This window comes from Parus major, chromosome 4 (genome assembly GCF_001522545.3).
Source record: "Parus major isolate Abel chromosome 4, Parus_major1.1, whole genome shotgun sequence".
Classification (NCBI taxonomy): domain Eukaryota; kingdom Metazoa; phylum Chordata; class Aves; order Passeriformes; family Paridae; genus Parus; species Parus major.
The window spans coordinates 54,951,503-55,095,681 of NC_031771.1; the positions used below are offsets into that span (position 1 = coordinate 54,951,503).

The 144,179-nt window shown below is 39.3% G+C and overlaps 2 protein-coding genes across 10 annotated transcripts; both read left to right on the forward strand.

Annotated features, from left to right (window-relative positions):
- Nucleotides 1–3,818: 3,818 nt before the first annotated feature.
- Nucleotides 3,819–5,206, forward strand: NKX3-2 (NK3 homeobox 2). The gene is made up of 2 exons (XM_015623746.3): nucleotides 3,819–4,215; nucleotides 4,640–5,206. Exons 1-2 carry the CDS (start codon nucleotides 3,819–3,821, stop codon nucleotides 5,116–5,118), a joined length of 876 nt encoding a protein of 291 aa, XP_015479232.2. The 3' UTR covers nucleotides 5,119–5,206.
- A 22,352-nt stretch (nucleotides 5,207–27,558) lies between these two features.
- Nucleotides 27,559–90,710, forward strand: RAB28 (RAB28, member RAS oncogene family). Of its 9 annotated transcripts, none has more exons than XR_004496973.1 (8): nucleotides 27,559–27,711; nucleotides 27,793–28,066; nucleotides 40,269–40,357; nucleotides 47,756–47,885; nucleotides 79,624–79,727; nucleotides 82,505–82,582; nucleotides 85,416–85,710; nucleotides 88,716–88,803. XR_004496973.1 is itself a non-coding variant. In XM_033513678.1 (8 exons), exons 1-7 carry the CDS (start codon nucleotides 27,574–27,576, stop codon nucleotides 87,815–87,817), a joined length of 906 nt encoding a protein of 301 aa, XP_033369569.1. In that variant the 5' UTR covers nucleotides 27,559–27,573; the 3' UTR covers nucleotides 87,818–87,822; nucleotides 88,716–90,710. The 9 variants fall into 9 exon arrangements, 7 of the variants coding, with proteins under 7 accessions (XP_033369569.1, XP_033369568.1, XP_033369570.1 ...); XR_004496974.1 differs by lacking the exon at nucleotides 88,716–88,803 and adding an exon at nucleotides 87,725–87,811; XM_033513678.1 differs by lacking the exon at nucleotides 85,416–85,710 and adding an exon at nucleotides 87,725–87,822 and having other exon boundaries at nucleotides 88,716–90,710.
- Nucleotides 90,711–144,179: the final 53,469 nt, after the last annotated feature.

A 144,179-nucleotide genomic window follows, 5' to 3' on the forward strand; every position in this document is an offset into this window, starting at 1 on the left:
CCCCAGAACTGGCACATGGAGATTACACCACTAATTATTTTCCCATACTGGGCAAATCCTACCCTGAAGGAAAAGTTATAACGTTTCCTTTTCCCAGTGCAATGTACTCCCACACAGGGGATCATCTGGGTCTTTTTATACAACGTTACATATTATGTAGAAAGTCTGTGCTCTTTACAAAGGCTTTTTTAAGGTTTTGCAGCCACCTTCCCTTGTGCTTTCACATGTGATAAAAAGGCTTTCACAAGCTGCCCGTGTGCAGAGCATACCTTTCCCCATTTCATCGCCCCACATGTCAGACGCAGTGCTTCTGTGGAAGGGCTGCCTCTCTCTCACCTGGCAAACAGAACTGCTCAGGTGGCTGAGAGAAGCCAGCTCACGCTGCAGCCAGGCAGGCTCCCCTCCCGCCGTGCAGCTCACGCCGTGGTTTGTCCCTGGACTCCGGGCAGCGGGGCTGTGCGAGGCACCCTTGTCCCGGCACGTTCTTGCCCTGACCTCCCCAGCCCCGCTGCCACGGGCAGCCGGGCAGTGCGGGGCCGAGAGCAGCCCCGAGAGCAGCCCCGAGGGCCGGGCAGTGCGGGGCCGAGAGCAGCCCCGAGAGCAGCCCCGAGGGCCGGGCAGTGCGGGGCCGAGAGCAGCCCCGAGAGCAGCCCCGAGGGCCGGGCAGTGCGGGGCCGAGAGCAGCCCCGAGAGCAGCCCCGAGGGCCGGGCAGTGCGGGGCCGAGAGCAGCCCCGAGAGCAGCCCCGGGCCGGGCAGTGAGGCCAGGCCGCCTCTAGGTGGGGCAGCCCGGCCACCGGCAGCACCGGGACGGCTCCGCCGCTGAGAGCGGGAGAGCAGAGCGGCCAGACCCGGGACAGGGAGCCGGGGCGCTCCAGTGGGAGCGGGAAGAGGCAGATGTGGGGCACGGCGGGTTTGGGCTTTCCCCCGCTGAAATGTAATACACGTCTGTGAAACGGCGGATCCGTGTGTTATGGCACATCACGGTGTACTAGGGCTCGTGGCTGCGTCCAGACGGCGAGGAATGGGAGGTGCGGAGTCCTTGTCAAGGGTGGAGGCAAGGTGGGAATCGTGCCCCTTCAGACATCCCCGTTCCAGGCGCTGCCCTGTCTCCCAACCGCGCTCATCATGTCCACTCCGAGCCTTTTCAGCGAGGAGAGTTCGTACCCGGTTTCCCCCTGTGGCCCCCGCACGCCGTGGCCGAGCAGCCCGTGCCCTCCGCTTCAGCCCCGGGGGCGGCCCGGAGCGGCTGCCAGCCCTGCGCCAGGGCGGCCAGAGCCGTGCACTGCCGGGCCGCCGCTCTCCCCCATCCCTCCCTCCCTCCCGCTGCCCGTCTCCTCGGCGGGGATGGGGGCCGGGCGAGCCGGGACCACCCAGCTGGCCCCCGGCAGCCACAGCCTCGGCACGCCGGCCCTGCCCGGCCTCCCGCCGCCGCTCCTCTGTGCCTTACCCCCGCTGCCGCTCACTCTCCTCTCGGCCTCTTCCCCAGGCATTTCCTCCTCCAAACAGAGGTTTTCTGATCAAAAAGAGGGTGCAGAGATCGCCCGAGTGGCGGAGGAGAAAAAAAATAAGAAAGAAAAAGAGAAAATGAGGTGTATGTGTGGGGGTGCTGAGTAAATTAGCAAAGAATTACAATCACTATCAACCATGAGCAGGTATTTTCAACAGCTTGCGTACGAAATTCTGTAAATCGGGGTCTTCGTGTGCTGGAAGTCGCTGTGCCGGAGCACGGCGGGAGGCTGCACCAGGAGAGGCTCGTCCTCCTCGCCGCCGCTCGCCGGCCCCCGGCAGCCGCCCGCTTCCCTCGCTCTCGGCCGCACCTGAGCAGAGCCCGACAAAAGAGACTCCCTGTCCGGAGCTCCCCGTCTCCGCCGTGCTCCGAGCCCCCTTCCGGCCGTCAACCCAAACCACGACTCCCACAACCAGCACCTCCAGCCTTTCCCCTTGGAAAAGCGGAGCCCTTCCTCTGTCCCCACGTCTGAGGCCACTCATCTCTTCTGACATCCCAAATTTCATCTCTTGGCCGTTAAGCAGCCTTTAAAATACTCTTACAAAAAGTAAGAAGGGCACCCCTCCTTGCCCCCTATATATCTTCTCATAAGTGGATTTCTAGCAGCTTCCTAGATGCTACTTGTTTACCTCCAACTCTAAAAAATTCCCTTTTGGATATTTTCTTAGTGTATTGTGACACCGAAGTCTACGGTGGCAAAGTGATGGCTTTTCTAGGGAAAACTTAGATAAAAGATGAGTCCAAGGAAGCTTATTAAAATGATCTGGGTTTATTCATAAAGACAGTACCCGCTTAGTCATGCAGAGGTGTTCTCCAGCTTCGTGCTGTGTATGAAAGAGTGATTATTTATTTTATTGATTTATTTTAGAGGTAAAAAATATGATTGAAAACATTTAATTCGTGTCAGAGTCGTTGATAATCAATTATTGTCGCTTTGTAGTCTACTGCAAACAGACGTTCATCTCTGTGAGATCAAGTAGGGAGGTGTTGGCAGTGGCCGCACGCCCGTGGAGAAGCTCGGTGACACACAGGGAATTTAGTTCATGGAGAAAAGAGGGTTTGCGGTTATCTTTCATATATGCTTTATCTCCTTATGTTGCCACGTTCTCCAACACAAAACACCCATGTTTATGAAGCACAAGCGTTTCATTTCTCGCGTACCTGCTGGATAGCCTTGCCGGTATTTTTGTTAGCTCCCAGTAATACCAGTAATATTTGAAAAAGAGAGAAGTATGATGCTTGGGGGCATATTGTGGTTTTGACAACGAGTCGCATATATGCAACTCACGTGCGTGTAATAGTTTCCAAAGCCTTCCTGTGTAGGGCCGTTTACTTTTAGGGAAAGCGTGGTTTAGGGAAAAGAGTTTAATCTGCGAGAAATTGCTTTCCTAATACGGGCTTTATAAGCCCCATGGACAGAAGATCGTACTTAATATAAACCCGACCATGTTTTTGAGCAAACGCAATGGTGAAAATTGCGCATTTTTCAAACCGGTCGAGGCTGATTTGCGTTTACCCCGACAGCGCGGGCGGCCGGGGGCTTGGGCGCTCACCCCGCCGCACGTACAGCCCCGTACCGGCACGGCCCCCAATAGACTCAAAAAAGTCGAGTTCCGATGCTGTTCCCCAGCGGCACGCAGCAGTGCACGCCAGACCGTGGCGTTGGTCCCCGCCGGGACCGGACCTTTTCCCGGCTCCAGGCTGCAGCGCTCTGCTGAGGCGCGGCCAGGAGGAAACACCCGAAACACATCTGAACTACGAATCCCGCACTCTCCAGGTGGAAGCCGCCGCTTTCTGCCATGGAGAGGGACCGTCCCTTCGAGGGTCTCCTCGGCCGGGGCCGGCGCGGGCGCCCCGCGGGCCGCAAGGGGTTAAGAGGAGGCGCGCCCCGGCGCGCGCCCCGCGGAGCCGCTCCGTCCCGCGGCGGGAGCCAATGGGCGGGAGGGCCGCGCGGGGGCTGCCCAATGGGAAGGCGCGGGGCCGGCGCTGTCAGGCGGCCGTGAGGGATGGCAGCGCCGCCGGCAGAAAAAGCGGAGGGCGGGCGGGGGCGGGACAGAGCGGGGCGGAGGCAGCGCCCGTGCCGCCAGGGACCCGCGGCGGCGCCCGGTGCAGCGCGGTGGCCCCGGTGGCCCCGGCCCTATGGGCGGGCGGGCCGGCAGTGGCGCAGAGAGGCTGCTCCCGCTGGCGCCCGCCCTCCCGGCGGCAGAACAGGGCCCGGCACCGGCGCGGCGGCGGCCGGCGATGCGGTCGCCCAGCTGAAGGCGCGGCGCGGTCCGCTGCTCGTCCGCGGGGCTTGCCCGTCGCCGGGCCATGTCCGTCCGCGGCGGCAACGCCCTGACGCCTTTTTCCATCCAAGCCATCCTCAACAAGAAGGAGGAGCGCGCCCGCCACGCGGCGGGGCGGCCGCCGCCTCCGGGAGCGGCCGGCGGCTGGCGGCTGTGCGGCGCCGCCGAGGACCCGCCGCTCCCCGCGCCCGCCGCCCGCGCCCCGGCCCTGCGAACGCCGGCGGGCTGGGACTCGGACTCCGCGCTCAGCGAGGACCCCGAGGGCGAGAGGCGCTCCGAGGAGGAGGGTGCCGGTGGCAGCGCCCGCCCCGCAGAAGCCACGGGCGGGGGGCGGCCGGCGGAGGAGGAGGTGCAGCCCCCGGAGGCGGCGGAGCGGGACACCGCCGGCCTCAGCGACAGCGAGATGTCGGCCGCCGTCTCAGGTAGGGGCGGCCCCGATGGCGGCTCCTGCGCACCCGCGGGAGGAGGGCGGGAGGGCTCCGGAGGGCTGGGAACGGGAGATGATCGTAGCTTTCCGCCGGCTCCCCGCGGTTGTGCGACAGGCTCGGTAGTGCCGGGTGGGGGAAAAAGCCCGAAACGCGTCCCGCGGGGCGAGGGAGGGCGGATCGGGGAGGGCCTTTGGCCAGGCTGGTCCCGCAGCCCGCCAGGGCGCCCGACGCTTAAAGGCGAGCGAGAAGCCCCAGCTGCCGGCGGCGGCTGTCCCGGCGACGGGACGGGCAGCGGCTTTGCTGGCTCTCCGCTCGCCCCGTCGCTGCGGACTGGCTGCACGGAGCGCGCCTGGCCGCCCGTGCGCTGCTGTCCCGGTGCCTGCCTGCCCTGACCGCCATGCTCTCGCCCTGCCCGCAGATCGCAGCCCCCCGGAGGAAGAGGACGGAGCGGGCAAGTGCGGGAATCTGCTGCCGGGGGAGGAGGAGGCGGCGGCGGCTCCGAAACCGCGGAAGAAGCGCTCTCGCGCAGCCTTTTCCCACGCGCAGGTCTTCGAGCTGGAGCGGCGCTTCAACCACCAGCGCTACTTGTCGGGACCCGAGCGGGCCGACCTGGCCGCCTCGCTGAAGCTCACCGAGACGCAGGTGAAGATCTGGTTTCAGAACCGGCGCTACAAGACCAAGCGGCGGCAGATGGCCGCCGACCTCCTGGCAGCCGCCCCCGCCGCCAAGAAGGTGGCCGTCAAGGTGCTGGTGCGCGACGACCAGAGACAGTACCACCCTGGCGAGGTGCTGCGGCCGCCCTCGCTGCTCTCCCTCCAGCCATCCTACTACTACCCCTACTACTGCCTTCCCGGGTGGGCTCTGTCCACCTGCGCCGCAGCCGCCGGCACCCAGTGAGAGGCACACATACACACCCCCCTGGCCCCGACACCCCCACCGTACACACTGGCAGCCAGGAAACCTATCTTCCCTCTGCCACCCCCCCATCCATCAGTCCATCCGTTCAGCTTCTCAAGTCCAGAGCCTCAGCTGCAGATCTCAGTGCCTCGGACAGTATTTATTATTATTTTATTGTTATTTTTATTATTAATATTTTTGGACGGTTCCTCACCCTCTCCTCTTTCAACACAGGACTTCTCGGCCACCCCCACCCTGACCCTCACCCCGTCCCCATTCCACCAGCCGAGGACTCTCGTGATTCGGCACAACTTGTTCATGGTATCCATGTTGTCAGTGTATCTGGTGTAGACTTTTTGTTTGTTTGTTTTATTTTGCTTCGGATTGGTAGAGACTCGATCTTGTGTGGAGAAAATGAGAGAGAAAACAAAGGAGAGGAAAAAAAAGTACAACCCGCAAAACCAAATGCAGCTCAAAAGCAGAGATCAAGGACTCCCTCAGTGGATTGTAAGGAAGATTATTTTTGTCGTCTGAGTCCTTGGTCTTCCAACTTTTTGCAAACTTAGTGTGCCTTGTATGGTGCTGAATGTATGGAAGCCTTTTTCAGGTCCCCCTGCTCTTGTAGCCCATGTTATTCCTGTGCTCCATGATCCCTGGCAAAGGATAAATATGTCACAAAAGGGTGAGACTTATATTGAAACTTCTGACTTCTTGTTTTCTTTTTTTCCTGAGATCTTTCCGTGTTCGGGGAGGGAGGAGTTATGGATTTTTCGCACTTTCCAGATGTATTAAAGTTGTTGTTATTTTTATATTCAATGTGAATATTTCTAGTCAGGCTTTTTAAAAAATCGATGTAACAGGAAACTTTAATACCATCAGTGCCTTTTACAGTTCTTCTGCAGAGCTCTCCTCCAGGGGTGGGGATTTCTGATCTGCTCAGCAATGTAATTACGGTCTCTTTCTTCCAAGGTAGCTCATTGCTTTTTTTTTTCCCCTTCTTTTTTTTTCCCCCCCTCCATTTCTCTTTTAATGGCACTGTGCACTCAACTAGATTATTTACTTCAAATGAATTGTGAATGTTTGTAAGCTACCCGCTGTACTTGTTTTGTTGTTGTTTTTTTTTAATTTATAAACTTTAGTTTAACACTTACCTCTGCTGCTTGTGTCGTTCCTGAGAGCAGACATGGATTTCTCCAGTGATATTTTTTCCCCGCAGCAGACCTCACAGCTCAGACCACATCCCTCCGTTTCCCACTTGCACGGTGAGGATTGTGGGGCCTGGTGGAGATCTGGGCCGCCTTACCCGGCTGCGCCGGTCAGTGCTGATGTCCATTCCCTCTGTGGGAGGCGGAGGGGACCCAGGAGCTCTGGCCGAGCGCCTTAGTCCCTTCTTTGGTACCACTTTTCCCATATGGAGTGATCCCCGTGTGCCGGAGAGCCGGGATCACTGGCTGAATTTACGGGTGCTGGTAGCGGTGAGGACGCGGCGCAGTCGGAGGAGCCACTGGGACCTCGAACTGCTTTTCCCGGTCGGTGGCGGCCCCACCGTGCAGGCTGCACCCCCCTCTATCCGGGCCGTGCTTGTTTAAAACCTTGGCGGATCCTGGGGAAAGTGCGTGGGTCGGTGAATTGTTTTCTCTCTGCTGGAACGTGGCAGAGAGACCGGGGGCACGGGCTCAGGATTGGGTTGCAAGAGGGGGCCGGCGACCTCCGACGAAACTGCCCAGGCCATCTGTATCGCGACACAGCCGCGATAGCCACTTGGGGCGGCCTCCCTCCTTGCACTGAATCTTCTCCAAGCCTCTGCTGCGAGCCCGGGCCCTCGGCGCGATGCTGGCGGCTCTTCCCCGCCGTCAGCTGCGGTCCTCGGGCGTGTCGGCCGAAGGGGAGGGCAGGCTGCCGTGGGATGGGAGCTTCACCCGGGGGGCCGAGGCCGGGCAGTGGCTCTCGGAGGCTCCGGACCCGGTGATGGCTGCAGCTGTTTCTCTGCCCCGATGGAGCCCTGCCCGGACCACGCTCACAGGCGGCCGCGTTGCCTCGGCGCCGCTGATTCCTCATCACCGCCGGCTTCTTTCCTTTCCCGCTGGTTCGCACGGGCTTTCGCTGAGGCTCCCGGGCATGGAATGGTTTGCAGGAAGCCCCTGCTGCCCCATCGCTTCCCGGCCGCTATGCTTGCAAGCCGCCCCAAGGTGCAGCTGGGCTGTTTCCCTGTCAGCCCCTCGCTCCGGCCCTCCCTTGCTGTTATTTCGCTTTCCCCAGGCTCGGGCACCCCGCAGGTTAGATGTCTCCCGGCTGACACCTCCAGCAGCACTCGGCGGCAGTGGCTGCCCGTGGGCTGCCCCAGTCCCAGCACGGGCTGGGGACGAGCTCTCTGTTCCCAAAGCCGACAGCCGTCGTGACACCGGGGGAAATGCTTTGGGTTTGGTTTTGCTCTGCCGGGTGCGTCGGCAGTCCTGCAGCCGAAAAGCATGCTCCAGATGTAGCAGTCCCTTGGCAGATATGGGAAGACTGACATTTATTTGGCCCGATCCCGAAGCTCCTGTCCCTTTCTTATTTTTATTTTTTTATTTATTTTATTTATTTTTTTTCTTTTGGTAACTATTTTCTTCCGATATTCCCAACACTTTACTTTCTGGAAAACCGAAGCTTTTGGCCAGCAGAATCTGGACCCCCGTGCACTTAGGGAGGTAAAGAGATGCCAGTGCTGCCCTGCAGTTTGCCTTCTCCTGGCCCCTAGGGACGTTTCTCTGCCTGCAGCCCTGTACAAGACACCGAGCCGCTGACTATATCACGTTCGATGGTACCCCCACACCAGCGGAGGTTTTGTCCCCGGCGAGGGCGGCTTTTGGCAAAGCCAGCTGTGGTTCCTATCGAGCCCCCTGTCCGAGGGAGCAGACTATTGCTAATACTAATTTTCTTTCCCTTTAGGTCATCGTGTTGAATTATTTTGATTAGTGCTTGCTAACCGATGTAGTGCTCCAGGGAACCTCCTGATATAAAAGGGAAGTGATGGTTATTAGAGATTCCTTGGGTTGTAACACTGGGTAAAAGACAGAATAAAGTGTCAAACTATTTTCTTATGAGCAAGGTAAAACTAATGTGCATTTTACTCGAGATAGAAGTTGCTGGAAAAGATGATCCGAGTAAAGTCGTCCGCATTTTTAGTACTGGTGTTTAATATCGAACATTTATGCATTGATGTATTATATATCTTCTTTTGATGTTGACAAAATCTGGTATTTGAGAAACGTCAGTATTTGATATTGGGAAAATTTAATCGATAATTTAATGGATTTTTCTGGAATTTGAGGCGTTTCTATTCCTGTTTTTCCTTATAGTTTTGATTTTTGAAATATAAACTCTCTGCATCCTTTCTTTTCTTTATGGCAAAATCCCCAGTAACATGCGTGTAACTGTACCGAGGCCAAAGGAATTACTCTGTATTTTTGGCGTTTAAGTCACCAGCAAAACCTGGGCTTTAATATGCTCTCTTCACACATCCTCAAACACACATTCAGCTCATCAGCACATACACGGCTGCTACGCAAAAATAATCTCCCTAACGACGTGTCCCAATTTCGGCCTCTCTCACAAACCCCGAATTGCACAGGGGCCGTGGGAATCGTTTTCCATCTGACCATGGGCAAGCTGTAGTCTTAAAAGAAAATTTTTGCAAAGACAAGGGGGAGAGGGGGGAAATACCGCAGCTCCAAGAAATTCGATTGTTGAAATGTAATGTAAATTGTGTATATCTTTGCATATGTCTCCATTGGCGCTTGTGTTTGTGTATTAAACAATCGCACAGGCGCAGAGTCCAACTCTGCAGCCGGGAGGCTGCCTATATTTAGCTACCTCCCGCTCGCTCGCAGGGTAATAAAACAGGAAACCACGTTGATTTTCCCCCACTCCTCACATACACACTCACACAAACACACTCAGGTAGAAATCAGCGACACTTTCCCCGGAGGAGGAGCAGCAGCAGAAGGTACCGGGGCACAGACAGCCCCCGCGGCAGTGCAGCACCTGCCCAGCCTCCCAGGGGCTCCCGGGAGCAGAGGCCAAAGGTGGCCCGAGGTTAAGGGCCTCTCCCCGGCAGGCCTTGGCAGGCTTTTTTCCGCTCCGTTTCTCCTGTCAGTGGGACGGCGACGCGCCCCGAGAGCGGCCCCGGGCCGGGCCCGCGGGGGATCCCGGCCGCCTTTCCAGCGGCTCTCCCGGGTGTGCAGCACCAAACCAGCGGGGCAGCCGCTCCTCTGGGGCGGCTCCGAAGACAAAGATGGGGTCCTCCTCCGGGCGACCAGAAAGCCAGAGCCCGCGGCCCCTGGAGATCCAGGGCACTGCCAGTAGTGGCTCCATAGAGCAGCCTGGCTCTTCCCGAGGTGATGGGAAAAATAAAGGGCAGGTCTTTTTGTCCCGGACACATAATCGGGGATATTACCTCTCCAAACCTTTCCGAAAGCCGCAAGAAAGTGGACCGGTCCTTCGCGTTGTCCGCTGCTGCGGGGGAAAAACGTGATTAACTGGGAGCAAAATGAACCAGGGAGCAAATGACGCGTTTCCCAAGCTGGTGTCACGGCGGTCAGTGCCGGGACACCGCATGGCTCCGGGACAGACAGTGCTCCCTCCTCCGGCGGGCCAGCAGGCTCTGCCCGGGAGCCCCGCTGCCTCCTGCGGCACCCCGCACCGCTCTGTGCCCGGGCAGCCGCACTAACCCGCACCCCGGCTGGCCGGCTCTCTGCCGAGGGACCGCGGGAGAGGAGGGACTCTAACCCGCAGGTGGGGCTTGCCGTTTTCCTAGAACATGTTTAATATCCGTGGTGTTGGGTTTTTGTTTTTTGGGTTGTTTTTCTTTGCTTGTTTGTTTGTTTTTGTGTGATGGGTTTGTTTTTTAGAGTTTTCTTTGGTTTGGCTTCTGTGGGTTTTTGGGGGTTTTTCTTGGGTTTAGTTCTCTGGGGGTTTTTGGTTTTTTGTTGTTGGGTTTTTTTTGTTTGTTTGTTTGTTGTTTTTTTTTAAGGGAGGGATGGAGTGGAGAGAGAGGGCGAGCTCACGCCCGGGCCGGCTCGGGAGGAGGGTGTCGCGGTGACTGGGGCAGGCCAGGGACAAGGGCTGTCCTCCTCCACCCACAGCCGCAGACACCTCCCTGGATCCCTCCTAGACAGGTCCTACGGCCCACAGAGGAAAACCCTGGCAAAGGATGAGGGGTTTGGCTCCTCGGTCCGAGGCCCTTGGGGTGGCAGAAGAACCATCTCTGGCTCTTTCTCTGGTGTTCCACCAGGCCTGTTGACCCATTCCAGAGTCGCTAGACGTGTTTGGCATCCCAAGTGATGCTGGTGATAACTCAGGGTGATCCTTGAAAAAAATTAGAGTGGGGAGTGGTGGCTGCAGAGCTGCAGTTTAAGACGTTTTGTGGTTCTCAGGTGCGCCTGTGGGTTCTTATCTAAAATCTGACTCGGTAGTGAAGAGTCCACGGCTTGGGATCCCGAAGGACGCGGGTGGCAGCCAGCAGCACATCCCCTGCTGAAACAGAAACTAGCCAGAGAAGTCTCTCCCGCAGCAGTGGCTCGGCGCTGGGAGAGACAGAAAGGGGCACAGAAGGCGACCCGCGGGGACTACCTGACATCTACAGAGGGATGCAAGTAGCCAGCAGGACTGGTGAACCATGTCCTTCCCACCAGAGTAAGGACACAGCTAATAACAATAACAATAACAATAACAATAACAATAACAATAACAATATTAATAAAAAACAGGTTAAAATGCTTGTAGGTATTTAAAACATTTTTTTCTTTATAAAAAAAAGAAAAAAAAAAGAAAAAAAAAAGAAAAAAAAAGAAGGAAAAAAATAAAAGAAACATGAGAGCTAGGAAGGCCACACACAGCTTTTTCATGCACGGCCGATTGACAAGTAAAACAGTGCTTCCACACCGAACAAGAATGGTAGAAAACCATAAAACTGTTGGAAAGGAAAAGACGGGTCTGATGTTCAGCTTTCCGGGTCTGGAGGGTATCAGCGTGCGAGCAGGGGAGCCGGCGGGGGGCAGAGGGGCTGCGGGGGGGTGGCCGCCAGGCCGGGGCCGGCGCTGGGGCGATCACCCACGGGACAGGAGCCGCTGCTCGGGGCGGGGGCGCGGGTTACGGCGTTGCTTCCTAAATTGCTCCGTGGGGAAAGCAAATCTGCAGGCAGTGACGGCTCTGAAAAATCCTCTGTCCGCTGCTTCAGAGCCCGACTCTGCCTGTCGGCTCCGGCGGTCTGAGGACCCTGCTCGGCACCGGTGATCCCCTCTCCGTTAAAGTCGTCCGACGCGGAAGCCCCGCTGCTTTTCTCCCGGGTCGGGGTAAATCACTTTGCCCACGAATCTGCGCCGCGCTTAAACTGGCCAGAGAAACACTTTGTGTCGCAAAGGACTCGAGTGATAATTAGGGATGAAATGCGCGTGGAGAGGACTAATATTATTTTTGGCTTGTGCGGGAATAATACGGATTTGCAAACTGTACGAATAAAGCTGGGTAGGCTGGAAGGGGAGGGAAGGCTGTTCTGCCGGCTGTCGGCAGAACTAGGACTCGGTGGTGGGGTTTGTGCCCGGGTCTTCTGCTCAGGAGCGGAAAGAGAGGGACAGGTCGCGTTTGGGACTTGCCTTTAGGCGCTCGACTGCCATACCGGGGGGCGGCAGGGGAGTGGCGGGGTGCACAGCCCTCAAGGCACACCCGAGAAGCCACGGGGACATTTTCCTTCTTGTCGTGCGCGGATTTACCGAGGTGGAGGCATTGCCACTCTGCTCTGCACGGTAGCACAGTGCTTCCAAATGACCACATAAGACAGCTAGTCTTTACTTGGCTTATTAATAATAATAAAAATAACAATAAAAATAATATTAATACACGATTTGCGGTTCTCTTTATTCAGTTAAGAATGAAAAACGGTGGCAAAGGGGAAATTTCTATGGACATGCTACATTTTCCCAGCGACCAGAACAAGAAAAGAACACATGTGCTCATTCGCTGGTTATAAACCCCACTCTGCAGGAGTGCAGACTGTGATTTTGTCAAGCAACTGTGAAGGTTCCTTTAATTTGTCTGAAATTTTACCAACTTCCAGGATTAAAAAAAAACAATGTCTGGAAGAAGCAGACGGGTTTTCTCGGTCTTTGAGGAGAGCTTTTGCTTTATTGCTGCGCAGATTCACTGCCACTGCAAAGTTGTGTTTAGGTGTCCATGTCAGGTCATGGCTCGTGGGAACACAATAACATAGTTTTACCCAAAATACCTCCAAAAGATACTGAAAAAAAACACTTCGTTTTTGCGAACAAGCTATTTCACTAAAAAGGAACAGAAACGAAGGTGCAAGAAAAAAAAAATCTATCGCAAGTCCTCTCTACGGGGCGAACTTTAAAAGGAAAACCCCGACATTTTTCATATTGGAAAATAATATATGCAAGATTTGCAACATGGAAACTACTTGTAAACCGATCTCGCCTCGGGAAGAATGTTGTTTTCAGTGGGGTGGCAAAGCCCTCGGCCAGGCAGGCGCGGCGGAGGTGAGCGGGGTGCGCCGGCTGCTGAAGAGCAACGAGGGGCCGGGGCCGCTGCACCCGCTCGGCACCGGGGGAGCGGCTCCCAGGACATCCCCTCGTACCAAGGACAGGAGCAGCTACGGGGGATGCAGCTTGTGCCTGGCAGAAGACATATTCCAGAAGGTCTCCCCATCTTTTCTGTCCTGAACCTCCGGGAGGTGCCTGCTCTCTGCTCGGGACAACCTCCCATGGCTGCTGCATCCCTCCCGGCTCTCTGCTTCTTGCCTCCCACTCCCTGCAAAACCTTCTGTGACTGCTCCCTGTCCCCTCGCCATGAGCAGGGCCATGCAAGCTCTCGGCAGGGCTCTCGTCACTGGCCGTAGCGGACAGCGGGGCGGGAGCTCCCGGCGGCCCGGCCCCGGCAGCGCAGCAGCCCCAGCGCCTCTCCCGAGCCCTGCCGGTGCCCCGCGGGGCTGCTCCCGGCCTCCCGCGGCCCGGCAGGGAGGCTCTTCTCAATGCCAGGCCTGTGTATTTGTAGTCTGATTTCGCACGTCAAGGATAATTTCTTCATACAACTTAATGGACACGGCTTGACATCCATAATGATCGCTAATCATTCAAATTATTTTTGCTAGCGCCCAGACATGTTCCAGTTGTTGTGATAGATCGCGTTTCACCCATAATGACCGACAATTACCATTTCTAATTCGCCGGCTTTTGACACCTAAATCCACCCACCATATGTGGCTGAAACGCGCCGGGCTCGGCGGCGAGGCCCTGATGACATTTGCAGCGAGCCCCTCTCCTCTGAGCGGGGCACCTGGGATGCCACCCACCCCCCGGCACCCCGGCCCTTCCCCGGAGCCCGGCTGCTCGCCACCGCAAGCCCCCGGGCGGCAGCTCCGCGGCCGTGGGTGTGCATGAGGCGGGTCGGCGGGGACCGGAGCGAGTCCCACGCGGAGCAGCCAAGCCCTTCTCTCCCCGCTCCCCTTCGGGGCAGCCGGGCTGTGCTCGCCCCTGAGGCGCTTACACACCTCAGAGGAATCCCAGATGGAAAGCTGCTTAATCCAGGAGCCAGGGCCGTCCTTGCGGGCCGCTCCCTTCCCGCTGCTCTTATCACCATCGCGGCCAGGGAAACCCGAGTGTATTTGTGCTTCGATCTTCCACGACCCACGGCCTTGAACTGTCCTCTGTGGAAGAGACAGCACAGCGTGAGGGGGAGTTCAGCTGCCTTTCAGGGCGGGCAGTGCCTTTCCATTGCTTCTGCCACGTTTCCTGGGCTATTTACCTGCGCAGTTCCCCCAGAACCAGATGCACACTATGTAGGGTGTCTCTGTGGGACCCTGTGCAGCCAATGGGAGCAGAATCGGCAGCTCCGGGCCTCCGTCCCAGCCCCAGCGCCAGTCACCCGGCGCGGCCCGGCCGTGGGGCCCCCACACGCTCCGCGGACAGATGCACCCTGTACCGGGTGTCGTTTGGCGAAAATGAAGTGTGAGAATTCACCCTAGCTGATTTTTTTGGGGTTGTTGGGGTTTATTTGTTTTTTGTTTGTTTGTTTACTTGTGTTTGGTTTTTGTTTTGGTTTTTGTTATTGTGATTAAACGAAAAAAGCCGCTGATGTTTGACTTCAATTCCCGCACGAGAGAAGCGCCACCGCAATGTCGATGGCACAATATTTCTGCCCAAGTGGTGCAAGGCAGAAACTCCACGTTTCTACAGAGCAGCAGGCATCGTCTCCGTCTTAAACTCTAGGTATTTCTGCTGCACTAACATTTGACGAGTCACATGAAACATTTCCTTCTTCAGGAATATCTGCCTGTGGATATCCCAGTCACAGTTGCAAGAGGGGCAGAGAGGGAGCAAAGTCGGATCCTGAGGCTGTTCTACTCTGCCCCACATTGATTGCAGTGCTCCCTGACGCCCAATAAACAGAGTGACAGAGAAGCCCGGACACGGCCACGAGGCACGCGTGTTTCCAGCGGGACAGACAGGCGGCTGGTGATTACCGGGATGAACACCTCGGGGGGTTACCCGGGCCTTCTCAATACCCCTGGTGAGATGAGTTCCCAGGCTGTTCCCCGCGAGTGCTTCTACAAAATCCACTCCTGAACTCGTTCCTCCGCTGGGCACTGACACCGCGACTGCCGGCCCCGGCTGGCGAGACAGGGATGCGGACGCGGGCACCGCCGGGCCACAGCGGCCGGACTCCGGCTCGGTGTGGCGAGAGGGAACTGTCATCGTCGGGAAAGTGCTGAATCCGGCCTGGCAGCCTCCCGGCACCGCCCCGGCCCCGCTGCACCTTCCACGGCAGCAAAGCGGCCACGCAAAGGGCAAACACACCGACCCCGCTTCGGACACGGCAAACACACCGACCCCCGCTTCGGACACGGCAAACACACCGACCCCCGCTTCGGACACGGCAAACACACCGACNCCCGCTTCGGACACGGCAAACACACCGACCCCCGCTTCGGACACGGCAAACACACCGACACCCGCTTTGTACAGGTGGAGGAAATGGCTTCTCAAAGCCTTTTTAATTGAGCAAGTGCAAGGATTTAGCGTTCCATATACTTTAAAATAAAGACTAGAGGGCTTGCCTGTCTGAGGTTTCTCGGCTCCCGAGGAGGTATTTTGATGAGGAGGTTTATTTCTAGTTCAACTTCCGAGGCATGTCTGAGGTGTTATTGCACTTTCCCTAAGAATTAAACAAAATACTTTCTCAGCCCTCGAATTTGAGGTAAAGATGATGGAAAAAAAAAAAAAAAAATCACCGGCCCAGTACTTACTAAAAAACCAGAGCAACAGAGTGTCAGCAGGTACAGCCTGACTGCCGGGAGTGGGGCTGAAACAGCCCTCCTCAGGCGGGGCCAAGCACACCTCCGGGGGACCCCCTCGTTCCAAGACTGGGGGTCCGAACAGCATCATGCAGAGCAATAGACCCACGTCCCTCAATGGAAGCGGGACTGGGGCTCAGGTGCTAGGTAGTACTAAGGAAGTAATAAAGGACAGCCCAGTAAGAATCCCTCAAATTCAGAAAAACAGTAATTCCTAATGACCTTCCCTCGCTTTGGACATACAGGTTTGATTAAACGGTCTTTAAAATTATTTCCCCCCAAAGTTTCTGCCAGGCGTCTGGACTCAGCTCCATTTCGGACAGGTTCAATCTGAGGCTTTTGCCATGGTTTAGATCACACTCGCACCTTCTCCACTCTGACCTTCACATGCACGCTCTCATTGATTATGGTGAGTTTCCTAAAACCAGGAAAAACACCATGACATTCAAGAACTGGCAAATAAATTTTCCTATATGTTTTTTGACAAAGATTATCCTCTTACTATATGTATCGATCTAGAGACTCATATATAAATTTGGAGGGGAAAAGAGAAAAGAGAAAAAAAAGAACCTATATGTTAATTCTCTGCCAGGATAAGGAAAGAGATGCAGTGTTTCAGAGACAGAAGGTCCCTTTTCCTTGATATCTTTGTAAGATACAAAATTCTTAATACACCACTTTAGACCTGGAGATCCCAGTGCATTGTGTAGAGCAAAACCTACTCCGCAGAGTGTACTGTATCTTTATTCCTTCTGCAGAGTATTTTCTAGGTATTGTTGGAATAAAAAGGTCTGGTCGCTTCCTAGCAATTGTTCTACAGTGGTGTTAAAGGAGGAAGACCTCAGCGCTTCTTGCATGTCTCCCGTCTCAGGAGATCCCGCTGGACCGTCCCACAGTCCCCTGCTGGTACGTGGTGTCTGACACTGCCATCTTGTGTTCTACAGTTCCAGCTGTTATTTCCGAAACCAATTTCAATGAAAACGTGGAGCTGCGAACATAAAAGGTGTAGCTGAGACAGTTAAACACGTGCTCTCAAAGGCAGGTGCCAAAGTGCCCGTTATATTTTGCTCTTGTTAAAGAGCAAAGTTTAAACATATTTGAGCCTGTGAGATCTTCATGAAGATGAGCAGGTTTCTCTGTCATGGTACAGATCCCAGGTACTCTCAGGTCTCACCAGTGTCGCTTTTCTTCTAGTTATGTTTACCATTCTCTAGGAAGAAAGAAACAGAATTTATTTATCCTGTGCAGACACAAACATGAAGGTCATACCAATACTTTACTGCATATTTTCTGCCTTTGCTACCAATGTTGTAACCTACGACAAATCTCTGCAGACTCACCATGCTGTTTTTGCTTCAACAGCTAAAACTGCATGAAAGAGAAAACTAAGGAAAATCATTCAAATGAGGCAAGACAAAGACATTTTACCTTATCTTAATCACTTGAACTGATAGGCACAGACATCAGGCCACTGAGGACAGATGGAGGTGAAGTTGATATACAGGTTTTATACCCAGTAAGAAATGTCAAAAAATTTTGGGCAGCTGAAAAGAGAAGAGCAAAATGGCAACAAAATGGGCATCTCTGAAAATACAAAAGTGCTGTCAAATTGTACCTTTATTTTTTGCTTGTTTTTTCTTGCAGAGAAGTCCTTATGGCAAGCCAAAGTTTATTTAATGTTTCCAGACTTCTTTTTTTTTTTTTTTTTAATGTTATGACTTTGATTACTTAGCCATTGTTTTCTTTCTTCATTAAAATAAGTATAGATTGCAAATCACTGTAACCCTTCAGAAGTATTAAAATCACATAAGAATGGTGTTGTTAGAGTAAGTGAAGAAAACTTTCTGGTCAGGACTTCAAAACATGTCAAATTAATAATGAACAACTTGAGTAAGGTGTTGCAAATAATGTTAATTAAAAATGTCCATTGACAGTCCCTTTGAGGGCATGTGAATAAATATCTACCCCAGTTTCTACTGGGGTCTCAGTTCATACTGAAAATGAGGAAGCCTTTATAATTCATAACTATTACAGTCTTTATGAATGCTCTTTCTCATATTTCTCACTGGAAACCATTAGATAATCTGTTTTTATTATATAGAGCCAAACATTTGGCTTAATATTTTTGTTTTAGAACAGACCACAGAATCATGAGGATATTATCCATCCCATAATTTTTAGGGGTGCCTTAAAGTCATGTACATTTATTCCTGTCTGGAGAGTTTCTTTAAATTACAATCTTTGATCCCTGTTCTTCTAGAAATGTTACCCAAGATACATATAAAACAGAAGTTTCCTACTCTGTTTTTTCATTACCATCTACCTTCTCACCCACTAATGCTGTGAATTTAAGAGTCTACATAATTAAGTCTGTAAATTAATAAAAAAAATCCAGACAGTCAGAGCAACTAAGCTGTAGATGGTACATTTGCCTTAATGTTCTAATATTAGCACATAAAGCAAGAAGAAAGGGAGATTTTAATTATGCTTAGGTTTGTCGGTTGTTTTGTTTTGTTTTGTTTTCTTAATGGCAGGAAGATGTATTTCTTTTCCTGACCTTCCTTCAAAGCCAGGGTATTTTTGGGGCCAAAGATGAATTAAAAGAGAGAGGAAAAGTGGATGATGGATGGATTATTCTGGGTATCTGAGAAAGACTGTGAGTAGGAAGCAATGGACTGCAAGAGTTATTCAAACTGGTTTTCAGTATTCCAAACTATGAGTTATTCAGCATTTCAAACTGACAGCTTGTAAATGTAAATTTTATTAAATGCAGAGCAATAAAATTTTGTAAGTTTCTGTCATTTTGAATTTTAGTGGTTCAAATTAAAGCCTCCAGCCTTTTAAATCACAACTTGTAGGGGCACAGCTCTGAAGCATCCATTACTCTTAAATGTGTGCTTTTCAAAACCTCATTATTGCCTTTGCTCACAAGATATCCTTGTCAGGATCTAGGTCTGCATGTCTCGTGTCAATGATAAGCTGACAGGCTCATGCCCTCTGTTATGTTTACAGTGTATATTGTATAAAGTTTTCTGCTCTTCATTCTCACCAGGCAGAAAATAAAACAGGATTAGCAGTGATATCACCCTTCAGACCATCCAGATTTTCTCCTTTGATCTCAAAAAAATTTCTTTGCATGTGCAGTGCAAGAGTCTGGCTCAAGGATCATTGTTTTACTCTTGAGACAGACATTGCCTGATTCAGGAAAATGAAAACATACAAACGCCTACCAGTTGAAGCTGAAATCTAGCAGGCAATATCTTGGAAAAGTTCTTGCATGACAGAGTGAGATCAGTGGAGAACTTCTGTAATATTTTGCTGGATAACAAAGCTCGAGTAGAAGGCAGTTTTGTACAGGCAAAGGATTGCAGGAACTTGGCCAAACAGCTCAGAAATTTATGAGACCAATTTTTATTTGGAAGATTACAACTGCCATCGAAGAACCAAAGTGAAGTGACAGAATTGCACAGCATCCAACAGGTTTGTGTTTGCCAGCAGGGATCTAAACTCCAACCACTTCATTTGATGTGCTCCAGCAGTCACTGATACATACTGTCTGTGCCTGTGGATGTACATTTGTCCACTTAAAAGGAACACTAGCAACTCAAATATCATATTTCCTTTAAAGATAATTTATTCTAGTTACAAGTAAGACTGGAAAATCTCTCCAAATGTTTCAAATTGTATTGAATCATGAGAAGGATTAAAGAGACACCACACTTAATTATAAACCTGAATCTCAATTCTCATAGAAGTCTAGATTTTTTTATAGTATTTTATTAAGTCTATGCAATAAGCTGAGTAATCTCTCAATTTACTGAATATGTTGTCAAACTGAATATGAATTTCAGTGTGTTATTAACTGGAAAGAATTTTACCTAAGTAAAGCAAGGTAAAAACCACTGAAACGGATCCATTATAAGATGCTAGAAGTATATGTGGTAGAATTCTCAGGAAACAGAAAATAATACCTAATCTTTCACTAGTAATAATTACATGTTCTCAAAATCTTAATTGCAATGTTTCTTCTTGGTCTAATTGAGTACAGTATTAGATATGGAAATCCTGTCACAGTTTTCTTTCAGCTTTTTCTGGTGTGCTTCTCCTAATTCTCTCTTCCTTAGTATTTTCTATATTTATCATGTTGCTAATACATCTCTATGGTTTGGCCCAAAGTAGACCTGAGACAATCATGCTATAAAGCACTTCATCTCCATCAGAAACACCTACAGTTTTGGCAGTAGTAATAGAATTCCCCTCAAGATGTGAAGTTTCCTGGGAAGAAATTAGTTTGGAAGCACATAAGCTAGTGTTGAGGAAAAACACTCTGAGTGAGTCACAACTTTTGATACAGCATCAGGAGAAAATTGATACAAAGTAGGGGTTTGAAAACCAGTTATCCTGCAGATGTAATTCTTCTGGTCATAGTCCCTTGTGGAAAACTGGGAGACAGTTCTGATTTTAGTTTGTCATGTGCAATAAGAAAGACAAACAGAAAAACTATCAGAAATACTGTTTATTTGTCATTCCAGCTGAGACACATTGACACTGAGCTGTGAACTTTACTGTGCTAAATGACATAAATAATGTCTAAGAAAGCATGTTTATTAGAGCTATGACAGTCCAGCTAATGAATTGGTACCCAGCTCCCAGCCAGGATGTCAGCTCTCCGGTTTGCTGGATGTCACAGCAGCTGAAGCAGCTGGAGGGACCTGTGCCCAGCCTGGTTGCTCACTTCATGGTTTGGGTTGCTGAGGAAGATCACTCAGGTGAGGATGTGGTGTGGGTGAGGTGTGGGTGCACGTTCATTGCTGCCAATGGTGCTGGCAAACCACGGAGAGGGTGTGGATGGTGACACCCTGAACTGCTGCAGCTGTTGGATCTCGAACACAGTCAGAGCCTGCTGCCACAGTGGGTAGTGACACTCATGCCTTTTGGGCACAGAAGACATTTCAAAGCTGACTAAGATATTACATTAAGCTATTCAGATGGGGATAATTTTCTGGCAAAGCACACTGAGTTAGTTAGTGCTTTGACTTCATTTGCTGATGTGGCAATGAAATGGCACAGCTGATGGCTGGCTGGATGGTTTGTGGAGGAAACACTAGGCTTCATCTTCTGGAGTACTATATCTTATATAGACTCTAACAACAGGACACAGCTGAGTTGGAGTACACTAAATGCCACTTCACAGATATTTCAAATTAATTTTGGACTGGAATAATTGTCTGCTCAAGAAAATCAGTCTTGGATGTGTACAGTCAGTGCAAACCTACCTCTCACATGAAAGTTTCACAGGAAAGTGTGCATCCAATGACTCCAGACTGAGCTATACGAGTGCATTGCTTGAATGTTCACAGCAGCTAAAATCTGTAGTCAGACATGAGGATCTCAGTTCACCAGGTGATGTTTATAGGTATAGCCAGTAGATCATATCTACTCCTTAAAACTGCAGATTGCAATCAGGGAAAAAGAAAAAGAAATCTGCCACAGTCATGGGGGACAATCAATGAACAATGAGTCAATTTTATACAAAATGACAGACAGCTATACTGGATCATCAGTACCTTTCAGCTGCCAAGTACTTATAGATGAGGTTGCACAGTGAACGAGCAGAGGAGTAGAGGCTCTACAGCAACCAGTATAATTAAGACTGGAAGTCAGAGGAACTAAATAGCTTTGAGAACTCTGAAAGCATGGTTGGCATGTGCTGCAGCGAACACAGAGCTTACAAGAAGAGGAGTGAGGGTAAATGGCTTTCCTGCTTTTGTGATGGAACTCAATGGTTTCCTTCAGGAATTCAACAACAGGACATCAGTGATTCAGGTGGGTCCTTCCAAAGCTGCAGTACAGGTTAGAAAATAATTCTGGATTTTCCATGTTGTTATAAAAAGAAAAAAAAGGCTTTTTTTTTTTTTTTTTTTTTTTTTTTAACTGGTGACAGGTCAAAACTGCAAAAAACCCCAGCTTTCTCCATTATTCCAAAAAGCATTGTGGTTTGGGAATAAGAACCAGGAGTTTCCATTGGTCTTCTGTGGTCATGTGGGAAATTCCAAATTTGCATGACCATCTCAGTAGAAGTAAGATGTACTTCCTTTATAAATGAGTTCTTACTCTGTCGCTCTTTTTGACCCCTTCTCCTTCTGTAGCTGTTGTTGTTCCTGTAGCCTGGCTGTTGCTGGACTTTATGCTCTGAGTTACATAGTGTGCTTTAGTAAGAAAAAGTATGTACCACACTGAAAAAGTGGTGTGGCTTTATTAGTAAATTCAGCTAGTGGAAAGACAAGAGAACTTGTTTGTCCATTCACACAACTGGAGAACAGGTTTCTAGTGTGGGTTTTTCATGTTAGCTGTGGCTATAATTACTGCTCATGACCTAAATACTAGCCAGGTGTCAGTGAGCTATTTCCCTTTCCACAATACAGGGGAAAAAGGTAGCGCCTTACACAAATTAAAAAGTTACTGCTGACATTTCTCTCCCCTCCCCAGGAGGGGAGGGGAGAGAATGTGGGAGGAGATAGTTTCAGTGGGACCACATACCATGGTCACTTTTGCCAGAGGGAGGATGCGGTCAGCTTTCTCTTGAACATTTAGCTTGGCCTCCACAGTCTTGTGCTTGGTGAACCTCACTGGCCCTGTTTTACTGGGTAGTTTGTGAGGAACAGCTGGCTAGTGGTTCTTCCGTGTTTTACTGGGCAATGTAGTTCATAAAAGTTGCAGCCTTCAGCCTAACCACATTCCTGCGTGGAAAGTCTTGTTCACTGCAGTGTCTGGGCCAGAGACATTTACATCACTGTAATCAACAGCATTAAAAACAGTTACTCCTTAAGTGACCTTAGGTTAGCAGGAAGCAAGATGGAAGAATGCCCTTCCAAAAGCAAGGATTTCCAACCTGAGTAGGAACCGTTTCTTACGTGTATAAAAACAAATCATTATTTACCATTTCCACTCAGTTGTCTGTCTAGTCAGGCACATTAATCACGGAGTTTCACTCAGGGCACAGTCATCATGCAGTGCAGAAGAAAACACTGTCTGGTAAAGACATTAGAGATGATACTGATGATGTAGGAACAATTTGGGTTTTATTTGAAAATCTGTACTGCAATTAAAACCAACATCTGCTCTCTATTCTGCCCCAGAGATGAGTGGCAAACCCAACATTATAATGGAAGTAAATATATTTTCTTTTTGAATGTACACCACTTTTGTGGCAACAATTTTGCTTTTCTTTTCAAGGACACTTTCCTCATTCAAACAAATGTAATACCAATTTCCACCTTGAAGAAGAGAGGCATTTACAGATCCCAGCTACAGAGACTTGAAAGAGAAATATTGGTATGAATGAAACTCAAAAGAGCATGAATATTTTTGTGTAAGCATGGGCAGAAAAAGCAGAACAAAAGTTAAAAGAATGTCTTGTATTGGTAACAAAGGACACAGGTTGTGTCAGACACTGAGAAATGTGTTGTTTCCATCAAGCACTGTAAGGACAGCGCAGATGACTTGGTAGCTAATGACCCTGCATTCCTAGAGAGGATGGCAAAAAGGTTGAAGGCTCTCACACATGCTATTCCTTTTCTCTCAGTGCAGATTCCATCTCATTCAGCTTGATTCACACCTTTTCTCAGAGCTTGGGAGAAGCATATACCTCTTTCCTATGTAGGCTGTGATTTTTGGTGCTTTTGTAGATACTTGCATAAGGGAATGCAACCTTCTACTATATTCTAAAAAAAACCTCTCCCACATTCAGAGGTCTAGTTTGCATTTGTACTGTTTGCATTTGCAAACATGGTTGACTGTGTATGCCACAATTGCTTATTCAGGGTAACTTAAGAACAAGGGGGTAAAGAAACCAAAACTGGAACTGTGCTATTTCTTCTTCAAATTGAAACTGATTACCAAAAAACGGTTTTCTAATTAAACTGTAACAAAATGACAGGAGAAAAAAAAAAAGATAGTATTTCTGACTGCCAGCTCAAATCATGAAGAGAAATGAAAATCAATGGCTTGCACTAACAAATTTAACCAGGGTTTGTAGGGGAAAATATGAAGAAGGGAACAAATGGCATCCAAGAGCAGCACAAAAATTCACAGGGCCCAGGAAGGAAAGTTCCTTTAGACCCAGATGAGGTGAGCTGGGTGCCTGGCTCTGTATCTCGAGACAGACGAGGATGTTGCATGAAAGTTGTGGACTGTGAAGAGTGAATACTAAAAACTCCCACCCGTGTCTCTGGCCCTCAGAAATTCCCAGAGATTTCCCCTTCCAGTCCTCCTTCCTCACCTACATTGAAGCTCTGACTCCTCCACTGCTGCCTGTCTCCTCTCCTAAACATCTCTGGCACCTCCTGTCACACTTTATTACCTCTGTGTCTCAAAAACTCATTCAGCAGTTGCAGCGATTCTACTTGGGAGAGTTATCAAGCCTTTAAATAATCGAGCCTTTGCAACTCAAACTGAACTGACATAACTTCAGTGATATCCTGAAGAACCAAACCAAGTGAAAACATTTATTAAACTTACTGCCTGGCTGATAAAGGTGGAAGATCTAGTAATGGAAGTGAGCAGCAGCAACAATTGATCTTACATACTCTTCAAAGTCCTCAAGTGAAAGTGAATGTTTATGTGGGCTAAATCTAAGTCTTCTAGGTTTACTTTTCTCAGTAACCTTCCATGGACTCCTGAGTGGTGTTTTCAAACACTCACAGCTCCACTGATCAAGAACTATTGAAATGAAGGGAACTGAAATTAAATCATGTAGCTCTGCTCTTGCTATTTTTGAAGTACAGATATAGAAAACTATACCATTTGTTTCACATATAAAAAAATCGATTTAACTCAGTGGAAAATTGTCAGGTAAAGTAATAGGCCAAAACTTGTCAGAGAATGAGGATGCAATTATTTTCTTGTTTGTAGCCTTAATGAAATACAGGAATTTAAAAATTGTTGTCATCTCAGTTATTATCCACAATATGCTCAATTACCAGTGGATTAGCAGTGACTTTTTATCATAAAGAAATAACATAAAGTATATAGAAAGTATGATAAAAATCCAAAAGAGAAAATATCAAAATACAGACAGAATGTAAAAAAATATACATTTAATTAACAGTATATTTTTATTTGATGATATATATTTATTTTCTGTGTCTCTGGGTGACCCTGGCACTTTTCAGTGAAAACTCCATTCAAAGTAACTACTCAAGGATTTTTTCTTAGTATTTTAAAAATACATGAGAGTTTCAAATTATTTCTATGCTGCCATCAATGATTCTTTTTTATTGCAGTATTCTGTTTGTTAATTCCAGTGCTTTTCAACACAATTTATTTCCTTTAACTGTGAAGTATCAAACTAGCTTCCTTTAATCTATAAAATGCTGTCCATATTTAGTAAAGATGGCAAAGACAAAAATAGTTCCATTTGAAAGCCTCCCAGAGGGGACATGTTGGTAGCAAAAATTTGTACCACTCTGTGTAAAATTACCACACCACACTGTTAATGTGCTTGCTGAACACTGTGAGCAAGATGTGTAAAGATTTGCAGTAAGATTGTTTGCCCTGTTATGCTACTAAAGTTAAATAGTGGTAAACAACACTCTTCAGTACTATTATTGTTAAAGCATTAAACCCACCAGGCAGCTTTTTTCTTGTACACTTATCTTTTATACAGTAAAAAATTTTTTTAGTAGATCCCTGTCATTCATAGACTTAAGCAAGGAGGCTTTTGGGAGCTGAGTTGTCCAATTGCATTACTATGGCATCTCCTCGGGTAGTGTCCATTAGTTTTTCTTAGTCAACAGCAAGCATGCATGTTTATCCATGCCAAGTCTTCATTGTATTTCCAAAATTATGCTTTAATATATAACTGCTTACATTAACAGATCACATACACAGGCTCAAGACAAATTTAAGCTCATGAATACCACATTGAAGATGAAAAAGAAGAATTAAATTAAATTTTGGGATGTTTATTATAACACATGCATTTCTTTGTGGTATTGCAAATGAAAATACACACAGTATGGACACCTGGAGCACCTTGCTCTCATCATCCTGCTTTCACACATGTAGCTTCTCATCTTGTGGGTTAAATAGAACCTGCTTCTCCTCAAAAGCATCAGAAAGCTTTAAATTCAACTTCTATAGATCTTTTTCTTAATGTGACTGAGGCAGAATTTCAGATATATGAGCAATTCCAACAGTGGTTTATCAATCACATGTCTGCTCTGGAGCGAGATGTGGAGCTCTTAAATGTCTAATGACATTGTACAACTATTCAGTATGTCAGAAATCATAGAGAAAAATTCCATGTGTCCCTATTGCTCTTCCTTCCAAGAAAGGCTGTTCAGCTGAGCCCTGATGCTGATCTTGGCTGAAGTGACAAGTTAAGAGAACTTGTAGTACAATTAGGCTAAAAGATTATCTGAAGTGGAAAATAATGAACATATTTAATTTGATTCAAAGTATGGAGTGACAAAGGTGTGTGTCTTGTTTCCATTAGAATTTAATGTACTTTATGATGTACCTACCCTCAGAATGTTACTGGAAAAGCATTTAGCCTCAATTGTGCAAACACATGAATACATGATCAATAAGGAACCTTCTTGATCCTGCTGAGGATTCAGTAAAACAGTGTACTTGTAATACAGGAAATTTCAGACATACATTTCATAAAGAAAACCTGAAAGAGACTAAACCAGGTATGATTGCTATTCAGGCATTGTACAAAGTTGGTCTAAAAAATCTTAGCTTGTTATTGAATCCATTAAAATACATCTATACTTTAAAGAGTTATAGATGTCTTTGTTCAAATTGTCATATAAAAAATGCCTAAATAATTGTTGTCACTCATATTAGAAAAATAATAGAGGCTTGAAGAGATTTGGTACTATTGGATATCATTATTAATGACTTTTGAATAGAGAGTATGGTTCTTAGACTTCCAGATATAAGCAAGCTGGGGTTGTTGACATGCATTTTGGAGGGCAATGCAATAAATAAAATTATATTGACAAATGTTGCAAGTAGCCTGAAACATAGGATTAAATTCAATGGGGAAAAGCAGAAAGCACTATAGTTAAACAGAAATAAAGCTTCAACATGTATGAAATGCCAATAATAGGAGAGCATCCAGAGGCTTTTTTAGTAAATCAGGATTGGTATGAGTCAGCAGTGTCATACTGTCAAGAAAACAAACATCATACTGGGATATATAAACAGAAGTCTCATATACAAGACACATGAAGTAATACTTCCACTCTGCTCAGTATTCCCAGGGCCTCAACAGAAGTACTGTATCCAGTTTTTGGCACAGTACTGCAAGAAAGTGGAGAGGGGCCAAAGGAAAGCAACAAGAATAATCGTAACTCTAGAAAAGACAACTGAGGGAAAGACTGACTGAAAAGGAGTTGTTTAGTCTGTGGGAAAGATGACAGGCTGAAGGGACAATGGCAGTTTTCAAACTCAGAGAAAGCTGATGCAAAAAAAGGAGGTTATAGCCTGCTCTCCCTGGTCATGGTAGATGATAAAGTAGTGGTCTAAAATTCAGCTAGGGATACCTTGACAAGTTTTTCTAGTGACTGCCTATATGGATAGAAAAGTTCTGAGTCTGTGTAAGAAAGTGGTGGAGTCCCTAGAATTGGGATTGTTCAGGCTGCAGAAAAGAAGGCTCCTGAAAAGAGTGACGCTACTGTACAGGCCTTTAAGTTCCCTCTTAAAGAGGGTAGGAGAGCCAGAAAGGGACTTCATAGAAGTGTATGTAGGGACAGAACAAGGCAGGATGGCTTTAAACTGAAAGAATGCAGGGTTAGATTAGACATTCAGAAGAAATTCTTCACTGTGAGGGTGGTGAGACATGTGGCACAGGTTACCCCATCCCTGGCAGTATTCAAGGCCAGACTTGGGCTTTGAGCAACCTGGCATAGAAGGTGGCCCTTCCCATAGCAGGGGTGTTGGAACGAGATGTTTAAGGTTTTTTCCGACCCAAACCATTCAGTGACTTTATGATTTGGTTGCCGTAACTATTTATTTAGTTGCCATATGTAGTTGCCACAGCGAACCTCCGCCACCTCCCCGGTCAGCCCCACACGGGGCGGCCTCGTTCCTCAGCGGGGATGGCCGGGCCGCAGCCCCGCCCCCGCCCCGCCCCCCGTTGCTCGGTTACCTCGCGGGGCGTCACTGCGGGGCCCGAGCCACGGCGGCGCGCGGCCGACAGCCGGGCTGAACCATCTCCCCACCCTGTGGGGGCAGAGGTGGGTACATCCTGAAGCAGCAGCTGGCCTTGTTGCTGTAGCTCCCGCCCACAACTTAACGCTTCCACCCCCTTTCCTCAGCGCTGTCGTTGGTTTCGTCCCGTGCGGACCCTAGCGACGGAGGGCGCGCCGAAGGAAGATGGCGGTGCTGGCTGTCCCGTTGCTGCCGGTTTCGTGAGCGTGGCGATCGCTCATCCTCTTGTCCCGTCCTTGCTTCTGCACTCGGTTCCTCCCGGCTGCTCTCAGCCTCTTCTTTGTCGCCAGGGCCGTAGAGATCATGTCGGACTCAGAGGAGGAGGAGAGTCGGGACCGCCAGCTCAAGCTGGTGGTGCTGGGGGACGGCACCACTGGCAAGGTCAGTGCCGGCCCCGCCGGCAGCTCCTCTCCCTCGCCGCGGTGCCCCGAGCCCCTTCCCGGCCTTCCCCCTCAGCTGCCCCTGGCCCTGCTGCTGAGGAGGGAGCAGTCTGTCTCCGCTGTCGCGATACCTGGCTGGCTGCTCCCCCTCGGCTCCAGGCCCTTCACAGGACACTCGTCCCTCCGGTATCCGCGCAATGCCCGGCAGCCAGCCTCTCTGATGGGGCTTCCGCACCCGTGGGGGTACCGTCAACAAACAGACGTACACGACTGTAATCCAATTTTGTTGAGCCGTAAGAAAAGGAGCGGCGAATAACGCAATTCCAGTCGCGCTGACGGAGTTTCCCACTCCTGCTGATCGCGCGCTGGAGGCAGGATTTGCTCGGCTGGAGTCGTGGAAAAGCCCAAAGTCGTTCTCAGTGGCTGCAATGCCCCGGCCCTGGAGCGCTGGGGTCGGGGTCGAGCACTTGGGTTCGCGGCTCCCCTCGAAAGGGACGAGCAGGGAAGGTCTCTTAGCTGGGTCTAAGCCTTAGCAGGCACCCTGTGTTTCGGATACAGAGCTAGCAGCCTCCTGCGCTGGATAGAACAGTTTGCATCTAGTGGCGTTACTGTTCCAGAGATTGGAAAGGCACTACTGGGTCTATTTAGTTTTCGTTTATAGCTTGTATGTTTTTAGATTTTTTTTCCCCCCCATCTGTATAACTATAACGGAAATCCTGTTTATAAAGTTTATTTATCAACAATAATCAAAAAAATCAAACAATAATCCAACAAGTTTTTCTTTGTAAAAGAGAGACAAGGAGAAACCAAAGAATGTAAAAGAGAGGCTTCTTAACAGTTAAAAAATAGTCACTGATCTTACCTTTATACTTGAACATATCTATTGTCATATATAGCCTGAATAATTTTGTGAGATACACCTGAAAATAGTAACTTTATTGTATGCTTGAAGTATCAGGTTTTTTCCTCTGTTGTTAACTTTTGAAACTGTGGGGAAAAGAAATTCTGCTTGCTTCACAGTTCATATAAAAAGTGGAAATGTTCTTAAAGCTGGTTTAAATGAACTACCTTACATTAAGAGGAATATGCTCTTAGTGAAAGTACATGTGGTTTTACTCAATTACTTATTCAGAGCTCTATAAAGAAACAAAACATTTTTTTTGTCTCCAGTGATTCTAGATCTAGTCTGAAGTGGTATTGTGTTCATCTGAGTCAGTAGATGGGCAATTCCAACCAGCTGTGTGATGAGAGCGTAATAAATGCACAGCATTGACAGCTGAAGTGCTGCTTCACGGGTAGCATTTCCCAGGAGTTTTCCATTCAAACTGAAGAATCCTTTCTCTACTGCAGTTGAGCAGCTTGTGGCAAGACCTCTCACCAAACATAGGTTTTCAAGCATTCTTGAGTTTTGATGTGTACTCCTGTTGGTTCCTACCTCTCTCACAGGAGCTGCCACTCACTTCATCTCCTGCTGACTCTAGGAATCTCACGCTTCCACAGCAGGTTATTGGGCAGCAGCAATACTCTGGTGGGCTGCTTTTCCTTCTGTCCCCCCTAGATGATGCTGTAATAGAGGCTCCTTCCTGCCATCCCAATGGCCTTGGCAGCAAACACATGACACAACAGATTTATTGTAAGGTCTTGTAAAAATAAAGAAGCAATGGGTCATGGAATGGAAGGATAAAATGTACCTAGTGCTATTTCAAGCACCTCAGAAGACTAAATTGTTGATGTTCCTCTCTTTTGTTGACTACTCGTTACGCTTACATGTTGAAACCTGTGCATGTCTGTGTTCAGCTCTGACTTGCCTGGCTTACACATCTGGTTCACAGCTGGTCTTTACACACATGCACACTTAACTCTCTTTTACTGTGAAAGGTGTTGGTTTTTCTCTTCCTCTGTCACTCCGGGATCATGAAACAGGAGGCATGTAGAAAATGATGGGATGTATCTGAAATGCTCTATCTTGTGTTTAGTGTGAGGTGTTCACGTTTGTCTTCTTTTGCCCCCTCTTTAAAAAAAAAAATAAATTGTTGTGAGTTGGGTGGAAACTTGCTGTTTTCCTCACCCATTGTTTAGAAGCAATGTGACGGGTTCTGTGCAAGGATTGATAGCAGCTTAAAAACAAATCAGTGTTAGTTCAAGCTAAAGGTAATGCTTGTACTTAGACTAGCTAGGAATTGCTCTGTCCGTGAGGCAAGGGAGGGATGCTGTTCTTCTGTTAATTTGTTTTGAGGTGGTTGGATGGATAATTGGATACTTGAAATTTTAAGGGTAACAGTAAGCACTGCTGGAGCAAACTTGAGAAGAGTAAAAGTGGAAGAAGGCATAAGAGAGGTGAGAAAGAGTAGAATCTGTAAAACTCTTAGGATAAAATAGAGATGGTAAGGTAATGGTAAACTGAAAAGCAAAAGTGAGGGAAGCGAGACTGGTTAGTCAAAAGATAATAGAGAATGATTTTAATGAACTGGACAAGCTAGGAAAACAATCTAAAAAGCAATCAAAAGTGGGGACAATGTGAGATGGAAAAAACACAGCAAGTATTAATAGCAGTTGGCTCTTTGATTTTGTGTATAGGAAGAAGATAAATACACACACTAGCCTTATGTGTCTAGATTTTAAATCAACCCACCCTTCCTGAGCCAAAATGACTTTCCATTAAAATAAACCAGTAGTACTACTATGGACTGAAAAAAATGATGTTATGATCCAGATATTTCTACTCTTTTTGTGCATAGATTGGCTTAATACTGAAATACAGAAAGATGCTGACTTGAGATAGAATGTTGATTTGTTACAGTTGAATAAGGTTTTGGGTCTCTGGAAGCAAATCTCAGAACTGTTATTGGGAAGGGAGGTCCTGAAAAATAGGTGTGCCAAGGTTCTGTTTATTTGCTCTGTTGTAGCTGGGACTAAAGTACTGTAGCAGAAACATCCTACATTTTCCTTCTGTAACAAAGGATGATAAAAAGGAGAGAATAAATGCTCAAGCTGGTATGGAAGTTTGCAGGAGCGAAAACATAGGTTGGCATAAGAAACAGTCTCCTACTTACTTTAGCATTTTTTAGGATATCCGACTTTTAAGCATTGTTCCAATTCTGAATTGTCTTGTTATACTTGGGCTCAAAAACTTCATTGATGGTGACAAAAAATATTGTTGTCACTGTTGAGTCTTGCAAATGGAAAATTGAATGAAGTGTGTGGTGTAGATTATCCCAGCTGCATCAAATAGATCTATGTGAGATGTCAAGAAGTTACGATAAATTTTTCTTTTTCTGTGAGCAGAGTTGTAGTGTGGAGAGTTGCGTGTTTTTATGGTATAGAATTTAATTATTTAGCCTAGTGTTTGCTTTAATTTTGTTTCTCCTAAAATTCTTGCAATAGGATAGGATATGACTTAGGGATGAATCTAGCTGTGCTTGGATAATGGCATTGATATTCTAGAAGGGAGTGAGGGAAGAGATATATACATGTGGTTTTTGTAGTGGCTGAAGTTCGTGTGTGAATGGAAATTCATGGCTTCAGAACTGTGTGCTTGCATCGAATTGAATTTTGGGATTAGTTTTCTTTCTTACAACTATGATGTTACACTTTGGCACTGCTTTCTCTAAACTTAATTCTGTGGGATTTTACTCAAAGATTTGTCAGTGGTAGGGTTTCCCCTATGAGTTTCTGGTTGCCCTGGTAATTAGTTGCTGTCAGAGCTGGCTATCATTGCTTGTTCCATTTGACTTTCAATTTATTACCTTTTAGTTTATTTCATAGATATTTTTTGCTTTTTTTCCTCTTTACTCATTATGTAGATCTTTAGGAACAGCATGTCAGCAGTTTATACTGAATTGTTGACATTGAAAAATAGAAGCAAGAAACTGTCATGCCTTTCATGAAAGGTTAAATTCCATCTTCAAGAAAAAAAACTTCCCAAATATCCTATTGTATTTTGAACTTACAATACGTTACTTTTTTTTCCCTGCTATCTTCGTTGCAGTACATTAGAGCCCAAATGCATTTTTGTGTTTTTAATGGTGGGTTTTTAACGTCAATCTTCAATAGAGTATGATATTTAGAATAGGATGTCAACATTCACTTTGAAATATTTAAGACAAGTGTGTGAACCTTCCAAACTGATGGATTTTTTGCTGGAAATTCTGCCCTGCAAGCTGGTGGCTGGTTGTCTTAGTAGAGGGGCAAAGACACAAGGCCTTTGTGCTACTGTACTGTTCCCTGACCTCAACATTAAGGGGTAGAATTGTATGGAATGCAACCTTTCTAAAAAATGGTCACCGATTACTTACTTATTTTTAGAGCTACAATTCTACTGAACCATTATTTAACTTTCATTAATTCTTATATAGATTGTATTCAGCATATCCTCAGGTAAGACTCTTGAGCAAAATTTCTTCTGCCAACCATGGCAGTGAACACTTCTGGGATTTGAAGGGAGTATTTCCATTGTATAGGTACGTGAGTATGCATTGGCATAACTTTTTCTTTATTGTTGTAAAGGAGTTTGAACTGTTGCTCTTAGCATTTTGTAGATAAATGCTTGTTTTGTGAACAAGTAGAGGATCTTAGAATGGTAATCCAACACCTTCCTTGAGCTCTAACGTTTATTTGGAAAAAATTTAAGGAGTCAGTCAATGATTTTGTGCTGTAAATTCCTTTGCATTCAAGAGCACAGTGGAGAAAAACTGTTTAAGAGGACTTTGCCATGCTGTTGATTACTTGCTGCTCTTATAGGTTGGCTGTTAATTGAACGTGTGTCGTTTGTTTTTACAAACACCCCTAGGATTCCTCAGGGAATATTGAATGTCACAGAATGATAAACTAATATTTACTGAGCATTTAAAACAAGAAGGGAGTGATTACTTATTTAATGAGGATATAAATTAGTGTGTTGGAGAATATAGAATACTGTGATACAGTCAGGTGATACTTGAATTTGTACTCTAGGCACAATTACTCTCCCAAAAATTTCATGAAGACTGAATGGCGTATTCCTGCAGTTGTCTTATTGTCATCTGCATCTCTAAGGTCATGACAGATTAAAGATAATGTCATTGTAATCTTGACATGCTAACTATTGGGATTAAATGAATCAGTTCTACTGACTCTTTCAGTACTGTAGTCTGAATCTGTATTGAATTTTATTTTGTGTGTGTTGTTAGTATTATTGTCACATAGTTGTAGGCAGAAGAATCTTCTCATGATTCATCCTCTGTGGTCTTCCCCCTTTCTACAGGGATATGAATATATAAGCATACTCATGCTCTTTCTAGGTTACTTGCTTTCTTCCCCATGTGTTTCGTATTTTTAATCCTCTTGGGTCTTGAGTTCAGTGAAGTAAATGAAAATGTTGCCATAGGTTAACACTGACTTATTGGATTGTTTCCTAAACATGCCTTCTGATACCAGATATCATTCCTTATATGTATGGCAGTGATAGGAATATAAATATGATATAGAAACACAAAACCAGTAAATCTTGTTTTATTTACTTAATAGGAATCTAATAGTTGAATAAATGTTTGCCTATTCATACTAGAGCATTAATGCTAGAGCTCTGGTAATTGTGTTTCAATGAAAAAAAAAATTGTTTTTTTTTTTCTGTGTACATTTGACATTAGCCTAATTTAGATCTTTGTTATAACCTTCTATTCACGGACCTTGCTTATTCTCATATTTCAGAAATATTGGCAGTTTTTGCTACTGCATTTTTGACTAAATGTGCTCTTAAAGGCAATTTCTGATAACAATTGGTGTGACTCATATCTTCAGGTCTTGATGAACAGAAAACTGGCAAGAAAAAACCCTTTTGGCCTGTTTTGAGTTTTCTCAGACATTGTAAGGGTTTTGTGAGCCTCTTAGTTTTTTCCTTCTCCATATAGGTAAATAAATATTTGGATTATTTTTTTTCTGTAGTTAATTTGTATTTTTTTACAAATATCATGTCAACAAGAGATTTTTAAGTGTATTCTAATTTGATGTTGATTGTGTTTTAGTTTTGAGTATATAGTATCATTTTCTTTGCAATACCAACTTTTATATTATTTATGATTGTACCACTATTTTCTCCTTTACTTTTTTTGTGGGCCTTCTTTCTTTATTTCTTTCCCTTTCTATGCCCACCGTTTTTTTTTTTTTCTCTCAAAAGGAGACCTTAAATTGCTGCTAAATTTCTACTGACAGAATGTAAATGCCTTGCTTCAGTAGTTTGCCTAGGTTAGTTGTGTATTCTTTCAGCCATATATAGTAAAAGCTTAGTATTAGGTCAACGGTGTATTTGGTTTGCTTTCATAAATCCACAGAATACCAATTGAAGAAATAAATTTTCAAAGTTCTGCTGAAAGGAATGATTCTGTAAATGTGCATTCTTAGTATGAATTTAACTTTTTTTTCTGTATGCAAGAAAGTATTCTTCCCATATTAGAGTTCCTGTAATCCCTTATCCTGAAACTGATGTACAGTGGCAGAAATGTTGTCACACATGGGAGCCCCCTGTGGGATTCTGCACGGTACAGATATCTATTCCCTCCCAGAAAGTTGGTCTGGGATCACAATGTTCTTTATCTGGGGAAGACCCTTGTTTTGGAAATTAATGCTTTTTAAAGATACTAAGATATTCAGGTACAGATAGTGTCACCTAGATTTGTGTCAGTCGGACCATGCTAATGTTACCTCTTTCAAATCTATGTAATATTTTGTAACAGGACTGTTAGAGTATTTCTGAAATCAAAGCAAATATGCACCTTGCTTCTTTTTGCATAAATTAGTAGCTTTTTCCACCTCCTGTTATTATGTTGAAACTGACTGGAGTGCTTGTCAATCCAAATCCACGAACACTGTTAGCATTCATTGATTTAAAAAGTGCTGAACTGTATTTCATACTTCTGGGTTAACATAAAGTTTGTTGCTGTTAAAAATGACAACTTATTTGATACTGTTCTGTTTTAGACATCCTTAGCTACACGTTTTGCTCAAGAAACATTTGGAAAACAATACAAACAAACCATAGGATTGGACTTCTTTTTGAAGAGGATATTATTGCCAGGTAAGAGAATAAAAGCTAACACTGGAAGGCAGGGTGGCAGCAAGACTTGCAGGAACAGATTCTTCAGAGTAATGTATACTAAATAAGCTTAGTGCAGTGATTTTTATGGCAAAGTAAATTAGGTTGTTTGGAGAATATTTTGTTTATACATTCTTGCCAGGTGTCAAAGAGTTATGCATTTGCAACTTACATCTCTAAGTAAAACAGTGAATTCAAATAAAAGGAATGCTACCTATATTGATGAATTTTGTTATCCCTGCTGGAGTGCACTCACTTTCTATTTGGATAACAACACACAACAATGAAATGGAACTTTAAACATATTAATTGAAAAAGTGAATGTATTTTGAAAGAAATATATATATTTTTAATGAAATTCGCAACTCATATTTGAGTTGTGAGAGAAGCATAATGTGGCTATGGACTCACAGTGCTCTAATATGTGAATGCTGTTTTATGCAAGGCAGCATGAAATTGCTGGCATTTAATAGACCACTAAAATTTAGGGTCCCTTGGCAGTCATAAAAATACAGTTTGAGCATTCAAGATGTTTCACTTCATGATGGCAAAGAAACTATTTAGATGCCAGTTGGAGCACACTGCATGGAAAATGCAAAGAAATAATTAAAAAGAAATAATTGCTGGTTAAGTTTCTCTGAACAATTGTGGTTTACAGTACATCTTTTTTCTGATTTGTGTGTGTTCATATTCTAAGTATGCAAGTATTTAATTAAAAACATTTACTTCTGGGTTCAGAAATCAGAAGTCAAAAAAAGTTTGTGTAATTATTAAAAGGTGTAGTGAGATCTGCTAAAGTTGATGCAAGTTCTGTAGTTATGTCTTCTTTTGAAGGGTGGGGCGGAAAGCAAACTCTGAAACTAAGCATTTTTTCTGTAACCTGAAGTTAAAGCAAATATATGCAGTTATTGAACTTTTTAAAAAAATTATATAGAAAATAATTTCTTGATTATGTTTATATATTTTCTTAAGTGAAACAGAATAATCTTTTCAGACTATTCCTGTGTTCACTATTTTGGTTTGGCCATTTTGCTGTATTTTTTTAGTATTTAGTATGTACTTTTTTTAGTAGAGTGATAAAGTACCAAATTCCAGTTCTCCAGTATTCCAGTATTTCTCCATAAAATCAACAGAATAATTTTTTTATTGTCCTGCTCCTGCCTCTAAAAATACCAGTGTGTTACTTAACAGCAGTACTTTCAAGTGGAATGTGTACACAAATCATGCAGTGTGCATGCTGAGAACTTGTATTTTGCAAGTTTTTTTTCCAGCTGTTAAGCATACAGATGCTATTAGTACATTAGTGGGATTATAAATATTCTTGTTGAGTAGAAAATTTGGAAAATTATCAACTATTGCTTCATTCATTTTTGTTCATAGTTTATTTTGTGTGTGAATTTCATTCATTCATAATTTATTTTGTAATAAAATCAGAGTTCAGGTAAAAGCACCAAAAAGTCTGTACATCTGTTTTCCTCAAAACAGTGGCATTTATATTCATATTCAAGAAGAAACATTTTTCTGTAGGTTGTCATTCTGGTTTTGCCTATGCATATACGTGTATGTAGGTATATGTGGCTCTCTATTTTATAGGAAAACTGGGCTAATTGTGGGGAGTGAGAGGGAGGGAGGTAAAATTTCTAAATATTGGAAAGGGAAGCATTACTTTAGTAAGTGGATTTTTCTAATTTCTTGATTGGTTCTAGGTTTGCAGAGCTGCTGTGTTTACTTGAAAGTTTAATTCATACCACTGCACAGAAATTATGTGTGTATCAGTAGGAAAAAAGACTTGGCTTCTCTTATTCAGTATGAGGATCGCTAAACAAATATGGTTCAGTAGTTGATTTTTTTCTTCAGTATAAGTTGTCAATCAATAAAGATTCCAGGAGTTAAAATGACGGATTTCTAGAATTGTACTGAAGTTTACATTTCAATTTACAACTGAAATACATTACAACTTATAAAATGAAGTGCTGTTTTTCTGGTTTTTTATTTATTTATTTTATTTTTTAGGATAAAAGTGGCATTTATCTCCAGTTGTTTTAGTAACTAATGCAGTTTTGCAGCGAAAATAGTAAATATTTTGCATGGTAAAACAACACAGTTTCATACAAATCAGAAATCCTTTGATAAATTTTGAACAATGTGTTCAACGTGGTTCAACATGTGTCTAGTGTTCAACATGACAAATTCACTTCATGCAGTTTGTTCAAAATACTTTTTTTAAAGTACGAATCAATTTCATTATATTTATTGATGCAGAATCTTGTATAGTCTGGATGCAACCGTGATACAGATTTTAGTGCTTAAATAGTGTGTCTGCTAGTCAGAGGGTCTGCTGATAGAGACTCTTAAGAGCCATTAGTTGGATACTTTTTGGGAGGTTGTGGGTGCAGTTCAGTAAACAGGATTCTTCTGTTAAAAGGATTTTTTTTTAAGTCATTGGTGTAAAAAGTGGTCAGACTTGTGTTTTTGGTTCCATCTTGAGTGTGCAGCACTTTAAGTAAGGTTAACCAGTACACCAAGTGTCCTGCAGGGTCACTGCTGCTGCAGCCCAGGGGCTTCAGTTCATACCAGAAGTGATCTACACACCTGTACTGTGGTGCCTCATGTATTTCAGCTTTGCACTTGTGTGCATTTACTGCACAGTAAAGTTCTGGGGTTTTTGTCCTTATTAGTGTATTACATGTTATTTTGATGGGATTCTTCAGTTATTTTTATTGGTGTGTTAAGACTGTTTCTAAGAACTGTCTTTTATTATATGTATGGTTTCTTTTTGTTATGTTGTAAGACTAGTTTTTATGTTCCTGTTAAATTGAAAAAATAAGAGATTTCAAACTTTTTGCAGAAACTTTGTGTGCTACTATCCCAGTTGTTAATTAAATATTTGCTAGGTAAATTGCCTGCAGTTTTTCCTTTTGTCAGAATAATCATCATTCTTTCTCCTCCACAATCAATGTAAGCACAAAGAAAATATTACAGAACCTAACTGAGAAAAAGGGAAAATGAAGCATTTTGCACAGGAGGTGATGAGCATGAATTTCATAGTTAGTGAGGTCCTAATTAAGGAGGAGTTCACCTTAAGTGAACTTACCAATCTTTTTTGTTTTCCTGTTTCTTTTTTCTGTTGTTCATGAAAGAGAGTAACTAACTTGTAATGGGAGATTTTTTAGTTGGGCCATCATAGTTTGACCATTCAGTGTAACTTACTGCTCTAAAATTTCTCGGGTTGTTCCATGCAGTTGTCCAGATACTAAGGCCAGTATGCTGTGCATAGTTATTTCCTTAGGAGGTAAAATCAAGTTGAAACTGTTTAGAGCACTTGAACCTTTAGAAAGGTTTTTTTTTTTTTTTTTTTTTTTTTTACTTTCCAGTAGAACACATAGGGATAGAATGTTGCAGCATGGTGAGCCTTTGAGCCTGCATAGTTTGTTTACCCACTGAGGATGTATAGTCTTTTCAGACTGTGGATGCACTAGTTTACTCATGCCAGATGCTTTATGGAAGACTTTCCTGCATTGTTTGTGATCACTTATGGTCTAAAATTTAAAAATAATTAATTAATGCCTAGAATATGAACTATTAAAACAAGTAAGCTTTTTGTTGATTATAAAAAGTTGCCTTTATCGAACTGGGGTGTTTATGATGTGTTTTCTAAGCTCCATATAGAAATTCTCTTGGTATTACATAAAACTTAGTGTAGCTTAATAGTACTGTTTCATATTCATCTCTGTATTTTTGAGACCAAGGTACTAGTTTTGGGAATCTGCTTTTAACCAGATTAAAACAAGGTTCATTATAAAAATATGATGTATATTTAATACCACATGAATAGCATATATTCAGCTATACAGCTATTAATTTGCTGGTTATTTTCATCTGGTCCTGTGAGACATTTCCATGGAGCACATTTCTTTGTCTAACCAACGTGAGCATATCAGTTATAAATTTACAGCTGAATGGACCATGTGCTGTAAAATCAGATTGTCAACTACATAAAACAGTTGAATTAAGAATATGTTTTTCTTAGCAAGCCAAAATAATGTATTAATTTTCACTTAATTTGCAATTGTTGTGATGTGTTGCATTTTTTAGATCCCAGAGTAAAATGAATAGGCAGTTGTGATTATTTGTGAGTATGTAATATTTGTATTAACATGTAAGTGTCACGTGAGTTATATGTGGATTAGAAAGAATTTTCAGTACTTTGTTAGAGTTTGGTGCTCCTAGGTAATCAGTACAGATCTGGAAACAGTTCTTACCATGCAAAATGTGAGAAATTATACTTTAATATGTTTTTATGTGTATGGTACCATACTTTTGTGTGTATTTTTGATCTGTGAGTTGCTGAGTCTTGTCTTACAGAATAAGTATGACTTGTAGGATATTAAATGTTCTGTATTTACATTGATTTTTTGGTTAGTTTTGTTTTTAAAAACCTGTTAACAGTTTCAACATAGTTTAAAAACAGAGTAGAAAGGAAGGTCTATTCTTGGTGTAGATTCTTTCAAGATGAAATTATGTAAATTGTGTCCAATTTGGCTTCATGCCCTAAGGTGGTGAGTGGAGGAAGTAAATCATAGTGTGCATCCTCAACTAAGATGTGTGTGAGTATTTCCATTTTTTTACCCTGTCAGCTCAGTAATTCTGTAACTGTATACTACTATCAGCATCATTACCAAAATTAAGTTATCATGAAGATTTTCCTTGCTTCTTGATCTGTAAAGAAGTTTTGGAGAGGGAGTGAGGAAGGGACACACAGTATGAAATGTGGATAAGTTTGCATTAATTGTGTTACCTTTCAGTTCCAAGTACCACTCTGTAGAACATTCTTTGTGAAATTTTGCATGTTTTTTCAGTGGAAAATGTTATATAATTTCTAGTCAGGAGTGTTATAATTTATGCTATTTTAAATATTTTATCTTAATATTAGATATGTTAATAACTAGTTATAATTTTACTGTATCTTAATGACTTAGCTGGACACAAATGACTTTTTTCCCAGATGATAAAATCATTTTTGTTTCAAAATTTTGTTCCTATTTCTTGTATACTTGTTAAAAGCTATAGTTGTTGAATGTATTTGTATCTAAATTTTCCAGGCTACACAATATCTGTGTAATTTTTTTTCCAGGAAATTTGAATGTTACTCTTCAAGTGTGGGATGTAGGGGGACAAACGATGGGAGGCAAAATGCTGGATAAATATATTTATGGAGCTCAGGTACAGTATAAATGCTGATAATTGTATCTATAGCAATGATATAAAATTAATTGAAGTGTTCTTAAAATTATAAATACATACATTATATATAGCTTTTAGTTGATTGTTTCATAAATCTCAAAAATGTTGAATGTCTGTTCAATCTAAACTTAATTGATTTTAATAGGCAACTTTAATTTTGGTGTGTAGCTAATTTTTTAGAGCTGACATAACAAGCAAAGCAAGTGTGTGCATTTATAGAACTGAATAACTCCCAAGAACAGATGGTTGTTTCCAGGCTTTGTGTCTTGAGTTAGGAAAAGCAATCACAGTAAATAGTAAAGGCTATTTGGATTTCCACATGGTAGATAGAGTGGCTGCTTTCAGAACAGCTGCCTCCTGGGGGGAAAAGGTAGAAGGAGGAAATTAAGAGCAATCCTACACTATTAAAGTCATACATGCAACTGGGGTTATAAGAGGGCAAACAAAAGGAGACAACCAGGTAGCTAAATATTTTTGCAGAACTCCTGTCCAGTGAAAATTAAATTTAATCTTCAGGTTAAGTAAGCAATTTAAAGTGGATGGTAGAATTAAGATCTAAGTATTATAACTGTATCTTGAGTCATGAGATGATTTAGGAGTATATATTATAAATGCCAAGCTTCTTTGCATGAGTGATTCTAAAATGTACTCCGTTCCTTAACTGGGAGTTTGTAATGAGAACAATAGGCATAAAATGTGCTATTAGATAATGTTATACAACACAGGAATGGCTAATGAAAGAGACTGGGATTTATTAGTTAATTAAAGAGAAACTTGTCAATGTAATTTTGTCACTTTCAAAAAATCAGTTTTGGCTGTTGCATCTGTTTTATAGCAGATAAATAGATTTAACATAATAAATAAAATACAGATTTGTTGACCTGTTACCAAGATCTACCAAGCAATAGGAGAAAGTGGCTTCCATGACAGAGGGAATTTGATGAATCACAAATTGTTGCCATATGTCCAAAGTAGATTTAATTAAGGAAATAAAAGGCTATTAGTTTTGTCTGCATTGAAGAATAATAAATTGAAAATTTGGTGAAAAATCTTAGGAGTTTCTTACCAAAAATAGCAGGTCAAAAAGTTAATACCAGTGCCCAAAAGTGCATAAACAGTTGATATCAATAAGACTAAAGTTTTGATTTATTTTTCAGTCATCCAGAATATACTCCCTATGTCCAATCTCTTTGTCTTTAATTCCCTCAGTCGTCATTTTAACCCTATTTTTTTTTGATGGACTAGTGATTTTTCTCTCACAGTGTTGGCATGTATTCCCAGAGTGTATTCCTAAGAGGCTTCTTATCATCAAAGTTGGGTTCTAACACACTTTTATATTGGCTTTGTAACAGTGCCTGTTAAAGATGCATAAAATTGCCTCTATTTTCGTCTATTCATGAAATGCCATGAGTAGTTTTGGAAAGGCACTGCTTTCAGTTTATTTCTAAGCATAGCAGAAATAAATGCAGCTTATTTCATGTTGAATATCTGTAGCTTTTCATAAGAGGAAAGACGAAGTAGAACAAGTAGGAGTATTTATAAAGGAAGTTTCTTTTAAATATGGATAAAAATTCCTGTGACTAGGCAACTAAACAAGAAATTAATTAGGAAGAAGTAGTATGGAGTTGGTGAGGGAAGAATATGCACAGCCAGGTTGCTTGTTGTCTGTGGTTAGATGGTTAGCTCTGTGGAGAGGGGAGCAGTGGATGTAATTTATCTTCACTTCAACAGGGCCTTTGACATAATCTCCCATAATATTGTTACAATATGTAGAGATACATGTGGAATGACTAGAGCATAAATTTACTGATGGATTTAAAGGCGTATAGATCAATGTCTTACTGATGCCTGATTATAAGTTTTATTTCTTAAGGGCTGGTACTGGGGTTGTGTCTTTTGCTAATTCTTTTAACAATGGAACAAAACATTGTTTGTAGGTTAATGAATAGCACCAAAGTGGGGAGGAATGGTCATTGTGCTGGAGGGTAGGGCTGCTGCTGAGGGACTGTGACCAACTGAAGGAGTGGACCAACAGAAACCTTGCGAGGTTCAGCTGATTACGGATCAAGTCCTGTGCCTGGTATAGAATGATCCTATGCAGCTGCAAACCAACTGGAGAATGTGCAGTGAAGGGCTACAAAGGTGATTAATGGTCTGGAGCATCTCTCCTGTGAGGAAAGGCTGAGAGCTATGACTGTTCAGCCTGGAGAATAGAAGGCTAATCAATATGTATACATCGATGCAGGAAGGATGCAAGGAAGAGAGAACCAGGCTTTTTTTCTGTGGTGTCTATTGAAAGGACCAGAGCAATGGGCACAAACTGAAATACAGGATTCCTTCTGAACACCAGGAAATATGTTTTCTACTGTGAGGGTGACTGAGAACTGGCACAAGTTGACCAGAAAGGTCGTAGAATTTCCATCCTCAGAGACACTCAAAAGCTATCTGGACATGGTCCTGAGCAGTTGGGTTAGGGTGACAGGGCTTTGAACACAAGCATTGAACCAAATGACTTCTAGAGGTCTCTTCCAACCTCAGTCATTCTGTGAAATGGCTTTGGAGGAAAAAGCTCTTGGATGGTTGTCTTACTGAGGTAAAAAGCAGTTGAATAAGAGTTTGCAATGCACCCTTGCAACAGTAAAAGCAAACTGAGTACTGAGCTGTGTTAGTAAGAATGAAGTAGTCAAATCAAAAAAAGTGAATATCATGCTGTCTGACATTTTTGAGGTGACATTTGGAGTACTGTGTTCAGTTTGAGGTTCCCCAGTGCAAGTAAGCCTTTAAAGTACTGAAGTAACTTCAGTGAAGGTTGCTACAAAAAACCCGTATGTGCCAGTGATTTGTTGCACTTGGTCAGCATGTGTGCTGCAGCTGGGATTTTAAATATCTTGTTTATAAAGTACACAAGCTGTACAGATACAGATAAAGCAGATGATTTTGATCAGTTTTTGAAATTGCGTATTCTTCAAATCTAAATAATTCAGATCTAAGGTATATATGTGGAATTGTTTGTAGCATACTTACAAGTAGGGATTATGCATTTATCCAGTATTTGCAGATGCCCACAGCCTAATTTCCATCTATTTGATCATTGTGAGATTCAGAAATCAAAAGAGGCAGAATTCTTATTTTTGTGCTCAGAAATCTATGTGTATGGTAGGCCTACTTATAAAATCCTATGGCCAGCTGGAGATAGAAGTTTAGAGAATCTAAAGCAACTGAAAAGATTATGGTCTACAGTTCACCTGATCTTGGTTGAAATTTGACCAGGATATCAGGAAGAGTAAGTGGATATCTATCTATACTTCATGTCAAAAACTTGCCACTGGAGGTTTCCTTCTGTCTAATGAGAGCTGAAACAATTCTGTAGGATAGGTCTTTTGGTTAGGTTACTGTTGAGATGCCGTACTTTGATTTAGATCCCCTATTTCTTGTGCCACGTTTTAGAATAAGAATGGCAGAATTGAGTGTGAGAGTTTGCATAATTTGCTTGCATGGTTGCAGTTGGAGAAGTTGCATTTCACTTGCTGTCTTGGCATAGTTGCTTTCCTCCTGCCCATTTTTTCTCTGATGTTGCTCATTTACAACAATGTAGTTGCTGCATCCCATCTTGGTAGCTGAATTTCACTGGTGAGGCAGAACTCTGCAAGCTGTAGAGAAAAAAGTTTTGATCTTCATAATTAAAGGTACTAATAATTGACACTGACTGAAAGCTGTTTAAAACTACCACATTTATCTCAGAATTGAGGGATGCTGAGAGTAATTGTGTTGTCAGTTGCCACAGCTGTACTGATAGCAAGTAATCATTCAGTTATGGCTACTTAATCACATGTATCTGAGTGACCACATCCTCAGTATTAACAAAGACATCAGTGGTTAAGTATATGTGGACTGTGAACTGCTTTAGTTTGCAAAAAACTGTGTTTTCATCTGCACATTTCTGCAACAATTAAGTTTCTCTTTAATAAATTAATATTCTGTGACTAAAAGAAGTACTCTTGAATTTTGGCCTGACTTATTTAATAATAATAATGATGAAAATATGAAAGCCAATTTAGTTCCTTGACATAAAAGTCAGTCCTAGGATGAGGGTTGCTGTGGATAAATGAAGAAGAAAACGTAAGTTTTTAATTACTGTTTTCTCTAGCTTCCTTTTATTGTGACAATCTTGACATAAACTTGGCACCTCTTAAATTTTGATTATTGGTATGAATATATTGCTTGGTTAAAACATTTCTGTACTAGCAGTTCAATTTTGAAATAACATTGGTGCTGTTTGCATGGTAAATCTTTCAGAATCACTCCCATGTCTTACCTGTAATTGCTGCCTCTACACACGTATCTAGTTTAAATTATCTTTAAGATCTGGCATATGCTACATCATAAATTGGCTTGTTAATAAGAGTACTTCAGACTCTACCTTCTCCAGGGAGCAGCAAATAATTTCTGCAATATTCTTAGTTTCCAGTGACCTATTTTTGAAAATGCTCTATAATTTCAAAACAAAAAGCACTCACATACGCACTAATGTAGGCAAAATGTGTCTCTTACTGGAGTGCAATTATGCAACCAGGGACTATTTGCCACGTTGCTGAAGACTAGAGAATCAATGTGCTGTTCTTGGCATGTTGTCTACCATGTGTTTCAAACTTTTTCATGGCAGGGAAATATTTGTGTAAAGACGCCAGTGTTAATTTTCCTCCTTAATTCCTCACACATAATAGGGAAACAACAGTGTTTATTCTGTCTTCTTGGTCTGAGCTCCATATACTGTAATTTTATGTAAAATATGGTGTATTTTTCTTGAAAGTAATTATTGGATTTCTCTGTTAAATAAAAAAAAAAGGTGAAATAAATTTTAGCCATGGAGTTATGAATAATTCTTCATTAATTATCTATATTATACTAAATTGCTTGCAGAGTGCTGTTGTGGTGAAAATCTAAGCAGAAAGTATTCTTTATGACCTGGATGACATGCTGCCTTTTTTTTCATCTCTGTGATGTCACACTTGCCGTCGTTGTTTCTTAAGTGTGGCAAATACTGACAAGACTAAAAAAATGGTTAAGAAAATAATGTTCTTTAAAAGCAGTGTTTCAAATTGTACAGAAAAGGACCAAAAAGATATTAGGTCAGCTCTAGTTGCAAACTTTGTTAAATGATTTCTTTCATGGTAAATCTACTTTCATCCAAAAGGGTAGGTAGGCTACAATTGTCTAGAGGACGTGAAGCAGAGTAGAATTTTGAAGAATTGGTTAGAAAGAGTTGGCTAACCTTAAATGCTCACACTTAAATATTTTTTCTCCATCTAACTCTGATTAGTGCTGAAGATGGTTTAGATAATCTGCTCCTTTGCAAGCTGGTGAGAGAACTTGACAGCTGGTGAAAGAAGCATCGCTGTGTGCTTATTCCCATTTACAACTTTCAGCTTTATGGCTGGCATTTTTTTTAAAATCTTTTCCATACCTATCCTTTAGATTGAGTTTCTTTTCCACTGAGCATTTAATAACACAAGTATGTCCTTCCTAGAGCAAAACCTAGATTGTGAGACAGTTGCATACATGCCCAGGCATTTGGGTAGCTATAAAAATAGGAGAAATTAACGGAAATTAACTTAGAGATGCAAGATATTAAGGAATAAATTGCACCAAAATTGGAAGTGGATGTTTAATATTAGATTTGACTGATGAAGAAAGATAGCAAGGGGAGAGTTGGGTGTCATAATTCTTAATTTCCTTTGAAGGAACTGATGGAAGCTGCTCCTCAGAAATTAACAGCAACTATATAAATATAACAAACAAAAACTCAAGTTTGCCAAAGAGTTGGTAACATTGGAGGAAACAAGATAGATTTGTATTGCTGTCATAAGAAAGTAGGAGATAGAGAGATCTCAATAGGATCCGTTGCCCTTGTGCAAAGCTATCGATCTGTAATGACTTTTAGCAACCTTCAAAAATTTTTCAGTGTTGGTGACTGTTATAGGTGGTGTATTTCAGTGCTTTGCTATTCTTATAGTCTCCATAGAGGTTTTTTTGTTTGTTTGTTTGCTTGTTTTTAGTATGTACCCTTGCTGTAATCTTGCTGTGAGTTAAACCTATTGCTGCATGTCGTATTGATCACAGATTTGTAAGAAAGCTCAGGGTGGAAGGATGTCAGGAGGTCTGTAGTAAAACACTCTAAGGAGGGTCACCTGAGAGGTAGAACTAGGCTGCTCAAGGATTTACAAAGTTCCTGCTTGTAAACTTCTAAGGATGGAGACTGAGCAACCTCTGGTCAGCCTGATTTATTTTCCTCGTGGTGAAAAAGCTTTTCATTAGATATGGTTTCAATTTCTCGTATTTCAGCTTATGCCCACTGAGTTTTATCTTGTCATGAACTACTGTGAAGACCTTGGCACATCTTCTTCATTGCTCATGGGCATTGAGCCAGTTATTTTTGTATTGATCATATTGTTTTTTCAGAATATTTGTAAAAATTTCATGTGAGAAACAGTGCACACATTTAGGGCTTTTTTTGCCAGTTGTGAACTCCATGACAGCTAATGTGACTGAAGCCAATTCAGAATTTATTCCTCATTTACCAGATACTGAATTTATTATGGTGTAGTGGAAAGCAGGGACAGAAGACTCAATAAGATCTGAGAGCTGATCTTAAAATTCTGGAGGGGATGGGGATGTCATTTGGACTGTTAATAGGCTGTGCTTTCTAATATTGGATATTTATGCTGAGGAATTGTCAGCAGTGTCTGCTTTGAATAGTTGTCACATGTAGCTTGGCCCAAAACCCCTGAAATATATGGGACTCCTTTTTGAGTTCTCACCATGTCTTCAGGTTCTCTTTTGAAAGTTTAAAACTCGCCAATACTTCTTACTCAGCTTCTACAGCACTGTAGGAATGGAATCTGGCCCTTATCCCCAAAACACATCAGAAACATGACAATGTGCAGAGATATAAAATTGAACTGCTTTTTTTTTTTTCTGGAAAAGGGAACATTGAAACTGCAACTAATATTAGTTAAAATAAAAGTCCTTCTCCAGTGTGATTTTTATCTTCCTATTAGTGTGAAATGCTGTTTTGGGTTTATCAGAAAGCATATGCAGTTTGTACTATTTCTTATATAACTAATTGTGCTCTTGACTGTGTTGCCTTTATTTTTTCTCAAACATGGATTTGGAGCACATGAAATGCAGGAGAAATACTGTAATAATGTGTATAGTATAGAAATTTATAATTCCTTTAACTGACCCTCAAAAGATACGATGCTTTTATTTGTTAGTGCTCTATTTTATAGTAATAATAATAATAATAAAGACTGATGCAAATATTACCATGTTAAATTCTTTTACAATCTGTAACATTTTAAACATCTTTTTATTTAGGGAATTCTCTTGGTTTATGATATTACCAATGGCCAGAGTTTTGAAAATTTGGAAGACTGGTATAATGTGGTAAAAAAAGTGAATGAAGAATCAGAAACACAGCCACTTGTGGCCTTGGTTGGAAATAAAAGTAAGTTACTAATATTTACATATTAATTGAAGCTCTGGAAGTTGTTTGCTATTAAAGAAATGACATAAGGTATTTAGCAAAATGCAACTAAGTAGTATCTTATGTGTTTTTGCTACATACAGATGACATATTTGGGTGTACTTCAGGATTCTGGCTCTGAGCAGATAGGATATCTTATGGGACTTGCTGCATCATGCTTTGCCTAGCCTGCAGCCTCTCTCCTTGTGTCTTCTTTGCTTGGAGAGCAGCAGACAGGAGTAGAGAGATCACTTGCCTGTGTTTGAATTTGCTAGGGCCCCAGGATATAGCCATGGCATGTGTCTGGAATGAAGAATCGGGGAGCATTTCTGCATGTAGTAAAAGGTATATTTCATGGTTCTGTATGTTAAGAGACTGCTGCATTAACTACTGATACATGTTTTAAAAAATTACACTATGTGTTAGGGATAATACTTAGGAGTTGCTTATCAGATTTTTTTTTAATGTTATCTGTGGTTGTGCACATCAGGTGACTTACTTTGTGTTGTTTTGGGATTTTTTTTTTTAACCTCCTATTTGTGATCATGTAAGTGTGACAGAACGGTTTTCTTCTGAATACCAAAATATATCACTTTGTATATTCTTCTGACTACCAAAATATATCACTTTGTACAATCATCACTTAGATAGTTCCTTAATTAGATGGATTTCAAATTTCCCTATTTCCAGCTAAAAAATCTTACACAAACATCCTTATTAGTATATCTGATGTCTTGATCCTGGCTTTCTTATCCCTTTTTCTGTTGAAGATGATAAAAGCAACATATAAAAATTTTAGAAACAAAGTGGTAGAAGCAGATATATAATTTCTAAACAGTATTAACACTTTTATTTGGACAACAGAAAAAGATTTTATTTTTTTCACTTTCCAAATAATTTGTTTATATGTTACAGTGACCATGTCATGAACAAATTTGAGAAAAGGACCTTATACAGCAAGTTAGAATTGTTTAAAATCATTTGAAAACAATGTTGAGACAACACTTTCATTCAGAATCATTAATTGTAGTAGTGCTACAGTGATGCTGTAACATTTTATGACATTAATTATGAAAGAGTAATTTCCTGTGAAGAAAACAGAGAAGGTCTTAGAGCTACAATATATAAACAGCACTTCTGAAAGTGTAACACTGACAGTGTTGTACTCTAGCAGACCAGAGTCAATAATGCAGATTCTGTTGAAATTAAAATGAAAAATATTTTTCACTTGTTTCTATTTTGCCCAAAAATTGGACTTCCTAGCTGGAGTTCTGCAAATCTTATGTATTTGCAGTAAGATATACTGTAACATTAGCATTAAAAAGTGTTCCTTTGCTGAACTGGCACAATAGATGTGGAAAATGATACATTTGTTTTGATTTGGAGGCTTTCTATTTCCAGTTTGGTTTTCACATATACATGCCCACAAATCTTTAATATCCAAATGTTTTCTTGGGAGCACCTGGAAATAGAATTTGGCTTCCTAGGTGAGTTTTCAGATAAAGGCTGAGACTGACTAGTGAAGGGGCTTTAATTTTATGAAAATAGCAGCTGAAGGAACTGTGCTTGCTGCCTTGTTTTCCTTCAGAAGCTATGCATAAAGAAAAGCAGCAAAATACTGATTTCATGTGATGCTAAAGATGTTTGTTGCTGTTGCACATGTTGAGCATGCGGGGGATACTGTTCACAGAGGGATTTTTTTTGCTTCATTTTTATTTCAGCATGATAAAAATTAGACTTTGAAAGTATATTGTTTTTCTGAATTCTACAGTAGGATAAGAATATCTAGAAGGCCTTTCACCACAATACTAAAACATTAATAGTCTGTGAGAGGAAACTCTAGTCAGGCTCCTGTTGTTACATAAATAGAAAAGGTGTTCATATGGAAGAATGGTGTTGATTCTCACATATTATGAAGAGATAAAACTACTGGTATTAGGAAATTATTAAGGAGGAATCACTCTGTTCAACTTCTTTACTTAGTAAGTGATAAAACACTCATACACAATGCAAGAGCAATAACAGGTTAAGAGCCAGGAAAAGCCATTTGATGAATTGATGAACTTACTTGACCTCATGCATCCTTCAGGAGAAATACCCCAGTGAGTGGTTTCTGTCTCAGGATTGTATTTTTTTTTTTTTTTTTGACCTGTACATGTCTTTTAGGAAAATATCCAGGTAAGCTCACTGGAAGACTAGAAATGTCAATATCCACAGCCAAGTTATTCTAACATTTAACTTCCTTTCTGATAAAAGCTTTTAAAATTTGCCAAGAATGCAGTAATTTCCATTCATAGCAACTGGAAAGCTTTGGGCCAGTATTTAGATGCCTTGATAAGACTTTGGAAGCTCAGCCTCTGTTTTGGAACTTTGGCTTAGTTACTTGGGCTGTCCTTTGTCTGTTTTCTCTTACTAATACTGTCTAAAAGACATGTGTATTTTTTCCATTTTTGGGGGAGATATACCTGGATTTTTTCAAGGAATAAAGCTATAGCTTGGAAGAAAACAGAAATATTTTTCTACACAGTATGATACAGAAAATTGTGCACTTGAATGCTATGAAATGAAGATAATTTCCCTGGGTAATTTTGTCATTGAAAGCAAATTATTTGATACATAGCAGTATATGGTGCATAATTGTTTACTACTGTTAAGTCATGTGGTTTTATAGATAATTTATTAGTGGTTTCTAGTATCAATTTGTAGTCATTCTGTTAAATGTTAAGTTTGCAGGGATTTCTCTAGTATTCCATAAAACTTGAAGAAATTGTTCAGTGCTTATTTAAATGAATCAGTGCTTGTTTTCACTGTTCTGGTTTATTGTGTATTGCAGTAGATTAGCAGTATGAACACAGTAAGCTGCTGTGTCTATTTAAAGCATGATAATTAACTTCAGAGTGGTGTCAAGCTATTAAAATGTCCTATTGTCATTGTAAGAGGTTAAAATTTACTCATGAAACTTTGGAAACGTAATTTGTACTTCAAAAGCTCGAATCAGTTGCTGGTACCTCATCTGTCAGAGATCTATTTGAAAATAGCAGAGCAGTATGACTTGACACCTAAATTGTGGAATTCTGGACCTTCCCACCTCTCTTTTTTATTTTCTGTGGGTTTTACTTTTTTTTTTTATTATTATTCAATAGTAGCTAAAATTAAAGACTGTCATTGCCCACTAATTTATTAAAAATTATTGGGAGAGCAAGAGCTTCAGAGATGCAGATTTCCATTGTAAAACCAGTACTTTATTGAAGCTGTGTTCCTTCTGTGTGCTTAGTTTCAGTTTTCATTCTTTTTTCCTTCCTGTACCCTTTTTCTTTTTTTCCATAGCCTGTCCTACACATTTGCTTTGCACTGCTAATTGAGAAGTAAACCTTACTGTTAATTTTAGCTTTTGTTTTAGAGTTTTGATGCAGTATCTCAAAACTTTTGTATATATGTGGCTGTCAAATACTTTGATTTGTATGGTGTAAATGAAACTATAGTTATCAAGTGAATGAATTGTGTTTTGTGCACTTTGAATCTTTACTTAAGTTAGGTATTGATAAAGTTCAGTGATCACAATGGATCTTCTAGTCATTAAGTGTGAATTAGAGAGAGTTTACCATGTTTCGTATGATTGATATGTTTTCTTCCTTTCTACCTTGACTCCCTTATATATTTTCTTTTGCACTAATCTATAAGGAGTCTCCTCAAGTGTCATACCAGCATTTTCAGTGGATATATTGTAAACAAAAATTAACCCAGGTTGCATGGGAGCTATACTCATTTTGATTTATAGCTACCAAGATGGTCTTAGGGCGGTGGTTATCTGTAGCTTATAAAGGGGGTAGGAATTATCAGGTACTGGTGTATAGTGGCTAGATGAATGATTTCTCTTCTTAGAGATATTAACCAGATCCACTCCTCAATAAAGACTAATAACTCAGATTTTTAAACAATCTTCATGACAGATGAGGGCACAGAGGAGAATGCATCAACACTAATTAAGAATGTTGACCGTTTGTTCCTCTTAGCCATGATTAATTGATCTTGGAGTGCTATCTCTGAACAGGAAGTGGTATGCTGTTACATTGTGAAGTTTAAAGGTTACATTTTAGTGTACCCTTTAACTTGCCCTTACATACAACATAAAATGTTTTTACCTATCTTATCTGAGCACAGAAGAAACATTTTCCAGCCCAGATACAAATTAACATTTGGTGTACTGTGTACTAATGTGAATCTGGCTGGTCATGGATCTTGCTCAGTCTGCTTTTTGACTCTGTTGCTGCATTATGTACTTAGTCTCCCTCGTTGTACTCAGAACATTTCTTCATTAATGCTCACTTTGATAATCTGCTTTATTTAAATCCAGAGCTATGCATTCATTCTCTTGTCTCTCCCAACCTCCTCTTGTTTTCTGTTCTTGCTTTCCATGAGCTTGCCCTTTTAAGGTCCTTCACCTGTAATGAAGACAAGCGTTGAGGAGTTGATGCAAAGACCCCTGTTCTTTAGAGTCTTATGCCTGATTAAACTAAAGTTCCTGTATGCCTGACAGCAGGTCTGGTCACCTGAGGCCTTACACATGCTTTTGGAATTGGAGGGTAAACTACTTACATGTAGAGACTCCCTTAAAAAGAAAACCTTGTCCTGTGCTACAGTCTATTTACAAACTCATTTGAATAAATGTAAAATGATACTCTGCTTTAAAAAATATGTATAGAATATTTGTCTCAAGCAGCTTGTATGATTAATAGAAAATTGCAGTCTTTTGGATTTATTTGCTTTAATGGCCAGGTAACTTTATTAAAAATTACTTTTAACAAGAAACTTAAATTAATGGAAGGGAAAACCAGAGGTGAAAATGATCTTTTATCTACCACAATAATATATTTCCAACCCATGTCTCAATGTGCTCTGTATTACTTTAGCAGTGGGAGCAACCTAGAAGCACGCACATTTTTGAGTGCAAAAATTACCTTGCTTGTCTGAGAAAGTATCTGTCTTGCAAGATTTTGATCCTAAATCATGCTTAGCTTAACATTAATAGTGCTGGGTACCATCCATGCTGAAGAGATCTATTTAATTGTCTGTTAAACTGCCATGTGGACAAGTGTGCTAAACTGTGATTAGAATTTGAACCTCAAGTGCTATTCTTTGGAAAAGATCTGAATTTACAGAACATTATACAGAACAAAAGAAGGAAGCTTTGTTGCTCTTGTGTAGTATTTACCTTGCCATACTGTATTGTCTGAAGGGAAAACACCTGGCAGGAAAGAAAGGATCTGTGCGTATGTATTCCATTTTGGCTCCAGTCTTCATGTGACTTGCTGTGATAAATGTGTCTGTTGCAAAGGGTTGCAAATCAGCCCATGTTTTACACTGAGCCTTCTTTCAGAATCCTTCACAAAATGATCTCTAGGATGAGAAGGCAATGGACACAGAAGCTGATAAGTAACGTGGTTAAAGGCAAATTTTTAGACTTCTGGATTTTCTTAGTGTGGTAGCCATTATTGAAGCTTGTATACACTGTATTTTTAGATGGTGAATCCTTTCTCTCATGCTGCTCAGAAGATAGTTAATAATCCTTATCAAATGCGTGTATTAAGTCCAGATAGTATTAGTTAGTAGTGAGCTTGCTTTTTCATTTGTGTTCTGCTGCAATATGGGGTTCATTTCAGAGTAGAAGCTGAGCAATATACACAGCTTGCACATAGAAGATATGTTACTGTTGTACTGCTTGTCTGAGTTTGAGATCTGTACAGCTAGACAGAGCCCTGCCAACAGGGCAGGTGTAGTTCTATGAAAATCAATCAATTTGCATTCATTTGAACCAGGGAAATTTAGATCTGTGCAAACTATTCACAGAAAATAATGTTTTCTCATTTGGGTCATACAGTGCTAAAAACAAAGAATAGTAATGAACTATTCCAACTAATAAACAGTTCTTATGCTACAATTTTTTAATTTTAGTAACATTGAAAAAACTGTTTTCTTCTTCCTACATGTAAAATCTGGAGGCTTCACTTGAGGTTTTTTGTGCACTTGAGTTTTGCCTGCTATGACTAACCAAGAACCACAACCAAGTTCAAGGACCTGGTACACACTTGTTAGTGTAGTTGGAACTCAAACACCAGTGCTGCAGAAATGCCAATAAATAATATATTCTCATTCCCTAGCAGTTATGCTTAAATTGAGAAAAATCTGTAGAGATGTCATTGAAAAATGCAAATAGAAGTAAACTGTTTAAATACAAAGGTCAGAACAGTATATGTATCATATTTTTATAATAATACACAAATGAAATGCTGAGAGATCTCTTATGTTTCCTTGGATTTTGTCTGTGGTTTATTTAGTGATGTAGACATACGCCCAATAAAAAAGATGCTGCATAAACTATAGTTCAGGCTGAATGTGCTTCTGTTTTTGGTTTAGGTAGAAATGTTTTTTCTGGCTGCGTCCTTCATACTTAGGTCTTCTTACAACAAATGGAAAGCCCTTAATTGTACCTAAGGGAATAGTTAATCTACGGTGGACATATGGTGGACAAAAGCTGAGTCTAGTAAATGAAAAAAATTATAAACAGAAAATGTGTGAATGTCTGCACAGTCTGAGAGTCATGGGAGATACTGTGCTGTTGGATTGGAGCTTATTTTAGGTTAATTTGCTATTCTTTTCTATTAGTATATTAATAGAAGTCAGTGGAGCATAATATACAGTTTTAAAACCTAGTCAAATTCATGTCTGTTTTATTGGATTGAAAAAAATTACCTGTTTTTAAAACAGGGCAGAATTTCTTTTTTTTGCCAGTTGCTCCTATGTTTGCCACCTGACATAAATGCAATTTTGGTTTCATTAGTGGAGGCAAACTCTCTGAAATTTTTAAAAGTTATAACATTTGATTGGGGGTAGTTAATCAGTGTTAACCCTGAGCAGCTCTTGGGCTTTATGGATTCAAGCATTATATGTGGTTGCACTGCTCCAGCAAAAGGTTAAGTATTAATGGAAAATGTTCACAGCTCTTTTACTCTAAGAAAACATGTTACTTGTAAGTTTTCTTTTGATTTTACTTTTACAGTTACATTGAATGTCTTCATTCATTTAGCCATCCATAAAGCAAATATTGTTGCACATGCAGTGGATAATAAGTCTTTTTAGGACTACTTGTGTGGTATGTCACAGATCATTAACTGCAAGTAACCACCTGACTTGAGGGAAGTCTGGAAGCATCATTACAGTGAAGTAAGCTTTTATTCCTGTATCACTGCAGCACATTGATCTGTAGGAATGTCTCCATTAGCTACTGTGGAAATATATTCTCATATATTATTATAGAAGGAAGTTGATGAGAGAGGATAACCAAATTTTGAGTGTGAATAGGGCATTACTGCTAGGATTTTGGACAAAATAGAGAAAAAAACAAATGCTATTGTAGCATTATTTTCTATTTAAAAGCTAGATAAGTCAGTAAACTAATCTTTTTTTAAAGCTTCAGAGTTTCAGAGTCAGACTTATAAATATAGTAAGAGTTGTTCTGTGTTTATATGTGCTCTACAACTACAAGTGAAATGCATGTAGTAGTTGAATATATTTAATACTCTGAATGGGCAGAAAATGTGGAAGAAAAATTTATTCCTAATCAGCAGGGAAAACTTTAGCTTTTTCTTTTGATTTCAATGAATAAAAAATTTAAAAAAAAGAAATAAAGAAAAAAGAAGACTTCTATTGGAAGTAAGCAGTCATTATTCCAGCTCAATTTAGGGAATGAAGGATAGTCTATGCTAATATAGGGAATGATAATGGATATCCTTCACTGTGCAAGCAGATTTAAGAACAGAGAAGAAAAATTACAGGGAATGCGTCGTGTGCCTATTTTTAAGTTGTGTTATTGTCATGACATCATCATGTTTATCGGGGTTTTGCAAGAGAAGTGGAAGTGAATGGTACCATTTTGAGTTTAGGCCACATTTACAGCTCCATTCCTAAGACACTGAGTTTATGATGCCCATTTCAGTACAGGAACATGTACTTTGCTAAATGTGTGGCTTTTTTGATGAGCTTTCAGCATATTAATCACTTATGATCATGAGTTCTTCATTGTTCCAGTATTTGAGAAGGTATCTCTTGATGGAGTACCAATTCTGCTGCAGGTTCTTTCTGCATTCTACTTTGGAGTATTTCATCATTTTTTTGAGGGGAAAAATGGTGTTTGAAAAAAAGAAAAAAAGTCACTACTTACATGTGTGTAATATGAGACTGTGAATTTGTTTCCTTGGGAATAATTACTAAACCACTATCAAACAGATCACTGAGATAAGCCTTTTAGTTAAATGCAGAGAGTATTTTTATTTACACTCTGTGTTCCCAGCCCTTGTGGTTTGGAGGATACTTTCAAAATATGCTTGTTTTCGAAGGAGAGATCTAAGACTTAGCATTAAATTCAGTTAAAAATCAATGAAGATGCACTGAAATGTGTTGGTTAAGGATGGTGGAGTACAGTGACGATGAATGGTAAATTAATAGTCTATTTACTTAAAATAGGGTTGTAAAAGAGGAGGCCTTTATCTACATTGTATGTAGTTTCTATTTCAAAATACTGAGTTCCCTATGAATTTTTCAATATTTAATTTTTTTTTTTTGTTTTTTAACTCTTATTTTTTTTCCAGAAGTAGTGCTTAAGATAAAAATTTTTGTTGTTTACGTGGGTAAATTTAGAGCACATGTAGGGAGCTACTCCAAATTTACTCTGATGTTTTCATGCTAGGCCCTAGTTTATAATATTCTTCTGGATTACCTTTTTTAATCTGTATAATATGAGGGTTTTCTTTGGTTGTAAATAATGTCCAATATATTTACCTAATTATATGTGATAACAGGAATATACCATAGTGGTATAATACTAGTATATGATGGTAGAATTCATTAAAGTTTTGAAATATGTTTACAGAAAGAGGAATAACATTGACTCTTTCTGACTTGGACTGGAGAACTCAATCATACCTAGGTCATACTATTTAAGAGCTGCCATCAGGACTATTGCTTTTTGTTTCATATGCTAAACAAAAAGTAACTAAAAAAAGCTACAGCCTAAATAGTTGAACGGAACACACAGAACAGTAAAATGTCTTGGGAAAGGCTTGCTTTGGAAAAATTGAGGGATATAATCATGATGTGTATTGAGGACAACTTTAAATTGTTGAATTTTGCAACCAAGCATTTTTTTGTGGTAGATAATTTACCATGAAGGCTGGAAAAAACAAGGTTTGTACAGATAGCACACCTTTGATAGTATGGACAGAAAGAGAGACCGTCAGTTCCTAAAACCTTACTTTAAACATTTACAGGAGACTTTGGAAAGTAATCTGGTATAGGCATTCTGGAGAAAGCAGTGTATAGGTGTTGTTGGTCATACTGTTAAGTTGAACTGTTTCAAAAATACTTTTATATTCTGCTCGTAACATAGAAAATGGTGGCATTTTAGAGTCTACTTCTTAATCTCCCTCCAAAAGCATTGTGGAAAAGCTTGACCCATTTTGTTTTGGAGGCACTTCTGCGTTGTCTCATGGAACGTGCATTTTTATGCTTCTGTTCATTCTTCATTCTCCTACAGGCTTTGCTCCTGATGCTATAGGTAGAAAAGCTGGTTTAATTTTTGTTTTATTGTTCCCATTATATCTTCCATGATGTAGGTCTGCCTTCCTCATAGGTCTGTGATAGGACTTGGTGAAAGTAATGCACCATTGATGCTGTCCAGCTGCCAAATCTAAACTTGGGAGAAAATAACAGTGTAAGGCAAGCAAAAAAGTCCCTCTCACAAGGCACCATAGTGATCTTTTTGAATCAAACTGTTTGGTTCTCTTGGTTGAGATATTTTTTAGTCTGGTTGTGTTGCAATTCTGTGAGGTTGAAAGAGGTTCAATGTGAAGAGTACTGACAGTACTTTCCCAGTAGTATTGGGTGCTGCTTTAAATAAAGTATTTAGAAAGCACTATATGAATGAGTTCTAAAATCTTGTATTTCTTCAGTTGTCTCAAGCTGCACAGTAGAAGTAAAGGAAACAATATAAGTAAAGAATAAAGAGCAATCATTGTGGAAATCTCTATTGCCAGCTAATATGCTGCCTAATTAATATTTTAGCCATTTTATTGGGCTGGCTTCTTAAAGTACATGTGTTAAGATGACCTGCTTTTACACTGTAAGTTTTGCAGTTTTATTTTGGGAATGGTGTATACAAAAGTTTTTAGAGAATGGCAACTGGTCTAGTTGCGTGTTTCAGTGGTTGATCACTAGGGCAATAATGCTGGTTTCTGAGCACAGCCTAAACTTTTTCCAGCTGCTTTATAGTGATATCTTGAAGCTTAAAATGTAATCTATATGGGTAAGCCACAAAAGCCACTATATATTAAAGCAGACTCTGACAGTAAATCAAAATTGAACAGCTGGCAACACTACTAAAGTCATAAACTTATTTATTAAAAAACTAAACAGAAGAATTATATTAAAAAGAGAGGAATATGTTCTACAGACCAGTGGATATAGCTTAAAACCTGGAAAGTGCTGCAGATTAAGGGCCCAATTTATGAACATCTGTTCTGGCAGTTTCTGTGAGATTCTCATGTTCTTTACAATAAAAGTGTGAAACATGTTTTTCCCCCCATACTAATCATGCTTTTCTGCAGTTCATAAAACTTGCATTGAGCTTTATGCAACTGGGCCTGTCTGCTTTACACACTTGCAGAGTAATTACTATCCATGCAAGAGTACTATAGCAACGTCACAATCCCACCATATACATTTACTCTCACTTGTTCCAAGCAGTCTTGTTGCCTTCAAAAGCACTGAAACAAGACTTCAGTTTCCTTCATATTTTTAAGCTTAGAGCATGGCAACAAACTAATAATGGAAGCAGGGCACTGGAGAGCATACTGGACAGAAAAATATCTTGTATATTGTTTCTCTAAAATTGAAGCATACTTACAGATTCACTGTTTTAATCTTTCAGAGTCAACAAAACAACAGTTAACTCCCCTTGTCTCTTAATTTTTAAATAATTGATCACAGAAAGATTATTTTAATTGTGATGTTTACATGGAATAGTATCCTACTCTTTTTGTCATATTGACAGATATATGAGGATAAGCTTTAAGATCTGACCTGCTTTGAGAGAGAACTGAAAACTGATGAGTTTAAAACTGTCTAGTTCTATTGTCAGTGGTACTGTCTGGCTTTTGACATCAGTGTGAGCAAGATTTGTTTCAGTGATTTTAGCCACAAGCCTTTTTTCCATAATCAGGCTTGGTCTGCACAGCACAGGTCATAATATTTTGTTCTCTACCTCTTTCCTCATGTCCAGTAATTCAGACTGAACTAGAGATAATTTTGAAGGGCCATCTGATTTTCTGTAAAGCAGTAGGCTGCTAACATCCTAAGCTCTGCTGCCATTAGTAAACAAAGCCTGGTTTTTGACAGTCTGTGATTAGGAAACAAACGTGTAGAAGGAATACTGAGCAAACATGCAGTAAAACCACTTTCCTTGTCCTGAACAGATTATATTGCTTTATTGATGGAAATGGTTATTTTTCATTTGAATGCTTTATTTTCATTTGAATTTGATTACTTTCACTTTGTTATGCCTTATTTATTAGGTTGCAAAACCACATGCTTTTGCAGTTGTTTAATCTGGGGGGAACACTTCCAGCTAAGAATTCTCAGGACAGGAAAATTTCTCTGTACCTATTGAGAGCTACCTTCTCATACATTTAGGGTTGTACTAACTGACAGTAGGGAAAAGAAATTATATCTGATATCCTTTGGACAAAGAAATGGCTTGTAGTAGCAAGGCATTTTCTGTTTCTATGCCATCCATTTTGGAGCATTTTATAGCATGGGTGGATCTCTGTCATGTTTATAGTGTGTATCCATTTCTGAAGTTGCTTGGCCAACTTTTTCTCCAGCTCACTTGTGGAATATTAAGAAGCTGTATGATTCAGCAAAATGTATATTGGTCATTGATAGTTCCTTCTGTCTTTCCACTGAGTGATGCTCTTATAATTTATTTGTAGTGCTGAGGACAGTACAATTAGGAAATAAAACAAAAGTGACTAAAAATAATTTCACCATTCTGGAAATGAAGTTTCCTTTCTGCTCTAATACAAAACATGGAATTGGCGCACTCTGAATCATTTTATCTGCAAGTGGTGTACAGTATATTGTCAGTTCTTAAAGCACTTTTTTTTTTTTAATAGAAGGGTCAGAAACATTAATGCTATATCATTGTGTTTACCTGTGGTGAATTTTTTTTCTGCTTTTGATTTGTTAAAGTGTACAAATGTAATTTATATGCATTACCTGCATAAAATGTTTCACCTGTAACTGGGGTTTAATTTATTTAACTTGATTTTGCCCTGGATTTAGCAAGGAGCTAACCCAACAGAAATCAAGGCTTCATATCATCAAAGACAGAATCCCAGAGGATATTGTCCCAGAGGAAACCCAGGAAGGGGTCCAGGTTGCAATATTTTTTATTGGATCTGACTAGAATGTTCTGGATTTCTGGTTTTGATTAGCTCAGATTTTCATATTTATAGTGAGTCTCTTGAATGTGGGTGGACAAGGGAGGCAAACAAATGACTGTGTCATTGTAATTTCCCATCTGCCTCTCTTTATTAGGCTCTGCTGTCCAGACTGGATTACTTGTCTCTCTTCTTCCACTTTTTCATCTTCTTCATACTCTTTACATCTTCTTCCTTGGTGCAAAGGGAATGCTCTTAAAGTTGTTGGTTTTCTTTTCATCCACAGATGACCAGGAAATGTTGCTTCATCAGCCCAATATACCAGTTTTTTGGTTTTTTTTTCATTTTCTTTTTCTTTTCTAATAGTTATGTTTTGAGAAGTGTGGCTTACTTTGGATATTTTTTACTCTATTAGACATCTTATAGAAGTTCTAACAGCTTCTTTTAATAAACTTGTTGGATGAACTGCTAAATTCTTTTAGTTTAAGTAGTAGCTCTACTAGTGTAGTGAAGAAGATTTCTTTTGGAGCTGCTACAGTATACCAGATACATAATCCACATGAATTAATGTGGCATTTCCTTCATAATCCTATGAATTTTCTGCCTTAGAGCTGCTTTTGTTTTCTGTAAGAACTTTAGTAGAATAGATCTTTAAATATGTGTTGATATCCAGAATTGTTATATTTTCATAGTGTGCTTTTGAACATGTACAAGTGGAAATAAGCTGTGGCATTTTTATTCTTTCTGTGTGTTTTTTTGTTAGAATTTAGTATTTAGTGCTATGTATTAAGTAATTAGGCCAAGAAGGCAGGATTTTTGTGAGTGTGCTGGTGCTTAAAAAAGTAGACTGCTGAATGGTGGAATTTTCAAATGGGCTTAAAGCATTGCCTAGTTGCCCAGTAACTGCTGGTACTTTAAAAAACTTGGCTTTAGTACTTTAAAAAGAGCCCCTAGGAATGCCTGCTTTCATCTTTCAGTCTCTCAGTACCATTGCAAATGTTACTCAAAATGTTTAGTTCTTCCAAGAAGATGTCTAAATGCAGGGGAAGTTTAATTATTTTGGTAACCAAATCAGTAAATATATGGCAATATTAATGAGCTAATTCTGACTTGAATGTCTGAGTTAGCTGAGTTTCTAAATGAATTTGCGAATAACATGTGAAACTGCTTCATTCTGGAATTAATTTTAGGATTGGTCTGAGGGAAAAGTGTAGTAGACATCACAATTCTATTGTATTTGCAAAATACAATGTAGTTTAATATTGGAAAATGTTTCTGAAGAAACATAGAATTAACTTCTCTTTAGCTAATAAAGTCACTTGTGTGTGTTGTGCACTTGGTGTAGGGAAATTTATTTTGTGTGTTTACCTCACTTCTTGTTCTGGAATTCTTTTCCCTAGCATCAGCACAGCTGCATCATCCATTTCCACAGTCCTTTTAACCTCCGCTTTTAATTAAAAAAAAAAAAAATTAAATCAGATGCTGTTTAAAGCTTCCCATTTAGTTTTGGGAAAATAAAAGTTCACATCTAGCTTAGACGTGTGTGAACAGCTGTTAAAAGCCACAAGCAAAACGATACTTATAAAAGTGGTGGGGGGAATTTTAAGAGCAAGCTGCCAGTTTGACTGTACTTTTCAATAGTTCTTCACGTTCAGCCAAATGGTTTTAACAATAATTTTCTTTGAAAAAAACCTTTTTTATAGAAGCAGCAGCCCGAGCAGTTAGGCCAGTTGCCATTTCTCTTTAACTTTTTATGAAATTTTTCTTTGAATCTGAGGAAATTGCTCATTAGAGAGGTTGGAGGGGGTGATGTCCACCCATGCCCACCCACATGTAAGTACATCTGTCCCCATTTGATTCTAATGAGGGATCTTGTTCATTGAAATCCCCAAATGCCAAGACCAAGCATAATACTTCCCTTGTGCCATATATTGCAGGCATTATATTTCTGCTCATGATTTGAGTATTTTGGGGTAATCATAGGATTTCTCTTTTTTAGTCCAGGTTACTAAATCTGATTAAAATCAGTTGGACAGAAACGGGCAGAGAGTTTATCAGATATTGAGTATTTAAAAGAAAGTGTCAGGATTTGGACTATTCCTTGTTCAATCCACCTTCTGAAAGATAAAAATCAAAAAGTAGTTATTTCAAGAACATTTTGTGTTTGCTGATGTTGTGGGTGGTGGGGCTAGAGTGGGAAAAGCTCTGTGACTTAATATCCATGTATACATATCTCTGGAATTTGTTTGAACATTTTGTTTTGATCTTTTCCTGGCTGGTCTATTCTGTAAGTTGATACATGGTCACTGCAAGGCCTTCAGATGTCAGGGAGCACTTGTGTGACTTGTCCCACCAGGTTACCCTGTGGTAGGACCATACTGAGTTCAGTTATCTCAAGCTTACTGTGTCAGTGCTTGTTCAGAGCATGCATCTGGATGTGGAATTGTCTTCAGACAGCTGGGGGGCATGTCAGGTAGATGGCTGTAGTCATTGAATGTTTTGTGTGGCAGCAGAGATGCTACTGAAGTTTCTTCAAAGCTGCAATTTTTTGTTTTTTTGTTTTTTTGGTGTGTCTGTTGTCTTTTAATCTTAGCAGATTATATCCTGTCATGACTGGTGCATCACTGATCTTGGTACTTGTTGCTTTGCTGTGTTGAGGTTTCCACACTTGTGGAAATACCTTCAGTATCACTTTTGCTCCCAACAGTGTGGCCTGTGATGTGCAGCCAAACATCTCATGTTCAAAGGTTTGGTGTGACATTCATTTAGCACATCTGTCTCTGCAATATTCCCTTGTTTGCTTTGCATGGGCAAAGATTAGCTGGTGAAGATGAGTTGAGTTGCAATGTAAATGCTTTTAAAATTATTTGGTCATTGTTTTGTCCTTATATGTCTGAGTATGTTTTGACTTCGTATTATTAGAAAGGAAGAACCTGAAAAGCTTGTTTATCACTTCCAGTTTGCTGGATGTCTCATTTTTATATTTAGTTTGAATTCCCTACAAATTTCATGCTGTCATTTCTGAAATGAAAAGAAGAAACAAGTAGGACAAGCAAAATGCCAAGTGAGTAATTTCCTTCTAACACAATGTGTATCTCTGGTGCCAAACGGCAAAGCTCTGATAAGACTGGGATTAGAATTTTAGGTATGCATCTCAGAATTATCCTTTAGAATTGAGGAAAATTTAGGTGATCCCAGTTTACACAAGAGAGCAATGATGACCAGAGGAATGAAAAAGCTTTTATATGAGGTGGGACAAAATAGATTGAGTTTCCTAGAAGTCAGAAGAAGAGAAACAGGTGTACAAAAGCATGAAAAGAGAGTAGAGAACAATTACCTGGCATCTTTTCAATACAAACCTGATGAAATCTCATGCCTTTTTATTAAGCAGCAAACTTAAAATAAACAGATTAAATTATTTTTTCACATTGTGAATGACTAAATTGTGGAAGTCCTATTCATTGTAGAAGCCAGAAGTGCACATGGCTTCAGAAAGGAGCCACAGAGACAAAGGGGTGGACCACCAGTAGCCATAAAACATTTCAGCTGTATTGCTGGCAACCTAGAGATGGAGTGTCAAGCTGAGGAACTCGGGCTGCCTTAGGGTGGGGTGTGTATCAAGGAGTGGTCACTGTAGTTGTACTGTTTCTTATTCTCCTGCCCCAGTACTTGCTGCTGAATACTCTTTAAAGGAAGTTCCTGGTGTGGTCTATGCCAGACCTTCAACTACTGTATTCCAAAAATGCCCAAATTCACTCTCTTGAACTGTTACATCTCCTTCTCCCCAACTCCAAGGTCCAAAAAATCCTTTAGGACATTGAACAAAGCACCTCTACACATCCTTACAATTTTGGCCTCAGTTCCTTAGACAGTGTAGCTGTATTTCTGTGTATGACTTTGTAGCTGGTTGGTTGGAACAGTGCAGGTGAGAGAATGTGATCTGGATTCTGGTGGTTATTCCAACACCATCCAGTCTTATTTTTTAATACAATTGTCTTTGGATACTATAGTTAAGAAGTCTGGGGGACAGAGAGAAGTACTGAATACTCAGTAGTTACTGATGGTTAGTTTAAAGCCTTCAAGGTCTTTCTTTGAAGTATCTGTTCTCTCTAAACCAGTTCAACTGTGTGAATCTCACAGATTTTTCTGAAAACCCTGTTTCTTGCCGAGACTATGTTAAAGGAATTTGTGATACTGAAAAGTTCTAAGAATATAATGTGTTGTTTAATATATTTTTGTTAATATGTTTTAAATAGAATTGTGATGTTGACATAAATTTGTCGGAGTGGTCAGTGATGGCCGAAACAAATGTTTAACCATTTTAATTAAAAATGTTTCTTTACTATCCTAATTTAGAGCACTTCACCCATGGAAATTGTGCCTCTGGAAACACTTAATGTATATTAGAAGAGGGGGAGTATTCTGAGTCGCAAAGAAGTTAGGTCATCAGCAGAGCTGTGCTAAAATTTTAGTAGATAATATCTTGGGGTTATTTACAAGGGACTTGTTAACTTCTTGACGCAAATTCTCCTGTTCCTTTTCAAACCTAGCAAAGGAAGTACTACTGATGCTTGAGGACTTCAAACTATAAAAAATAGATTGGGTTTGTTTCACTGTCTGAGGTCATGACTGACCAAATAGTCTGGGAAAAAACACTTTTAGCAGCTAGGTTCTGCTTTAAGTCAGATGTAACTGATTTCTCAAAGTTAAACAAAAATGGAACAGAGCAGAAACTCTTAAAATCACCTTTGGTTTGGGAAGTTTTAGAAAAGAAGTGTTGAAAAGTTTACAAAAAGAAGTTCCAGCTGAACCCTAACTTACTTGCTTAATATTTTGAAATCAAGATGAATCCTGACAAAAACTTATGAGAGTGGATACATGTGTTCAAATTTAGCTGTTCTCAGTGATATATTTCCTACAGCACAGCCTGGTCTGAGGTGATTTTGTGATTGACTTTATGCACTTTTGCTTTTGTCATCTGCAGTCATGGCAGCACTGCATGGAATTAGTTCTGTTCACTAATCCAGCCTCAAATGAACAGAACAAAGAGGAGTTCTTATTTGAATGAACATGTGGATTCCTTTTCTTCTGTAGTGATGGTGCCACATGAGAAGCTTTGGAAATGCTCAGCCAATAGGCCAGGAAAAGCCAGGACCATCCTTTTGATTTGCAGTTATGGTAGCTTAAACTGCTAAAGAAATCATAATTTTTCTAACTAATTTCAGGCCTGCCTTTTCTGCAGAACCATCTACTTTGCTGATGAAAGTCTTTTTGGTGTGAGGTTGGTTTTTTTTTCCTGTTTGTGTGTGAGAAAGAAACAAAAAGAGGGAATCTGATTGTTTTGCATAGACAGATGGCTGGGTTAGCTTTGAGAAGAATATGGGCCCTGATTTGTAACAAATTCGGTATAAAGAAATTTTCTTATTCCCTTGGTTCCTTTATGCATTATATAGCTTTTAAAGTCTTGGACAAAGTTAATGACTTTTGTTCAGTCCCTTATAGCTAGCCTGATGACTTGGTTCCTTCTGCTCATCTGAAACTGGTTAATAGTTTTATAAAGTTGCAATATTAGTATAATCTGTCTTAGTGTGTCCACTATTTGATGTTTTAAATTTGTTTGGGAAAAGGCTGTAACTTTTCCTCAATATCTGATTTTATAATAGCTTTCTGTTAAGCTAATGAAGTTCTAGACCAGATGTTCACACCATGACAGAAATTTATGTCGGGGAAATGATGTATATGCTCATTCTGCTCAGAGGCAAGAATAGTTCTTCAAGACAATGATGAACCAACTGTTGTATTGATTAAAATTCAGTTTGTTTTTTTTTTTTTGCCTGGATGACTAGATTGTGATAATGAAATATGTGAGCTGGCAAATGCGTAAGAGGTTTGTACTGTTCCATTTCTACTGTCTGCTCTGAAATCATCATATCGTTAAGAATATATAGTTCAATTTCAGTTCTTTGTGGTCTTTGACATGCTGTGGCTCAGTTTAAGAATCAGCTGGTAAATATACTGTCATTGATCTGAATGTACTTGGGTTTAATATCTCCTTTTGTAGTTAATTGAAATATGTTATATTTATTTACTAAGCAGCCTCATTTTTTTTCTTATAAAAAGTCATTTAATATAAAGTTCAGTTGCACTATTAATTTTTTAACTGCCAGTTGAAATCAGTTTGGTTTAGTAATAATTAGTTACAAAAGCTTCCAAATGGAAGAAAAGCTAGGCTGCTCTTAAACAGGATTTGATACACATGGAACAGTTAAGCAGTAATAAATTGCCTAGTAACTGAGTAATTTCTCTCAGATATGTGCCAATCTTGTCTCTGCATTGAAAAATTTTGGAAGAAGAACTGATGTTTGAAATTGCTTAATGCTTGGAGGTTTACTGTAATAACAGTAATACTGACTTGGCCTGATCTTTGAACATTTAAGGCTTGCTTTTATATCCCAATGAATGATTTCACATTCATTTATAATTTTTGTTGTGGGAGAGTTCCCAGAGGGGTATGTAGGAGAAGCACTAAGTGTCTCCAACTCCTTATTACAGCTGCTGGAATCACAAAGGAATCGGGCATGGAAGGGTCTTGGAGTTGACCTGGGTTGGCTCTGGTAGGAGCAAGTAATTCAGAGTATTGGATAAAAGCATCACACTGGAGAGGACAGCCAAACAAAGCTGTTGGCCTGAAGTCAACAGAATCATACCTGTGGAAACAGTGTAGATAGATGCAGCAGTAGCCATCAAGAATGCTGGCATGGGTCCTCTGAGGAGTTGTTATTTATTAGGTAAATTCTTTTTATAGAAGTACGTTTGGTATTAATAATTCATTTCCATGGCTTCATTAAATATATTACTCTGAGATATGTTCCTATGCATTATTTGAAAACACTGTTTTAGGAACTGCTAGGTAAGGATAAGACCATTTGCTTGGTGTTTTAATACGTTTAGATTTACTATTTTTTGGAAGAAAGTACTTGTCCAACTGTACTTAGTGTGGAAGGGGCTGTATAATGTTTGAATTATAGGCAGAACTGGAAATCACTTCCAAGATTTTCTAGGGGTTTGGTGGGGGGAGGGCAGATGGAATTAGTTTTGATTTCTGTCTGTAGCTGCAGACTGCATCTCATATCTTAATAAATAGATATCTGCCTTTAATAATATGAAAAAAATAGTTTTTCATATGCAGTAATGAGACTGTCTTTGTTAACTTGCCAGCCCTTTTCAGTGCTGAGAAGGAATTCAGCCCTTGCAAGCACAAGGAGGCTGCAGTTCCACAATTGGTTGGCCTTGTGGTGAAGCTCATTTGCAGCTTGAAGTTACCACTGCTGCTCCACGGGAAATCGGATCTGAGACTTGATCTGGGTTAAACAGAGCAGTCAAAAAGAGATGGCTATTTTTAACATGGATCAGCTCACTGAGCTTCCTAAGCTCACAGGAGTTGCATGGCCTCCTAAGTAGGTGAGGAGAGCATATTTACACTGTGGCATGAAGGTGGGCATGAAGAGCCAGCATGGGACAGCAGTCTGGGACTTTCCAAACTTTGGTGCTGGCATCAGTAGGTTTTGAAACTGTGACTGCAGCAGGAGACAGATGTGAGTGACTGAAGGCAGGGTGTAAGAAATGTTGTATGAGTTTTCGTAAAGATCCCATGACCCTGAGTTTATGAAATTATAGTCAGCTTTATATTTTATGCCTGTCAATCCTGTAAATCTTAATGACTTTTAGAATGATATCATTTAGTAGTCCTCTTAGTACTTAACTGCTGATGACCACACCTTGTCCTGGTATTGATAAATTCAGTGATGATGTAGTAGATACATGAAAATTAGAGAAAATATTTGAGAGAGATGAAGAGAAGCTGATCCACCCATGGCTTGTGGATATATTGGACTAGCACCATCTTCTGAATGTTTAGTACATTGCAACTTCATGTCTTCAATAATTCACTAAAGAACACTTAAAATAATATTCATTCAACTTAGAATTTCAGAAATGGCATTACTATATATTTTATTACATTCTCTTGACATTATGGAATTGTTAAATTCAACCAAAACAACAGATATCTATTTGGATTAGTAGAAAAAGAGTGTTTTTGTTTTTCACCCTTTTTTAACCTCTGTCCTATAACTTACCTTTAGTAATAGAAGGAGGAAATTTATTTTTGAAAAAAGCTATTGAACCCAGCACTTTGTCCCTAGTAGCTCAGCTAAATCAATCTGAGCACTTTTTTTCTTACTTGCAGTAATCCTGATAAAAATAGTTTCATGTTGAATCAGAGAAGAGTTTCTTCTTTTTTTTTTTCTTCCAGCAAGTCTTGTTTTAAAGTGTGGGGCAGTCATTGAAGTTCATTACAGGAAACTTTGGAAACTACTATCAAACCCAGTAATGTCTAATCTAAAGAGAAATGTGGTTTTTGAAATTAGGCACATAGAAATTACTATGTCCATAGGAGTGCATATGAACATTTAAAAATATATTGCAGCCACTGCAGTGTTAAAAATACTATTAAAAGATTATGAATCAAATATTTCTGTGTTTCTTGTATGTTGCTCTATTAAGGGTAGTCTCACACTGGTAAGCAAAAAATCTTCATTCTAAGTGGTACAACTTTTTCCTTGTTGGTATTACTAAAATGTCGGTTATTAGAAAATGATGTCTCACTTTAGACTTGATTTTTTCTATGTGTATACTGTGTTCATGAAGGATGCTGGATCCAAAAAGTGAAATACCATACATATTACTTACAGAAAATCTTAAGAATGTGAGAAGAAATGCTGCAATTAGAGTTTCAGAGATACAAAAGAATTATTGCATGTTTTCGTGCTCTATTGTACTTGAGTTATGGTTCTTCATTAACAGAACTTCTGTTTCTCAGAGATGGTCACACTAATGCCATTGCATAATATAAATTATATAATTTATAATTTCATGAAACATATCCTTGTCTAATGCCAGGGTTTTAGTGTGCCTGTTGGGACTGGAATTAATCTACATGGTATTGGACATTGGGGATTATGGTTTATGTGAACACAGCTTATTTTTCTTTGCTTTCTCAGCATCATTCAGTAAACATTTTCAACTGTGTTCCTGTCCTGTGCTGGTCACTGTACCTGCCCTGTGATTTTTATAATTGAACTAATATAGCAAGAAAAATTCAGATGGGGTGTGCTCTCCTGTTCTAGGCTTTTCCTCATTTCTCCTTGTCTATAGGAAATAGCTACACCTAAGGTGTTTGAGTCTAGATTAATATATTGAGTCTAGTCTAGACACATATTCAGTCTAGATTAACACCTTTAACTTAATAACTTAAATTTCTCATTGGTACAATGATTAGGAAGCCTGAATACAAGTGTAAAAGAAGATGAATGATGATTTAGTACACAAAGCAGTAAATTGATGATGCAGTGAAATTTCCTGTGATTAAATTTGTCTTTTCATATGTGTTTCATTTTCCCTTTGTAAAAACAAGAATGGTATTTGCCTAATTTACTGGGAAACAAATTAGTCAGCAAATGATCTATTACTAACTGTAAAAGGTTTTTAAATTGGCACTAGGGCCGTATAAGAATCTGAGAGACTGGATAAAAAAGCAACAGTGAACAAATTGTATTCTCTCCAGGAGGAGCTTGTAATCCTAGGATATGTTTCTGTATGTGGAAAGTAAAAACTAATTAACCAAAGGTGTGAAGTTAGAGAACATTAAAGTCTTGTGAGATGATATTTTTGAGAGAGTAGCATTAGTTTGCTGAAGCCAGGCTGTTCATTCCCCGTACCAGAACGCACAAAAAGTGTTTCATGTTCTTTCATTCACAGCCCCACTTGATTTGTTAAATTTACCCTAAGGATGTATTTGTTTAGGTCTGTTCTCTGCAGCAAACAGAGATATGTCATAAAATCATCTGCACCATGTCTAAACTCCTTGTGCCTTGTTTAATTTGTTCTGAGTTCACTGTCTGCTGGCTTGGTAGATCTTCAGTGTACTGAGCTACTTGAGTTGCAGGGTGGGGAGAAGACAGTCAGCAATGCCTTACATCCTCCTTTCTTGCCTTCTGTGGCTTTACAGTACCCTTTCAAAAAGAAAAAAAAAAGTAGAGTAGTTCCAGTTATGCTTTAATTGTAAAATAATATTCAAGGTGGCTCAAATTTGTATTAGTTTAATAATATAATCTTTTCTGAATATTTGTTTCCAAAAATGTCAGCATTAGGGGTAGGGATAAGTGGTACAGGTACCTAACAGAAGAGATCAGATTCCAGCTGTCAGTGTAGCTGTAGACTGTTCAGTCAAATAAGAAATTGCAAGAATTTCTGCCAAGAATGTGTTAAAAATGAAAATAGGAAATGTCTAGCTGGGAAAAAAAAAATTATTCTTATTTTCTCTTTAACTGTCTCTTCAAGCTGTGTAAGCCAGTCATCTATCATCCTAGTTTTGAAAAGGAGCTTGGGTGTATTGTTTTTTATTTCCTTAATTAGAAATTTTACTTTTATATGAAAAGATGCCTGCTGTTTGTATTTGCAAAGGTTAACATCATCTTAAAAATGACCTGCCATCTACCAGACGTTAAACATGCTTGTTATTAGGCAAGAATCCTGTCACACTGTGTCCTCTTTAGTTAGCTGCACTTTGTGTGATGAGATGAAGACATTTACTTCTGGCTGCTCGTCTTGTTTTCTGTTGAAACCCATTTTAAATCTTGCAAGTGTTAACCTCATTAGCCTAAGATGCTCAAGAAGCATTGTGCTTTAAAGCTTTAGCAGAAGTGCTGTAATTGTTTGTTGTTTCACAGTATTTGAAAGTCTCATTTAATATGGGATATTTTTAGTAAAAAGAAGTTAATGTAATAACTGCAGCTACTTTCATAAATGCCAATCAGAGAACTTGTCATGGTAAACACATTCTTTTTTACTATTTCCCGTGTTAGAGCAAACTGTCAGCCCCATCAATTTGATTTTAATGTGTGAAATATTCCAAGAAGCTCAGATTTTGACATTTTTTTGGACAAGATGCTTCCACATAAGCTTTGTACAAACAAGTGTCGGCGTATATGAGAGGTGTGCATAAAACCAGTAAACCTCATTCACAGGCATTGTATCTTTCTGTTTTTAACCAGAGACCTAGGAATTGTTCACCTTTCCTTTCCCATATTAGGCCTACATTTTCATGTCTTGTATTGGCAGGAATTTGTCTTTTGGAAGGCACTCAGATCATAGATTTGTCATTTAGAAAGCTGTATTTTTCTTGTAATCGAGAAGCAGATTTGCTGATAGTTCTAATTTTTTTAGAGGAGGAAGTGTTACAGTATTTTGTGTAAATTACGAGAGTTTTTAAGCTATCATTTTTTTTTGCTTTCTGAAACCAGTGATTTCCTGTTTTAACTGGAAATGTTAAGTATAGTTTTTTAAGTATTAAAGTGCAGCACCAGCTATTATTCTGCCTTAGTAAGTCTTCTAATACAACATTTGATTTGTTACTCTGTCCTCATAGGAAAGCATCAGCAATAGAGTATACATGACAGTGAGAAAGTAAACACATGCTTGCAATCAAATTAATGTATTTCATCTGTCTTCAATTAATAACAATCTGTCATGCTATCTATCTGAGAAGTGGCATAAACAGTTTATTTTGTGTTTGGAATAACTTCCTGGAGGTAGTTAATGTGACATGTAGTTTGTCTGACATGAGTATAACCAGATCAACACTCTAGATGTTTTCTTGATAACCTAAAAAAATTACTGAGAAAATCTGTACTGGAACTATATTTATATTTCGTTTTGAGCTTCCTTAAATCAGAGTAGGGGCATAGTTTTCAGGCCTTCCATGAAAGAGTTTTCTTTTCTTGGCAGTAATACAAATTTAGTGTGAGAAAAAGATTGAAAGTATTAACAGAAAATTAACTACAAAAAGCTGCAGTTTGCACTCTGACATTTGAGATGGAATATTCGAGACTGTATGCTGTAGCAGTTTAGAAGTACCAAATCAAAATAGATTTTCAAAAAGCTAGCTGATACACCAAGTCTGGTAGTGCTGCAGACCTGGTACAGTTCATTGGCAAATTAAATTATTGATATTTCTTTGTAAATCTGGTTATAGTGGATGAAAGCAATTAGGTATGAGACGATTTTTTTATTTACACAGAAAGAACCTTCGTGTCTAAATAGGAAATGAAAGTGCAGTTTCTTGAAGTTGCTAATGAAATACTCTTTAAAATCTAACACATAATGACACAGCTCCATGTTTTAGTAGGAAAGCAGTAGCTTGCTGGTAAGCTGTGCAATAAAAACTAGGGAGGGTTTTTTTTTGTTGTCCTTTTTTTTTAATTTCACTTTTTTCCTTGGATTGATGGTAGAATTAAGATTAAAACCAGGTAATATTGCTTATGGCAGAAGAGGCTTGAAAGGAGGTTCCTTCTGGCCAGAGCAATAGGCCATGCTTAGCTATTCTCTGTTGACATGCTATGAGACAGAGGTCTGCTAAACTGGAAAATAAATCATGTTGCCTAGAATGTTGTTTTCAGTATTCTGGTTTATTTTTTAGAATAGTGGATATTTGGCACCTCTTGGAGATATCCCTCTTTTATTTCCCTTTTTCATTCACGTTTGATTACGCATGGAGGAAGCAGAACCGTCACATTGTGGAATTAAACTGACTGTACTTGTCGAGCAGCACACACTGCATAAGGACAGTGCTGTATAACAGTATTGTTGTCCTCAGTCTGCTAGGTTTTCAGGTGCTTTGTTCTTAAGAAATCAGTCAGAAATTATACCAAAAAATAGGATGAAAAAGATATTGTTGTATACAGACCTCTTTTTTATGACCCTGGAGTATTTTCAGAAGAGAAAATGTGTACATAATTTTAAGCACATGTAAATCAAATTAATAAATTATTAAAGCATTTTACTTGTCATGTCTGTGTGGGCTAATCGTGATAGCTCATTATTTAAACATTATGTAATTGTATACCTTGTGTGCACAGCTGCAAATACTTTGCAGAAAGATTTATATTTCATTTTTCACAGCATACTATAAAAGAATATATTTTTTGTGGTACCATAGATTAATAAAAATGTTTACTCATAACTTTGAAACTTTAAAACTACTCTTAGTTATGCTGAAATATGAAATAGCTATTATATATAACTAAAAAGACAGAGTTGTAACTTATTGTTACTTAATTATGTGTTACTACCAGTTTTAATGGAAAATACTATTAATTAAAGAAAAAAGTTCATCTTAAAGAGAACTTCCCCTTTGCAACAGAAACCCTTGCAGTTTTTACAATTCAAGGTCAGAAAGCAAAAGATTGTCAGATTTGGGTGGAGAGGCATCCCTTTTCTGAAACTCTAAATTGTCTCTCATGTTTCTTTCCATGCATATGATTTAGAAAGTGGATAGGGTAGTTATCACTGGTATAATCATTGAAAACAGCTTACAGTTTACAAGTGTAATCTCATGATCCAGGGGAAGTGCCAGCAAACTGTTAAACACTCAGACTTGCTTCACATGCATTATACTCAGTTGTCCATGCTGTCCTCAGCAAGTACTGTCACTAGTTTCTCAGCTGCTTGGAAGTACCCTGTACAAGTTAGGTTTTGGTATTTCTTCCAGAATAATACCTGAAAGGAAGGTTCATGCAAAATGGATGTTTTCCTACTTCAAAAACCCTTGTAATTTTACATGGAGCTCTTCTCTGGTGATGTTATGAAAGATGTGATTGGCAGTCCTGGGGGAAAGAGAGATAAATAAAATGTGTAGCAGCCTTTACATCCTGCACAAATGATGCTCTGTTGTCTTTTTAGAGTATGTGCAGTTATTTGCTTATATGGTTTTGAAAGATTATAAAGCTGGAACATTCATCGTTTTTCTGACTGATGATATGTATTTTAAAGTACATCCTGGCTTTGTACCAGTTGTATTGGGTAAATTGTTACATGTATTTTATTATTGCTTTAATTTTAAGACAGTACCGTTCTGGGATTTGGTATCACACTTCACTCCTCACAGCAAACTCTGGTGAGCTAATTATGTTGGTCCTAGCTCCTGGATTTTAGAGAAGCTGTTCAGTTAAAGTAGTGTTTAAGCTGCTACACCAGATATGGTGTAGTGGAATGGAAATGGCAGTCTGTGCATGGTGGTGCTGTGTGGCTCATTGCAGGCCATTTTTAACTTATGGTATGACACAAACATCTAAATAGTGGAAGAGAAGCAATTTGGACATTAATTTATTTACCATTAGTGGTTTCAAAGTCAAAGGCAGCGGAACTATTCAATCAAGACAGGATTGCTGTTGGATGGCTGGGTGTGAGTAGATTATAAAGCACTCATTTGTGTTTTATCTAGTACTTTTTAAGGTTTTTCTGTTCCCTTGCCACAGCCCAATAAACTAAAATTTCAGTGACTTACTCTTAATTTCTCAAGTGAATTTATATAGACTTTTGACTATGAAGTATAATTTATGCTGTCTTGAGTGTTTCCTCAGAAGTTTTTAATCATAGGATAGATATCTTGCATTACAATATTTTAAAGAATGGTTTCCTTTTCCATTTTGACCTAGCACTATCCATGAGATTTTCACTGCAAGTAACTGATGTATAACAGCAATTTGAAGGATAGTTATTGAAAATTTTTGTAGATCACCTGAAGATGTAACCTGATCAAATCTCTCTGGTTGTAACTTAAAATTACTATTTTGTCCTTATCCTCTTTGAATTGTCCCTTGCTCTCCACAGTGTTGGCCACAGGAGTGTTTACATCTTTTCCCTTACCTAAATTCCTTTTTTTTTTTTTTTTTTTCCTGTGCTGGTTTTGGCTGGGATAGAATTGGTTTTCTTCCAAGAAGTCTTCAGGAATGCCTTAGAGGGGAGTATCCTTGGGATTTCTGTGGGAGTTCAATACTTTTCTCCTAGATTCTGTTTTCTCTTTTCACCTCACTAGATCTCTGTTTAATCTCACCTATAAATCAAAATGGAACTCCCTGGAATTCATGAGAAGCAAGCATTTTAGTAAGTCTTACCTACTTTTGCTACAGCAGATGTTGATCTATGCTTGCTCAGTCTTTAAGGGGAGATTTTCACTTGGGTCTATTTGCCTTGCTGTGAGCTGTGTCTGAATTCCCAGAGTTTCTAACCTGTTTTTGTTGTTCTGGTATCTTTATGGGTACATACAGATGTGTATCGACCTGTTATGGAACTGCAGTTTATCTTGCTAGTGTAATTGAAATGATTCTTCATACTAGAAAAGCTTAAAGATGAATGTTTAGTCTTGTTTTAGGTAATCAAAAAGATGGGCTCTTCAGAGGATAAGCAAGGCAACAGAGATAAATTTTGGAGAATATCTGGCAGCCATGTATCTTTTGTAATTGAGGCTTTTAGTGTGTATGTCAGTATGAGCAAAACTGCAGCAGCCTGTATCGTGGATGCCTTTTCTTTAAAAGGGACCTTGAATATACTTTGGAGGCTGATGAACTCCCTTTTTCTGTCCTCATCATGCCAGTCAGGGGAATAATACTATGACCTCTAGCCTCCCTCTGTTTCCCCCATTGCTCATGATATCTTTGTGCTTCTCCTGATACAAGGTACAATAAACATGTAGTTTATTTAAATATTCCATTTAATGCAAATATATTAATTGGTTCCATTCTAGCCAGGGAATTAGGAATATACTCCTTTGACATTTTAACTGTTGCTTTGGTAATTTTTACTTTTAACTGCCCTTTCTGCCTGTTGATCTCATTTTTAAGACGCTTAGAATTTTCAAAATGGTAGAGCAAAGAAATACCCTCACTGCATTCTCCAAAGTTTACACATCTTGCTAAGGCTTGCCTTAGCTTTTCATGATCAGAAAACATACTTTAATGCAGATAGGAGAGTTTGTATTCAGACCCTCAACCAAAAATTCTGGCTTGTAACATTGTGTGCTGTAGAGAGTCACTGTTTGCAAATCTTTAAATCTCTTTTTACTTTTCAAACTTGTGTCTTGTGTCCTTTTGTCTCCTTTATACATCCCATTGTGAATCTCTAGCCATCAGTCTATGTTCTCATTGGTAAAAATGAAGGTATTAATTTTGCCCTGCTCTTACCCTCTTTCTCATTCCGTAAAGATGAGGAGGATGGCTGTACCATCTGGCATGTAAACTTCACTTTGGGCCTTTCTCTAAATGTTTGTGTTTGATGTGTGGCCAAATCTTGCAGATTCTTTCTTTGAGACCTTTGTTAGATATGGCCTAGCATAGCCATTACCAGAGTTAAAATGTTCTCATTTTGTATCTAAATTTCAATAATTCCTTTTTCTTGGCCATTGCTATGTTATCTAGTCATTTAGAATATTCTGCAAGATCATTTTCCTGGTTTATAAAATCAAACCATATTTATGTATCTTACTCGCTTTCTTTCTATCTAAAACTTATTTATCTTTGCTGTTAAACTTTTCATGGCTTAAGTGCATTCTTGTATCATTCTTCATCCCAAGATACCTATTCCTGCTGTTAATTGGCTCATCATATGAGCCCACATTGGCCAGCTGTTAGTTTTCTTTCTATAAAGTCCCTACATTCCTTACAAACATATTTTTTAGAAAACCATTTTTCTCCTCCAAAGCTCTCCTTCAAGTCTATTTGCTGTGATGTCTAAATAAAAGTTGGACAAGACTTATCTCCCGGTGTGTTAAGAATTCTGCCTGTTGAGCTGACCAATGTCAGATGTTAAAGAGAAAGGACTGGAGGGTAACTGTTCACTGTCTTTAGCTGATCTTCAGTAACTCTATAATAATGCCTTGGCCGATGGGCAGTGCAAAGGAATTTGACTTAGGATCATTGCCCTTCATTGGTTTCAAACTGCAGTTTTGGGTAGCTAAATATTTGTTAACACTCGGAACTCTTCATGTACTAAACATGTGCCCTTTTCACCAAGAGCTAACTTAACTTGGATCACCTGGCATTTTCTGTGGGCACTGAATCCACACATGGACAGTCACCTGGCAGTTCCATGGCATGACAGTGCCTGCACAGTTCAGAGCAGACAGCCTGAAATTTAGGAGGCAGAAGGTGAAATACTTGTGACTAGGGAGAAGGACTGAGAAGTACACAAAATTTAAAAATGTAATTACACCTTGATTTTTAACTTACACTCTGTTTCTATGATCTTGTGTGCTTTAAATTCTCTTCTGTAGTAGAGTATATACTCCACTGACCATAAAGTATTATTGATGCTTCTTCATAGAAAATAAGAGGTATTTGAGGTTATGATTTCCAATATGCCTGTGGCAATTTCTTCCTGGAAATTCATCAGCCTTTTTGTCTGTTGTTTTCTTTGTACACTCTCTATTCTTTCCTTCCTGGGAAAGAGTTTGAGAGAGATTGTGACTAGTGAACTTGTTTTTATGTATTTATGTAAGCATGTTGTGGTATTTTAAAGGAATATAGTGTGAATGCTGTTTATCTATCTATTTATTTAGTTGTGTTGTAATTGTGTATAGGTTTTTGGAGTTCAGATATAATCAGAGAAATACAATGAGTAAAATCTGGAGGTGGAGTTAAAGTTCCTTTAAAAGTTCATGAAATGAAAATAAAGAAAATAGGTTTTATTTTTCCCAAAAGAGTAATCTCACTGTTGTTTTTTCCGAGCTGCACTTAAAACTAATATGTGAAGCATAAAAATAATAGCTAATAATGAAATGTTTTAGGCAGTATGCTGTATTTTATTCTCAAGGACATTTCAAAAAAGTCTATCTTTTATCTTGGTAGTTATTTTTCAGAGAAAAAAATTAAATGCATGAGTTTTTTAACAAAATTGTTGTTGACTTTGGGCTTTATTTTAGTAAATGTATTTGTTCTTCCCTTTTATTTATGAAACTTTATTACATAGTGGACGTTTAGAATTATGGAAAAACTGTACTAGAAACATTAGTGTTAATAGCTTAGTATTTTCGTCCTTCATAAATTAATGCCTGTGGTAACTGGATGATTTTAGACCTGTTCTTACAAACAAGGCCTTAGTGATGTGCAAGGAACAGTAATACGTGTCAAAAACTCCACATTAACCAAGGTAAGCAAGAATAAATGGGGTGTAGGAATCCCCTGTTAGGCTAAAAATCTCCAAGAGAAAATCTCCAGAGCCTAAAAATTAAAGACCTCCAATATCATTTAAAAATAAAGCCTTTTATGTAGTAGGAGAGCATTTTTTCAGCTGATAATCAAATAACACTATTATACAGGCTTACTAGATTTGCAAATTTACAAGTTTTTACTAGTCAGTTGGGTCCCTTCCTCAGGAAATCAGTTGAAGTTTTTTTTTCCTGTATTAACTCAAAGAGCCTGCTTGTCCTTAAATCCTTCTGAATATATTTGCCTTATAATTTGACTACATTGAGTCAACACCCTTATAGGAACTGTAATGCAATAAAAAAAAGAGAAACTGTTCAATATAGTTTCCAATTACCTTAGGATCAGATTGGAGAAACTGGAATGTACACAATAAAACCTGCACAAGACTTGAATTCTGTGAGATTTTGGAAGCAGCCAGTGCTTTTCAGCATAAAATACCATTTGAAACCTTTACTCTGCTTCCAATGGTTGTAAAGTGATAAAAATGAAAATATGTGTGTGTCTTGAAATGTGCATTTTACTTTTTAAAAGTTTTTGAACCACATCTTAGTGTAATTGAAAATCTCATATGTAAGCAACCAAGCATCATTGCTTTTACTCAGTAATTTTTTTATTATAGTGAATGTTTTTGCTTTGCCATGTTCTGCAATAAAATTCTTTATAACTTATTTACATTTTTACTTTGGAAGAATATGTCAATTCAGATGTGCTTGGTGAATTTATTTGGTGAAAGTCTTCAGGTTACCCTGGAATCCCCAATATGCATCTTGCTTGCAGACAGAATATGGAATATTAGTTCTGTCTTGTTTTAATACGTAGCTAGCAGTAGAGTTATTACAAAGTATTTGAATGTATCCAGAAATAAATTTGTATTTTGAGGTATGAATTTGTTACATTCAGCCATAAAATTTTAATTGTGGATTTATTTTAGTTTTGCAAATAAAATTACTCTGATGTAATTAATTGCTTTTATTTTAGCAAATGATTATAGAGAAAGAGAAACTTGGATTTGCATACACCTGTAAAAGAAAGTATTACATCTGATGTGTTTCCAATGAGTAATTTCTAAGGTGGGTAAATAAATGGGCTCCAGTGTAATAATTTTTGATTTCTTCAACTTATTTTTAGTTGACTTGGAGCATATTCGCACAGTGAAAGCTGACAAGCACCAGCGATTTTGTCAGGAAAACAATTGCAGTAGCCATTTCGTGTCAGCCAAGACAGGAGATTCTGTAAGTAAGAAATAAACCCCAAACTTGTAGATGTCTGTTGTTTTTTTTCAAGTCACAGCAGTTTTATTATACTTTATATAACAAACTGTTGGGAACTCAGGGTGCTGCTGACCCTTTTTTGCTTCCCTTAGTTGCATGAAAAGTAGATCTCTGTATGAATGTGTATTATTCCTAGTAAATTTCAGTGTCATCTGATTTTCACTTTGAGGTACGGATTTGGTCTGGCTTATACATCCGTGTGAGAACTGAGACCAGCTACATCTCTGTTTGTTGTCAGCCTGTAGTTTAATGTATTTCTTCATTCCAGGTGAAGTTTCATCTAGAGACCATCAATATAGACATTTCCAACCATTGGTAAATAATGTGACAAGAGCCTGTTGCAATAAAAGATTTAATGAGTCCTGAGCTGTGAGAGACATTCCCTTTGCAGGTCCATTGAAATTTGAACATTCTGGCATTTGTACCAGATGCTTTGCAGAGTACATTTTTGAACAATCTTTTGACTCTGAGCTAACTGGGTTATTTGTTTTAGTTGGAAGCATATGAAAGGAAAGGTTCTTTTTCAGTTGACACTATCAGTCAAATTAAATCATATTATATTGTTTTGCTTGATTTCTGTCTCATGCCTAATGGGTTTGTCATTCCCATAAAATGGTCTTGTATCTGTCTCCTTAATATTAGTGTTGACAAGAAAGTTTACTTTATTTTAATGTTATTGAATAGTAACTTCTATTGTAATAATATAATATGTAATGTAATAGTAGCATACTGAACATGTTATTGAATGTTCAAGTACATGGAAGTATAGTCCACAAATGGAATAACTTGTTAAGGTCTTTGATGAATCTTGTGCAGTGAACTGCCCAATTTTGTAAGATAATGGTTTTTCTGTAAAATCTTACAATATTTCTGTTAGAAATGCAGCGATTCCTGATTATTTTTATAGTTTGTGTTAAATCATTGGCATATTTTTTTAAAGTGTGAAAATATGGGCTTTTTAGGCTAGAAACAGTAGAAATAAATCATAATACTCTAAAGTTAGTAAAATGTGCATCTAATAAAATGTATTCTTTTCTCAAGGAGACCACAAAAATCAGTTCATTTTATAATTGATACGTTTATTATTGCTAATTATGACAAAAACTTTATTGCAGCTTTTTAATTAAGTCATTAATTATATCAGCATTCTACTATAAATACTGACTGTGCTTTTCATAGCTTACTGTTTGAAAACAAAAGTAATTCTGAACATGCCTAGAAAACACGAAATATCTACTATATATCTAAAATATTAAACATCTACTGACAAAAGAAGTAGTTTCAATAGTTCATTTTTAGTTTCAATATGAATTTGAATTAGTCCCTTCACTTGCTGCTCACTGATCATTCAGAAGCTGGCGTGTTTATCCTAGACAGTGATTTGAGAAGAGGCCATCCATTGCTGCTGTGAATATAGACTAGAGGAGCCATACATAAATGATTTGTTTTGTTTACATCAGATCTTTTCAACAGACTTGTTTGCAAAAGATGATTTTGTGTACATAGAAAATTCTGAAAATTGTCTCAGGGGCAAAAAAATGTAATGGAAGATTCGTTATCACTAACTGTGCTACTGTCCATCAAATCACATAGCTGAAGCATTGCTCTTGTGCTTGGTGTTTTTTTGCTTGATGTTTTTATTTTTGTATCCTCAGGGCAGGTGATGTAGCTGAGAGCACCTGAGAGCTTGGTGTGGGTTAAACTAGGTCTCTGAGGCTCAGAATCTCTGTTCAGTATGCTCTTTCTTCTTGTGTAGGTGTTGGTAGAACAGACCAGTACTACACCAAGGAATTGAGAGAGAGAGCAATTGTTTTGGAAGCTACCACACTTTTTTGGTTGTACCACTAATTTATTTATGGTTCCCATCTTGGGTGTTAGAAGAGATTGTGTAGATAGTACTTTTCTTAATTTTTACTGAAAATGACTGGGAGCATGTACATTTATTTTTTTTGGGGGTGGCAGCTGCATGATGCAAACCAGTGTAGTTTGGCAATACAGTGTTCAACAGCAGTGCATGCTTAAGCTGCTCCTCTTGAATATGTTATATTCTTTAATCACATTTAAAATGCAATTTTACCTAAACAGTAAGATAGGTGGACTGTCTTGAGATGAATTAAAAGAATTTTTTAAGACAGCATTGCTACCCAGTATTATTTAATCATGTCTAAAGTCTTACTTTGCCAGGCTGCTGCTGCAGGCTGTACAACATCATACTTGTTCCTAGATACTTCCATTCAGTGTATGTTTTGTAAGATTCTTCAGAACTCTTTCACACTGCTAGTTTTTGGACATACATGATAGAGATTTTGCTGATATTGATGCACAGTTCTGTTATTCTCAGATTCAGAAACCTACATCTCTTATTTCACAATACTCTGGTAATGCATTTCTGTGCTAAACATTAGTGAATACCCTTATTCATATTATATAGCACTGAGAGTAGTATTTGAGAGGTGGGTTGTGTAAAAGCTTGTTTAAACTTAGGTCTCTGGAGGCAGAGTAGAAGTGTTGCTTAACAATCTGGCATACTGTTCATTTCTTGTACCATTGTTGAGTTATTTTCTCAAATTTTTAAACAAAATTGAAAGTACCAGATGAGGTTATTTTCAGATCTGTTTTGCACAGGTCATAATTTTGTATATAATTGTTTACTGTTCAAGAATGGCTTGATATATTTGAAAGAACCTCAAGGATGTCTGTTTTTAATCATTTAAATGCAATTTATTTTTTTTCCATAGGTCTTCCTGTGTTTTCAGAGAATTGCTGCTGACATACTCGGCATCAAATTAAACAAAGCAGAATTGGAACAATCACAGGTGATTTTCCACAAATACACAGATGTTTTTAGTATTTTATTTAGTATTAAAAGTGATCTATTGTGGATTTATAACTGTTCTTTAAATCAATCTTCACCTATTGTTCTGAAGATAATTACTCAATTTCACAACAGCTTTTTTAAAATATGTTAATTTCTTATTTATCCATCATGATCAACTCTCTGAAAAAAGAAACATGTTCAAAAGTAAAGAAAAACTTTAGTTATAAGGATGTTAATTTAAAAATAGCACTTAAGATTAGTTTAGAAATTAAATATGTATGCATATACAGGTAGCATGGGAGATATTCTTGATATTATATGCATGGGCTTAAACTGAAAAATTATTCTGCAACCCAGTTTCAGAAACCTCAAAAAGAAAGATTATACTATTGAGGCAAGCCTGTGTAATGACATTTGAGATTACAATGATTTAAATTTACCTAATGAACCCAAATGTTGCTATTCTAGTGGTATAATATCCTGGAACTTCTTTTCAATTCCAGTGTTAAACAAGTACCACAAAATAAGTCCATACATTTCTTTAAAATAAATGGCAAAGCATTTCTTATGTCTTGGTCTCCTTCTTCTTGAAATATACAATAAATATGTAATTTCTGAAAGTGATTTGCCACAGCAGTGTTTGCAATCTGTGTTGAAGTGGTTAACTAGAAAACTGTATTGCAAACAGTAAAATTGTAAAATATACTTACAGAGCATACTTAACAAGCAGAGTAGTTTTAAAAAGCTGTAATTTATAGGCAGAGAAACACTAAGTGTGTCTTTTAAATGATCTTTTACTACTAAGGTACCATCCATCTACTATTTTGAGGTCTGTTATTTACCTATAAATAATTGAGCTCATAGAGTTTTTCAATTTTTCTTTGGTTGTTTAGCTAGCACTGGAATCAGTCCTGGACCTCTGTGTGCTGTGAGTGGTGTTCTGTAACTCAGGTGTAAGATTGTAGAAAGGTGCGCAAATACCTTCAATTTAAAGGAGGCTGATAATAGGGTTATATGGAAAAGTGCTGTTCTAAAGAAAGGGTCTGGTTTTAGGTTGTTTTTAAAGGAAGAAGCTCCATATGGCCCTAGTTCAAGAGTACATGACTTTCTATGTCAAACTGCTGTCAGATTTAAATAGGCTTCCTTCTACTTTAGTATTGTAATTAGCTTTTAATTTTGTTGAGTAGATCAATGGAATAGGCAATATATGGGTTAGGCAAAGTTGATATTACACAAGTTGCTTTAGCAATAGCCTATAAATAGTTAATTTGCATAAATACTGGGGCATGTATTACTGTTGATGTGAATCCAGGCTCTAATTAACAAAAAAAAAAAGAAGTAAAAATATCTGAAAAACTACCACCACCAACAAAAAAACAACAAAAGAAGAAACAAAGCCAGCAAATTAATTTGGACAGAAAGGAAACTTCACTGTTGATTTTCAGTTACAGCAGAAGTCACTACATGCTGCAACACTGTGCATGTAGCTAAAGAGTGTGAACTACTTAGCAAAGTTCTGTTAATGGATCATAATTTCAATCTACTCCAAAGAGCAATAGCTCTTTTGTTATCAGTAAAACCTTTGCTGCTTTTAAGAGTGTTATTTTGAATGGGCTGTAAGTTTCCCCAATATAAGTCAGAAACCAATGAGAATTGTATTGGAAAGTCTGTTAGCTGTATCTTAAGGGTCATTGTTGTATGGAACCAAATACCCCCATCACTTCATAAGAATAGAAAAGGGAAAATCTCTACATAATTTGTAGAGTGAAAATTTTAACCTTCATATTCTCAGGAAGATAAATTCTCTTGCGAGAAATTCATTTGTGTGCAGTAGAAAAGCTTAATTGAAGTGATGTATAGATGCTGTTTCCCAAAAGCATGGAGTTGGTCTCTTGGCTGGAAGGAGGTTATGTTAGAGGACAATATCATTATTAGTTTGCTGTTTTACCACAGACTTTTATATGAGAGGTGCAGGTCTCTTCAGTGTGGTGGTGGTGGGAGTTTTTCCCTCTTCCATCTCTAAAATGGGCACGTGTCTTCCTTAATTTGTGGGACAATTATATGACGTGTGTTCCTTAAAATTTTTAGGCATTGAGTGCTCTAGCTACTGGGCTATGAAATTAGATCAGTGGATAGATGGACACTAGATAAAAGCTATAAAGAATCCAATAAATGCAATACAATAATAAATGTGATTCATCTGTAAAGTATACAAGTGTTGACTTGGAGTTAATCTTTAAATAAGGCGTAAAAGCCATTGTAGTTTTTACAAATGTGAACTATTTACACACTGGATTATATATTTGAGTTTTCCATATTTTGCATAATGCAATTTCCTCACTTTGAAAACTGAAATGGTTCTTGCTTGAATCTGTTTGTCAGAGAACATCAGATATGTTCATTCAATCTAGGTGGTAACAAAATATAAGATTAAATACTGAATTTGTGTACAGTTACAACAGTCAAATGCTATATGTGTATTTTTTATTGTCTAATATTGAGACTATGCTTTAAAATTATTTTTAGCACTCAATTTTGTTCCTGAAAATCTTATTTCTTGTCGTTAGAGCCAGTTATGATTGTCAGTCTAGGAAGATCTTAGATGTGACTCATAGGTGGATAGAAATAAGTAATGGGAATCCCAAACAAATTATTTTAACTTGTATGACTTTGTGTAGTTTGGCTCGTGACTTTTGAGCTTTGATTTTTGGCAGAACTGCAGCTCTTGTGAAAAGTATGTGAAGTTCTTGGTCTCAGCAGCACAACTTCTGTCAATTAACTGCAAGAACAAGCCTTAGAGATTGAATTATATTTACTTTGCATTGTTTCAGAAAACAGCTGCAGCAGTTTAAGATATTAATGCAGCCCAAGCTATTTGCTACTGCCCTTTTGTTGGAATGTATTGCTCCCACATCAGAATCAGAAAATGGAAGGTGATCATGTGCTTTGGCTACATCAGAGTGAAGTTGAGCAGTTTAGCTTAAACTGCTGCTGAAAGTTGTTTTAATGAGAAGCTGCCAGACTTTGTGCTGAAGTGGATGAGGTGCAAGTACACGTTACATTCCACCAGCTCTCCTTTGGCAGCAATGATCTCCAGCAGAGGAATAGGACAGACATTTGGGGGTGGTAAGTTTTTAAACTATCTCAGCTAGAGCTACTAAACCTTGTCTGTTAACATGCTGAGATGACTGTTAATCAAACCTTTATTTGGACAAAACTGTGGTGAAACAAAGCACTAGATTGCTCTTCATGCGTGACTGGAAAGTAGAGCATGTTTTTTGAAATGGAACAGTTCCAAAATAAGAAAATTGCAGATTCTGACTTATTTTCAGTCCTCAAAATACTCTCCCTTTTAAATTGCAAGGGCCTGATGAAATCTGAGGAAATAGCTCCTTTATTAATCAAATGTTTTTCTTTCTGTATTTTTTACTTTCAACCGTAGTGTAAAAACTGCATGGGGTACAGCTTTGTTCCTTGGCATTGGCAAGAGCTAGCATTTTTGTAAGTGATGTGTAGTTTTCTCTCTAAGTAAATGCCAGTCCAGCAGACCAGTGTGTGTGTGCCAGCTTTGTACAATAAAATGTTTGGCAGATAAGTCAGATCTGGAATACAGAGCACCTGGACCAAGAAAGGTTATTCTCATTATTGACAGTGATTTGAACCATGGCAATGATATGCTTGATGTAGAATCTGATGCAAAGAAGCCCAAGCTTTTAATTACCGTGAAGTTAATATAAGAAATTTTGCAATGATATTTTTTAACTCTTATTTGGATGGAATTCCATTAGAAAATCCGAGTCATTTATGATTGTCAGTTTTTTGCTACAGTGTATCTAAGCATAGGTCACTAACCTGCCTGTGTTTACAGGATAGGATTTGGACCAGTGTTTGGGGAACAATTAATTGCCTACTGATTGCAGGGCTTTTTTTTTCTTTTTTCTTGCCCCTTAGCTCTAGTCAAAAGATTGGTATGAAGAAACTAGGTCCCCTGAGGTCAGATAATGCTGTTTAATGCTAAAACTCCTACTACTGCCCTACATGGGATGTGGCAACCTTTCTCTTGATAACATCAGGCTAGGAGTCCTGTAAATCATGCATGTTGTCCACTAGATAAGATAATATGAATGTGATCAATTAAGCTCAAGAAGAGTACTTCAGCAGCTAATAAATCCAGGTCCTTTACCAGCCTATTCAATTACTGTTGCTTGTTTGACATACAGGTCTTATTTACAGAGGTAATCTTTAACGTATACTGTTTATATATTCCTGATCCAGTTTATGTATTGTTTCCTTTAAAATAATAGAATTTAATTATTTATTCATTCATTTTAACCTTGAAAATATATTTTAGGAAAGTTGAAGTATTTAGGAAAAAATAATAATCTGGGTACCTTTCATAGCAGACTTGCCTCCTCTGCTGCTTCTTTGCTGAAATTGTTCCATGAATTTTACTTCCCTTTGCATGAACCTTGTATTGACCCTGTATTCATAATGAGAACCCTGTATCCCTTACCTATATTAATAATAAGTATACAGTTTTGTTTGTTTGTCTTTAAGGGGAGAAACGGGAACCTTTTATTTTTAATTGAAGCAAACAAAAATCAAAACTTAAGGCATTTTGATATGAAGTTGTTAATTTGGTCACTGCTTTTGGTTTATACATTTAGGTGTAATGTGATAGTTATGTAATGGAAAAGATGCACGTGTACAGCTAATGCACTTGTTGCAAGCTGATAATATAGTATTTAATGATTAAGTATCTTTGATTTAAAGGACGAATAGGCCACTGTCATCTTTTCTTTCACTGTATTCCTTGCCTTTTTATTCTGTCCCTTCTCTAGCTTTGATACACTTTTGCTGATTGCATGTATGAGCCTTTCACTTTGGTGCTTTGAAAGGGCATGTCCTGGAAAAAGCTTGAGAAGCAGCCCTGGTGCTGAGAGTGCTGCTTTCAGCCAGAGCTGTTGCTCTTCTATCTGCTTAAGGCCTTGAAAATGCACTTTCATTTTGCTTCTGCATAATCTTATGTTATCCATTCATTCTTTTCAACTACTGATTAATCTCTCCATTGTTTTCCTTCTCTTTCTTTTCACATTCTTCTCCTTGCCCTCTATCCATCATGTTGATACATGGTTAACAGAATGTTGTCAGGGCAGAACTAGTGAAATATCCCGAAGAAGATAACCAACATCACACTTCCAACTGCCAGAGCAAAGTCTGCTCAATGCAGTAGTTCAGGTATTGATGGAAAACTTGGTTTGTTTCTTTTTTATAAGCTGCATTTCTTTTACATGAAGTAACAACTGTTAAAGTTCGTTCTTTTGGAAGGTTGTGTTTTGTATGTGTAAGTACTTGTAATACTCAACATTTTATTTTGGAACTCTGTGTACAATTAATTACATAGTGTTTCTAATAATCAGATAGTTTGTAGAAACTTTGAAATGCTTCATGTTACTGTATTCAGAGCTGTATGCATAGCTGTCTCAGATGGAAATGGATGCAAAATTGTACATTTCTGTAGTCTTCATGTAGGAGAGAGCATCAGTCTTAACAAATGCTTTGTAAATAGAATGTGTAATATCTATTAGATCTGTATTAGAGAATAAATAGAGCCTGCAGAGCTTCTTTTTATGTTAATGTAATCTTTAGCCAGTATAACCATCTAAGCTTTTTTAAAATATGGCTGTATTTAAAATTTGCTTTGAATTCTGTCCATATTTTCTGATTAAATGCTTGGAGTAAAGACAAAAAGACAAACTTAAGTACAATTTCCAGTTACAGTTTAGGCAGTTATTATTAAAGAATGAATGGCGCAACTTCTGCAAATAAATTCTGTTTTATTGCTGTCATTCAGAACAATTCTCATGAAGGTAAAATTGTATTCACTGCTTTAGCAAAAAAATTGTATTCCTTTTGTCTTGTTGTGATAACCTACCAAGGTACTTGCTTCTGCTTAGCATGAATAAACCTAGAATTATAATGAGAATTAGCACCTGATGAGGCTTGTAAGGTAGTGAAAAGAAAACTGGTTGGTTTATTTTTCCCTTAGTATTTCATAAAAATCTGTTGAATGCTTTGCCAGCATGAAGGTTTTTTTTTCCTGATTATTACTGTGTTTTCTTTTATGACAGAGAGTGGTGAAGGCAGATATTGTCAACTACAGTCAGGAGCCTGTGACAAGAACCGTTAATCCTCCCAGAAGCTCAATGTGTGCAGTTCAGTGACCATGCTGCTCTTCTCTGGTTTGAAACCTTTGCAATCCTCCTGCCTTGACACAGACACTGGGATTACCAGGAACTTTGTTTTAACAGGGACCAGTGCAACAATGCAATTTGAGGTTTCAGAAACATGTTGCACCATTTTCCATTAAGAAGCAGCAGACAGTTCTTTGAATGGCTGAAATTCAAACATGAGACCACCCGCTTGAAAAATTACCATCTATATTCTTTTAAGTTATATTTAAATGAAACTGTATAACTGTGTTTATATTTCCTCCTCTCTATTTGACTGATACCAGAATAAAAATGGATGAGGAAGCCCTGCATTCAAAATGCTTTTAAAGGCATCACCATGGAATGGTATTTTGCCAAAGCATTTTTAATTTTTTTTTCTCCAGTTATTTGAATTGACACTCAGCGAAATGTTACTTGGAAAAGCTGTTGTTGAAATAATTTTAAACACATATTTTATCTAGGGATAAATTTGAAAGTGTTCCATTAATATATATACACCTAGCACAAAATGTATAAATTATATCCATGGAGAAACAGTGCTTGAAATAAAGATGTTATTATAAAAATAATTACTTTTCTGAAGTCTCAAATTGTCTCCATGGATGCTCTGAAAAATGCTAGTGTTTTCATGTATTTTTATTACCACATCAGCATTGCTTCTTACAGTAATAGATAGGCTTATATGTCTTTATGAATATGGATGAATCTCAGTCAACAGTTTGGTCTGTAGATGATGAGTGATATATTCAACATGCATTAGAAACTGTTGATAGATCAATTAACATCAGTCACTTTAAATAACTAACAGAATAACTTTTGGCCTGGTACTCTTTTCTTTTGAATTTAGAGTAAATGACAAATAAAAAGCTGTGCGCTTGGTGATCTTCACACTTCTTCCCTGTTGCTTTTCTAGCAGTGCACAGTTCTCTGCTGGCACATCTGAACAGAAAGCTAAGGAGAGAAAGAAATCAATTCCCAGACTAGAAAACTTTTTCTGTTTAAACTCTAGAATGTGCTTTCTAATAACTACAAGGAAACATTTGGAGTTTCAGAAAGTAATGAAGCTATGAAGGAAGCTTGTATATCACAAGTGAAAAGTATGAGGTTCTTCAAGTGAATGCTACTATTAAGCTGTTCAAGAAAGTGCTTATTAGTTGGAACAATTAAATTATTAGTAGTTTAACAAAGTAGCTAAACTATTTTAACTATGTTAAAAAAAGATTTCAGGTGGCAAAAAATCGTATTTATTAGCTTAACACATAATTATATAAGTCTGTGATATGACTTAGTGCGTGTTGTTTAGCATTCAGATGTGGGAAATTCTAAGAAGCTGAGATATTGAGAAATTATGCTACACTAAGGTAGGTGTGGTTTGCAGTAAATTATTTATTCTAGTCTGTATTCTTGCTCCTTCCCATGGGGTTGATGTCCCACTGCATCGCTTTACTGTATAGTTAACCGCCCCTGTAAGGACAACTCTCTTTCACTACAACCAGATGAGAACGTCTCTTCAAAGAGCTTTTCTTAAGCAGTTGTTCAATTCACAAGTTTATGGCCTCCAAGGCAGGTGGAAAGTTTTTTAAAACCTTACATTTCTTGGTGTGTTTGTGCCCTCAACTCTGCTTGTATGCTCAAATACTGACAAGAACTGTCCCCCCTGAGAACCTGAGCACAATGTGGCTCAGCAGGTGGCTGTGGTCTTTCTCTAGTTCATATCATCTTCATGGTCCTACTTCCCAAGTAAAAGGTAGCATGGTCTTAACAACTACTTGGGTTGTTTAATTTTTTTTCTTTAAAAACTATTGTTGTTTTACTTTTGAAAAGAAAATGCTTTTTCATGACTTCATATGCAGAGTCCATTTTTACCTTGAATAATAAAAAATTTTTGCTTTTGCATTTTGGTATCTTGCAGTACAAAAGATGTTATATGTATCCCAGCCCAAGCTGTTTTACAGGTGGATTTTGTGTTGGTCTCGTCTCACATTTTTTTATTCTCAGTACCTAGTTTTCTAGCTGTCTTTGACTTGTACATCCTTTTGTATTTTATCTGTCTTGATCTTTTCACCAACTGCTATGTTAAAGACCTACCTCCTCTGAAGGTATTTTTGTTTATGTTTCCAGACTGCCCTCATTCTTCCTCCCTAACATACATGTATATTATTTATGCTAACCAGGAATCTCCTCTCTTCTGTGCCCTCAGCCCCTCCTTTTGCTGCCCCTCTTAACCTCCTCAGCTTTTTGTATTGTATACTGACTTCCACTCTCTCTGCTTTTCCCTCCCCTTCCTGCCCCATCGAGATCCATTACCTGTCCACCTTTTAATCCTTACAAATGAGCTTTGCTCTTTTTGCTCAGCCTTGGGGACCCCACCTTGAGCCTTCGAATTCCAGCTGCAGTCTAAATCCTTGGCTGTGGTAGCTGCCTTTGAAGTGCTGCAGCAGCTGTGGTTGAAGATGCAGCACTGCTGTTGCTGGTGCTACGGCTCAAGTTCCTCCAGGCAGAGCAGAAAGGTCAGAGATGATTCTGGAGGATTAAAGGGTATGGAGAGAGGGACTAAACAGTGTTCTGCAGGGAAGGCAAGGACTCTGGTGACTGGAGGGATAGGCACTAATCCAGAGAAGGACTGTGTAAGGACTCTGGGTCCAGTTGCCTTCTGTAAGTAATGTCCCACTACTACTGATACACATGATTCACGTGTAGTAGAGTTGAATTGTGCCATATAAATGTACTTTAAAAGTTTTTTCCAAGGTGAGAGCTGGTGGAAGGAAATTCAGTGAACAATTACAAAGTAAAAAAATGCAATGCTCTTCAAAAGTGAGGCAACATGTGCTTAATGTCCACTGACATGGGGAGTGGGCTGGGACAAGTGAAACGTGTTTTTTTGTGAAGCTGAGGCCAGATGAAGGGAAGAAACATGTTCAGGCCCTGATCTTACACAGATGCATACTGGTGATCTGCCTGCTCAGAGCTGTTGTAACTAATCATTTCAGTAACAGCTCTGCAGTTAAAGGTTGTTGCTAAGTTCAGCTTGCTAAGGTCAGTCTCTGTGATGTGGTGGGTGCCAGTAGGTTCATTGTGTCTGGCTGCATGGTAGAGTATCAGTGCTTTTAAAACACACATCTGAAGCATTAGACTCATGCAACTTCTTGTCTTTTGTGGTTCTAAAGTTTGGTGGAGTCAAATTGAGTCTGTTTCACAAACAGCAGCGTGAAGTTATTTTCCCTTGCAACCAGATACTGTGAGTGCCAGAATCTGTGATGAGTTCACGATCTCTCTGAATACATTGTTCTTTTGACAGTTCATAAAAGTCATAAAAACACATGAAGCTGCTTTTTAACCAAACTTTTTTTTCTTTTTAAAAAAAGCTATAGACAAATGCAAGGTCACTGTGAAATTATGTGAAATGTGCTCATTTGAGGAATTTGATAATTTTCAGTGCTATCTATTTGCATCATTAGACATCTGAAAACCCCCTTTTCTTCAAATCACTGCTTGATTTTTCACTGGCAGAAAAGGGCTTTTCCATCAGGCAGATTCTTTTAAATGCAAAGTTAATTTGCTTTTCAGCAGGTGCACCTGATAGCCTGATATCAAAAATGTTATTATAATTTTGTAAAGAAAAATATTACAGTAATATTTGAAGTTGGTTATTCTGCTTTTTTCTGAGAATGGAAATTTAGAGAAATTGCAGTTGTATTATTCTTTTTTGCATTTATTGTATCAGGAATATGGTTTCTTTTTCACAAAAAATTTATAATCTTCATGATGTTCTTGATATTTTTACAAAGTTGTAGTAGAGAGGACTTCTTTGTAAGTAAATATTGGTATATCTTACTTGGGCTGTACTGTGCTGCTAATGTTTTGATAGAAGATTAAAGTACTGTTCTGTAACATAGCTAACAAGTTTATTGTAATGGGAAATTTTCTGCAGGGGAATTTTTCCTATTTAGAATACTTACATGCATTTCTGATGTAGCTTAACAGTTTGTATGAGGTGCCTGATAGATGTATTTAAAGCAACATTGACTTTTATAGAAATTATATTTACAAAGGTATCATGATTAACTGTTTTTCTTTCTGGAATTTGCACATTATTCCCCAAGCAAAGATTGGGAAATAATAGGTGTATTCTTTTCTTTCTCAGTTCAAATACTACTGTTTAACATATAATCTGATTTCTTTAGGCTGTCTTTATTTAAAACCAACTCACAACCACTTAAAATGTCAAAATAGCTGAATGTTGCTGAAAAGAAAAAGCCAAAAGTTATCCATGTTTGCATAGGGGTAATGGCATACATATAAGATTAAAACTCCAGTCCAGATAATTATCTGTAGGAAGCAAATTTATACTCTGATTTCAGATGCTATGAATAGAATGTGATTAGAATTTAATATGCTGCAGTTTTATTTGCAAAATACACAGGTCCTGTATAAAACCTCTTTTTATAAAGTACTCTCTAGAAGCCTTGGGGATCCCTGTTTAACTTGCAAATGCCGAAGTTTGATCTTCCCCAAATAGAAGATAGTGAAGCTCCTGAGTTGCATGAACTGATTTCTATTTTCAGCTTCCCATAGAGAGCTGACTGTTCAGCCAATTTAAACTCTTTTTTTTTTCTACTCTACTTCATCTTCATTCATTTTGGCACCATTTTGAACTGGAAAACTTCTAGTTAGCTAATTGGCCATTTGCCTTGTTTTATGTGGGGGTGATGTCAAGTGCAGAAATAACCGGTTGACTGAAAGCAATCTTGTTTCAAAGGCTGGTCAGAACCAAACCTCAGAAGGTACAAATTTCAGGTTTGTTTTGTATTTAACTGCTACACAGCAGTCCTTATCCTAGTGGACGAACCTCAGAGAATAATATAGATTTGAGGTCAAGAGCTTGTGTTTGCTCAGATACCACATTTAGAGCAGTGAATTCTGGAGGAAGTAGGAATCCAGATCTTTTTTTAATATCACTTTCAAGACTTCCTCTGCTTCTACTCTATAATGTCATACTAGCAAGAAATGTTTTTAAAAAAATATTAATTCAAGTCCTCATTTTAAAAACAAAATGTGGTAAGTATACTTTGGTTCAGGAAAGTTTTTCTTTTAAGGATGAGTGGAAAAAATTGCTTGTTGTATGAAATATCACTGGCATAGTTGAAGATATTTAATACACATTAAAAATCATATTTGGTTGTTATGATCTGTTAAATATCCTATATTCTTCTTTCTACTTTTTTATTTAAAATAGTCTTTAAAACTATAATGATTATAAAGAGGAAACAAAATACCAAAGCAGTTTTAATTAATTTGTGCCTCAGAAAAAGTCCTTCAAACTGCTTCAGGCAAACATTTTTTCTTTGCTTGCTAAACTCCGTTTCTGTCCTTTCCTGGGCTGATCCATACCAGGTAGCTTGGAGGATCATGACCTACTAATCCTTTTTGATTTCTGGTGAGCTTTTAAAAACAAAGTAGACCAAGAAACATCAAAGGAGGATTTAAAAGACACACACTGTGCCCTGAAAAGTAAATGTTGCTTTGGAAAGCATTCTCTCCTTGTAAAAAGAGGTGAATGCTGTGGTTCTATACTATTCACCAAAAACACTTAAGCATATGCTCAAAATTAAGCGTGTCTTTAAGTTCCCTTGAAGTCTATGCTGTTTAAGTACACACTTGAAGCTAAATATATTCTGTCATACTCTGCTGACACAGAAATTCTGGCTCCATTGAAATAAATGCCTTTGAGGCTAAAGTTCTTTCAGGAATTTCAGTGTTGTTTCTTTAATTTTCTACCCATTGTAAAGGGTATAAACTAAAGCCACTCCTAAGTTAAAAAAAAAAAAAAAAAGTTTCTCCTATGATGTTGTTTTTCTGATATTTTCTCTAGCATGAATGCTATGGAAATTGGAAAAAATGGAAGTTGAAATGTGATTCAGTTTTGTGACCAGAACATTTACTTGACATCGGGGAAGTTGCTGTTTTTGGAACAAATGCTTCTCAGATCCATAATGAATCAGAAACAAAAGAATCTGGAGGTGCTTGACAAGTCTCATTGCAAACTGAATTCCAACCGATAGTGCAGGAAAACATATCGAGTTCCCATTTGTAGTGTCTGAATTGCAGATCTGACATGGAGGATAAACAAGAGCTGGTACTTCTTACTCAGATTTGGGGAGGTATTTGATCACCATCTTGAAAATAATGAAGTGTGATTTCTGGAAATATTCCAGTATTTGTCAAAGAATGGTGAAGCAATGTTTAACTGCATAATGGAAACTGGAGAGAAATGTTGACATCCCACTCATCAATCCAATTGCTTTTTTATCTCTCCACTGTCTTGGAAAGAGAGCAAAGTGTAAACCAACATTTGGCACAAATGGGCCGTGTGTGCCATTTAGGAGCAATTTGCATGCAATTGGTAACAGTTATACAGACAACCCATTTATAACAGGGAGTGAGCTCACAACCTAGCATAAACTACAAGAAAACTAATCATATCCCCCAGGAGTCACACACTGATGTAAGAAAGGAAATGGAAGTTCTTCACTTTAACCTCTTAACTGGTTTTATCACCTGGAGATTCAGGGATGCAAATAAGCCTGTACTCAACAGGTTAGACATTCTCAAAAGTGCAACATGTGTTTGTGCCAATTAAGCTTGAATGTAATCAGGAGTCTTTAAGAGGGTACTCTCTATCTTTTTGATTTTCACTGTAGTTCTGCTAATCTTCCTGACCAACCTTTTAAAAGCTGAGAATTTAACTCTGCTTTCATGTGGTCAGCTGCTGAAATGATGAGGTGGCTTTCCAATCCCCTCTGTCGAGGGCACCTGGTACCACACAGGTCCCCAGCAGCAGAGACTGAGGTGACAGGTAGTGGTGACACGGAAGTGCAGCTGAGCAGGCTTGGAGGAGCTTCAGCCAGATACTGCAATTGGGGAAGTGTAAGTTCCTGAGATACAATTAGTTTGATTTGTACATGTCAGCAGCAGTTGAATGTCTTCCACTGTCTTTTGGATAAGACACCAACTGACTTTTTAAAATTAATATTATTATTTTTTTCAGGTGGTTGTAAGGTTACTGTAGTTGTTCTAGTTGTCACAACAGGTTGAATGTTTCTGCATCCTCCTGCTGTGGGCAGTCTTTTCGTCTTTGGTTGAGAAGCTTGTTGCAGTGCAGACTCACTAACTAAACTGATTCAGGTTGGACACAGTTTTTGATGCAACTTTGAGAAAGTCTGAATCCTGATCCTTGTGCAGGCACTTCATTAGCTGACTCTCTGAGGAGCATTCAATATGGTGCTGTAGTATCCATTCAGAGGGGGTGCTATAAAAAACAGTTCATGATAATTCTGGTCTTTGAGATTGTTGCTCTTCTGTTAACCCCCCAGCATGGTAGAAGGGCTAGGTAAGGAAAATTGGTGAATTTGGTCTAGTTGGCACCTGTTCACTGAATTTATTTGGAACTGGACACTGCACACCAGCATTTTCAATGGAAAAATGACAGAATCTTTGGCTCTGAGTTGGAGGCGCTGCAAATGCTCCCTGTGTGTGTTTGTACAAACCACTTAAGCTGTCTATGACTTGGAACTCTTTGCAGGCTGACCACAGTACTCCATCCAGCGGGGCTGCCGTGGACATTTGTGGGAATGTCCTGTGCTTGTGTACTGTGGTGGAGTGGTAGCTTTGACTGGTTCCTTGTTTAGACATGGGAGGCATCAAGCAGTATTTTCTAGGATTCCTGTCAATGCTTCCATTGTGCAAGTGTACAGTCTGATGGTATCCCTCATACAGCCAAATATTTGGGATGGACCTGGACAAGGTGTATTTCAGGTAACAAATAGGCCCAAGTTTATAAAAGTTATCCCAGCAAGTTTAGTTGACTGTTTACATCATACAAGCCTTTAACATTAAAAGATGATGTATATTTCTGCTCAGAAGACACTCAACTGTCAGCTGAAGGCTAATGCAAGTGATCACTGAGGCATTCTGGCAAAGCTAGGGGATAGATGAATGCTTTGCCTATGTGTGCCTTAATCACTTTAGTCAGTCTTGGAATTCTTTTAAATTAATGAAAAAAATTAGTCTTTTTTTCTGGTCTTTTCCTTTCCCTAATTATTTTTGTAAAAGCCAAAAAGTTATGGAAACCACTTTTTTAAAAATTTTTTTTTTTCTTTTACCATTCCACTCATTGAGCAGTGGTTTCTGTTGTGCCCTTCTCATTTCCAGCCACCCTCAGCAGCAATCATGCTGAGCAGTTTCTTCTGTCCCTTCGTACTTTAGCAGGACATTGTATTGCTCACACACACATGTACCTCTGTGTGTACATAAAGATATGTGAGCCTCCATACAGTTTTACACACAGTGTCTTGTAGTTGGTGCTAGCAAAGTTTCAGAGGTTGGTTTCTCTCCACCTCTCTCTATTTACTGTTTTAAACCAAGTGTTTCAGTATTGCTAGAAGCACACATTAGACTATGAGGTTAAAACTTGGAAATACCTGCTATATTTAGTGACAGATATTAGCTATATCTGTCTCTAAGCTATCTTGACTACATTGATACAGTAAATAAAACAGGTCCAAGGAGCCTTGCAAGAATGTTGTTGCTTGCTGTGGAGCAAAAATGGCATGCCTGACCAGAACTCACCTTCTTTTATTTACATGGTGCAATAAGAGCTGTAGTGGGAAGTAGGGCAATGGGGAGATGGTTGGAGAATAGGAATGCAAACCAACTCTCATTGTCATTTCACCAAAGCACTTGGATGTTCACAGCAGTATCAGAATACAGTATTTGAAATCTTCCCTCCACTTCCCTGTCATTAAGGAAACACAATTATTAATGTTATAACCTAGAATGGGAAAATGATCCAGCTTAAAAAATGTGGAAGAGGAGCATTAGAAGACAGGCTCAGTGTGGCCTAGCATACATTCTTCAAGCATGGCTGGGGTGACAGTGAGCTGGAGCTGGTCAATGTTTAGGTGAAGACAACTCATAGAACCACAGACCTGGGAAAATATATACCTTTTTATGACCTGAAGTCCTCAAGCCATCCAAAAGTTGTAAAGACAAGTGACGTTTTTCTCATCCTGCCCACCACTGTCTGACCTCATCCTGACATCAGTTGCACCTGCAGAAAGCCAGTCTGCAAACACACCCTTTCCTGGACTCCAAAATATTCAAACCATCATTTGCTTTCTCTTTCATGTTGTTGTTAATTGCATAAACACAACAGATATTGATATTGATTTTTAAGATTTTTTTAGCTGGCACTAAAAGACAGGTCTGACTTTGTTCCATATAAGAGATATTTTAGATTCCTAAAATGAGATGAGTACTTGAGCATCTGCTTGCAGGGCTAGGGTTACCTCATGTTATGGAAATTGCTATTTTTAACTTCTTTATAAAATCATTTGTGTTTTCTTTTTTAAATATAAATTTCAATGAAGAAAGATGATTACCTTAGGCACAAAATGATGTACCCTTTTTCTTTAGTGGTTTCTTGAAACAGCAGAGAAGAAAGAGAGAGGAAATGCACAGTCCCCTTTCAGCCTATCTGAAATCCATTGCAAAGAAACACTTGACATTCCTCCCTGAGTTTTCTGGCACTTTTTTTCACAAAAAGAACAGTTGCAGTTTACAGTGTACCTGTCTATTCTCTTCTTCCATCTGAAGGTGAATGAATGACTTGAGGAAGGGAATGTTATTTTATGACATGTATGACTCCATACTGGTTAGAAGCTTTCTTGTATAGTTTTGTTCCTGGATCAGGATGTGGGGAGAATTATGTGCTTAGCATATGGCTGTCACTGATTAATGTCATTATGCCCACAGGCACCGAAGCTGAAGTTGCCTGATTGTACAGAAGCTAGAATCCTTAGGAATAGCCTGTTCATTTGTATTTGCTGTGTGAGCTTGTCATGCATGCATTTATGCCACATAAATGAAGATGCCATGTAAACGATATACATTTGGTCAAATCAATCAAATCTAGATATTCCTCTTTGTGATTTGGAGGGTTTTGTTTCTTTGCTAGGGGAAACAGAAAAATACCTATTTGTTATCTTTGTCAAAAAGTGCTAAAACACCAGAGTTGTTCTGGAATTAGCCAAACTTGATGCTGTTCAAATGCAGAAACAAGTGATGTCTTGTCACAAAGAGTTCACATTGTAGGTAGGACTCAGGAGCCAAACATGGATGCAGAAAGGTAAGAGTGAAGAGAGGTTCAGATGCACCCTTAGAGGTGGAAATGAAAAGCTCTGTAGGTTGGATTTTGACAAAGGCAGTCCACTCTTCTTTGATGCTTGTTGACATTGAATTTGCTCATTAAAATTACTTATTTGGATGGTAAAGGCTGAGTAGCCCTTCTGTTTCCAGCTCTCAAGGTGGATTCCCAGGGAATGCAGAGGGAGTCTGTCCATAAATTCCTACCCTTCAAAATGGCCCATTCATGAGCAGTGTGAATAGTAATGCCCACAATGTATGTTCAGCATGAAGAGGTTACATGGTGGCATTGCAACACCGTCTGAGTAGGAAGCAAGAGCTAGGCACATGCCTGTCCTGGTTGGTGACATTGCCTGAACCATCATTGCTGTGAGCAGAGGATGCCTTGACTGGACAGGAACTTGTGTGTTACTGACTAAAAAAATCCCTACTTCAGTACTAAATGGTGGCACCTAAGCGGATCCCAATCAGAAAGAAATTCTGGTTAAATGCTGTTCATCAGGCACTTACGAGAGGCACTTATCACTTGTAAGAGAGCCATGGACAGAGCTCTCAGCTCAGGGCCAGGTCTGGGCTTCTCCCTGGTTCTGTTACAGACATGCAGCAACAGCTCAGGAAATCTGTACCTGTTGTGTAGTGAGATTACATGTTTTCCATTCCTTCAGTTCAATACATCACAGCCCAAGGAGATGGCTGGCATCACCCCAAGGAGGCTTTATGTTCCTCACCTCCAGAGTGCCTCTTTTAGAAAGCATTAAAATTACAAGTAATTATAAGTATTTAATTATAAATTAATTATGGACAAAAAGCAGAGGCTCCTTGATTCAAGTTTGTTTTTATACTAAGGTCATGTGGCCTTCAAAACATTTGTTGAATTTTAATAAATAATAGATGCTTAAAGGACTGAGTTTATCCATGGACCTACACAGTACTTAATCTCCTACTTAATAGAGTCAGGAGATAGATTTCATAATAGTTGGATTGCTGCCTTTGATTTCTAATTGGCTACCATTTACACTCACAGAGTCATTGACCTTTCTATTTGTAATTTATGAGAGAGTCTTTCATCTCATGATACTTCAAAATATTTAAGATATTACTTTTTATCCAGAACAGCTGAATAAATGTTCCAGAAATTTACTGGGATTTGATAAAAACTGAAATAAACCCCAGTCCATTTTTTTTTTCCAGCATGCTGCTAATTTTTTATTTTTTTACTTGACGTATTGTATTTGCTCTTAAAGCTGCAAGTAGAAAAGATTTATCTGCCTTGCTCTATGATGTTTGGAGATGGGGAGGCTTCCTGCAGAGTCTGAATGCTCCTGTTTGCTGCTACTTGTGTGGAAGCTGACATTGCAGGTGCAATTCTTGTATAAATTGTTTGATAAAAGGTTCATTTTGTTCATACCTGTAACAGAGATTTGCTACCAGAACTGAAACTGCACAGTGAAAGGCCAGTATGTCTGTGCTGCCATGGCATTTTTCAGTCTGCATAAATGAAAATGTTTTGGTGTTGGCTGTGGGAGCGCATAGAAGGAGCTCAGCTGCAGTGCTGTCCTCAGCAGGGGAGCTCCAGGGGACAGCAGTGACCGATGGAGTGCAGACAAGCCTTCAGCCTCAAGCACTTGGATCAAAGACCACCAGTCTTGGCCTCGAGCATCTGCACTCAGACTGTGAACTCTGAGATGCAGAGATGGTGCCAGAGTCGTACTCTGAGGATTGGAGAGGCATCTGTTCAGATGCTGACAGAGGACAGACCATTAGGTTTTAGGACAGTAAAGTTTTAATTTCACATAGCATTCCCCATGTGGCTCTATGGTCTCCTCTTAGGAGCTGGTGCTCAGAAATCATAGACTCACAGAATCATTAAAGTTGGAAAAGTCCTCCAAGACCATCAAGTTCAACCTTGGAATAGTGCAGAAGAGATCTATTTGAACCCAGGTATGCACCCATAATTCAGGTTTGCATGAATTATCCAGATCTCATCCTGTAATGCAGCATTGTTTGTCAGCTCCAGGAGAGCCTGCAGGCAGGGATGCAGAGGAACACTGCCATAGTAATGAGAATCTGGATTTGTGTTTGTGAGTGACCAACTTGTCAAGAGAGGCTGTTCCTCAACATGCACCAGTGTGTCAATTTAACTGCCAAAATGTGTCTTTGTAGGAGAGGGTTTCCAAGAATCTTTTTTCCAAGTTTTAACATTGTGTTTAAACATAACTCCTGCCACCAACAAATCCGGTAATGAGGTGTAATTTCATATTATTGTTTTTTTAAAAAAGCCTCATATCTAAAAAGATAGCAAGAGTCAATTCAGAATTTGTATTATATTTTGCTTTTTGAACTAGAAAATACACATAAACAACACTTCTCGCTACAACTGTTCATGTTGTCTGCTTTCTATAAAATTACTTTCCTTTCCTTGGCATGTTTTGCTGAGAACTGGCCCTTAAAGTGGTGCAGAATGAATTATACCTAACCTTGAAAGTGGTCTTTGTGAGTGCTTCCCTCTACTCCAGAGGGTGTTTTTAACCCTATGTGCTCTTTTTTTGTTTTCTCAGTTCAAATTCATTTTTCCTAGAAATTGGTGTCTTGTACAAAAATTATTGGCAGAGCTGCTGCAACTTCTTCTATAATGATTCACCACATTAAATTATCCCTTCCAATTCTCTGTGCAGAGTTTTAAAAAATGTTGCTAAATTTTGTCTGTTGGGATTGTTTCTCCTCTTGAGTGGGTCTGCAGGAGCTGGAGAGGAGCTCATCAGAAAGAATTCAAGGAAGTCAGGGTTAAACCCCACCTTTTCTAAATTTTGTTTTTGCTGGAGTTCTGACTTGGATGGAAACCTCGTTCTCTAGGTGTGGCTGAGACCAGGATTGTGTGAGGAATTGGGTAACTGGGGCATGAAAGTGTGGAAGGCGACTGGCTGCCAAAGGGACTGGGACCAAGCAGAGTGATGGAGGATGGAGACAGGGGTGTTGTGAAAATCCACACGTGCTTGAAGCAGTTGGTTACTATGGGCATGTGCAACACCACATCCACCAGTGAGGAAATGAATCCTGCCCTCACAGCAAGGCTTTCAGGCAGTAAATAACAGTGTGCCACACCTTTCTGGGTGAAGGAGGGAGAAAATATCCAATATCTGGGCGAGAGTTTCTCTAGGGGAAAGAGTAAGCGTTGTGTAATGGGAGATGGTGTCAAAATGTATGGGCCTGTGCAGACAGCACTATGGTGGAACAGGTAACTTTGCCTTTTTTCCTGATTTTTCCATTTCTGGTTTTGGAACCTTAATGTTTTTCCATATGGCTTTATTGAATACTATATATATTATATTATATTATATTATATTATATTATATTAATAGTATAATAGAATATATATGTTGGATATAATATACATGCATAAATAAATAAGCTATGGTGAAGCCAAGGCTGCCAAGAGAAGTTTAGTAGACTTTAAAGCAAATTACCTTACATTTTTGTTGGGTTTTCAGTTAGATTGAACTAGCAACATTGTAAAAAGGGACCTTTCCATCTTCTTAAAATATATCCCTCAAGATTATTCCAAGTTACCACAAACAGGTTGTGTTGGGAATGAGTTCATGTTCTTAAAGTTCCTTCAGTAATCCATGCAAATTAATTTTAGTCTGTGGGTTTTTTTCTTCTGCTGGTTACTGCAAGTTTTTCATGCCATAGGATCATTTGTTGGTTTTGCACATTGTTCTTTTTGTTTCCTTATGGAAAGCATAAGACTGAAAAATGTGCTATCTTGTTCTCTGTTTCCAAGTTGAATTTGTAATAGCTATTTCTGCACTGTAAAGTAACAGTTGTTTTTTGGTTTTTTTTTTTTTTTTTCTCTGAATGCAAAGTTTGACCACATGTATTCATGGTTAGCTTGAGATAGTTTTTGATTCATGCACAATCCCACTGTCTGACTCCATGTGAGCACCAAGTTCTGTCCACAAGCTCCAGCAGGATCCAGGGCCTAAGTAAAGAAGCAGGTTACAAATACCAGTGCAATGAAATAGCAAAAGACATAACCAAAAAGGGAATAGTATTTGCAAATAAATTTTTAAGTATTTGCCTAACATTATTAAATACAAAAATCTGGAAAAATTAACTGCTATGGTTATCTGGCAAGGGAGAAAAATTGCCAATAGTCACTACCAGTTAAGCTTGGAATTAGTTAGTCATAGCAGACTGAAGGGTAAAGAAATTAAAAGTACCTCTATGAAATGCCAAAAATAACTGCAGATAAAACAAAGTTAATTTTTTTCACTTTTTCTGGCCTTCTTGCCCCTCCCCATCTGGTATTAATTTTGATTTGATTTTAAATAATCTTTAAGACATCAAGGGCATTAGGGCTTTGTAGCTTTAGAGGACTAGGTCTGCTTTTCACATTGAAGTGAAAAGGGTATACCTTTGAAGTCCACTCGTGGTTCAGAAAGGAATACCCCCAACCTTTTTTAGAGGGAGTGAACCTCAGATGGTTTTAAATTTTGGCTTGATAGGTGAAGTTCAAAAATGTTTTGGAGCAGTTTTGTTTCCTCTTGAGCTTTGTGTCAGCCTTGAGGGGGATGTTTCTGACTCAGAGATAGATGGAAAGACGTATTTAACAAGTGGAAGATTTAAATTAAATTCTTGCTCCCACCCAATTCCACACTACACTGTCTGGATTGCTCTGCATGTTGCCAGCTCCTTAATTGCTGTCAAAGCTCCTATTACTTCTCACAGAGCAGAATGTGGAAGGTCATAACCAAGAGACTATTTTTATGCTGGACAAACTTTCTTCCTATGGCTTCTCACTTGTGCTTAAAAGAGTAAGAAGTATTGCCAATCTTATGGCATACTGTGACAGCAACATGGTAGCATGCTTTGCTGCTGAACAAGGCTTCATTTTGAAGATTGCCTGAATAATGAATGGATTTGGCATTCCTCTGTGCTATGGTGCTCACTCTCATAGCAGGAGAGAGTTTAAAGTTTAATTCTCCCTTTGTTTGAAGCTGCTTGAGCTGGTCTGTAGGAAGATGCCAGTGCCCAGCTGATCAGCAACTGTGTACAAGGCAGCAGCAGTTCTGGTCATCTTTATAGGGCCTGCAGGCACTCAACTGCAAGAAGAGCCCCTTCCCTGATGAGATCTGGCATGTGTCTGGTGTGTCACTCCTCAGGGGGGGTGGCAGGAGCTCCGGTGGGTGCTCAGGCTCCAAGTGCTGCTGCCAGCGTGGCCAGGTGGGTGTAGAGGGCACAGAGAGCGAGAGGGAGGTGACACGGTGACCTGCTGCAGACCACGGCTCTTCAGCTGCTCTGTGTTTTGGTTACTGGGGGGGGAAGCTGTGAGTTTACTTTTCCTTCTGAGGGCAGCTTGGGAGGTCCAGACTGATCTAAACTGGGAGCCCTTCAGCCGATACAGCCAGAGCAGCTCTCAGGGTGTGCCGAGCCCCAGTGGTGCCAATGCTCCGGACACGGGGGCAGCAGGGACAGGCACTACTGTGGGGACATCTGTGACACGGAGGGTCAGTGACATGGGCCTCTCTCCTGTACAGCACAAGTCATCTTTTGGAGCTTTTCCTGGAATATTGCCACCTTACCTGGTCAAATTTTAATTTCATATCACAATTTTTTTGCATTTTTTAAAATACAATGGAAAATATGAAACCAGAACAGTGTCTCTGCTTTGACAGAGTGCTGTGGGATTAGATGGTAACTGTGGGGTCTGCCTTTTGGGGAGTTTTACTGTTTGTTCATAAGTATTACTGTGAATTAATTTGATGTAGTGCAAAGCTATGAAGTTCTTTACAGTAATAAAAGAAAATGATTTAACAAGAATAACATATATTAAACCTATCATATCTTTGCTATGGTTAAGAATGCTGTATCATTAATATTCTATATGTAGCAGGTAGTTTTATGAGGAAGGGAAATATTGTAAGATTAACAATTCCTTTGTCTAACTTTGTGAAACAATATTAATTTCTTTGCATGAAAGAAAACATGTCACTGTTGATTTATAGCCTTTGGTCAAATACCTGCATAAAGTTTGATCCATCTGTTAGATTATACAAATTTCTGGAAAGATTAATTGAAGCATGTATCTTGTTGAGGTTTTTCCTTGTCTATGTGTCTGTCAAATAGATAATTATAACGATTAAATTTGTCAGAGAAAAGGAATTCCAACCAGATGTGTGAATGTTTTGTGCTGTTATAGCAATTAAATTCTTCAGTTGAGGCTACAACTTTAGGAAGCATTGAATTTATTAGACTTAATAAAAAGGGGGTGTTTCCATGAAACCACCCATGAGATTTTACAGCAATGAAAATATTTAAGATATTTGTTATGTTTCCTTAGGATAGTTTTATTTTTTTCCCCTCAATGTTTCTTTCAGCACATGTAGAAATACAGTGCTTTGAAGGAAGAATTGTTCACCTGCTTTTGGTAATCACATGTTCAGATGGGTAATGTCAGGCCTGTCATACCAAATACGTTATACAGTGGTAAGTTTATGGATTGAATTGCTGTATTTATTTAGGAAGCAATAAAGTCCTTAACTAATAGCAGAATATGAAACTATAAGAATCTCATGGACTCCCATACCCTGTGAGAAGCAGATGGGCCTCAGATTCTTTGCATAAAGGCTGATTTAAATTTCTCAGAAAATGTTGAATACATCCTGAGCTTTCTACCCTGACCTAATTTACAGATCAGATAACCATTAGAGCATATTGGTTCTAAGTGAGGCCAGAGAAAGTTCTCTTAAGTAAGAGATACAACATTTAAAACCTTAGGTGTATAATTGTACGATTTACAGTGTTTTCCTGGGGAAATTCAGTATGGATGTACCTGTGGACATTGAGAAGAAGGAACTTAATGTGTGGACTCTGGGAGCCAAATAGTTTTTGACCTACCACCATGTGAATTTCACTTTTGTCTTCAGTAAGAGAAAACATCCCAGATGTGCTCTCGTGTCTCAAGTAGAACGATGGCTGCCAGTTAAGATTGCTTTTGTTCAAGCTTTGCTTCTTTATGTAATCAGAAGTACATCTTTATATTTACTTTCTATGGGTAAGAATATCATGCTAAAAGGAGTTTTATGTATTAATGCAATTAAAAAGGGTAAAAGATGACTTTGTCAAATAGCAAGAAGATAAGGAAATAAAACACACTGATAAACATACTTATGGAACTGGCCCCAACTAAATTTCAGAGAAAGAACTAAAACAACATGTGTAAACACAACAGATTGTTAGGTGTCTTCACAGGATACATTCATAGGATAAATATCAACAAAAATAGGTTTAAAAATAGATTATTAACTTGGTTATTGTCATCTACAAATAGTTTGCTTATGTTTGTGTCTGTGCAAACTAGCAGAATTTTAGACCACTGATCCAAACACTGTAACTCCTGAATCCTTATAGAATACATGATCCTGCTGTTTGAATGCTCAGAAAACTGGAGGAGGAAAATATTTATTACTTTTACTGTAATTCAGCACTGGGAATGGAATATTGTTTTGTCTTACAACTGCTTTTCATCAAAATGACTTAAAATCCTGTAGCTATATCCTTTTAAGGGAAGTGCTCTTCTGGGGACTTGTTTTGCCCAAGTTTCTTTCAGCAATAGGGCAACTCCACCTTTAATAGTTTAATTGTTTGTTGTAATCTATTAATCTTTATTGAACTCCGTATCAGTGATATGTGTCACCCAATATTTATCTTGTGCTTGAGTATGCACGATAACGATAACAACAATTCCTAGATATTATTTTATTATTATATAGAATTCAGGGGTTGGAAGTCCATTTGCTTGTAATTCATGGCATGGTGATATTTAGTCTTCCTGAATAAGCTCTCTCTGAACTGCTCAATGATATTTCTGGATAGAGGAACAGAATTGTGGTCAATTGGGTTTTGCAGTTAACTTGAGAAACATTCAACTTCTGATAGAAGAGTAACTAGATTATTTAAAAGTACATAACAGTGCATTTAAGACAAATGGGTTATTTTTAGTTCTGTCTATCATAAGGAATTTTACATGACAGCTGGCTGATGAGGCATAAATTGGCATTCTTCAGTGTAACTGAGACGACCCACCCTTGCTTCCAGTCTTTGCAGTCCCTCTGTTAATCTGACAGCTCAACAAAGGTGACTGGTGTCTTTGGCACTAAAATGAGTTCAGGTGATCTAAGCCAAACAGCTGTGTGTTTTCGGCCATGAACATCTGGCACTCATCGTGGTATGTATTGTTGTACGTTTTGTTTTACATGTGCCAATACTGCCTTTAAGCTACTACAAGGCCAAAGTTTATTTTGGCTGAGAAGTCAGCTATTTAGAATACACAATAAAATCAGATTGCTTGTTTCTCGCCAAGCTCCTACAGCTGTTTTGATAAGTTATAGAGCAAAGAGGAAAACCTAGACATGACTGTAACTGGAAGATGGATACTTCGGTGCATCTGCAGCAGGCTTGCAGCTTGGGTGGTTGCAGGTCATATATATAAAGGAAAAGAGATTGTTTCAAACTGGTATCCATCATTAATAGTAACTTAGGACAAATATTAATATTAGTGAAATCAAAGCTCCTTGAATTTTGAATGGGGTAGTTACATGTAATAAACTACTTAACACATGATGAATAGCTTTAAATGGTAGCCTCTTAGCAAATAAATGTCCATTAAATAAATTTCTGGATCTTTTTAATCACCAGAACCAGTTTTTAAAATTCAGTATATGGACATGAAGCCACTGATGGCAATAAGAGTAAACTGCTTAAAATGTGGAAAATTTTCCTGAGTGATACACATGTGACAGAAAGATGATTCTGTGATATTCTTTCATTATAATGAATATTTCATTCTAAATAATTTGTAACCACAATAGCTTCTCTAATAGGGCAGGAGAAGATACGTTCTTACAATAAGTGAGAATCTCTATCAAGAGGATAAATTTATGCAACTTCAATCAACTAGTTAAACCTTAAGTTTAAATATAATTCCTGAAAGAAAAAAGCTGAATTACAAGAGGTCTGTTAGTGGGTCACGAAGCAGGAACTATTCCAGTCTGTTCTGGAAATCAACATTTAATATCTGGGTATGAATTTAGTCAGTGGTCTGCAATGGAAACTTCAGGTGGTAAATTCCCTCATTCACTTTCACATATTCATCACAAATTACAGAACTTCTCAGTTCTGTGTGAGATACAAAACAGAACCAGTCCCTTGCTCATTCAGTTTAGTGCCTAAAGGTAGAAAGAGAATATGTACTGGGAAACACACTGGAAGGATTAATTTTCAAGTTACATATTTGGGAAGAAGAAGTTGGAATTAATTCAGAAGTGAAGGTGGTATTTATGATAAACTTCATCTTTGTTTCCGTCTTACAACATGTGTCAAACTGTCCATTGGAGCCATTTCAGTCATAGGCCCTACAGGACCTGCTGTCTTTGGGCATCATCTAAGACAAAAAAAAGATAATTTAGCACAGTACAGAAACTGCTCTCTGTTAAATGTAGCAAGGAAAAATTAGTTTGCAGCAGAAATATTTTAAAGTGGATTCTGCCATGTCTAATTGGAAGTTCAGCTAAACTCATGACAGTGTGGAAAAATGCCACAGTCAGAAATGGGGCAGTTAGAAGATATTGCTCTCTGGGCAAAGGAATGAGGTGATTGTCAAGTGGTGCCTTGAAGGTAAAAGGAAGCTCTGTTTTTGGTGGAAATACTTGACATACAGGTGTTAAGAGAAAACAGTAGTGGGTATTTGTGTTAAATGGATTGCAAGGGAGAGGCATGGGAAAGTTTTGTGTGTTTTAAGTGACTCTGCATCGTACTTATACTTTCAGAGTTGCTATCCTGCCTTTTGGGTAAATAATGTTTAGAAAATATTTATAACATATACAGTCAACTTGGTGTTTAGGCCTTTCAGAACCTAGTTAAAAAAAGGGAAGTAGCAGTAGTGTTAACATAGTTCAACTCTTGTGTATTTAAATTGTAAACTCATGGAGGAAGAATTGTACAGGGATATGTTTGCACAGTGCTTGACACAGTGGGTTCCTGGCTTCTGTATCTTATTATACTGCAAAGAACAAATAAGAAGCATAACTACATTACAGTCACTATATTTTAGAATTATAGTTCAGACAGTAGTTAGTGATCAAACCAGTGGTAAAATGGGATTTCAGTCTGGTTTTGCACATGTATAATTTGCAATTAAATTCTCAAACAAGCCAGGAGAACTATAGCTGTAGGGGGAGCAGATGATCAGACTTCAGAGGCTAGACAGTTAGTGGAAGGAAAAGTGGGCTCTGGGGTTTCCTTTGTTTTACCCATATATATATCTGCAGCCCATACAGATGCAAAATTGCTTTAGTTTGGCCAGCTACTGACTCCCTCTTCTCTCCCTCTCTTGGCACATGACCTCCTTCTACTTATAGAAACTACATCTGCACAGCCTGTAGCATATAGCACTAATACTAGTGTTACTCTAGCCTGGTCATCTCTGCATTTATTCTCTTCACTACCTGCAGGTAGCCTTCATCACTGGAAGTAAAGGCTTTGTTAAGCGATTTTGGGTGTCATTACACTCAGGTATGGGTTAACAGTGTATTTCCCTGTCCAGCAAAAGTGTGGTGTGTTTGTTTGTTAATGATGCAATGAGGAGATGAAGTCTTGGTGAGGTGGGGCAATGAAATCACAAAACTTTTTCACAATCTTCCTGTTCTTCCATGTAAGTAACAGGGATGGGTACATGCATTCTTGATGCTGGAGGGAGCTGAATGTGTCGTCATCATCATCATCATCACAATAACAACAACAACAACAACAATAGTAGTAATCGTAGTAGTAGTAGTAGTAGTAGTATCCCTTTGATCTTCCTGGGCAGCTTTGTTAAAATAAAACTTCTTTCCCTAAGGAATCAAGAGATCTTGTCTGTGCTGTTCTGCCTGCTCTGCTCAAGTGGCAATCCCATTAACTGCCCACAGGAGGAGAGCAAAAACCAGTAGAGATGAAACCCAGTGTGCATGTGAAAGGGGAGAATTTTGCTTAAGGCATCTGAAGTATCTCGGGAAGCTTAAGATTAAAGTTCTTTTTGTGTTTGGAGTGCAGCTGTGGAATATCTGACCTCAGGCTCAATGGAAACCAGGGACTTTTACCTTCATCATTTGATGGTATAAAGTTTCAAGAACCTTGATTCTGCACTGCTAAAATGAGATGCAATGGATGCTCCCTCTAGCTTTTTAGCTGAAGTAGCTGGAGGGCATAAACTCAAGAATTTTTCTTGTTTTATTGGATGAGTGAGACTGACACTGGCTTTACATGCAGATGAATTTTAAGTATCAGTTCTTAAAATTCTGTTTTCCCAAGAAGCCTGCAAAAGGAGTATTAGCACCTGGCAGCTGAGATTGCTGCCCTTCTAGATGACTTGTTCAGTTTTCTTTATGCTTTCCCTGCTCATCTGCAGTTTCTGTACCTTCTTGTCTGATACTGGAATTGCAATGTTTCTGTCACAGAGGTCATTCTTCTGCTCAGGGTCAGGCTACACCTAAAACAGTGATGTCCATGTCCAGCACTTTTTTCCCTGAAGTCAAATACAAAGAAAAATGTGTTTAATAACACATGAGGAACTGCAGTCAGCACGTCTTACTCTGCAGATGCCAATGATTGCCCTTGCTTACAGGCACAGGCTAAATCCTCACACTGTAATTCCTCTTGTATCCATATTTATGCTCATATCACTCCCACCACAATGATTTACATTACTGGGACTATAATTTTCAGAGGAGAGCAAAAAAATGTTTCTCCATCTCAGTGAGATAAGCAGCCTGAAGAGACACATTTTACTAGATAAGGACAAACTTAAAAAAAAAAGTTCTCATGGTATTTAATTTTCAGCTTTGCTTTGCTTTTTTTTGTAGCAACCATGCAGAGGTGATATTAACTGATAAACTGCCTAAAAAATGGCTATATTCTCTGAGTCTCATGTAAAATATGGACTCTGTATGAGCACAATCAACACTGGAACCCTCTGTGTGGAAGGGTACAAAATCCTTCTGCAATGACTCAGTATCCCAAATACTGCGCAGAATTCTTGTAAAAACATTCTGTGCTGTTTGAAAACAAAAGTCAGTCCCCACATCTCTCTAAACAGGTTGATGTCTTTTCCTAAGCAACTGAATGAAGAATTAATTTTGTCTAATTTGAAATCTGTTCAGATATCATCACTCTCAAGGTTCAGCTCACTCTTGAACACTGCTAGGTTCATGTTTCAAGAGTATGGTAAAAGGGCAGGGAAAAAATCAGTGAAAACATAAAGCAAAGAAAGGTAATGGAGTGCTTCTCTCTAAACAAAATAAATACAGAGGTTGAGAGTGATAAAGAAATAGGGTTAAAAATGGCAGATATTTGTATGTAAATGTCTGCACTCTCTGTGTTATATGGGCAATCACCATTCTGGGTCTAAACCAGTTTCCTTATCCATGGAGGACAAGTTTCCATTTAATGGCACAGCTAAGCTAAATTGCCCTTAGCATAATAAGAGAGGAAGAAAAGAAAAATTTTTAAGGCTTTGATCTCTCTTACTACCAATGTTCACTAGGAGGATTTTTCACAAACTTTTCAGCTTGGAAAAACTTTTCCATCTCTTATCATAAATTTACTTCTTCGGTGTTCCAACTGAACTGCTGCTGCATGTCAAAGTCTGGCTGATTAAGGTAGTGTAGTACCAGCTCTCAACTCTTTAGAATCTATCTTTTTTGCCCATTTCTCACCTCTCCTTAGTGCATAATGTGTTATAGGGTGACTCTAGCGCTAATTGTTAAATTTCATTGGTTAAAAAAAGTAATTGGAAAGTATGTTTGTCTTGCTTTCTTGCAATATGTTGCTTGTATTCCTTACTTGCAAAAAATATATGACTTGTTGCTTGAGTTTTCTACAGTGTAGATAAATCCAAAGGACTGGCTGGGAACAGCAGAAAGATGGAAAGTTTGTTCTGCTTTCAACTGAGCATTTCTCTGAACTTTGTTTTGCTTTGCACTGTGGGATCCTTTTTCTGTTCAGATGCACAGCCAGGGAAATGTGAAGTGGGGAAGTTCTTGCAAAGAAGATTGGAGAACCCAGGGAATGGTGCTTAAATGAATGCACTCGATTCCTCTCTCAAAGAGTATTATAATTTCTGGTTCTTAATAATCGCTTCATTTTGTAGATCCAACTAACTAAGCAGAATCATTACTTTGTGTCCACATCTACTGCTTCTCTACCTGCGTCAGCCTGTCAGGACAGAATGACAGAAATTATGCTTTTTGACTCACAGCATCAAAATCTTGTAAGGTTCATTAATCTTTTCATCCTGAATCCACAGGTTTTACTTTCATGATGTATTTTAACTGACTTGTAATATCACAGCACCCTCTCTCTGCATGGATCCTGATACTATAATCCTCTAACGGTATTTGGGGGCAATGGTGTTCTGATTAGCTTCCAGTGGTGATTAATCCTTTTTTCCCACCAGTGACAGCTGTTTATATCATTGGTAGTGCTCTCAAGCCTGGCCAGCCTTTTCTTATCAGTCAAGTCCTTTTTCAACACCTGGACCTGGCAATGGATTTCATGCCTCAATGCCTAAGAGCTATTTTAGAGCCATTAACCACACCGGTGCTTGCAAGTAAATGTTACATTCTCCAAGCAGCATCCTGCTTCCCAGTCCCTGTGTTCTTCTTCTTTCCTATCCTCTCCCTGTCCTTATCTTCTCAAATTATTTTAAAGTAAATCTGTGAGTCAGACTAGCCTAGGATATATAGGAGTCAGTCCTACCTTTACAGTTTCCACTCATAATTTACTTCCACTAGAAAAAAAAGCCTAAAAGGAAATAAAAATAGTTTTCACTGTACTGGGTCTGCCTTCTCTTGGCACTGTCGCAGCCTGGGAATTTGGGAATTTAACAATGCTGTACGTGGAGTTGGCCAGTAGGTGTCAAAATAACCTGTCATTTGTACAACTGCAGTGTGACACCGATGGCTGAGTGATCTTTTCTCTTGTGTAGCGTTTATGAAGAGTGGGCTCAGCGAGGTTCATGTGTCCTTACCCAGCAATGGAGCTGATGTCGTGGCAATTTATCAGGAGTGTGGCAATGCTGTAACTGATTGTTTTACAGATGCTGTGTCAAATCCAGTGAAACCAGTAGATACTGGACTTTTACTCAGGCTTGTAATGCTGCAGAAAGCCATGCTCTCCTCTGACTGACCTTCCCTCTCCCCCAGTAAAACTTAGCAAACTGGGTGCATACTTTCTAGAAGTCAGCATATAGTGCCATAAATTGAGATGAAAGCTTCATTTTCCTGGCTTCTTGGCTTTGTTTTCTGCCCTTTTATCCCACCATATTTGACCTTAAACCTGATTTTTCTGAATGTTTTGACCTGAGAGCAGACCTGATGAGTTTTGCCCTCAGGGGTGCGTGGTGGCTTCTGCTGACATTAGCATTCAACACAGCTCTGTGAAGTGAAATAGTTCAGCCCCTGCACTTGGTGTGTCTCTGAAAAGTTAGGGAACCCCTGTACATACTCAGGGCTTTTGGATTATAAACAACTCTCATGTTCTTTGAGAACTTTAATTTCAAAGACAGAAAAATAATTGATGTTTTTGTAGAGTTTTCAAAATCAACAGCTTGTGTAACATTCACATGTGTGTTTATTCTTTTCAGCCTGAAATTTTCCTGCTTGTTAATTCATATAGGAGCATTCTGTGGTGACAGTTTATCAGGATGAATGTAGGCAGAGGTTTGCTGCCTTAAAACTCCATGTGCTTCTACAATTCTAGTTTAGTATTTTGAAGGAAACCACTCAGCTGAGTGTATAATTGGAGATTTTATGAACCAGTTTTTTGTGTTTCAGTTTTCTGATGAAACAAAGTAAAAAAATAAGCAATGAGCAGATTTAATCACTTGGGAATGGAGTTTTTCTGATTTTCTAGTTTCCTCAAAATGCTGTATGTGTTCACTCTTTGATCCTACAAAGGAGCCTGCACCTCTGACACAGGATTGCCTGGTGCTTGGTGCCGCTCAGATGGGCAATTAGTTGAGCCATTAAATTAGATTATCAGCCACTTCAATTGGTTGAAATCTCTTGGTTCCTCGCCTGTCAGTGTGCCACACTGGCAGAAATGTGACACTGAAACATCTCACCCAGCAGTGGGCAATTTGTCAATAGGGCTGATTATTGTTGATCTGACCTAGGCCAGCCCTCCAGCTTCCATGTGCACGGCTCATCACACTGTGGCTTCCTCCTTACTGCTTATGTTTATGGGTGATTGTGGTGGAAAGTCTGAGCTCAGATAGAATGAGATCAAAACCAATAGGAAATATGAAAGCATGTGGGGAAGATCAACTCTAACTGAGTCCAGAAAGGGCCTTGGATAGGAAGTGAGCTGAAGCACAAAGGCCAGTCAAAGGGAGCCTCTTCAACTGAGCAGAATCACCAAGCAGGGTTTGGTTTGACACAGAAGGCTCTTATGGAGGGTATCTCTGAACCATCACACATCTGGGAGACCTGTGTGTACCTTGACCTTTTGGGAAAATATAATTTATTTTAGTAAGATTTTAAAATGTAATATAGTGTAAATTGACTCCTGCCCTTTCAGCTTTCACTTATTTCAGAAGAGTTTCTGATCCTTAATGCCACACTATAGTAACAATAAAAACAGTTTTTTTAATGCCTTATAGTAGCTGCCAGTAATAACACTGGTCTATAATGAAGCCAACAAATACTGAAGTTTGAACAATTTGTAAAGTCAGTAGAAAATGTGTAACCACATACTCAGGCAAATAGGCTTTTCTTACATAATAATCTTATAAAAAGCAGATGCAATTTCAAAGCAATTAAAAATATGTGTTGCATAGTAGAATATGCTTGTTTCAAAAATCATCTCTTACAAAGCCCATGGCTACATGTTGACTGCCTCTGCCTCCTCCTTTTTCTCAGCAAGATTATTTTCTGCCTTGCCCCTAGCCCCCCATCGAAGGTGCACACCACCCACCACGATCATGCTCCATTAAGCTCTTGTGCTAAACAAAGAAGTTCTATGGAGTTTTCATTTATCAACTTTCCCCCAAAGTGCTTTTTGCATTTCATCAGGGATTTGCAAAACTATTCAGAGCCTCAGAAACCCAGCACTGGAGCACCATGATCGATGGGAGAGGAATTCAATAACCACCCAATGCTGTTGAGCAGTCAGGGGTAGTCAATTGGGATGGGAAGTGAAGGAACAGGAGACAATGAGCCAAGGTAGTTGATTAGGTCCTCACTGGAAATGGGCTGGGATTTTTAAGTGCTCTTGGCAGTTAGAGCCTCACTTTTAAGCCTCATTAAAAAAAGTTTTCAAGAAACTTGAACATGCTGATGGGTATTGGTTTAGGCCCATCCCAAGTAGGTATTTTATCTTGCAAAGGTATCTGGCTGCAAAAATATTTCATTAATATATCAAATATATTTATATACATTGATTTTATAGAAATTATTTTTCCATAGATGGACAGTTTTAGACGCACACATAAAACTGTAGACAAGATAGATAGGACTGCTTCAAGACAGAGTGGTGCCCTGGAACACAAATCCTTGTTATCTGGATTTATTTTAGTGCTCTCTGTCTGAGTACAATTGCAGTTTTGCATTGTTTATCTTAGCTATCCTGTAAATGAAAATAGAAATGCCTCCACAGGCAACATTGCCCCTTCTCTCCTTCAGAGCCACGACTGGTGTAGCGTGGTGTGATCTTTGAATCCCGGAATAAGAGAGTTTGCTTTTGCAAACAGCTTTGGAGTGTGTCAGTCTGAGCTCCTTTATTCTACACTGTAGATGTCTGGAAAATCGCTGCGTCTCCTCAGCTGGGTATTCTCATTGCTTAGCACATTCCCTGCAGCCCCCGACAGAACCGTTTCTGTGGGAACAGGGGAATGGCCAAAGCACACGATGTTCTGGCAGATCCCAGCTGGCAGGCCGCCCTCTGGGGTCACAGCTAGTCAGACGTGGCGTGGGTTGCTTTAAATCAGACCACAGGCAAGCTCGAAGGACCGAGGAATTTTTTGCTGTATCCACTTACCCCCAGCAGATACTGGGGCAGCTGAGGTTAGAGGCCAGCACAATGCTGCTTAGCAATTTAGAGGTGGAACATTGATCACTGATTTCCATCAAGAATTAAATGGCACATTCAGTTTATTGACAGAAGAGGCTATGTAAAAACATGCTGTCTTGTACATGAGACAGAAAATCATAATACTTAAAGCATTAATTTATTCTACAGTTTCTAGCACAGAAACAAGGGGCTGACAGCAATATTGTTCACAGACCTACTTAACTAGAGTTAAATGGGACTGTTCTTGTGGCTGGCCATGAGTAACGATGAAGGCACTATAATTAGAAGTTGAATTGCTTCTGAATATCATAACCAGGATTGAGGTCCTCTTAAGCTAGTTTATTTATAAACATGGAGTAAAAAATTCCATTTCTGAGCATTTAATGGTAAAAAAGGACAAGACATGACATGGAGAAATAATCCAACAAAAAGTGGAATAACTAAGTGAATGTAATTGCATGAATGAAAGAGTTGGTCCTCCCAGACCTATTTTAATATGCTTTTTCACTCACAGCTGAAATTGTAATCCCATTGAACAACCCATAACTGTGTTTTAAAAATGGTTGTATGCTGTATTTAGACAAATTCCTGCTGGAATGAAGACTGCAGAATTTCATTAAATTTTTCTTCATTACAGTAATTCTCATGCAGACTATATTTTTCTTATGTTACAAAAAGTTAATTGCATTTATTATTTAATTATTAAGCTGCCATGATTTTTAATGTCTCTTAACTTTCTTTGACTTGTTTAGTTTAGTTGTGTTTTAATCACTACCCTAGTCAAGTGGTGCAGAATAAATAGTAGATAACTGTGATGAATGAAGCTGTGTATCACAGAAAACAGGTGTCTGATCAAGCTTCTGCTGAAATCCAGGAATAGATTCCTATTGACCTTTGTAAAAACAAAAAGAGATATGATGTTTCAATTCAAGTTGCAAGCTTTATGAAAAATTAGGTTGGGTAGTTAAACACATTGAAACCCCCAGGCACGAGGCACATTAATACTATAATTTTTACACTGAAAGGGGTTATAAATGGAAGTTTTATTTTTCTGAGAATAGAAATATTATGATTATATAATATATATTATAATAGATGTATATATATTATAACGTATATGTATATATTATAATAGATGTATATATATTTTATATATATAAAAATATATATTATATCATATCTTATATCTTATGTATTATATATATAATTGATTATTAATAACTTGGGAAGTTCTGTGTAGTCTTCTGAAGGACAAAATAAATTATGACAGATTATTTGTAGATGAGGTATAACTGTATGGCATACCATAACAGTGCCATATGACAGTGAATTATATATTGATTTGATACTTATTTCTTAAAAATACCATAGCAGTTCTCAGACAATAATTCTATATGATAGAAAGAGAAAAGAAATAAAAAGAGAGGCTCCACTTTCTCTGCAGTCTAGGAACACTGTTTACAGAATGACAGAATTCAGTACTAATTATTTTCAATGTAATGAATTTGACTCTTTAATACACAGCTGATAAAATTATTCTTTCCAACAAATTTGTGTGGGTTGCAATATGAAGGTGTTATGGAAGGTATGGAAACTAAAAGAGACAGGGCATAAGCAGAAGATTGAGTGTTTGGATTCTTTGTTGAAAGTCAGAAAGAAAAGGAGGAAGATGTGTTGAATGCCAAATCAAAACACAAATATCAAAGGAAGACTGGCTGTAATGAGAATCATGACAAAGAGATGAAAGTTGAGGGACTGTAAAGGTGAAATAAGAACATCTGGATTCAGCTAGGAGGTGTGCTTCACTGTATCTGGAAGGATGAAATTTCAAGGGAGAGGTCACACTGGACTGAGTGAAGAATGAGGTCAGTGGGGAAGAATTCAGAATGACTGTTCATGGCAACTGTTGAAAAGGCAGAATAGAAGGATGGAAGCCAGAATGGGTTTTGTGCATTTCTTCTTCAAACACTGAAGGAGAGTAAGGCACATTTCTGCCAGAAGTGTGAGGAAACTAATGAGAATGAGAGGTTAAGGAAAGGCAGGGAGAGTAACAGGGCAGCAAGAAGAATGTACTGGATCACTGTCTGATGGTGAGAGTTAGACAGGCAGTAACAAGTCCCAGAGTTACTGGGGTAAAGGAGGAATAAATTTAATATCAATAGCCTTTCTTTCAAAAGTGCTCTAATTTCTCTAGTGGCTTTGCTTTATAGCACTGCTGATAGCCTCGTGCCTCCCTGATATCACAGACAAACCAATGCACAGGCCGTAGCCTCCTCTCCTGTTATGCACACAATGTAGAGTGTGTTCCAGTGCTGTGTCCAACAGTGATGTTAAAAAAGGGATCTGCTTTTTATTTTCAAGGACTTGGGCTTTCAAGACTTTGGACTGAGTGCCAAAAACAATTAATCAGGAACGCTTTACAACTCAGCAATACAAAACCTGTTAGGATACAGACACCCACAAGACAGAGCTTGGGGAGGAAATATGTAAAGCACTGGTTGACCTCAGCATGATTAATGGTTTTTAGCACATTGAACTCTGTTGCTTACAATGTGAGTTTTACCCTGGCTCACCCATAGTTGTTTATTTTTATTTTTTTGAAGGAGATGGAACCTCTGTTTGTAAAACTTTCATTCATATAGAAGTTAATGACAGTCCACATATAATAGAAAAAATATTTACATTGGGACACAATTGTCCCAGATAATTCTATTTCTCAGCAGTTTGTTCCCTTTAAAAGCAGGCTTTAAAAATTACAGACCTTGCAGTGTTTGTGTCAATCATCTCTGTCATGAAAGGATCATATGAAGCTCAGTTACTGGACTAAAGCACTGAGTAAGATCTCTTCCATAACCACAAAGTCACCCGAGTCCCAGCTCCTTGGATTAGTAATATCCTGAGTTGGAAGGGACCCCTTAGGATCAGTGAATCCAAATCCAGTCTTCACACAGAGCAATCTTGAACTTAAACTATTTGTCTAAGAACATCACCCAACCACTTCACGGACACTGGCAGCAGCTCCAAGGTGGAGACTCATCATCTCACCTAATCCCAGCATTCTTGTACTTAGTATTGCCAAATTGTGACACACAGGGCATCATTTCCAGTTACAGACAGGGCTCTACCTTCTACTGCAGCAGGTTGTGTTGGTCTCTGCACACAGTGAGTGGGATCTGTGACAATGTGCTGTAGCTGAAATGAAGAGGGTGAGCCTGTTTTTGCTGGCTGTGGCTGGGATCCTGCTTTCCTCTGTCCTGGGGTGAGGCTGTGCAGCAGCCTGACTGAACAACAACTTCCAGCCTGTGAGCCCAGCACTCTGAGGCTGTCCTGGACCATGGGCCAGCCATGCATTCCAGTGTCTCAGAGCCAGGCATGCCCTGAATAAATTGCAGAGTGCACAGAGCACCACTGCTTACACCTTCTGAGCTGATTGTTGTTGTTGTGACAGGACTCACAAACCCTCAGAGTCAAAGGACTCCTTGCCTTGTCGTAGTTTCAAGAAGGCCAAAGAGATCATAGTTCTTTCAGGGCTTAGCTGGATAGGAAATGTGCTCTCTTTTTTTTTCTGAGCAGTATTGAGAAGGGTGAATAAAACAGGGGACTGTATCAGCTATGAGTCATGTATGGAGTAAATAAGTGAAAAAACTGGAGGGCTGGTTCTCTCCCAAAGGTTTCTACATCAGGTTAAAGAATTAGAGCTCCATCCTTCAAGTCACTACAGTGTCATAGCAGTGAAAACCAGCAGCAGACAAAACTCCACTGTGTTAGAAGTGTGTGCTCCTCTGGGACCAGGGAAAAGGGAGAAAGGTGGCACCTGTTTCATATATATGTACCTTTAACCTGGAGCTACAGCTTTTGTCTGGTTGACCCATTATACAAGCAAAAAGTCCAGACCTGTTTCTGTAAGCTTGTACTATGCATTCATCTCTCAGTAAGACAGTTTCCATATTTCACCCTGGCTCTGACTAGTGTTACTTGTTAATCCTGAGCTAAGTTTAAAAGAATGAACATATTCCACAGGGCTTGAACTTAGTTCAGGTATTAGACTCCAACACTTTACATTTCTTCACATTTGCCTTATATTTTTCATAATTACTTAAGTGCAAGTTCAAAAGATATAAGTTTAAGCTCCTTAACAACAAAGATGTTTTTAGAAACATCACCTAACATTTTGGAAGGTTTTCTGCATTTTTCTTGTGCAGTTCATGCAGCTGAAATCCAGAAAGTGCTTATCCACAGGAATATCCACTTGCTGTTTTGTAGTGGTAAGTCATTCTGACACAGTATTGAAAAATATTAAAATTAATGTACAAAAATTAACTGATAGTTTTCCATGCAGTTAATGCTGCCATCATCATTGTAGCATTTAATATCTGTTTTCTACACAAACCATCCTAACCATACAATTTACATATTAAGAATAATCTAGACAGAAATGGTACTGTACAGAAATATTTATATGTGCCTAGCTGGTCAAGGCCAATGAATAATACTGTGCCTCTTCAGACCTACAGCAAATTGCCTTCACCAACAGCAGGACAAAGAATGCAAAAGACCCCAGATTCCTAAGTTTTATCATATTATCTGCCTTTCTTTCTGAAGATTACTCTTAATTGCATGTTTATGAGGAAACATGAGGTTAATGTTTAAAGAAAACGTGGTGCATGCCGAAGGACCAAAAGGGAATTGGTGAGAAATGGAAACTTCAGGAAGCAAAGAAGATAGTGGAGGTGCTGAAATGAAAGGTCCTGTTTCAGGTGAGGTGATTTCCTGGTGATATCATTGTGCAATGGGATGGGTTTGGGGAGGGTAGAGGAGAGGGTGGGACAGTAACACAGGGCTGATGTCTTGAGGCTCATTTCAGGAGATAGAAGTTGGTTGAGTCACTGCTGGTTTGAGCTCAGACACCAATCAAATATCTAAGTTCTTCCCTTGTCAGTTCTGGAAATAACAATTACATCTCCTTAGTTATATTCTGCTTATCCATTTATTGTTGGAAAACAACAGTATGTAATGGAAAACAAATGAGCTTGTCTAAAGAATAAGGTTATTTTGAGTAGTGTAATTTGAAATAAATATATTTTTCTTGTTTAACTACTTTCAAGACTAAATATTGGGTCTTCTTTTTTTGTTGTTGTTTTTCCCCCATGTATCCAGTAGAAAGTAAGTTTGTTTTGAAACTTTAGTTGAGTTCTGATGTAAAAAAATTCTTATATTTAACAAGTCAAACAACAAACAGTATGAACCATTCAATTGCTGCTTTCTGAAGAAAAGCAGCTGGAGACGTTAAACTTTTTCTTTGAGTTACCTGTGGTGAATGGGATAAAGATGTGATAGATATTATAGGGAAGTGGACATTTTGAATTCTGGAACATCCTTTGTTTTTTGTTACATAAAACCGAGTTTGGTTTCTGGTGTCCATTTTTCAATGGAGGGTGGATACAGTGGCATATAAAGATATGTCTTGGGAGTTAACAGAATGCTGTGGTGACTTGGTACAAATCCTGCCTGATCCTGATTCAAACACAACACTGAAGCAAGAGTAAAAGCAATGCTGTGAGTCTGTTCCCCTGCTCCTTCTGTGTTTCATGGCCTGAAGTTATCCAGATTCAGGGTCTGGGTACTGCTGAACTCCTGCAACAGGGGTAGGCTGCTGGTTGATGCCAGACTCATAATGTTAAGCAAAAGGTGTTTCTCCCAAAAGTCTGATTGTACACCATGGAAACTCATGGAAGTAGATTTCAGCCATAGTTTACAGCTGTAATTTTTCCAAAATACTGGGCTTGCTTTCTTTCTAAGTCTTTCATCTTAAGGTTGGCTACTTTGACTATTAATTCAAAATGAAACTCTAGGCCAGTATGTCTGCTTCTGAAAAAGGGAAAGAAAAAGGAAAATAGCTGAAACCTCAAATAAAGGATTCACTTCCATTACTGAATTTTATAAGGTGATATGTGGCATATAAAAGCCTGTATTGGTAGCGTGGGATCACATGCTTGTGTTTCTGCTCTTTCTCATCTGGAGTGAGCATGGACTATTTGTGTTATGGTTTGGACTGGAGATGGTTTTTCCCTTTCACTTAAATTGGTGACTACAGGATGTGGCAGTTCTAATCACACTGAAAATTGCTGTAATTGTTATCAGGCAATAAACATTCAATATATTTTTGTAAGAAGCAGAGCTTAGTGGAAGTTTTCCAGTATTTGAGAAAATAGCTGGAAGCAAAATGGTAAGGATACAAATTGAATTTGGACTTTAAATACTGAGAAAGTTGGCCTGGCTTATTCTCTTAAGAAACAAGATTACTGTAACACTCAGAGCAACGCAAGACATGTTCTCAGCTAAGGATGAATATGAATGTATTTTTCATATAAAAACACATTGTAAGTACTGCAGGAATGCACACCTGTCATAAGCATAACTGTTGTACAGAAAACAGAACAGGAATGTGAATTAAATGTTCTTACAAAGGACATAATTTTCCTCTTTGGTTCTCTCAGCAGCCATATATGGGCAACTTCTACCAAATGAGCCTGCAATAAAAACTCTGTATTGTGCATTCACCTTAAAGCTATCAAAAGATAATGTCCATATAATTTAGGTGAGTTATTATTTATTACTCTGAAATTATTGTACTTTTTAAAGTACTCTGTATGTGTGGATGGGAGTGAAGATTCTTAACTTGTTAACATTTGATCTCCTGTTATAATTAATCAGATCCAGAATGTAGCTTAAATAATGTGTTTATATAGTGTTGTCTAAGAGTTTTACTTACAGTACTCCTTTGAAACTGTCTGTATTGAATGGGATTAAATATAGGCGCAGTCTTTTTCCTTTTGATAAAACACATTTCCACCGGATATTCCTCTTACTTTATTTTAAGAATTGATGATTTTAGAAAAGGTAAAACAAATTCTGAAATCCTGTAAGTATTTTATCGGCCTAGTAATGTCCATAACTCATTTGCTGGAAACATTGCAGGATGGGAATTAGGTTCTTGGATTATAAAGCTCCCTTTTAAAATAAACAGGAGGAAACATAGGAGAGAGACAGAAGAGCGTAACTTGTTTAACATTTAACAAGCCTCTTGATCCATTTTCTGGACTAGTTGCCATGCTTTTGAAGATAAAAGCAATTACATTAGATATGGGGATAGTTTTCATGCTCTGGTGGTTGAGACAATTTTGGTTCTTCACAGAAGCAGGAATGTGAATACTTGACTCAGTCTCGAGGCTGATTTTTTAAACATTTTTCTGAGTGCATTTGGCAGAAATCCAGATCTTGCTGAAATCAGTGAGAATTGCTCATTGCCTTTAACAGGGCCAGGATGTTTTCTGTGAATGTTCAGGTTTTCAGTCACTAGCCAGCTCCAGTGGAGCTACATTTCACTTTTTTCTTTTTTTTTTTCTTTTTTTTTTTTTTTTTTTACTACTGCATGTTGCCCCATGCCTGGCCCTAAACTGCAAAATGACTCCCAGCAAATTTTCCTTCTGGAAGGTACAGTGTTGATGATAGTATAATGTTGATGATGATGACCCTGGTTAGCTGAAGCACAGCAATATTTTGATGAAAGACTGGGATGAAGTCTGCACAGTTTCTAGGCAGTGGAGTATGTTAGACTGAGTTGGGTCAAAGCCCGCTCTTGTAAATTTTGGCCAACAAATGGGAAGCTTATGCATGGGATCCTAATGTTAGACAAAGAGCCTTGATCAGTATTGGGATATCTGAGATCGATATTAAGTTAATGAAATAACAATTAAATGTAATTGGCAAAGATAATGGATCATGCAGGAAAGATCTGAAATTTCCAGATCTCTAACAGAGTGAGGGTTTGCTTTATGCTGCTCTGCAGAGAAACACACACACACAACTGATGCAAATTCATTCAACTTGATCCTCTGACATGGGCCTGTCTCAAAAATGTCTTGAAGGAAACAATTTACAAAAGTCGGCTCAGAGATAAGGAATGTAACATGTTTTTCAAAGTCTCAGTGGTGCTTATACCTAACTTTATTGCAGACCAGAGAATCTCGAGGTTCTTGATGCCTAATTTATGTCTGAAAAAATGGAGCTGGACACCAAAGTCACCTGTCTACTGATAAGCAAATGTGAAGAGGTGTTTCAGTGTTCCTGTGCATTGCCTGTGCCTGACTTCTGGGCTCTAATCTATGGAGGAAAAATTTTCAAATTCGAAGTAGAGGAAAGAAGCCACCCCAGATATTGAACAAAAGGTGCCAAACAATGGGTTTGAAGAAAGTGACTGAGAGATGAGTTTGTCCATTTGCCTACCAGGCTGTAATTTGGTTCCTGCCTCAGGGCAGGATGTGGGATTCCCAGTTTGGCAGTCTCTAATGAGGTTATGGGTGTTACAGTACTCACCAGGCCCAGGTGACCTGAAAGCAGGTGGGTCACACAGTGTCCTGCCCTCGAAAAATGATCCCAACTTTCCTCCCAGTATGTCCTCTGTTCAGTTTGCCCTCCTACTGCTTTCCATTGGGCTGCAGTCTTTTCAGGGCTGACCTGGAGTTTGTGTGTTTCTCTGTATTACTTTAAGAAAAACAGGTTGAATGAAAAGTGAATTCCATAAATCCTTCCCCTACAATGTATCTTCAGTGGAAAAAAAAAATCTGTCTTCTAGGACTATTCACATACCATCAATCATCACAATGGTTATATTCAGATTTTTATAACTGTGTTGTGCAGTCATCTGGTGGTTGCATATTAGAGCAGTATTTCCCATAAATTTCCACTACTCACAGTATATTCCATAATTTTGGGGGGTTGATTCAAATTGTGAATTTGGTTGCAATCCCATTATTGCAACCAAGTTACTGCAGGCATAAAGAAATAGGGGGTAGTATACAAACCCTCTGAAAAAAAATGGAAGAGTTGCAAAAGTAATTTTAAGCTGTACTGAGTGCAGGAGAATGTAAAATAAATTGGAGGTTTTAACTCAGTTTGACTTTATTTTTTAAGATAAGAGTTCTAGCATGGGCGTCATCTAAGCTATGAGTTTCAAAGCAAATATGTAAAGTTCTGAATATTCTGTTTACATGAAATTGTATATTTAAAATGTAAGCCTCTGCAAAGATGCATATTTTGCCTCTCTTCGTTTCCTCTCAAAATTGGTAAAATGTTTTGGATTAAGCATGTTCAAGCAATTTGTGTCTGCAGAAACTACAGCAGATGCACTCACTGTGTGTTCTAGTTTGCCACGCTGCTGTTCAAATCCCAAACCTGGTGCTGTAAATAGAAGTGGTCTTTTCACCTTCCTCAGTCCCTGTGCAGCTTCCCCGCCGTGTGTTCGCCCCACCACGAACTCTGTTTCAGGACAAAAGGAAAGCTGGGACACCTCTCTGCAAACAGTGTAGGCTTTTCCCATCTCTTTCCTGGATGGCACTGGAATTTCCTGCTCCTGTGGCTCCTGTGGCTATTTTCCTCCTGTGAGGAGTCTCTGCCTGTGCCTTGGACTTCTTGGTTCCTCTGTCCCTTTACCTGTGTGGGACAGGTCTGCGAGGGAAGGCAAAATTCTTCTTTCAAGTGGACACTTTGTTCCAGATAAGGGAGTGAAGGGTGTGAGGTGGCTTAATAAAAAACTCCAGGAGGGGTTTGCTGGAGCCAGGAAAATCCAGCTCCTGCAGACTGGCTCCACTTTCCTCTCACCCCCTCCTGTGAGTAATGTGAGTTGTTTATTTCTTCATAGCCGCCCTTGCAGAGAACAACTGGGCGTTCATTTCTCTTCCCACCTCCTCCTCGCCTCAGCTGCTCCTTTTTCCTTGAAGAAGTGGGGAAAACTGCAAGGGAAAACCCCTTCACTCCCTTTCCCTGCTGGATCACAAGCCAGGGGCAGAACCAGATGCACTGCCTGAGCCCGGGGAAGAATAGGGCGCTGTGATATGTAGGGTAAATGTGTCTCTGGCTGGGGCTTGCAGCCCAGCCCAGCCCAGGAATCATCTTCTCCCAGAGCCTGAGCAGAGGGTTGCATTCTGTTGCTGCTGCCCTTGTGTTTCTGCACAATATCCTACTGCAGATTGCACCTAGGACCAATTTTAAAATGAATTCAAACCTGAACTTCCTCTTCCTTTAATAGTTCTCTCTAGTAATTTCATCCTTCTGTTTTTAGATTTCTTAATAATGACTGAAATAGATGTTTATTTGATAATTTATAGTTTGAAGAGGAATTTGAAAAGAAATGAATCTCTTTACATGGGAAGACACTATGTAATCTTTCAAGACATTCCAAGTTTCCTCAATATTTTGCAGTCTTTTTGCTATTTATTTTGTATCTCTTTTCTTGAAAGTGTTTATTTTGGGAAGGTCAAAACAAAATTCTCCCTATGTCTCTCATCATCTGTAAGATGAATGCACACAGTTGGAACAAGTTCCATTGAAGCTCTCATGCAGAATAAACAAAGTCCTGACCAAAGGCTTGACTCATGATAGATCTTTAATGACTATTGTCATGAAAAAGTATTTAACATATTCTCCACCAAAAGAAGGGTGTAGCTTTGCTGCAGAGTCAGCAACACATGAAAATAGGGGCAAGGAGAGATTCAAAGGGCAAGGCTGATATGAAACTGGTGGGCATTGGAAAGGAGCTGGGAAGCTCTGTGCTCATTAGAGAGGGCGATGTGGGCGTGCTGGGGAGGTCAGGGGTGCCACAGGGAATTCCTGGTGTTCCTGTCAGGCTCTTCAGCTGCAATCAGCCTACAGAAATGGGTGTCACCCTAGGGTGTTGCAGGCATGTGGTGACCCCTTGAGCTCCTGTGGGCTGTGTCCCACCAACTTGTGGTAAAGCAGTTTTGCCTCAAATGTTCACACAGTCTGTGGGGAATCTTGGGGATTGTTTTGGGAAGAGAGGTTTGGTATTTTAATAGATGAAGCTAGAGATGCCTACAAAGTCACTGCACACCCTTAAACAAAGCAGATCTGTTTCCTCTGCCTTTTCTGCTTGTGTGACAGTGAGTGTAACACTTGGCAGTCAACAAACACTGCATGCTGCTCTTGTCATCATGTGGTGGGGCAGGAAAACTGCTGACATGGAAAAGTGCAGACAAAATCAAGCAAAATGGTTCATGGCTTGGAAGGCTCTGTGTCCTGGGGAAAGATTAATCAAAACGGGCCCAGAGAGCTCAGGGATAGTAATATGCATGCATGTTATAGTTACTGGGTGATAGAAAAATATATTTGGGTGAGTTGGGCCAGATTCACAGATGTTATTTTAGGAGGTACATTTATTATTTTTGCTATTAAGAAAAGTCTCTCTTGTAAAAGTCTAATCTCTCTGTTAGTGAGGGGCTAGGAAACCTGCACTGTATAGATTACAGACCCATGGTATTCTCAACAGTCATAAGGAGGACTGAGTAGAAAGTCCAAGAATATTACACTTTTAGACCATTGCTTAGTGAAGAAAAGATGCTATGAGAGCTGTGGGACAAGCTTATCAAAAGGAAATAAAACACTTTGGTCCTTGAAGGGTTCAGGTATCTGAGAGTGGTTCAGACTGTAATCTCATTCCCTGAAGACGTAAAAAATTAAAATTCTCATTTTAATTTTAGTACTACATGTTACTTGATAAATTTTGGAAGGTGTGTTATCTTTCTGTAGTTCTATTTATCTCTGAGATGAAGAAGACAGTGACTGGAATGGTCTTAAAGATTTGATACTATTTAGAAGATTAAGGGACAAAATGTCCTTTTAACCAGTGTGAAAATATACACAGATGATATGAGAGGAAAAAACAGTTTTGACTAAATTTCTAAAGGAATGTATTTAATAAAATCTTTCACTGAGTATGATTAGATATTTTTATTCTAATGAAATTTTTGAACAAGTTGTCCATTTTTACTGAATTTAAGTTCCAATGTTTTCTCAAAACTGTTAAGTTCCTCTTTTGTATACGAAAACTAGTGTTAGGGAAGATATTTGTACATGGATGGACAGAAGATTTTCAGCAGACATATCCTGATCAAGCCCCTGTCATGTGCAGTGCTCAGAAACAAGCACAGTGCCTCCTGCTTGACCTGAAGCTGATGGATACAGGAAGGGTGGAGGAGAGCAGTGTGGGTCACAGAGAGATTTATCAAAAGAGTATGGAAAAGGGGCTTGGACTGTAGCATTACAGAGCAGGGAATGATGCAAGCCACAAATCTCTAGGAAACCAGGCTTTATTAGTTCCACTGCTTTTGGAACAACTTGTTTAAACTTCCCTTGTAGGTAATTAACTTTCTAATGGCACTGTGAGATAGGCCACCTGCAGAACCCTTGGGCAGGGGGATTCACAAGCATGTGCAGTTCAAAATAAGGCCTCATGGAAAACTAGGCAAAAGTGCGTTAGAATAATATTTACATTCAGTAGCATTAAGTACATCTGTTTGTTATTAGTGGGAGGCTGAACTGGCTCAAAAACCTTCTGCAAGAGTGACCCAGCAGCAGAAGGCCAGGTACCTCTGACAGCTTTTCTACAGCTACCAACAGTGCTATTTCCAAAAAAATGACAAGATTTCCCTCTCAATGTCAATTTGAATGCCTAGAAGATGCAATTTAGATTACTGTAACATGTAGATGTTTCAGTTCTGTCCTTTTAGGTGTCTTGCTTTGTCCTTATTTTCTCTGTTACTCCTGTGTTTACACGGGTGTGAAGTTTTCATACAAACTAAGGGAGTACAGCTCTGGTTGAAATCAGTGCAAGCCAAAGATGGTCAGCTTGTTTGAAAAACCAAGGGTGATAGGCAACAGTCTTTTAATAAAAGATAATAATTTAAAAATTCCTATGAGTGTTATTTAATGAAAAAAATGCATCTTACTATGTCAAACATGGACACAGAACATGAATTTTATTTTATTTTTTCAGTTCAGTTTTGTATGCTTTCTATAAATTTGATGTCTGAAGACAGTACATGTAATTGCTAACAAGGATTAATGATTTCAATGTAGTTGTGATGATTTAAGATATCTGGAACTAATGTTTAGTGTCAGGTGGAAAAGCTTTGGCATAGCTAAGAACAGAGTCCTGATAGTTCAGTGCTGTCTTAGATATATGTGTGTGTGCTTATGCTCAAAACAGTATTAGGGAGATGGGTTGTTCTAGCTTAGTGCTTAGGAATTCTATTGACTATGTGCTCAGGCTTTTGGGTTCAGTTTCATGTTCTACTATAGGTTATTCAATGTAAAACTAACTAACATTAATTAATGTTGATTTATTAATGTAACATTAATGTAACAGCTATTTGTTTTTTATATATATCTGTGTCTCTTGAGATTTTTTCAGAACCTGAAAAGACATTCTGTATATGTGTGTTTACACATAACACATAGAACATAAAATTGTGGAGCTGCCTCATCCTTGTTAATTAATCTTTCAGTCTGAAGTATCCACAAGTTCCAGGGAGATTTCTATATTTGGAGGTTGTTGTGGCAAATTCTTATTTAAACACAGATGATTGGTCTCTTTCCTCTAAATTATTAAAAATCTCTCCATCCAGCCCCTCTGGAAGTTTTCTTAGATTCACATTCACTGTCCAGAACTGTGTTCCTTTCTGGTTTAGAGCCTGCTGTCTCTACTCTCTGAATGTTTGTTGACTGCTGTTTCCTGGCCACTTTACACTTTCAGTAATCTCCAGGGTATAAACAGACATGATGTTACACCTTAGTCTTGCAGCTATAAATTCCTGTCCTGTGCACTCTTTGGGATGAAGGCTTCTGAGCCTATTTTGTTTGCTTGGCGTATCAAAAGCCAGGTAAGTGATAGAGGTCAGTTCTGCTGCCCAGCCACATGCACCCATGCCATAAGGATTGCCTGGTGTGTGTGTGACAGTTCTGTGGGGCTGGCAGGCATCATACAGAGGTTTTGAAGGCCTCATGTGTCAATAGCTCTCCTATTGTAGACCAGGGGATACACAAAGGTATCTTTGGTGGCACTCAGCATGCTTACCCTCTTACCTCAAAGTCATACAAGCAGACATTTATTAATTATGCAATTTCCAACAGTTAAAACAATCAGGAAAACATTCTTAAGGAGAGGAAAAAGCAAAAAGTCCTTTTGATTTGACCAAATCTGGAAGAAATCTATCTTGGTCATGCTCAAAGAAAATGAGCACTGATAAATAAAACACCTCCAAGGAGATCTGACACAATGGCAACAGATGTAGGGAGCTGTGTGACTGGAGAAGTAACCACCTTATCATAAGCCTCAGAGTGTTGTTTTGTGGTTTAGGAAAAGCAAGTAGGTATGACCAAAATGACTGTCCTTTGGGAAGAGGGAGTCAAAGGGCACATGCTTGAGAGCCACAAGTATGAGCTATTCAGAAAACAAACAAAGACCTCTAAACTAAAATGTGCAGGTGACTGAAAAGGTCACCCTGTGAAAAGCACAAAGAATGAAGCAAAGGGAGGTGATGAGGTGTGTTTGAAACAGTGGCCTCATCTCCCGTGTAAGTGCACCAGATGAGGAGCAATGTGGGTCAGTGGGTCCCACACTGACTTGGGGATCTCCAGACTCCTCCAGTCTGCATGAGACTTTGGGACACAGCTGCTCCTTTAATGACTAGTACTGTGGGTGGGTAATGTGTTCAAAATGTGTTGGTTTCTAGAGCTGTGCTATTTAAACAGCACAGAATGGCAAGACTTTGAAACAAGTCCTAACATTTTATAGGCCGTGTAGCTGCCTTTAAAAAAAGGAAGCAAATATTAATTAAAAAATGGAAGACCACCTACTTAAAATGTGACTCTTCAAGTAAGACAATAATTTCCTAAACAAACTTATATGCAAGCAGTGAGTCACCCTTTCACTCTTATAAATGTTTTTGCAGCGTGCTTCTATTGAAAATCATTTGGATTCAGAAAGGCATGGATTTGATTCTGTGCTTTCTTCTACTAATTCTTGTTGGTACTAATAAGAATTAAAATCATTAGGAATAATGTACTAATAGGAATTAAATCATTCAAGGATTTCCTCATTCAAGAACTCCCTTCCTTAAGTCTCCCTGCCAGCTGAAAGCTTTCTGCTCTGATACTGGGCTTTCTGACACCAGCTCTGGACAGTGAGAGTACTTGTTTCCTATAAACCCTTTCCATGCTCACGTAAAAGCTGATGGGTCTGCTGATATCAGAGGTCCTTTTTCAAAAAAAATTTATGTAAATAAGGTGAACTGGATTTCATTCAGACCTTCCAGGCCTGGTCTAATATGCCTTCTTTTCATTCTGTTAATTTTTTTTTTTATTTGCTCCAGTTTTTTTTTTTTTTTTTCTCAGTCTGTTACAGCTATTTTGAAGAGTCTCATTTTGTTATGTGTGGTCACTTATCTGTTGCAACCCACTTAGTGGCTTCCATATGTTGCCAAAATGTGTTTGGAAGAGGGGATTAAGTTACTGTTTCTAGCTGTGAGTTTGGTCACTTGGACACGTTCACTGGGATGTGAGATCCTAGAGTCCACAGGAGCCTTCCAACTGGAGATTTTCTATTTTTTTTCCCTTTGCAGTGGGGGACCCCACACATGCTTTCCCTGTGAGCTCTGCTCTGAGGCAGTTCATGTAACATCACAGCTTTACTGCAGCAAAGTGAAATCTTTGCGACCCAGGTTCTGGTGTTCCCTTCCTGTGGGATCTGACTTGAGGTGCCTCCCTTCAGAGGTAAAAGAAGGAAACAAGAGTTGTGAAAGTTCCCTCAAAACCTTTAATGTTCATTGAATAAAGAGAGGAAAAAGCAAGATTTGTTGAGTAATCTCTGAAAAAAACGGTTTCAGAGAGTGCATATCCTTGCTTTGTCTGTGTAAGAATTGAGGAATTATGAGTTCAAATGGGGTGTTTAACTGTGAGTGACCAAAAAACTTCTGTTTCCAGTGTTTTTTTTCAATGAATGTTCCTTGTTAGCATTAACTAACAAGGTAAGTTAACATTCTACTAATTACAGTGCTGCTTTGAGAATGTAAGTCTGGGAAGCATTGACTAAGTCATGTCTTATTCAAATCTGTTTCCTTATGACCCCTGTGATTGATTTAAATTCTACTCTGGTATCAGCTTTTTGCCAATACCTTCATATGACCATTTTCTGTTCACAAGTGTGTTTGGAGAAGATGACTTGTGATTCTTAGCAGTTCATAAAAATAAACATGTAGTGCATTTGTTTTTGTACAACCAGGGATATTTACCTTATAGGATTCTATATAATTGGCTTTGGGTGTAGCTTTGGGAGTGAAGAGTTAAGGCAGAGGCAAAGAATATGATGAATTTACTTGATTATTTCGAGCCAAGTGAATATGCCTAAGCAGCACAGAAAGGAGAAAACAGCTATTTGGTCCCCTTTCCCAGTGAGGTTTTGCATGGATTCTGCACTGTGTCTCAAATATCAGCAGTGGCCACATCTACCAGAGTAATCTTGACATGCAAATGTAGCATTAAACACAACTTGAAGTCATGTAGGTTTGTCCCTTTCAGTCTGTTTCAAATAGCCTGCTCTTCTGGTTTTTCTACAGTAGTGTTCTTCCAATGCCCATGGAAGGCACATTAATTTCTTTTCCACAGTCTTGCATGGGATTGAACCCCAAGTCCTCTGGTGTTGCTATTCTGAAATTAAAAAATAAAAACAAACTCAAGAAAAGCCACTGTTTCATTACAAATGTTGTTTATGATGCAGCAATAAATGGATACTAATGAAACAGAAATCAGTGGATTCAGCCTCTCTTCTTGTGAGTGACAAAGTATCTGAATATTTAAATTAGTGATTTTTCTGAAGAGCTGGGTAGGATTTGATGGAATATGCAGTGGCTTCCTTAAACCACTGGACACCAAAATAACAGAACAAGCCTGTCATTAATTTGAAGTTAACTTTATACCTTTCTCATCTTGGGCTGAAGCAGAGGGGAAGACACTGATCTCTTCATGCTTATGACCAGCGACAGGATTAGAGGAAACAGCATGAAGGTGAGCTGAGGGAGGTTTGGGTTGGATATCAGGAAAAAGCTTTTCTTCACCAAGGGTGGTTTAGCACTGGAACAGGCTCCTCAGTGAAGTGTCACAACACCAAGCCTGACAGAACTCCACAAGTGTTTGGACAATACTCTTGGGCACATGGTGTGATTCTTGTTGGCATCCTGTGCAGGGCCAGGAGTTGGACTTGATAATTCTGATGAGTCCCATCCAGCTGAGCATATTGTCTGATTCCATGAGTGTGTACATTCCAGCAGCTCCTTGTGTGAATGCACAGAGAAAACCAGAATGTAATGTCTGCCAGGCAGCCAATAACCCCGAATCGCATCTTTCTGTTGCCCTTAGCCAGGGAGTCACTCAGCTATTTTTAAAATCTCTGTCCATGAACATAAATGTCTTTCTTGAGGAAAAAAATAACAGAAAATAATTTAAAATACCTTGAAATTTCATACCACTTTTTATCTCTTGATGCTTTTCCCGTTCTGTCAGAGAGTTTACAAGTTTGTCCAGCCTAAAGGCAAGAGTCCAGGAGTTCTTTCCAGAAGTCCTGCATTTTAGAAGGGTTCCTACAGGGCAAATGGGCAATCTTAGAAACCTTCATTTAAGTCATTTTACTGCTGACTTGTGGTCTATCTCTTGGCAAGTTCCTAGACAGTGTGCTAATATTTAGATACTAGAGGATGGTGATGACAGCCAGATGACAGCTGTTTGTCACTGGAGTTGTCACTACTATCTGAAGTATTAGACCATGAAAAACATGGTTGTATGAAATGTTCTTTGTCAGCTGCGCTTTGAAAATAGAAAAATAAAGATTTACAGATTTGATTTCTGAAATGAAATGGATGGAATGACATGGAGTTCAATCTGCTTTTCCAAATGTTTATCACTGTAAAACAGAGCTGATCAGCTTAGCTAAATCTAGGGTCATTAATTTGGGAAAACAAGCTAATTTTCTAGCTCTAGTACAGATATAAGTGGGATTTTCAACAAGTTACTCAAAACTCAGGGTGTATCATATAGTAGTTGGAATATTTAATTTATGAATAAGTCCATTAGGTCCAAGATATTCTCAGCATTGTGCATCCCTGGCCAGATTTATGTGAAAGAGATGTATTTTTTAATGAAACCAAATATTAGTTGTTCCTATGAAATGCACATGGTTTCCGTAGTTCTTAATTACTGATATCGACAAAGAGGAACTTTCATGTATTTTACTTCTTTGTATAGCAGATATTTTAAAAAAAAGACTTCTTTTGCCTTCCAACATGAATGAGGATTGCCTGGTCTGGTCCTGCAATGGAAAACCAGTTGATATTTCTGTTTAAGAAGCAAAGTAAATAAAACACAATCCCTGGAGTGGATACTTCAGCCATGTTCCCTTGGAAAGCTCCTAATTGTACAGAGGTGCCCTCTGTCCATGCACAGAGCCCAGCAATCAAATACACATGGGGGCCGAATTCCAGCAGACTTTATAGCCACCTCTGCACAATAACAATAAATAATGAAATAAATGCAGGGCACTTTTCCTGGTTGGTTCTCAAAGCAGTCTACAGACCACTTAAACAGTAGTGCATTGATTTTTCTCACCCTTGGAATACAGGGATCCTGTACAGGGCTGCTGTTTAAAAGCACAGAGCAAGATTACAGAGTGTTTAGGACAGGAATTAATATTTGCGGTAAAAGCTACAGGATATTTTTAAGGATGCAAAATATAAGCACTATGGAATGTGGGTTACGTCTTTTTTGATGTATGTCTGTCCTTGCTGTTTGACTTCAGAGCCAGGAAAAGACTTTTCAAAAAATGGTTCTGTTATCAATCCTTAGTCACTTAGCCAAGGGACTTCTCTCTTGCTCTTCCCTGGTTGCCTTATTTTATTTATTTTTTATTTTTTTTTATTTTTTAATTTTTTTTTTATTTTTTGGTTGCTAAACTACTTTCATTGTGCATACCTGCAGTGTAATCCATACCAGTGGATGAATTTGAGTGGACCTGAAGATGCAGTTGTAGCACTGTTGGTGAAAACTGTTCATTTTATCAGTCTGTTTGGACAGCAGTAGCCAACAAAGTGTGACACCAAGCACCACAGAGAAGAGCCTGATCCTCATCTGTGCTTGAACAGCCTGCAATGAAGTCTGTGCTTCCAGAGCTCAGTTGCTTTTGGTATCAAAAGTCCAAATGAGCTGAGCACCCCTCTCTCTGATGGGATCACACTTGTGAGCACACTGCTCGACACAGCCCTCCTGAGGTGGTTTGGGAGTCCTTTATGGGTGTTCCTGCAAGCTGTCAGCCCTTCTCAAGAAACTTGGAACTACAACTTAAAAGGCTTTACTCACTCTGCCTGTGATCCAAATGTATTTGCTTGCATTTATTCAGATTAAATGCAGGTGGTTCTTACTTGAAAATTCTGTTGTCTTTTGGTTCTTCCACATCTATAATATATCTTTCAGTGAGGCCAAGGAAGTAGTGCTGTTTTCCTTAGTTTTTATTTCTCTTTCCTGTGTGTAAATATGTGCATCTCTATTCCAGTTGTTCAGTTTATAGGAAGATGTCCTGGTTTGATTTTGAAAACTCTCTTGCCACTACTAACTTATAGCTTTTCCTAAGTTCTGAATTCAGCATGAAAAATTTGGATTTGAGTATTTCATGATTTCTAGTACTGAATTTTGCCTCACACCAGCATGTAATATACTGACACCTCCCTTACTTATAGGAAACCAATGAAAAATATTAAAAGAAAAAATTACTGGGTTTTAATTTTTTAAAATTAAGGGGATGAGAGTGTCTAAGACTATGCCATCTCTTTTCCCCCTTTCCCATATTTTCCCTGAGTCCTGAAAGAATATCCTTGAAAATAACTATTGAAGTTCAGAAGTAATTCATTCTAGACTCTTACTCAGATAAAATTGTGAGATATTATTGATTTACATTCCTAAACATATAGGGTTTGGGTGGTTTTATTCATGGTAAGCTGTAATGACATGGTTAGAGGATCTACTGTGTGTTTAGCAGTAAGGAATGAAGCTCTAAAGGTCTGGAAGTTTGGAAAAGTTCAGATGCCTCAAAATGCTTGGATTCCTCTCAAAATTTTTTCTTAGCTGTATAAATCTACCACCCAGCTGTCATCCTCTGAGGAATTAGCAAAAAAGCATATTTATAAGACAAATCATTTGGCTGATGAAGAGAAATATGCTAGGAATATTTTTTGATTCACATTTGAAAGTAGAATATTTCTTCCATTTCAGTCAGAAGTCAGGGCTGCAAGTAGGTTCTTTCCAGCAAACTTACAAAAGCCTTTTTCTTTCTGCAGGCATTTAGCCACACCACTGTGGGCTGTGATCTTGTCAGTTCTCATAAGCGACTAACACCAATGGTAACAAAATACTTTCCCTAGTTATGGGATGTACATTTCCATGAATTGGTTTGGTTCATCTCATGCATGAAGTGTCAAATTTTTTTTTTGAAAGCATGAAGAACATTGGAAGAATTTTGAGCAGCTTTCTCCCTACTGAAAGCTAGTTATATGAGTTGAAGCTGTATCTTAGAAGTAATTCACTAATGGCAAAAACCTATTTGACAAACATGCAGCCTGAAGGGTTGGTAGCCCCCCTCTCTGTGCCTGTCTTCCTGAGGCAAGCTGAATAAATGTGACAGGATGAGGCCCAAAGCATGTAAATGATTTGGTATCCCATGGTACAAAATTGTACTTTTCTGCAACGTAATCCAGCATCTGTGGTAATAACACTAGAAAAGACAAACTAAATGTGAACTCTCCCTCCTTTGCTACATAAGCAATTATCATTCAGGTGGGTTTAAAAGGGCTTTACAGGCTAACTCGTTTATACAGTGTGCTAATTCTCCCACCACTGAAAGCCAGCCACCTCTGGCCTGAAACGTGGCATCAGTTCAACAGTGTGTAGCAGCAAACTGCAGCATGGCAGGCTCTGAGCACAGCAAACATCTCCATCTGAAGATGCCCAGAGAGCAGCAGGAGGGAGAAATGAAATTGCACAATGCATACTCAGAGATGACTTGCAGCTTGAGGTGACTTGTGACAAAAATTACCTGGGGTGGTTAGTGATCAGTGATTGGGATGAGCTGGAGCCTGAGCCTGGCTAAGAAGGCAGCCCTGCTCTTTGGCACTCCCTGGCACTGCAGCGTGGCACTGTAGCACTGCTAGCAGAAAAGGAAAAGAAACTTGAATAAGTAGCCAGCACTGCTAGTGAGAGCAGCTGAGATTTCTCCTCTTAAACCGACCTCACAAACGTGTCTCAACCTCTGAGTTCCCCTCACAACTCTTATTTTCATTTAGTAATATTTCAGTTGGTAATACTTTGAATAGGTAGGTTTTTAGAGAGAGATGCAGTTGCTACTCTGCTGCAATAGGTCTCTCTTCCTGTGAAAGCAAAGCGTTATGAATGCAAAAGACTTTTCCAACTAACGCTGTTGAGAGGATGGAAGTTCTGGTGGGAAAACTTCCAAGTGAAACTTTGGCTTCACTCAGCTGGAGTGGCACAGGCTTTGTACTAACAGCACCTTTTTTTTTTGTGTGTCCCCCCTGCTTTTTTTTTTTTTAACCACAAACTTCCCTGTGTCACAGCTCTGTGCAAATATTTCCCATATGTCAGCTGGCTGATCCAGTAATCACTTAGGGCTGCAGTGTAAATTACACAAGCGGCAGCACGCGCACAAATATCTGGCTTGTACGAATCCGTAATTCAGTGAGATTTAACTGTGGTGAATTGAACTGGCTTTAAATTAAAAAACTTTCTTTTAATAGCTGTGTAGACTCAGTGCTAGAAGGCCTATTATTCTGTCTCCCACTTTATACCTAGCCAATGTAGAATGTCTTGCTTGAGTTTTAATGGTGCCCCTCTTGCTGTTTGCTTTCTCAATTTACTTTCATTTCTACCCAGTGTGCTGTCATTATGCCATAAAGTAGATTCTTTGGGTAGGAAACTATCTTTTTTGAATATCTAGAATGTGCATGGCATTTTGTAAACTGATTAATAGAGTATGCCATTGTTTATTTTATATCTGTAATACTGCTGTTGAGCAGTTGACCATAATGTTTCTGACAGGGTAATAGTCAGAGAGTATTTTGATATTAGGGAATTCTGGGAGGATTTAAATTAATCTTTTCATTCAAGATGATAGGAGTGCACTTCTCAGTATAACACTTGAGTGTATGCTGGTGTTCATAGGAGGCAGAAGAAACAGAATAGTGCAGGGGACTTTAATTTCTGGGACTTTTTGAAAGTAAAAGCTTTTCAGAAAAGAATGCTTTGAACAGCCTTGACTGCAAGTTTCCCTCTCTGCTTGTGTGTGTGTGACTGTGCACAGGGCTGCTCTGGTCCCCAGCAGTGACTGTGCTGGGTGGGGCTGGGGGAGCTGGTGGGGGCTCCAGGCTGCAGTGAGCAGGTGGAGGAGCCTCTGCTTCCAACTTCACAGTCTGAGGAGCAGGAGCTCTTGCTGATGGCTTCACCTGCTCTCAGCTCATCGCCACTTTCAGTGTTACTCTCCCTGCACATGCAAAGGTTTAGAGTATCTTTGCATGCACTTTTACTGACCAGTCTTTACTTTGTCTGTGAGTGTTCCTGTGCAATGCTTGCCCACTTTCCCTCTTGCTCTCTTTTCCTTGGTTTCCTGTGTTTTGTAGGTTTCTCCACTCCCAATTTCTTTACTTTTGTCTTACTTTACCTCTTTTAAAAAAAATTCTTCTACTCCTTTCTCCCTTTCATTTCTCAACATTTTAAAATTTGTACTATAAGCAGACATGCCACAAGAATGCTGTGGAAAAATAGAATAAAAATTATTTCTACATTGAGAGTAAGATGCATTTGTCATTTGTCCCTTTTTCACAGTTATATTGATCATAAAAGCATATATTTTGCACTGAACAATACTCTGAGTGGACATGTTCCATGGTATATCATGAACAGGTTCAGTCACCAAGACTGGAAGACATGTTGGGTTAGAGGTGGAAATAAAGAGGTTGTAAATAGAACATTTTAGTTGTATTTCATACCTACCATTTTTCTGAGCCTTTCTTTTGTATTTTCTTTCTATTATTGTTTGTTTCTGGAAGTGAAAAAGGTGCAAGCATTTGGTTTTTAACTGATTGTACAAAAGAATCTGTCATTGGAGGTAAGATCTAACCTCATCTTCAAGACTAAGGAGGAAAAATTCCAAGCCCAAGAGGCAGCATGGTAGAATTTTCACATTTTCAGTCACACTTGGTATGAATTGGCTGAGTGTGATCCTGACAAGAACACCCACCAACATGGACCTGTACATAATGTGAATTTCTGAGTAAGTATGCAGATGCCTGCAGTCTTTCTTCCTTTGGAGACTGCCACCATCCAAGGAGTTAGTGGAATTGGCTCAGATAAGGATCACCTAAGCCAAGCTGGCTGGTACCAGTAGACAAGTCTTTTATTGTACATCCTCCAGGAAGATTTATGGGCAGCTCTGGAGCTTCTTTGGGGATGATTATGAGTTCAAGAGAGTTTTAAAGTGTGGGGAGAAGGGAAGTGTGGTGTGATTTTGTTGGGTTAGAGAGAAGAGCCATCACAGAGAGCAGTAGTCCTTGATCATGCATGAAGGTGCAAACTGTTTCTCCCTGCACCTGCTGGAATAAAACTTGTCTTAGTTTTTTTCCCCCAAAGTTTCTTTGGTTGTATGTGTAGCAGGTCTGCAGAAATCACATAAGAAAAATTGGTCTCATTGCCTTCAGTTGCTGGAGGAAGAAGGAGAGCAATTCTTGTCCACATTTTCTATAGCTCAGAATTATTTGCTATACCAATTATTTTTGGGAGTTCAGAGTAATTTTAGGATCTTTTTATTTTCTGGCAGGAACCCACAGAGATAAAAATGGCTCTTGCCACACTGGTACAGTGGCAACCCCTGCAAAGGAAAGTGTTCCCTTGAGATGTGAAACTCAGCAGTTTCCCACTGAGCCCTGGGCCAGCTGTGGAAGGAGGAGGAATAAAAGGTGATATGAGTTAGATTTATGCTGATGTATGAGGTGAGTGTAGGTTTTTGCTTAGAAGCTGCTAGAAGGTCATGGTATTTTACCAACTGAGATTTATACATTTGAAAATGAACCTCCAAATGGGAATGTTTCCAAAGTCTAATAAAGCAGAGCTATGCTCATACACTGACCTTGGCAAGCCTGCAGGTAAGTTCCACAACTTCTACCACCTTATAAACACTAAGATGGGTTATACAGAAAAAACTATAGAGGCTCTATTTAGAGACTTATGGTAGCAAGTAGGCAGAAAAACTTCAAAACCACCAATTTAATTTATTGAAGGTCTCAACAGGAATATATAGGAAAAAATTCTCTCTTCCACTGCAAATATTCCCACAGCAACCCAATCTACCTGCCAAGAGTACCCAAAATTTAGGGCAAAGGGTGGGGAACAATGTTAAATCTATTTAATAATACCACTAAACAAAACTTGAAGGATGAGCGTGAACCTGGACCTGTATTTTACCTCATGATTACCTGTTTATATTTGTATTTTATATTTTGTATTGTATTTGTATTTGTATTTTACCTGTGATTACCTCAGCAAGGAAGCCTGTGGCTGAGAGGTTTGTCAATATGGAGTTTACTATTTATGTAGTTGTATATCATGGTTGTAGACAAAAGAGACAAGAGAACACCTACAGGGACTAATGCACATTTTTTAAAGTTTTCCAGCCTGTCTCTGGTTTTCATAAAGGTTCTTAAAATTTCCTTTTCTGAATCCAAATTGAGAAAACATGGGTGAGATCAAGAAGTTGTTCCCAGTTCCAACTAAAATGCCAGTAATGCTGTTTAAGGGTTCAAGATCTGTACTTCCAGGGAGACGAACATGACAAAAAAAAAGCCCTTAGGCCGGAACTGGAGCCAGGACCAGTCCAGGGCACAAATTAGAGCAGTTTGAGGAAATGGCAACTTGCATCAGCATCCTCCCAGCTTGCCAATACAACAGGGCACCATGGCTCTGCTTGTGCTGGCTGTCTGCCACTCCTAAAATCTAGAAATTTCTTGAAGCAAATTCATGCTGCCTTTGCTTTATTAGCACAGCATAAAAAGGCCATAATGGATGATGGAATTATTTACTTGTATAGTTCCAGAAAATGACACCCAGTTGTAATAATTTTGTATTAAGCCATCATTAGGTTTTTCATTACATAGTTTTTTGTTGTCAACATAGGCAGTGGGATTGAGTACACCCTTAGCAGGTTTTCCAATGACACCAATGTGTGTGGTGGAATTGACACACTGGACTGTAGGGATGTCATCCAGAGGGATCTTGACATGTTTGAGAGTTGGGCCCATGAAGTGAACCTCATAAAGTTCAATAAGGCCAAGTGTGAGGTGCTCCTGCACCTGAGTCAGGACAATCCCAAGCACAAATACAGTCTGGGTGGAGAATGGACTGAAATCAGCCCTGAGGAGACTGATTCAGGGGTGTTGGCTGATGAGAAGCTCAGCATGACCCAGGAATTTGTGCTCACAGCCCAGAAAGCCAACTGTATCCCAGGCTGCAGTGAAAGATGTGCAACTAGCAGGGCAAGGGAAGTGATTCTGCCCTTCTGCTCTGGTGAGACCCCACCTGCAGTGCTGCATTGAGGTCTGGAGCCCCCAGTGCAGGGAGGACCTGCTGAAGTAACAATAGAGGAGGCCATGGAGATGATCAGAGGGCTGGAGCACCTCTCCTAGGGCAGGCTGACAGAGTTGAGGCTGATCAGCCCAGAGAAGAGAAGGCTCCAAGAAAGACCTTAGAGCCTCTTCTAATACCTAAAGGGAGCTTGTAAGAAAGCTGGAGAGGGGCTGTTTACAATGGCACATAGTGATAGGACAAGAGGTAATGGCTTTAAACTGACAGAGGGCAGGCTTAGATTGGGTATTAGGATGAAATTTACCGTGATGGTGAGGCATTGAACAAGTTAAGCAGAGAATTTGTGTATGCCGCATCCCTGGAACTGTTCAAGGCCAGGCTGGATGGAGTTTGATCAGCCTGATCTAGTGGAAGGTGTCCCTGCATATAACACAATGTTGGAACTGGTTGATCTTGAAGATCCCTTCACATACAAATCTTTCTGTGATTTTATGCCTTTTTTTTTTTTTTTTTTCCTTGCCTTGCCTTTCCAGGATCAGAAGAAAAGGGAAATCATATTTTATAACACTCAAAGAAATAGTGTTTTAAATCTTAGTATATATCATGATATGTTTTGTTTTTAGACTTTGTAAGCAGAAGATGTACCTATACCTCTGACATATTTCAGTATGAAAGTTCTAAAGGGGCTCTTTGAAGTAGCTATTGTGTCTAGTGTGTTTGCATGCAGCCTTCTGCTATACAAAGCCTGAAGGGCTGCCCCCTTCATGGCCTTTTAGGTTCTATTTTCCAGAGACATAAAATATTCTAGCATGGATAAGAGGTAGAGTGCACAGTACAATGTAAATAAACACGTGTGCTCTTTGGAGCTGCCAGCATGTCCTGCCTTAGCAGAGCTGCTGAAGGGATGGGATTATAAACAGGGTCCCAACTGCAGGAATTTTTGTTGTATTATATAACCGCTATATAGGTTTTTTCCTAATTTTCTTTACTGTTTTCTAAAAAGTTATTTTTTGTTATATTTTTAACTTAGCTAAATGTACAAGGTGCTGCTCTCCAGCTCAGTCTATAGTGTGTAGCTATGACAAAATGGTTTATGCTTTAGGGCTGGGTTTTGTTCCTAGGAGTGTATTTCACTATGCAAAACTGACTTGGTTTGTGGAGTCTTGCCAGTGCTACCCATAAAGTGGACTCTCACCTAACATAAACTTTTTAGGACTTATCCTACATCTGCAGTTTGCAATTTGTGGAACATACAGCCCATGTGCTGGAGGATGTATGGAACTCCCAGCTGGTTTCATTAATGTAGATTTCCAGTTGTGTGTTGGAGATCTACTTTTGTCCATGTTGTGCAATGTTTTTGCAATGATTTTGGCTCTTCTAGTATTAAGTCTTTTAAATGGTGGAATTTATTCTTGATTATACTAAAAAAAAAGCTCTTATTTCTTTTTTTTTTTTACAAGAGTCCTATTATTGGTCTTGTAAAGGAAGAATCATTCACCAGATATTGATCCCTCTCCTCTGGTTAGAAGGAGAGCCCTTCCACTTCCATGAAACAGTATCTGGCACAGCAAACAGAACATTTTGCATTTAAATATAATTGGTCTCTCATGAAAACAGAAAATAGTACCAAAAATTTGTGTCTTTATTCCATCTTTTAATAGAAAAGACTGAATCTTGCCTCTGTTTCATGTGTGCGGGTTTTTTATGGGTTTTTTGGTCTTTTTTTTTTCTATAAGTACTGAAACCAAATTTGAGTAGAACATCTTACCTTATTCCAGTACTCACTTCAGTCTTGCTGACTGCATTGATTTTGATTATTTTCTTTTTTACTCAAACCCAAATATGTCTTTTTTCCAAACTGAATGTGAATGTGAGTCCATGGGTCAGGGTGGCCTGAAGTCAGCCTCAGTGCATGCCATATGAGACATCCTGGGACTATGACAGGTGTCAGTACAGAGCTGAGTTTGTCCCCCTCTGGAGGGGACAGCTGCCAGGTGCATTGCAGTCAGAGCTCTCCTGTGGTACTCTCATTTATGTCAGGCAGATAAATTGAATGTAGGGTGCTTCTACAAGAGTGCCAAGGAGGTAAGTGGGTTATTTAAGCTAATGTGTCAAGGCTGACCTCATAGCATAGAGGATGCAGTGCTCTGAAGAACAGCTTGACAATTTGGGTACTTAAATTCAGACAAGGTTCTTTCGGGATTTAGTATATTTTTATGTATGTGCCTTCTTAATCTGTAATAAAAGCAAAATCTGTATAATCAGCAGGACTGTTTTGTGAAAGGAAGAGTAGTGGGAGCTGTAGGCAACAATATTAGATCTTCTCACTTTTGGTGATTTATTTAATTTCTATTTCCTCTCTGCTATACCTTTTCTCTGGAATTGGATGTAGTTTTTGTCTTTCCCTATATTTTAACATCATTAAAGCTCATTATTATTATTACCTTATTATTAATGTGCAAGAGCCTTTGCACATTATCTCCTCTCACTTACACAAAATCCATGATTCTTGACCAG

Excerpts from the sequence above, each read along its gene's own strand:
- RAB28 (XM_033513678.1), top strand. The coding sequence starts at position 27,574 with ATGGCCGGGCCGCAGCCCCGCCCCCGCCCCGCCCCCCGTTGCTCGGTT. Across the intron at positions 40,358-47,755 it reads AATATATTTATGGAGCTCAG|GGAATTCTCTTGGTTTATGA; the intron begins GTACAGTATAAA and ends CTTTTTATTTAG. Across the intron at positions 82,583-87,724 it reads CAGAATTGGAACAATCACAG|AATGTTGTCAGGGCAGAACT; the intron begins GTGATTTTCCAC and ends CATGGTTAACAG.
- NKX3-2 (XM_015623746.3), top strand. The coding sequence starts at position 3,819 with ATGTCCGTCCGCGGCGGCAACGCCCTGACGCCTTTTTCCATCCAAGCC. Across the intron at positions 4,216-4,639 it reads GATGTCGGCCGCCGTCTCAG|ATCGCAGCCCCCCGGAGGAA; the intron begins GTAGGGGCGGCC and ends CCCTGCCCGCAG.